The 131,526-nt window shown below is 58.7% G+C and overlaps 5 protein-coding genes across 5 annotated transcripts; 2 read left to right on the top strand and 3 right to left on the bottom strand.

Moving 5' to 3' along the window:
• The first annotated feature begins 13,196 nt into the window (after positions 1-13,196).
• SHARPIN (SHANK associated RH domain interactor) lies at positions 13,197-57,852 on the top strand. Its single transcript, XM_054020720.1, has 14 exons — positions 13,197-13,439; positions 23,367-23,541; positions 25,645-25,749; positions 26,375-26,516; positions 27,050-27,140; positions 27,489-27,768; positions 30,579-30,715; positions 31,603-31,776; positions 49,077-49,237; positions 49,538-49,649; positions 50,087-50,266; positions 54,597-54,695; positions 55,632-55,775; positions 56,405-57,852. Exons 1-14 carry the CDS (start codon positions 13,212-13,214, stop codon positions 56,483-56,485), a joined length of 2,109 nt encoding a protein of 702 aa, XP_053876695.1. The 5' UTR covers positions 13,197-13,211; the 3' UTR covers positions 56,486-57,852.
• Positions 57,853-57,984: 132 nt separating this feature from the next.
• On the bottom strand, positions 57,985-66,497 carry LOC128832966 (cytochrome c1, heme protein, mitochondrial). Its single transcript, XM_054020721.1, has 7 exons — positions 66,362-66,497; positions 60,561-60,754; positions 60,159-60,285; positions 59,485-59,642; positions 58,908-59,068; positions 58,583-58,683; positions 57,985-58,347 (listed from the first exon to the last, which is right to left on the bottom strand). Exons 1-7 carry the CDS (start codon positions 66,455-66,457, stop codon positions 58,243-58,245), a joined length of 942 nt encoding a protein of 313 aa, XP_053876696.1. The 5' UTR covers positions 66,458-66,497; the 3' UTR covers positions 57,985-58,242.
• Positions 66,498-67,474: 977 nt separating this feature from the next.
• Positions 67,475-79,288, bottom strand: GPAA1 (glycosylphosphatidylinositol anchor attachment 1). The gene is made up of 13 exons (XM_054019530.1): positions 79,183-79,288; positions 77,118-77,218; positions 76,523-76,702; positions 75,918-76,029; positions 75,154-75,301; positions 74,430-74,531; positions 74,002-74,198; positions 73,359-73,555; positions 72,893-73,046; positions 72,407-72,502; positions 71,702-71,898; positions 69,044-69,214; positions 67,475-68,434 (listed from the first exon to the last, which is right to left on the bottom strand). Exons 2-13 carry the CDS (start codon positions 77,189-77,191, stop codon positions 68,191-68,193), a joined length of 1,872 nt encoding a protein of 623 aa, XP_053875505.1. The 5' UTR covers positions 77,192-77,218; positions 79,183-79,288; the 3' UTR covers positions 67,475-68,190.
• An 8,791-nt stretch (positions 79,289-88,079) lies between these two features.
• Positions 88,080-90,980, bottom strand: EXOSC4 (exosome component 4). Its single transcript, XM_054017524.1, has 3 exons — positions 90,755-90,980; positions 89,580-89,786; positions 88,080-88,913 (listed from the first exon to the last, which is right to left on the bottom strand). Exons 1-3 carry the CDS (start codon positions 90,977-90,979, stop codon positions 88,554-88,556), a joined length of 792 nt encoding a protein of 263 aa, XP_053873499.1. The 5' UTR covers position 90,980; the 3' UTR covers positions 88,080-88,553.
• Positions 90,981-99,827: 8,847 nt separating this feature from the next.
• OPLAH (5-oxoprolinase, ATP-hydrolysing) lies at positions 99,828-128,431 on the top strand. The gene is made up of 26 exons (XM_054017514.1): positions 99,828-101,698; positions 102,606-102,797; positions 105,337-105,451; positions 105,751-105,874; positions 106,127-106,322; positions 106,750-106,915; positions 107,171-107,309; positions 108,572-108,639; positions 108,717-108,985; positions 109,487-109,599; positions 112,162-112,332; positions 112,960-113,097; positions 113,466-113,604; positions 114,162-114,274; positions 114,639-114,790; positions 119,682-119,842; positions 119,965-120,066; positions 120,888-121,062; positions 121,483-121,667; positions 121,842-121,988; positions 122,316-122,450; positions 124,143-124,292; positions 125,020-125,177; positions 125,571-125,731; positions 126,767-126,864; positions 127,156-128,431. Exons 1-26 carry the CDS (start codon positions 101,525-101,527, stop codon positions 127,306-127,308), a joined length of 3,894 nt encoding a protein of 1,297 aa, XP_053873489.1. The 5' UTR covers positions 99,828-101,524; the 3' UTR covers positions 127,309-128,431.
• The last annotated feature ends 3,095 nt before the right edge of the window (positions 128,432-131,526 follow it).

The raw sequence follows: 131,526 nt of genomic DNA, 5'->3' as shown, positions 1-131,526 counted from the left end.
GAACTGGGGACGTTCGAGGGAAGAAGTGGAAGGGAAGAAGGAATTTAAAAAAATAAATGAAAAAAGCCAACCGCCCAGAAATGGCCCCAGGAACAAAGGAAACTGGGAGAAAACGGCCACTCGGTGCCATCTTTAATTGTTGTATGGCAGTTAGATGGGAGCTTGACACTCTGCAAATCAGAACCTGGACATTCTTTTCCCTGAGGCGGGCGTATTCATTTCATGTCCACATTTGAGATAAGCCCAAGCACTGGTGCTTCCTATTTTGTTTTCTACCAACAAGAAATCAAGAGGGTTATGACCCTGACTGGGGAAAATGGGGGTGGGCAGGTTTGAGGTTTCAGCCCCAACTGAGCAAATATGATTTTCCTCTGATGTTGCCAGACCAACACAGGCAAGAATGAATGTTTGCAAGGCTGACTCTGAGGGCTTGCATTGGACAGGTCTACTGTGCTCCCAGCCAAACTCTGTGAGCTCCTAATGGAGAACGTGCCCGCTGTAACATGCACATGCTGTGGCTACTCACAACTTTGCAGTGACCTAGCTCCTCCTGCATAGGCCCCTACTAGTTGAGTTACAGAGGAATCTCCTTTAGCAGGGATCAGCGTAGGGCCCATGACACACACTGGAGCAGTTCTGCTTCTCTTCGACCTGGCCAGTGGTGCACATACGAGCTAGCCAATTAACTACTCTATGCTTTTATTACGATGACAAAACAGTTCATAAAAGCCAGTGTGATCCTGCTATGTTAGTAGCTGGTCATTGGCAGTAGCCTGTCAGAGATGCTTCCGAGGCAGGTGCAAGGAACCCCTGGGCTGGGCAAACATTTGTGCACTAACATTTGTGAGCAGTAAATAGTGGACAGGTTAGTTATACAGTACTTTGGATCACATGATAAGATGGGGGGGCACAAGCAAACATGATGCATTTAGAAACGGCCAAATGTGAGGTCAGACATCTAGGAACAAAAACTGTAGGCCATTGTGACATTACCCAGGGTACAATCTGGACTGACGGACAGCTGTCTCTCTCAATTCTCCAACCTGGGGTGCCTTTTACACTGCTTCGCTATTACAACAACCACTCCTGGTCCGCTCACACAGCCTCTAGCATGTAAATCACTCCCAGCTATACCGAATGAGTGCTCTAGCCAGCCAATCCTGAATTACATTATAGGGCAACAGCAGCAAACTCCCAGTCCCAGACTTTCCCCCAGAAATGTGCATCTGGTACTGCCTGGCGCCCTCCTGGGCAATACAAGCTCCTAGAAAGTCTGTCATTTCATTAATAGAAAATTATATGCAAAAACCTTGTTATCTCATATGGAGTAACCTGAACACTTCAAACACACACTGCTACAGATAAAACAATAAAACAAATTTATTAACTACAGATAGATTTTAAATGACTACAAATAATGAGGCATAAAAGTCAGAATTGGCTACTGTGATGAAGTGGGAATGTTCTTAATTTTTCTCTGAGTGCTGTGTGGGTGCCTCAGTTTCCCCTATGCATTTCTCGAGTGTCTAGGGGTGTGTGATTGTTGCAGAGCCCTAGGGGGCCAGTGTGATGCTGTCTGCACAAAGAATGGCTGACACCCTGTTTCCTGGCAACTGATGGCCTGGGCCCCTCCTCTGCAAAGGTGCAAACTGAAGGTGCTGGAGAACAAAGAGATCAGGTGACCTCCTGGCCTGAGAAAGAGACAAAGGCGAAAGCAGGGGCTGGAGTTTTTTCAGTTTGGGGCTGGCTAGGAAAATGGAGGGGCGCCCAGACAGAGCTCTGGCCTCCCTTCCCCTTCCTCCCCAGATGGAACTGACTGAGGGGGTCCTGTTGTCTGTACCTGCAAGAGCTGTCTTGGACTGTGTTCCTGTCATCTAAATAAACCTTCTGATTAACTGGCTGGCTGAGAGTCATGGTGAATCGCAGAAAGCCGGGGATGCAGGGCCTTCTCTCCCCCACACTCCGTGACAACTGGTGGCAGTGGTGGGATCTACTGCACCCTGTGGGTGGCGCTTCCTGCAGTAATGACTGTGGAGCAGTAAAACAAAGGAGGATTAACAAGGACCAGGCGTGCAGAAGGCTCAGAGAGGGGTGGTTTCAGGGGGCGGAGGAGCTACGCTTAACCCCTGGGAGTGTATGACCAGCAAGAAGGACTGTTGCAGTAACGGGGTCCCCCTGGGGACTGCGGCAAGCAGTCTCAGGGGCAGAGGAGTCTGCGGCTTGACCCTGGGAGAGAGGTGGTGACCACGAGAAGGGCTGGCACACTAGGAGTTCTTCCTGGAAACCGTGGGGAGCTGAGAGCACACAGGCCTGTGAGGCTATGGCCTATCACCATCTCCTTAAAAAGGACACTGTAATCCTGTGCAAAAAGAGAAGGTTACGCATTGGGAAGTTCACCAAGGCCCAGTTAATCGTACAGCTGGAGGATGAGGACCGCTCTAAGGAGCAGATTCCTGACCGAGATGGGGCTACAAGAGGATCTGGGAGCAGCTGGAGCAGTAGCCAGGCATCCCCAAGAGTCCTGTCCCCAACCAGACGGGGGTCTTCACGGTCGGGTTCCCCATCGGGATCGGAGACAGATGGGACTGGAGCTGAGTCCGAGAGAGCGAGAGGACCGTGAGAGAGAGCAAGAGCCCAAGGAAAAGCTGCAGGAGAAGCAGCGGCAGCATGGACTGGCGATGGTGGAGCGGAGAGGCCTAGGGGGCTCCCCAGGGGTGAGTGGGGATAGACCCCGGGCTGCCAGTTCCGCAGGGAGCCTCGACACTAAATTGCTGTCCCTGGTTAAGGAGGGGGGGGGGATGTGGATGCCCACCACACGGCCTTCGAGCAGGCAGGTGATTTGAATCAGGGGGACCCTGCAGAGAAGCTCCGGTATCTAGCTCCCTTGCTGGGTCCCAAGGCCATAGACGCTGTCAGCCAGATGGGTGGGGAGGTGGACAGGCTCCCACTCCTGGCCCAGGCCTATATGTTGGCGTGGAGTCTCCTGGGCTCAGGCCCTTCGGACTCTCACTGGGAGCGGAAGGTGGTGGTCAATGGGGAGACATGCCTGGGCTGGCGAGACCCTCGGACAGAGAGAACTGTTGTCGGGCCCCAGGTGGTGCAGCCGCAGATGCTGAGGGGCTGTGTGACCTGGTTGAAGGTCCCTGGGATGAAGGCCCTCGCCTTGCCTATGGCCCGGATCCCTGTGCAGACCCAGGAGGGGTCGGACTGGCTGGTCGTTGGGGTTCTCCAGGATATCGGCTATGAGGTCCTGTTGGGGGGTGACTGTGTCTCTTTGGGACAGGATTCAGGCCCTGCTCCTGTAACTGCCGAGGATTTGAATTTGAATCCAGGGAACCAATTGGATAAGATGGAAATGGTCAGTGAACATGCAAATGACCTGGCTGGCCGGGGGGAGGAGCTGCAGGGCTCAGGATACCTGCCTACCTGTAACCAGACCCCTGGGGCTGAGTGTGTTGGAGAGATGCTCCCCGCCCCCCTGCACACCGGAGAGGAGGCTCATGCTGGCTCTGATGCTGTAAGGACAGCAGAGAACTTGCTGCCTGCCCCCACTGGGACAACAAAGGCAGCGCTGAGCACGGTGGGAGCTGAGACCCCAGCTGAGTGGGGGGGACACACAGGCAGGGCAGGTCAGCTGACAACCAGGTTTGCCTGGTCCAGATGTGCTGCTGGGAAGTGATCCCATGGCAGGGAGGGAGCTACTAGGGACAGGGTTCAGCAGGGCTGTGACCCCAGGCCCAGCCAGCGAGAGGGAGCAGGTCCCACTCCCTTCCCCAGCAGCTGAATTCCAGACCGAGCTGCAGAGGGATCCCTCCTTGGAGAAGCTGAGGGAACTTGCTGGCCACAGCGCTGCAAACCACTTTGGGGAAGGCTGCAGGGACAGAGTCCGGTGGGAGAAGAGATTCCTGTACCGGGAATGGGCTCCCCAAGGGGAAGTAGAACTGTGGGGAATCAGGAGGCAGCTGGTGGTGCCCCAGAAGTATCGCCGCAGGCTATTGTACTAGGCCCAGGATGTCCCTCTCTTGGGACACCAGGGGATCCAGCGCCCCAGGCAGCAGCTGCTGCAGAACTTTTACTAGCCCAGAGTCTGTGACGCCGTCCAGCAGAACTGCAGGTCCTGTGACCCCTGCCAGAGGGTGGGGAGGGCCCAGGATAAGGGTGAAGCCCCCTTGAAATCCCTGCCCATCATAGAGGAGCCTTTCCATAAGGTGGCTATGGACATAGTGGGACCCCTCAGCAAGGCAACCCAGTCGGGGAAGAAATACATCCTGGTGATGACGGATTTCGCCACCCGCTACCCAGGGGCGGGGGATCTGCCCTCCACCGAGGACCCTCTTCTGCAGAGTGGTGATCTCCAGCAAGGTCCTTATAGACCAGGAGTCCGATGTCATGTCAGCCCTGCTCCAGGGCTTGTGGGAGAAATGTGGGGTCTGGCCCACCTGGGCCTCTGCATATCAGCCTCAGTCCAACGGGCTGGCGGAGAGATTTTATGGGACCTTGAGGATGATGCTGAGGACTCTTATGAATCAGCCTCCGCAGGACTGGGACAAGTACCTACCCCACTTGCGGTACGGGGAAGTGCCCCAGGAATCCAAAGGGTTCTTCCCTTTCGAGCTGCTGTATGGGAGGGGAGTGAGGGGACCCCTAGACCTGGAAAGGGAGGATTGGGAAGAGAAGGGGGAAGACCCCCTGATGGATTTCTTCCCTGAGATGGGAGACAATCCTCCCATCAGGTGTCCCCCATTCAGAGTCACTGGGAAAACAGCCCAGGACCTGGAGAGAGAGGTCAAGGACATGCTGGCTTTAGAGGTGATCCAGCCGTTTAACAGCCCATGGGCTTCGCCCGTGAGGTTGGTCCCCAAGGAAGACGGGATGATCTGGTTCTGTGGGGACTATCGGAGGCTTAATACCATCACCGTGTCCGATGCCTACCCCATGCCTAGGCCTGGGGAGATTCTCAACAAGCTAGGTGGGGGGTGGGGGGGGCTCATTACCTCTCTACTATGGATCTCACCAAGGGCGACTGGCAGGTGCCTTTGGACCCAGACGCCAGGTTGAAAGCTGCCTTCACCACCCCTTTGGGGCTCTTTGAGTTCCTGGTCCTGCCTTTCGACCTCAAGGGGGCATCAGCCACCTCCCAGCGCTGGGTAGATCGGTTACTGAGGGGGATGAAGAACTTGGCCCTGGTGTACATCGATGACATGTGTGTCTTTAGCCAGACCTGGGAGGAACACATGGCCCAGGTGAAGAGGGTGCTGGGCTGCCTCAAGGAGGCAGGACTGATGGTAAAAGCTGGAAGGTGTAAGGTGGGGATGGCAGAGGTGTTGTACCGGGGCCACAAGGTGGGGAGCAGCTGCCCAAGCCCAGAGCTGGCCAAGGTCAAGATGGGGGCTCTTAACCAAGAGAGCCCGAATCGCAGCCCTCCAGACCAGAGCACTGGGAGAAGACCTGTTCTCAGTTGGAACCCCAGGGGTATTGGGGTGGCAAAAGGGCACAGGCCACATAAACCTTCCCACATGCAGCCTGCGAGTGCCATCAAGCACAACAGACCCACAGGAGGGCATGAAACTGGAAGGGCCTGGTGTAACTCCCACCAAGGAAAGGGAGAGATGCTGGGGCATCCATGGGAACGTTGGTGGGTTCGAACTTACCCAGGTCACTGGCTAAAGTGACCCTGCTCAGTTCAGTCTCAAAGGGGGGAGAGATGTGACAAAGTAGGACTGTTCTTAATGTTTCCTCTGAGTGCTGTGTGGGTGCCTCAGTTTCCCCTATGCATTTCTTGAGTGTCTAGGGGTGTGTGATTGTTGCAGAACCCTAGGGGGCCAGTGTGATGCTGTCTGCACAAAGAATGGCTGACACCCTGTCTCCTGGCACCTGATGGCCTGGGCCCCTCCTCTGCAAAGGTGCCAACTGAAGGTGTTGGAGAACAAAGAGATCAGGTGACCTCCTGGCCCGAGAAAGAGACCAAGGCGAAAGGAGGGGCTGGAGTTTTTTCAGTTTGGGGCTGGCTGGGAAAATGGAGGAGTGCCCAGATAGGGCTCTGGCCCCCCTGCCCCCCCTCCCCCCCCAGATTAGCTTTACCATACGTCATTTTGGTCCTCAAATCCCCATCCGGGAGGAAATTCTAAAAAGCCAGACATGTCCGGGAAAATAGGGAGGGGTCGTGGGGCTTGGGTCTGGGCTGGAGCCGGAGCTGGAGCCGCTGGGGCCGGCGGTGCTTGGCCAGGGCCGGTGCCGGAGCCGCTTGGCCGGGACCAGGGCCTGAGCCGAGCTGGGCCGGAGCCGCTGGGACCGGGGCTGGGGGTGCTCGGCCAGGGCCGGAACCGGGGCCAGAGCTGCTGGGACCGGGGCTGGGGGTGCTCGTCCGCTGGCCAGAGCCACACGGGGGCCAGAACTGGGGCCGGAGCCGAGCTGGGCCGGGCCGGAGCCGCTGGGACCGGGGCTGGGGGGTGCTCAGCTGCTGGCCGGCGCCGGAACTGCTCAGCCGGGGCTGGAACTGGGGCCCGAGCCGAGCTGGGACAGAGACGCCGGGGCCAGTGCCTCTTGGCCGGGGCCAGCTGGCCACCCGAGGGAGCCGCTCAGCCGGGGGGGCCAGACTGGGCCGCGCCCCCCCTCGCCCCAGCCCCAGCTCCAGCTCCAGCTTACCTGCTGCCTCCCTGTTTCAGGCTTCCCGTGAACATTTGATTTGCGGGAAGCAGAGGAGGGGGAGGAGCAGGGGGCAGAGTTGGGGCGGCGACGCAGGGGCGGGGCGGAGTTGAGGTGGGTCCAGGGCCCCGTGGAGTGTCCTCCTTTTTTTTAATTAAAACAGGCCTGCCCAACTCGTAAAGCGGTGAGGGCCATATTACTCCAAAGAAAACAGCTGAGGGCTGAAACCCCCCGGCCCCGCCGAACCCGCCCCCCCGCGCCGCCGAACCCCACCCCTCAGCTCCATCCAGCCCCCCTGAAACAACACCCCCCCAGCGCCGCCCGCCCTGCGGAAACACCTCCCCAGTGCTGCCAAAACACACCCCCAGGGCTGCCCAGCCCCTCCAAAACAATGCCCCCCCAGCGCCGCCTGCCCCGCGGAAACAAACCCTCCTTCCCTAGTGCCACCCCACCAAACAGCGGTATTGAACCTTGGTAATATGTTATAGCGGGCCCCTAAGGTAGTATAATTAAGGTAAAAGAAAACTGTCTTTTTGCTAGAAGTAGAATAAGATCTTCCCCCCACTTGGTAATCAATTGCCCTGTTGAATGAATGAGGTGTGAATGAGGAAGGCGTGGAAGGCAGGCACCTCCAGACAGCTGCAACCCTTGGAGAGGGAATGGGAGATAGACCAGATCAGTAGAACAGGTCAGCCACCGACTCACCACTCACCTCCTCAGTCCCCCACCCCCACCTCATCTGCCCCCCCCCCGCCACTGCCCACCCACTCTCCTCCTCAGCTGCCAGCCCACCTGCTTGCCTCCCCCGCCGCCGGCTCACCTGCCCCCCCCCACTGCCTGCCCACTCTCCTCCTCAGCTCCCCTCCCCCGCCGCCGGCTCACCTGCCCCCCCCACTGCCTGCCCACTCTCCTCCTCAGCTCCCCTCCCCCGCCGCCGGCTCACCTGCCCCCCCCACTGCCTGCCCACTCTCCTCCTCAGCTCCCCTCCCCCGCCGCCGGCTCACCTGCCCCCCCCACTGCCCGCCCACTCTCCTCCTCAGCTCCCCTCCCCCGCCGCCGGCTCACCTGCCCCCCCCACTGCCCGCCCACTCTCCTCCTCAGCTCCCCTCCCCCGCCGCTGGCTCACCTGCCCCCCCCACTGCTTGCCCACTCTCCTCCTCAGCTCCCCTCCCCCGCCGCCGGCTCACCTGCCCCCCCCCACTGCCTGCCCACTCGCCTCCTCAGCTCCCCTCCCCCGCCGCCGGCTCACCTGCCCCCCCCACTGCCCGCCCACTCGCCTCCTCAGCTCCCCTCCCCCGCCGCCGGCTCACCTGCCCCCCCACTGCCCGCCTACTCTCCTCCTCAGCTCCCCTCCCCTGCCGCCGGCTCACCTGCCCCCCCCCACTGCCTGCCCACTCTCCTCCTCAGCTCCCCTCCCCCGCCGCCGGCTCACCTGCCCCCCCCCACTGCCTGCCCACTCGCCTCCTCAGCTCCCCTCCCCCGCCGCCGGCTCACCTGCACCCCCCCACTGCCTGCCCACTCTCCTCCTCAGCTCCCCTCCCCCGCCGCCGGCTCACCTGCCCCCCCCACTGCCCGCCTACTCTCCACCTCAGCTGCCGGCTCACCTGCCCCCCCCCACCATTGCCCACCTGCTCGCCTCCCCCGCCGCCGGCTCACCTGCCCCCCCCACTGCCCGCCTACTCTCCTCCTCAGCTGCCGGCTCACCTGCCCCCCCCACCATTGCCCACCTGCTCGCCTCCCCCGCCGCCGGCTCACCTGCCCCCCCCCCACTGCCCGCCCGCTTGCCTCCTCAGCTGCCTCCTCCCCCCCACCACTGGCTCACTTGCCCCCCCGGCACTGCCCGCCTCCTCACCCCCTGCCACTGCCCGCCTGCCTCCTCAGTCCCCCGCTTGCCTCCTCACCCCCCGCGGGCCACACAGTGAGCCCACGCGGGCCGCATGTTGTGCAGGCCTGAATTAAAATATGGTAACCCTACCCAAGATGGACCTGACTGAGGGGGTCCTGTTGTCTGTACCTGCAAGAGCTGTCTTGGGCTGTGTTCCTGTCAGCTAAACAAACCTTCTGTTTTACTGGTTGGCTGAGAGTCACGGTGAATTACAGGAAGCCGGGGGTGCAGGGCCTGGTCTCCCCCACACTCCGTGACAGCTACAAAGTAAATAAAAGGTAAAATGCAGCTAATACCTAACTTAACAAGCTAAGTGAATTCAAAGCAAAGTTTCAGAGTAACAGCCGTGTTAGTCTGTATCCACAAAAAGAAGAACAGGAGTACTTGTCTCTAAGGTGCCACAAGTACTCCTGTTCTTCTTTTTCAAAGCAAAGGTTTCTCTCACCACAGGCCTTAGCAGTCTTGCTGGCCTGAATCCTTTCAGTCAGGACCTCTCCCCCACTTCAGTGTTAATTTCCTTGTCCTTCAGGTGTTGTTGATGCCATGAGAAGAGATGAAGGGAAAGATATTTTCGTGCCCCTGTTCCCCTTTCTTATAGCTCTATTTCTTTGAAAGTCACCTCCAGCTGAGGTTCAGGAGACAGCAGTCTGTGGGACAGGAACCTCCAGCTGTTTCTTTGCCAACATGTACATTTCTCACTCACACCCTTTTTCCTGCCAAAGAATGGCCACTTAACCAGGTGATAGTCCATTTTGATTTTGTTGACACCTGAGGCCTCAGTTTGCCTTTTGTCTTCAAGGAACTGGTTTGTACCTGCTCTTCTAAACTTGGAATATGTCTCACAAATGTTATATAGGTTTCAGAGTAGCAGCCGTGTTAGTCTGTATCCGCAAAAAGAACAGGAGTACTTGTGGCACCTTAGAGACTAACAAATTTATTAAAGCATAAGCTTTCGTGGACTACAGCCCACTTCTTCAGATACATATAGAGTGGAATAAATATTGAGGAGATATATATATATACACATACAGATTATGCTCTCTGTATGTGTGTATATATATCTCCTCAATATTTATTCCACTCTATATGCATCCGAAGAAGTGGACTGTAGTCCATGAAAGCTTATGCTCCAATAAATTTGTTAGTCTCTAAGGTGCCACAAGTACTCCTGTTCTTTAAATGTTATATAGTAGAATCTTATCACTTTACAAACGACGTTGCCACACATATTTTACCAGGACAATAATGATCAGCACATTATGAGTTTTCAAATTATACCTCATAAGCAGGGCTGGCTTTAGGAAGTGCGGGGCCCGATTTGAATAGTTTCGACAGGGCCCTGGCAGGGATGACTCACACGGTGCTCCGGGTCTTCGCTTCGGGTCTTCCGCGGCACTGAAGGACCCGCTGCCGAAATGCCGCCGAAGACCCGGAGTGCCACTGGGTGAGTAAAAATTAAAAAGGTGCCTAAGTTAGGCGCTCTTCTTTGGGCGTGGAGCCCGATTCGGGGGAATCTGCCTAAAGCCAGTTCTGCTCATAAGGCATACTTTGTACAAAATCTATTATAGCTTTGTAAAAAGAGTGAACATAGGGATACAGACTGTCACAGCCATAATCACAGGATAAGGACTCTATTCTAGAAAACAGTGACTCTGAAAAAGTTTTGGGGGTCATGGTGGATAATCAGCTGAACATGAATTCCCAGTGTGATGCTCTGGCCAAAAGGGCTAATGTGATTCTTACATGCATAAACAGGGGAAATTTGAGTAGTAGAGAGGCTATTTTACCTCTGTCTTGGCACTGGTGTGAATCCTGTGTCCAGGTCTAGTGCCCACAGTTCAAGAAGGATGTTGAAAAATTGGAGAGGGTTCAGAGAACGGCCATGAGCATGATTAAAGGATTAGAAAACCTGCCTTATAGCGACTGAGCTCCTTGAGTCTATCTGTTATAGCATAACAAAAAGATGGTTAAGGGGTGACTTGATCACAGTCTATAAGTACCTACCAGGGGAACAAATATTTAATAACCATAGAATCACCGAAGTGTATGACTAGAAAGGACCTCAATAGGTCATCTAGTCCAATCCCCTGCACTCAAGGCAGGACTAAGTAATAACTAGTCCATAATGTCCATAATGGGCTCTTCGATCTAGCAGAGGAAGGTCTAACACGATCCAATGGCTGGAAGTTGAAGCTAGACAAATTCAGACCGGAAATAGGGTATACATTTTTAACAGTGAGAGTAATTAACTATTGGACCAATTTACCAAGGGGCGTGGTGGCTTCTCCATCACTGACAACTGTTAAATCAAGGTAGGATTGTTTTACAAGATCTGTTCTAGTTTAAAAGGAATTGTTTGGGGGCAGTCCTCTGACCTCCTGTGTGGCAGGCCAGACAGGGTGATCAGAGTGGTCCCTTCTGGCCTTGGAAGCTGTGAACATGCCCCTGAAGAAAGCTCCTCCCTACACCCTGTCACCCCATGGCTGATTTGTACCACGAAGCAGGAGCATTTGAGTCTAGGTTACATGGAAGTTCTAATTCGCTATTATTTCCATTCCGGTAGCATCGAGGAGCCCTAGTCACAGACCAGGCCCCCAGTGTGCTAGCACTGTACAAACAGAACTGAAAGACAGTCCCTGCCCCAGAACTTATAATCTATGGGTAAGACAAGAGGTGACAGACAGGGAAGCCCAAGGAAACACTCAGCCGCCAGTGGTCAGCATGGCAGGCACTGGTCTCCTCAGCACACCAGCAGCTGAACCATGGTCAAGTGTTTTGTAGACGTCATGGCAGACGGCAGCGTGGAGGTGGGATCGGAACAATCCTTTTTGGACCCCTGCGATGCTCTGGCACGTGGGGAGACCTTGTGCCAAGGTGACTGTGCAGCAAGTCTGGGCATGTGTCCTGCTGCCAGACCAGGGCATGTGCCCTACTGCACCTACCTGTGGCCTACGCCCTGCTGTACATGCACACCCGTGTCCTGCTGTATGTGTCTGTCCCTGCCCTGCGTCCCCCTGTACGTCCCTGCCCGCGGCGTGCTGTACTATGCACCCATGGTCTGTGTCCCACTTCCAGGGCCGGCTTTAGGCCAATTCCACCAATTCCCCCGAATCGGGCCCCGCGCCCAGTGGCAGGGCCGCTGGGGTGGGGGCAAGTGGCTGAGAATCCCTTCCCTGGCTAGAGGCTCCTTTTTAATTTTTCCTCACCCGGCAGCGCTTCGGATCTTCGGTGGCACTTCAGCGGCGGGTCCTTCACTCGCTCTGGGTCTTTGGCAGCACTTCAGCGGCAGGTCCTTCAGTGCCACCGAAGACCCGGAGCGAGTGAAGGACCCACCGCCAAAGACTAGGAGTGCCGCCCGGTGAGTACAAGCCCCATGTTTTTTTTACGTGTTTTTTTTTTTTCCAGTCATCCCTGTCGTGGCCCCGTCAAAACTGTTCGAATCGGGCCCCGCACTTCCTAAAGCCGGCCCTGCCTGCTTCACATGTGCAAAGGTAGCCGGCTGCATGTGCCCATGGCCCACTCTACTGCCAGCCCCTGGCCTGTGCCCCACTGCATGTGCCTGCCTGTGGCCTGAAATACTGGCTACCCATGGACCGGGCTGCACTGTACGGGCCCGTGGCTGGCTGTACGTGCCCGTGGGCAACTGTACGTGCCCGTGGCCGGCTGTATGTGCCCGTGGCCGGCTGTACGTGCCCGCCTGCGGCCAGTGCCCCTGTGCAGGTGCCTGCCTGTGGCCTGAAATACTGGCTACCCATGGACTGGGCTGCACTGTACGTGCCCGTGGCCGGCTGTATGTGCCCGTGGCCGGCTGTACGTGCCCGCCTGCGGCCAGTGCCCCTGTGCAGGTGCCTGCCTGTGGCCTGAAATACTGGCTACCCATGGACCGGGCCGCACTGTACGGGCCCGTGGCTGGCTGTACGTGCCCGTGGGCAACTGTACGTGCCCGTGGCCGGCTGTATGTGCCCGTGGCCGGCTGTACGTGCCCGTGGCCGGCTGTACGTGCCCGCCTGCGGCCAGTGCCCCTGTGCAAGTGCCTGCCTGTGGCCTGAAATACTGGCTACCCATGGACCGGGCTGCACTGTACGGGCCCGTGGCTGGCTGTACGTGCCCGTGGGCAACTGTACGTGCCCGTGGCCGGCTGTATGTGCCCGTGGCCGGCTGTACGTGCCCGTGGCCGGCTGTACGTGCCCGCCTGCGGCCAGTGCCCCTGTGCAAGTGCCTGCCTGTGGCCTGAAATACTGGCTACCCATGGACCGGGCCGCACTGTACGGGCCCGGGGCCGGCTGTATGTGCCCGGGGCCGGCTGTATGTGCCCGGGGCTGGCTGTATGTGCCCGGGGCCGGCTGTATGTGCCCGGGGCCGGCTGTATGTGCCCGGGGCCGGCTGTACAGGCCCGCCTGCTGCCGGAGGCTCCCGCTATGCGTCTGTGGCCACTGAACCGCTTGCCCAGGGTCGGTGCCCCGTGCCATGTGCCCGCCCCCGGCCCGGGCCCGCGGGCCGCTGTCCGGCCCAGCCGTGGTCACGCCCCGCTCCACACGCCCGCGCGGGGCCGTGTCCCGCGGCACGTCCCTGCCCCCGGGTGTCCCAGCGCGCCCGGAACGCCGCGGCCGGGGCGTGTTTCCAGCCGGCCGGCGCGGAAGTGCGGCGGCCGCTCGGCTCGGCTCGGCTCGGCTCGGCGGCGATGGCTCTGCCGGGCGCGCCGGCCCCCGGGCCCCCCACCGTGCTCATGTCCGTGCGCGTCTGGGCGGCGCGGCCGCTCGGCCTCCTGCCGCCCCCCGCCGGGGCCTCGGCCGCCGGGGACGCGCTGCTCCGCCTGCAGCTCAGCGTGCGGCCCGGGCCCGGCCCCGGCCCCGGCGGGGGGCCGCTCTTCCGCCTCGCCCTGCGCCACACGGACGCCCGCCGGAGCGTGGTACGGGGGGGCGAGAACTTGGGGGGCTGGGCGGGAGCAGGGCCTGAGGGGGTGGGGCAAAGGGGCCGGGGCGGGGAAGGGGGTAAGAATTGGGGGGGGCGGGGTGGGGAAGGGGTAAGAACTGGAGGGATATGGCCTGAGGGGGTGGGGCAAAGGGGCCGGGGTGGGGAAGGGGTAAGAACTTGGGGGGTGGGGAAGGGGTAAGAACTGGAGGGATATGGCCTGAGGGGGTGGGGCAAAGGGGCCAGGGTGGGGAAGCGGTAAGAACTTGGGGGGTGGGGAAGGGGTAAGAACTGGAGGGATATGGCCTGAGGGGGTGGGGCAAAGGGGCCAGGGTGGGGAGGGGGTAAGAACTTGGCGGGTGGGGGGGTGGGGAAGGGGTAAGAACTGGAGGGATATGGCCTGAGGGGGTGGGGCAAAGGGGCCAGGGTGGGGAAGGAGGTAAGAACTTGGCGGGTGGGGGGTGGGGAAGGGGTAAGAACTGGAGGGATATGACCTGAGGGGGTGGGGCAAAGGGGCCGGGGTGGGGAGGGGGTAAGAACTTGGGGGGCGGGGTGGGGAAGGGGTAAGAATTGGAAGGATATGACCTGAGGGGGTGGGGCAAAGGGGCAGGGGTGGGGAGGGGGTAAGAACTTGGGGGGCGGGGTGGGGAAGGGGTAAGATCTGGAGGGATATGACCTGAGGGGATGGGGGCAAGGCAGGCTGGTGCTGGTGGCGATAAGAACTGAGGGGGTGGGGAGGAGGGGCTCGGGGTGGGGGAGAAGCAGTGGGGGGGCGGTCAGGTGAGACTGAGGTAGGAAGCGGAGGGCCTGGGAGGGAACATGTACTGGGGGAGCTGGGAAGGGGGGTAAGTACTGAGGGGGTTGGGGAGAGGGCAGGTACTGGAGGTTACGGGGGGTCGTGGCAGGAAGGGTCTGAAGAGGACAGTTACCCCCTCCTCTCCAGAGTCAGTCAGCATCAGCCCCCACATCCCAGCCCCTCCCTCTGTGCCTCAGGATTGGGGTTTCTGCACCCCTGGTAGGGCCCTCCACTTGTCCCACCGCCCCAAAGGAAGGGGCCCCGTTTGCGCAGCCGCTTTTGAGGCAGGAGTTGCCCAGGCCTGTGCCGCCCCAACCTGGTTTCTGACCCTGCCTCCAGAAGAGGATTTCATGACTGAAATCTCCCACCCCATGGCTGCTTAGGGGGCCCATGTGGGACTAGCCCTGTGGAGCCGATGCCCCCAGGAGGGACCCGCCATTAGACTGGCCCCAACTGACCCCCTTGTTGGCAGTCTCAGCAGAGTAGCCAAGGACTGAATAGACCCTGGAGCCTGAACTCTCCTCTCACCCTTAGAGGAGGGTTCCTCTGATGCAGGCGAGCCGTGTGGAAGGCAGCGCTGCACTCTCCCAGCTCGGGGGATGATGGGGGGCCTCCAGAGGCCTGTGGTGGTCCCCCACCACCGTTCACAAGTGTCCATGTTCGCACACAGTCTTTACAAACACTTGTCAGGTTTCCCTGGGAGCGTCATGGGCAGCAGCCATTCTCTGCTTACAGGCTGGGCTAGAAATACCTTCCCCCGCCCTGTGTGTGGCTCTGGCTCATGTACAGTGACTCAGGATGAGACAGCACTGAGGGGTTCTGCAAAATAATTCAGGTGATAAAGTCCTCAGTCTCCGCTGTGAGCAGCAGAGTGTAGAGATTTGTGTGTGTTTCTGACTGGCGGTTGAGTTCCTGGCTGTTGTATAAGATGATGTCTGGTGGGACGGGAATTCTGAAGGGTTGTCTGACTCCCAGGGTACGGCGAGGCCAGTGAGGAGAAGGAGCTGCGTTTGCATCGGAGAAGCAGAGTTCTGTTAGGTAAACAGGAACGTCAGCTTTCCCTTTCTCGCCCCCACATCCTTCTGTGTCCCAGCCTGACCTTTATTCTATGTCCTTTCTTATATAGTGCTCATCACTGCAGGGTCTGAGTGCCTTGTATGAAACGACATGACCAACGTCTGTTCTGGGGTGTTTGTTCTCTCATCCTCTCCCCAGGGGAGAAGTGTGTGCAGGGGGGTGCTTTGTATGGGTAGTTTAAATATACTCATTGCTCTGTGTTTGCCAGCAAAGGCAGGTTGGAGAAATGTGCCTGGCTCTTGAAGTGGAAGGTGGGGAGGTTTAGGATGGTCCATAGGTTGTGGGGGAGTTCATTCCACAGGCTCGGGCTGGCCCTGAGAAAGTTCTGTCTCCTGCACAGGCGAGTTTTACCCTTATTGCAGGTCTTCATCCTGGAACGTTAGGCTCTTTTAGCTACGCTGGGCCCAGGCCATGGAGCACGTTAAAGATACGGACTGAGATCTTGGCCATTGTCTTCCATGAATGCCTCAGCCAAGAGGCCGGTGTCCACAGCACTCTCCTCTCCGGATGTAACTCACCTTTCTAACCTCTACTTTTAACTCTCTGATGGAGGCTTTATTCATTCAGCTCTGAGTGCTGACAGCTGCATGCTGTCAGAAGGCTCCATCTTCGCTCTTCTCCTCCTCTGGAAGCACCGACTTGGATTTTCCCAGCTTTAACCGTCACATCATTTCTGTGGAGATGCCACCTGACTCCATCTCCCTCTGCACTGACTGACTCCTCCCCTCTCATCTCTGCCAGCCCTGGATACCTCAGGCTGAAGAGCGTCCTGAGTTAAACCCTTGCTTCTCTCTTCTGCCCGTTACTCTCCACTGAGACAGCGCTCCCAAAGTCTCTCATGACCTCTTCCTAGCTAAAGCTCAGAACCACCATTTCCTCTCTTTGACCTGTCGGCCGCCTTCAGCACAGTTGACCGTGCACTTCTGGAAATGGGGTCCTCCCTTGGCTTTCATGACTGTCTTCTCCTGGTTCTCCTCCTGCCTCTCTAATCGCTCCCTCTGGGTGTTCTTTGGGGGATCCTCTTCACAAATGTCAGTCCTCAGCACACAGCTGGGAGCTGAAGCTACCTCTCTGCCCCAAACCTGTTTCCCTCTGTCCAAACTGAAATCTTGGCCTGTCTCTGTGACCTCTTCTCATGGATGTCTAGCCGGCAGCTCGAGCTCAACCTAGCTAAAACCAAGCTCTTAATCGCCACCCTTCCCCAAACCCGCCCTGCTACCCCCTTTCTTGATGACTGTAGACAACACTACCATTCAGCCTGTCACGCAGGCGTGTAACCTGGGTGTCCTCTTCAACTCAGACCTCTCTCTAGAGCCTCGCGTCCAGACCGTACAGATCACGCACAACATTTCTGCTTCGTGTCTCTAAGATCCCGCCTTTCCTCTCCATCCACACAGCTAAACTTTTCCCCAGGTTCTCACCATCTCATCTCTCTCACTGCAGCATCCTTCTCTCTGGCTGTCTCACACCCCGTCTTGCCCTGCAGCTGTCCACTCGGAATGCTGCTGCCCGGATCGTTGTCCCAGCCCCTTGCTCTGACCGTGTCACCGTCCCCCTGCATGTCTACGCTGGCTCCTCCTTCTCCAGCTCATCAGACATATGCTATTTGTTTACGTTTTCAAGGCCCTTCGACTGTCCCCAGACTACCTGTCACCTCTCAGTCAGTACTGAAAGGCTGGGTCCTGCCTCCAGTCAACTCAGGATTCCAGCCTCCATCACCCGCTTGTTGAATTTTCAAACAAGCCCCTTCCTGCTTTCTCCTGTGCTGCCCTTCACTCTGGGGAGGAACTTCCCGTAAACATCCGCAAAGCCACCTCGTTTCCTCCTCCACGTCCTTAACGCTCTCCTTTGCCTTGATGCCTACAAAATATTTGACAGGTGGGCCCTGATGTGCTGAGAGCACAGCTTATGCTGATCAATGTCCTCTTGTTTCCTCCTCCTTGACTGTCAGTCTATTTGTATCCACCTAATGTCTCAACTTATACGTAGATTATAACTCTCTGGGCCAGGGACTCTGTGTTCTGTTTGTACAGTGCCTAGCGCAGTGGGGTCTGGACCCTGACTAGGGCTCTAGGTGCTATCATAAGACAAATAACACTCCCGTGACTGTCTGTCACTGGGACACGCCGGGGCATCCACCCTAACCGTGGCTCCTGAGGAGATCCCCGTTCAGGGCGATTGCCTCACTGCTGCTGAAGCCCCAAGTCTGGGGGCAGATGTGCTTCTCGTGCTGGTGCGTGCACATCCACACCGGCATTCCCGCGGGACGTCAGCTGCAAAAGAGCCGAGTGAGTCCAGCAGCAAAGGGGGCGTTGGGATTCCCCCTCATTCTTCCTAAATCCCCCACCCTCGACTCCAGGTGGTCCAGGATGCGGGAGCCTGGGAGCAGGACCACCTCTCCTCCAGCCTCTGCCAGGGCATCCTGTTCACTCTCCCCTCATCTCCTGTCTCCAAATACAATCAAATACCTTCCTCCTGTTCCCAGAGCTCTGCCTTCCTGCCCTGCTTGCCTAGAACTTCTTAGCCACCTGCCTCCCCTGCACTACTCTGCTCCAGACTGGGGCTCGGGCTCCTGCCCCTGCCCCGCTCGCCTCGTGCGCGCACTGCTGTTTGATAGGGAATCATCCCTGCCCCGTTGCCGCTCCACCAGTATTCATAGATTCATAGATTCTAGGACTGGAAGGGACCTCGAGAGGTCATCGAGTCCAGTCCCCTGCCCGCATGGCAGGACCAAATACTGTCTAGACCATCCCTGATAGACATTTATCTAACCTACTCTTAAATATCTCCAGAGATGGAGATTCCACAACCTCCCTAGGCAATTTATTCCAGTGTTTAACCACCCTGACAGTTAGGAACTTTTTCCTAATGTCCAACCTAGACCTCCTTTGCTGCAGTTTAAACCCATTGCTTCTGGTTCTATCCTTAGAGGCTAAGGTGAACAAGTTTTCTCCCTCCTCCTTATGACACCCTTTTAAATACCTGAAAACTGCTATCATGTCCCCTCTCAGTCTTCTCTTTTCCAAACTAAACAAACCCAATTCTTTCAGCCTTCCTTCATAAGTCATGTTCTCATGACCTTTAATCATTCTTGTTGCTCTTCTCTGGACTGTCGGAGAAAAACAGAGTTCTCACTATTTGTTTAGGTATAGCAAGTCAGATGCTTTATTAACTCTCACAATTGCGCAGAGGGAGAGAGCTAAGCAGGTCTCTCAACAGGTAAACAATTACAGCAAGCATTTATACCTTTTGTTACAGACAATAATGAGCAACAGTTGCATTTTGTTTATACATAGGCCATCTTGATATCTCATTTCCTCACTTGTTTTGACTCTTGCCAACATACAATATTTTCTATACCTTATCTACACAAGGTCTTCTACACCTTATCTATACCGGGTCATAATGACTTCTTACACAGTTTTCTCACCCGCCTCACACAATCCTCGCTTCTACAAATCTTGCGTTATCAGGGTTACAGTTAGCCTGACTCTTGCTAACGAACTGTCATGTATTGCATCCCCTTCCTGTCAGTTCTTTCTCTGCTTCCACAGGACCCTTTCCAATTTCTCCACATCTTTTTTAAAATGCGGTGCCCAGAACTGGACACAATACTCCAGCTGAGGCCTAACCAGAGCAGAGTAGAGCGGAAAAATGACTTCTCGTGTCTTGCTCACAACACACCTGTTAATACATCCCAGAATCATGTTTGCTTTTTTTGCAACAGCATCACACTGTTGACTGATATTTAGCTTGTGGTCCACTATAACCCCTAGATCCCTTTCTGCCGTACTCCTTCCTAGACAGTCTCTTCCCATTCTGTATGTGTGAAACTGATTTTTCCTTCCTAAGTGGAGCACTTTGCATTTGTCTTTGTTAAACTTCATCCTGTTTACCTCAGCCCATTTCTCCAATTTGTCCAGATCATTTTGAATTATGACCCTGTCCTCCAAAGCAGTTGCAATCCCTCCCAGTTTGGTATCATCTGCAAACTTAATAAGCGTACTTTCTATGCCAATATCTAAGTAGTTGATGAAGATATTGAACAGCGCCGGTCCCAAAACAGACCCCTGCGGTACCCCACTCGTTATGCCTTTCCAGCAGGATTGGGAACCATTAATAACAACTCTCTGAGTATGGTTATCCAGCCAGTTATGCACCCACCTTATAGTAGCCCCATCTAAATTGTATTTGCCTAGTTTATCAATAAGAATATCATGCGAGACCGTATCAAATGCCTTACTAAAGTCTAGGTATACCACATCCACAGCTTCACCCTTATCCACAAGGCTCGTTATCCTATCAAAGAAAGCTATCAGATTGGTTTGACATGATTTGTTCTTTACAAATCCATGCTGGCTGTTCCCTATCACCTTACCACCTTCCAAGTGTTTGCAGATGATTTCCTTAATTACTTGCTCCATTATCTTCCCTGGCACAGAAGTTAAACTAACTGGTCTGTAGTTTCCTGGGTTGTTTTTATTTCCCTTTTTATAGATGGGCACTATATTTGCCCTTTTCCAGTCTTCTGGAATCTCTCCCGTCTCCCATGATTTCCCAAAGATAATAGCTAGAGGCTCAGATACCTCCTCTATTAGCTCCTTGAGTATTCTAGGATGCATTTCATCAGGCCCTGGTGACTTGCAGGCATCTAACTTTTCTAAGTGATTTTTACCTTGTTCTTTTTTTATTTTATCTGCTAAACCTACCCCCTTCCCATTAGCATTCACTATGTTAGGCATTCCTTCAGACTTCTCGGTGAAGACCGAAACAAAGAAGTCATTAAGCATCTCTGCCATTTCCAAGTTTCCTGTTACTGTTTCTCCCTCTTCACTATTGCTGTGGTGAGTGCTAGTGCAGGCAGAGCAGGTAAAAACGCTTGTGCCCTGTCTGCTCTAGTGCTCACTCTGGTGGATGTGCACAGGGCTAGGGCCAGGGAGGGGTTCCCAAAAAGGGGCAGACAGCCCCTGGGATTTCCCAGTTGAGGGGTGCTCTTTCCTTTATGCTGTTTCATCTGCCTCCGAGTCCCTCCCTCTCTCTAAGCTCTCCATTTCTCATTGGTGTGTGAGGGGCTCTCTGGACAGTGCTGCGTGTGTGGAGGCTGCTACAGGAAATGTGATCTGGTAAAGGCCAGGGCCTCTCAGCTTTCATTGGAAATGTTCTGTAGTGCAAGCTGCACTGCGTGGGTAGCTCAGCTGTGTCGGTGCAGCCCTTTCCCTTCCCTGAGACAGGAGCCTGCTCTCTGCTGCGTGCGCGACTCGTGTCTGTGCTGGGTTTAGAGGGCTAAGGACATCCCCGAGCAGAGGGTGTTGCAGTATTTCCAGCGGGGGTGAATGGAAAGGAGACAAGCTTCATTCTGTGCTTCCGCTGGCTTGGTCTCCCCCTCTGATCGCTTACCTGGGGACTCCGGACAAGTTCGCTTCTGTCTGGGGTTGGATTTCACCAAAGAGCCATTTTAAGTGAATCCCCTTCCCTACCCTGTCTCTTGCACAGCTGGCCTCCAGGGCAAAACCCTGTCCGGGGGGTATTTTCCCCCGGTCTGTAAGGCTGCTACTGGACTGTTATTTACTAGAAGAGCAGGGGAGTGCACTAAAAACCCTCCTTTGTAGCATCTGAGGCTTAACACTGCCCTCCTTTCTAAGCCAAAGTGCCCCAAGCTGAGTCAGTGTAGCCCAGCACCCGCCCCACAATGACCCTTGGGTCATCTGCCCTTTCAAGAAACAGAAACAGGTTTTCCTGCCTTGTGCAACACATCAGGCTGGTGACATTGCAGAGCAGTGAACCTGGCCCCACTGCTGCTAGCAGATGACAAATGACTTTCTCCTCAGCTGATGGGATTGGCAGTGAGTGTAAAGACATGTGAGGGCACTTCATGAAAGCCCCACTTCTGCTACAAGCACAGCCAGGCTGTGGGACCAGCGGGTAACACTCAGACCTGACCCGGTGTAGAAGGGTAGCTCACCCTGACCCAGCTGAGCTTGGAACAGCAGGGTCGTCTCCTCTGCCGTCCCCTGCTCACAGGGGCTTCAGCCCTCTGGTGACCCATTGGTTCCCATGGCTGGCCCTCCGCAAGAGGCTAGACCCCCGGGAAATGCTTTTCATTTGTTATACGTTTTTGGAAATTTCTTCTTGTTTGGTTTTATGCATTCCCCTACCCTGGGGGTCAGGTCCTCCCCTGGGGCGTGGGGAGGCCTGGGTGGGGGGGTTGCACGTGAGCCTGCCCTGCACTCTTCCCACAACAGCAGCTCCTGTCCTATGGGGCTGGCTCCCTGTTCTGGGCATTGCAACCTGGTACATAGCACTTGAGGTTGGCCTGGCTGCTCCACAGTCATGACGACGCGGGTGGGGGTGGCCAGGATGAATTTGAGTGAGTCATGCTGCACCCCACATGCTCGGTTGCAATTTCTGGAGCAGGGAGCTGGGCCCAGCCCTGCAGGACAGGAGCCCCTGCTGCAGGATGGGTTTTTCCATTTTTTTTCCATGTTGTTTCACATTTGCAAAAAACTGGGGCTCTACCAATAGCCCCACCCTGTCCGGGGCAAACAGAGTCCAGCCCAAAAGGACACCCACACATCAGGTCTTCAGCCTGCATTCAGACTTTATTGCCTTTCAGCCCCTCTCCAGGGCTTTCTGTGCCACTGTCCTTAGGGGCTGGGAAGGGAACTCAGGTCCATCTTCCACTCTGGGCTCCAGTATGGGGGCTCTCTAAGCAGTTCTGGGCTATCTGCTCCGACCCCCTGCTTCCTCCCGCCCTCATTTTGTACATAGAGTTGGGATTTCAGAGTAGGGATTGTGTTTTTTAATGTGCATTACTTTGCATTTATCAACATAGAATTTCATGTGCTCTGCTGTCACCCCAGTGTAATGAGATCCCTGAGGCACTCTGCAGTCTGTTTTGGCCTTAATGGTAGCACCCCCAGCTGGCAGAGCATGGCACTGCAAACCCCCCTCAATTTCTCCTCACCAGGGTCCTCTGTCTGTCTGTGGGAATCACGTGGCTCAGTCACTTGGAGTTCCAGCTCCCTTCCAAGGGAACACAAGTCAGACAAGCAAAGGTTCTTCTGTCCTGCCTGGGTTTCTTTCCACCCACCTCCAGACTCCGCTCCCAGCGCCTTCTGGACTACCTTGAAGTCTCTCTGCTCTGGGGTAGAGTGCTGACTCCCAGGCTGCTTCCCGGAGTCCCCTCCTTCTTCCAGCCCTTCCCTCAGGGCCTTCCACAGCCACTCAACTTGCCCCCCGACTTCCTCCTCCAAACTGAGTTCTCTGGGCCTGTTATGAGGCCCAGGTGTTTCAGACTGTCACCTGACCCCAGTTAGTCCTGGGAGGCAACTAATTATGGAACAGGTGGGGCTAACTGAACAGGGCTGGCTAGCCCCAGGCCTTGTGGCCCGTAAAGGGGCAGGCCACCCTGTTACAGAGGGGCCTTGGGGAGTGGTCCCCTCTAAGAGCCACTGCACAGGACATTTCTAGGTCTCGCTCTTTTTAGATGTCTGTTGTGGTTTTGTGCTCCCAGAGGGTGGCAAATAGAAGTGGCAGTGGGCGGTGTCCTCTCTCTGTAGTGATGGAGCCAGTTGCGTCTTGCTGAGATGCGCTCCTGTGAGAGACCTTGGGCTGAGATGGCGCAGGACAGGTGGAGGATTGCAGGGTACTTCTGTTTTGGTAACGTGTGAGCTGTGCACGGCCCAGGATTTTGGTGTCACGTCCTCGCGTATGCTCACCAGACACGCACAGGTCGTCATGCGCTATGTTCAAGGGCTGGCTTCCATCGTGCCCTCTTGTAGACTCAGCATGGAAGCCCCTCGGGATGGGGCTTGGCCCCAATCCTGCAGATTTAGGCACTTGCTTAACTTCACTTGCAGCAGTTTTCTTAAGCACGTAGCGCAGCATCAGCCCGTAACATCTGGTAAGAGGGTCTCTGGAACGTCCCAGGTTACTGGAGCCCTGGCCAAAGACGGGCCAGAGAGCAGTGTGTATGTGGGGGGACGGGGAAGGCATGTTGCCTTGCTCATGCCTTGGGGTGGCCTCATGACCCTCTCCTTGGTCTGTTCCCAGAGCATTGCTGAGTATAACCTCAAAGACATCTCGTACACGGTGAAGAACGCCTCGTGCCATGAGCTGACGGTCCTTAGCAGCTCAGACGACCCCATGGTGTTTCACTTTGAAGATGAGCGGGAGGCACAGAAGTGGTGGACGGTTGTCAGCAGCTCCCTGCGGGAGGTGCAGAAAGGTCAGCAATGGCAGGCCGGGTTCTCAGGGGCTGGCTGTGTCCCGGTAGCATTCACGTGTTACAGAGAGAGACGCAGGGGGTATAATGCAGGGGCAATGCCAGGCTTCTCCTGGCCCAGGGCAACACTGGCACCTCGCCCAGAGCCCCACGGCCATAGCCGCTGTATGTAACAAGGAGCAGATTGCAGGTCCCGCTCATGGGGATAGGGACAGCGGGCAGGCCTGGTGCTCCTGTTAAAGTGGCTCAGCTGGGTAGCACCACAGCCTCTCACACCCGCTGGGTCTGGACGGCATGGTGCGTGTCGTCTGAGGTGCACGGCGTGTCTCTGGCGGTAAGCCGCAGCCTGGATTTGCTCTGTCAGTGGTGGCGATCCGGCGAATGGTGCTGGCTGGGGGCTCCAGGAAAGCAGGGGCCGGTCTCTGGCTGGGCTGTGCACTGATTGTGGATGCGACGCAGGCAGGCAGTGTCTGTGTCAGGCTGGGCTGTGGGCGGCTGGTGGGCACTGGTCAGTTATCAAGCTGGGGCAGGAGTCGGGGTCGAGCCGGATCAGGATACCAAGGAGTATCAGGCACCAGGTTACAGACAGGAGGCAAGTAGTGGAATCGGGGACGAACCAGGTCAGGAGCTGGAGTCCAGGGTCCACAGCAAGGCATGGGCTGGAGTGGAAGCAAGCACACAATCTGCGTGTGCTCAGACAGCCCCCTAACTGGCTTCCTGGTTTGTATACCGGCATTGGCAATCAGGAGGCTGCAGTACTTCCTGCAGTGCCTAGCTTCACAGGGTCCCCCAGCTGGAACCTGGCCTGAGGTCCTGTGGCGAGGCCCAGAACCTCCATGGTCCCAGGTTCTAGTCTGGCAGGTGCTTACAGGCTGGGCGTCAGCAGGACTCAGATGTGGAGAGGCAGGCAGCAGAACTGATGCTCTCCCAAGCAACACCCACTCTGACACTTGAAGGAGTCGCCACTTGCAGATTATATAGTTCTTGGTGTGGCTGTTTCTCCTCTCTGTGCTGTGATCAGCAAGAGAGAGTTAACGTTTACGCTGCCATCATTAGGGTTAAGAATTAACACTCCGCTATGATGAATGGTGCAGTCCACAATCTTTGGGCGGTGGTTTCAGGTTGGCTGTAGGCTCGGCATGTGTTACTGAAGTGGGTGCTCCTGATTCACCTTTTGAAGGTTTTCCTCACAACTGTAAGGGCTAGAGACTTAGATATCTGATTTTTTTGTAATGCTAGCTGAGATTCTGGAGCCCCCGGTGGCAGCGCTCAGGAGTACTGGCTAACTGAGCTGCCACTAGCCAGCTCCGCTTGACCACTGAGTGGCAGAGTGCCAGCAGGGTAAAGGTGCCATGTCTCTTCTCTCGGGCCGCAGTCAGCCATGGAGAGAACTCACTGACTTGTCTGTATATTTTAGTACAGATTGGGCAGTGGATTTAGTTCTAATTCAAGCCAGGGACTGCTGGAGCTGGGTATAGCGTTGGCTGGTTCCCTGCAGCGCTCTGCCAGTGCACAGCCATCCTGGCCTGCAGCGCTCTGCCAGGGCCTTGGCATGAGATTGCGAGACTCCTTGTACCAGCAGCTGCCCAGGGTCTCTTCCTCCCGCCCTGGCCTTGCCCTTGCTAGGCGGGAAGATAAGCCTCACCATGAGGGAGCGAACTGGTGGGAGAAGGTCTGGAGAGATAGGAAAGGGCCTGGGAGTAACTGCACAGATTCCCCCGGGCAAGGGGGAAGCTGCGCGCCCACAGGATGGGAGGAGCAGAAACGCTGTCACTGCCCAAAGGGATGCCCTGAGGACCCAGGGAAACACCGTGTGCCTGCTCCCTTGGGTGCTGCGATTGTCGGGGTAACTGTGACGGTGGCGGGCGAAGCATTTCAGACCGTGTGTGCGTGAGCTGACGTTAGCCCTTCAGTCGCCGGACACCCGGGTGGGGGCAGATTGCAATTGCCCCCCTGCCATTCGCAGCCCCTCCAGGAAGCCCCCATATTGACCCACCGTTTCCTTGCGGAACTAACACCAGAGCTTCCCAGGGACGGCGCTGGCTCGGCTGCCCTGTCTCCTGTGGCTACAGCGGCCCCGACAACGCTCTCCTGGTTCTCTTTCAGCTGCCGAGAGTCCCAGTGTGCTGGTGTCACAGCCCTCTGCCAGCGGGAATGCGCTGCCCGCACCGCCATCAGACGCGTCTCAGTCCTTGGAGCTCGCAAATAAAGGTAGTGAAGAGTGGAGGGTTCCTTGGCCCGTCGCGTAGGGCAGGAATTGTCACCGCACGGCAGCCATGGGCGTGAAAGCCCAGGGCCAGGAGCCCAGCTCCGCCTGCTCCTCATGCTCCGGCTGCCAGACTCCTCTCTGAAAGCCGCCGGCTCTGTAGGCCTGGGACACAGTGGCCAGAGATCAGTGCCTGGGCTGGGGCTCGGTTTGGATGCTCAGGTCAGCCGAGTTCCGCTTGACAGAAATGACTAAAGTCTTGGTTGTTTCAGCCAGTGCCCTTCTTTGCTCCCACAAAATCCCCCTTTCTCTCCTACCACCCTGTGTGTGCCCCTCCAGCAAGGGCAAGTGGCGCAGGGCCACGCCGGCTGAGGCATGCAGAGGGGTAGTTGCAGTGCAGGCGTGGGCTGCTGCTCCTCCTGGGGGCTGCACGCCCGGCCCTGGGTGGCCAGAGTCAGGGGCTGACCCCGGGGGAGGAGCGCTTCCCCAATCTCCCTGTGGAGCCTGAGTGCTGCTCCTGGACTAGCCGCTAGCCTGCCCACAAGGCCAGAAGCAGCACTCCGGTGCTCACCGTGAGGTGGACACACTGACACAAACTCGCCCTAGCTCGGTGTCTCCTGCCTTTCCTAGAGGAGTTAGCGCTCCGCCTCGCGAGAGCCATTGAGTCTGGGGACGAACAGGCGGCCTCGCAGTGCGCCATGGCGCTGGCTCGGCAGCAGGCCTCCTTGCGCATCCTACTGAAGGAATCCAGCTACCCCCCCAACGAGATCAGGTGAGCCCCTTCGCACTCGCCGTGGGCCCCCTGCGCCTCCCCTGCATGGAGCCAAATGCCAGTGCAATCTCCCTCGCTCTGCCATTGCTCCTTACTCCTGCCCTGAACATCCAGCCCTTCCAAAGGGGCCCTGGAGCCCTCTGGGGCAGGGGTGGTCTGGCACAATGGGGACCCAATCCTGACTGGGGCCTCCAGGTGCCACCAGACTAGAACAGTCAGTAAGCTTCTCTCCTCTCCTAATGCTCTGCAGAGCAAAGGGTTTTACTTTGCTGGGGCATGTGGGGAGCTCACCTTCAGCACGCCTTGGCCCCTCCCCCTTGCTACTCTGTCACTTGCGTCTTTCCTGGAAAGCCCTTGTGCTGGAGCCCGGGTGTGAGCACCGTGTGTCGGGGCAGAGGTAGTGTCTGGGTGTAACGTGCTGGGCGAGGCAGCGCTGGGATTTCTCTACCCCCTGGAGCCTGCTTGTCCCTGGCCTTCAGGGAGTGCAGCACTAACACAGACCCTGCTGACGGGCACCTGGCCTCTTCTCTCAGGATGAAGGTTGGAGTGGAAGATGCGACGTGCTCCGCCAACATCACCATCAAAGTCCATGCTCACATGACCATTGGGACGCTGAGGCAGCAGGTAGGACACGGCGCTAAGGCACCTCCCGTCCTGCGACTGGGCCATGGGATGCCAAGTCCCACTGGCCCACGGAGTCCATCGCCTGCCTTTTAGCAGGGCCGCCCAGAAATGCTTCAGCTGTAAATTCTTAGCCGTGCTGCATGTCTGGAGAGAGAGCTGGGGACCCAGTCTGCTCCTCTCCTCTAACAGGGCTGGTGGTTCTTCACTGGGGTCTGAGGAACGCTGGTGGACACTAGTTTGAACCCAGCTTGGCACAAAGCCACAGGGTGGAGCTGAAAGCTTCTGGGAGGCATGCCGTGTGGGGACGCCGTGGTGGTGGAATGTCCGTTGGCTTCTCCCGCCCTGCAGGTTTTCCAGGATTACGGGTTCCACCCCAGCGTGCAGCGGTGGATCATCGGCCAGTGCCTGTGCGTGGACGATCGGACGATAGGCTCGTATGGCATTCGGAAGGACGGAGACACAGCCTTCCTGTATCTGCTGTCAGCCAAGAGGGCCAACCTGTCCGAGCAGCGCTGCGAGGAGGACCAAGTGCTGGTCATGCTGCCCCCAGCCCCCTCGCTCCCAGACAGCTCTGGCACCGACGAGAAACGCAAATACAGCACCTTGCCAAACATGGCTCCAAAGAAAGGTCTGACGTGCTTCCTACTGCTCACAGACGGGAATCCTAGGCGGGGTTGGGCCAGATCCTCCGCTGGAGTGAACAGGCTCAGCGTCCCCCAAGACGGGAGCCAGCCACCTGGACGTACCCTAGCTGAGGATTGGGCCAGGGGTTTGTTACTGCTGAAATGCTTCCAGTCCCAGGCGCGGGGCCAGAGAGACGGGCACAACTGCAGGGTCTCAACGTGAGGATGAGACAGTGGTGTAGGGAAGAGGATTTAGGATTATTAGGAACTGGGGAACCTTTTGGGAAAGGAGCCCATGCAGGAAGGATGGGCTCCACCTAACTCACAACAGAACCAGATTGCTGGTGTGTACAATTCAGAAGGTCGAAGGGCTGAGGGAAAGCCGACGGGTGTGGAGGAGCATGTGGTTCAGACAGAGACAGCCCTTAGGGGAGGATCAATTAATGGAGATTCTCTATATCCTGGTAAGGAGGAGAGGATGGAAGTTGGTAAAGCACAGGTAGGAGGTAGTGAGGAACAGTCAGATGTAAGAGTCCCATTTAAATCTAACACATGAAGGCAAGGAACAGAATATTGACAGAATGTACAAGGGCTTGTATAGAGTAATCAATGGGACATGGTAATACCAGGGTTCAAAATATACAGGAATGACAGAGTCGGTCACGCTGGTGGGGACGTGGCATTATATGTGAACGAAAGTGTAGAGTCAAATAAAGTACAAATCTTAAATGAATCAAACCGCACCATAGAATCTCTATGGATAGAACAGGCCTGCACAACTCGTAAAGCGGCGAGGGCCATATTACTCCAAAGAAAACAGCTGAGGGCCGAAACCCCCTGATGCCGCTGAACCCCCCCCCAGTACTGCCCAGCCCCCCCCGAAAGACAACACCACCACCCTAGCGCTGCCTGCCCCATGGAACCCCCCCAGCGCCACCCAGCCCCCCCCAAAACAACCCCCCCAACAACCCCTCCCCCCAGCGCCACATGCCCCGCGGAAACAAACCCTCCTTCCCCAGTGCTGCCCCACTGAAACAGAGGTATTGTACCTTGGTAATATGTTATAGCAGGCCCGTAAGGTAGTATAATTAAGGTAAAAGAAAAATGTCTTTTTGCTAGAAGTAGAATAAGATCTTCCCCCCACTTTGTAATCAATTGCCCTGTTGAATGAATGAGGTGTGAATGAGGAAGGTGTGGAAGGCAGGCACCTCCAGACAGCTGCAACCCTTGGAGAGGGGATGGGAGCCAGACCAGATCAGTAGAACAGGTCAGCCACCGACTCGCCGCTCACATCCTCAGCCCCCCTCCCCCAGCTCGCCTACTCACCCCTCACCACTGCCCGCCCGCTTGCCTTCTCAGTCCCCTACCCGGCCGCTCACCTACTCAGCCCCCCTCCCTTGCCGCTGGCTCACCTGCCCGCCCGCCCACCTCCTCAGCCCCCCACACCTCTGACTCGCCTACTCACTGCCTGCCTGCTCGCCTCCTCAGCCCCCCTCCCTCGCCCTTCACTTGCCTACTCACCCCCCGTGGGCCGCACAGTGAGCCCACCTACTCAGCCCACACGGGCCACAGAGTGAGCCCACGCGGGCCACATGCGGCCCCCCGGGCTGCATGTTGTGCAGGCCTGGGATAGAAAGTCCATGCTTGACCAATAAGTATGTACCAGTTGGAATATACTATTGACCACCTGACCAGGATGGTGACACTGATTGTGAAATGCTCAGGGAAATGAGAGAGGCTACAAAGGCAGAAAATGCAATAATAATGGGGGATTTCCACTATCTCCATGTTGACTGGAAACATGTCGCTTCAAGAAGAGATGCAAAGATAAAATTTGTAGACACATTAAATGACTGCTTCTTGGAGCAGCTAGTCCTGAGACCCACAAGAGAAGAGGCAATTCTTGATTTATTCCTAAGTGGAACCCAGGATTTGGTCCAAGAGGTGAATATATCTGAACTGCTTGGTAATAGCAACCATAATGTAATTAAATTTAATATCCTTGTAGGGGGAAAAATGCCAAAAAAGAAAACACCCCTATAGCATTTAATTTCAAAAAGGGGAACTACATAAAAATGAGGAAGGTAGTTAAATGGAAAAGGAAAAGGAAAAGTCACAAGGGTGAAACGTCTGCAAACTGCATGAAGACTATTTAAAAACATCGTAATAGAGACTCGCACTAAATTATACCCCACATAAAAAAAATAAGTGGATCAAAAAAATGCTACCCTGGCTAAACAACAGAGTGAAAGAGGCAGTTAGAGACAAAAAGGCATCCTTTGAAAATGGGAAGTCAAATCCTAGTGAGGAAAATAGAAAGGAGCCTAAACTCTGGCAAGTCAAGTGTAAAAGTCTGAGGCAGAGTCTACTATGAAGTGGTACAACTAGTTCCAAAGCCCTCTTCCCTGTCTCACTAACAGCTGTCTCTTTGAGAGTTCACTGCCAGGTGAGTGATGGGGGCTGGGGAGAGGCTGGCCCGTTTGTGCTGCTACCACTGAAATGGGAGGAAGGGGAGTTGTTCAGCTCCCCTGTAGAGTGAGCTGCTCCTGCGTGGGGCGAGTACTCTGCCCCCGGTGGGGGTGGGGGCAATTGGAGCGCGGGGCATTGCATGCTGAGCTGTTCCCAGCATCTCACTGTGCAGTCATGGTGCAGATGAGAGGCCTCTTCCCCCGTGCAGTGATCTGCGGTGGCACAGCTTCCTGCCCAGCCAGGCCTTGGTGACCGTCCGTGTTACGCTGAACTGCACTGACTCAGCCAGGCGAATTTCAGACCTGGGGTTTGTAACGTGTCTATTTGCTGGTGTCTGCCCCTCTAGCATGGGTCGCTGACAACAGCGGGAAGATGAATATCGGAGAAATCAGCCACCATTTGGGCATGCTGCAGCTCACCAACCCCTTACCCAGCCAGTCCAAAGCGCACCCAGCCGCTGCTGCTCCACCGTCCCCCGCGCAGGTATGCACCCGTCTGACCCCTCCCCCGCGCAGGTATGCACCCGTCTGACCCCTCCCCCGCGCAGGTATGCACCCGTCTGACCCCTCCCACCCTCTCCTGTGCAGGTATGCACCCGTCTGATCCCTACCCCCATGCTGCCGTCCCCCGTGCAGGTATGCACCCGTCTGACCCCCTCCCGCCCTCCCCCGTGCAGGTATGCACCCGTCTGACCCCCTCCCGCCCTCCCCCGTGCAGGTATGCACCCGTCTGATCCCTACCCCCACGCTGCCATCCCCCGTGCAGGTATGCACCCATCTGACCCACCCCCCTAGCCCACACTCACCTGTGCAGGTATATGCCCATCTAACACCTTCCCCACCTTATCCTCCCCCATGCAGGTATGCATTCGTCTGACCCCTACGCCCACCCCACCCCCTCTGCCCCTCCTCTGCTCTCACGTGGGCAAGTTTGTACCCTGTCTGGCTGCGCCACCCTCCCTTCAAGAGCCCAGGGACTCAGGCCTGAACAGGGCAGGTGTGAAGAGCAGTGAGTGAGGACAGTCCTCGTGCAGTGGAGTAACAGGCCCGCCTTTGGCAGACACTGTCTCTGCCCGGCGCTGCCTTGGGACCATCACGGTCAGAGGCCTGGTCCCCTGGGAGAAAGTGCACACACAGCTCTGGGTGGGGGGCAGTGCACCTTTCAGAGGTGGATTTTTTCTGCTTCTGTGTCTGTTGCATGTCCTTCAGCTTGGCAGTCCATCTTCCCTGGGAGCCTGCAGGGGAGACCGTTAACCCGTGTGCTCCCACAGGCGCTGGGGGTGTGGTTCCCAGGCAGTTGATGGAGAAGGCAGCAGCCTCTCCTGCTCACTCAGTGCTGTGTGGGTGAAGGGCTTGTCTTGTTCTCTGCAGACAGGCTGGTCATGTGCAAAATGTACCTTCATCAACAAGCCCACACGGCCAGGCTGCGAGATGTGCAGCACGGACCGGCCGGCGGAATACACGGTGCCGGGCAGCTACCGACCGGATGAGACGGAGCTCTGGAGGATGCAGCAGGAGGAAAAGGGGATCTTGCAGTACCAGCAGGTAACTCTGCAGGCAGCTCTGCCCCGGAGGGCAGCCATGGTGCCCGCACCGTTCTGTTGGGGACAGCGCCATGGGAAGGTGAATCTATAGTAGCTGCCTACCAGCAGCCACTTGGTGGTGTTTCATGAGTGCAGGGATGCCCTGGCAAGGACAATTACTCACCGGGGCCCCGCCAAGTGGTGCCAGGGAGAGCTGCCCTCTCTAATAGCAAAAGGCAGGCAGGGGGCTGGCAGGGCCCAGCACACAGGGAGCCTGTGGCCCTCGGCCCCTCCAGCCAGGCTGTTACAGGTGAGGGCAGCCACTGGCCATGCTACAGTGGGACTCTGTCGGCGTTTCCCTCGCCCGCGCCTCTACAACCGGGCAGCAGTGACTTCAGTAGGGCCCCGTTCACAGGGGCGGTGGGCTTTCCAGCTGTGGGTGCGGGGCAGTGCAGCCTGAGCTTGGCATGACACGGACTCCTGGACTGGCAGCTCCTTCCCTTCTCGTTCAGCTCCATGCACCAGCGCCCTGTGGGCGGGCACGTGTTTGTCACGTGCGGCGAGTGGTGAGGAGTGGAAAGAGCTGCGGTCGGGCTGGCTTGGCTAGCAAGGCCTGGGCTGGGCTAGTTTGTTGGAGCTGTATTTCCCATGGGGTGACAGCACCAGCAGACGGCCCAGTGTAGACAAGGCTCCAACAGGCTGGGCCTTGGCTGTGCTGTGGCTTCAGCCAGGGGCACTGCCCCCGTTGGGAACTGTGTCTCCACCTGCTACCCCAGCCAAGGCCCAGAGTGCTGCAGGGCTCCGGCGAGTCAGGCTCGGCGACTGACAAAACTCTTCTCTGCTTTCTTTTTTCTCTTGTGCTGGAATCTCACTAGGAAAAGGGAAGGAGAGAAGATGGCTCGGCCACACACTACACCCAGAGCCCAGGCTCCCTGGATGACTTCATCCACCTCTCCTCGGAATTCTGCTAGCCACGTCTCATGCCTGGCCGCCCTGGACTGCCCCGCCCCAGCCCCTCTCGCGCTGGCCTGAGCCCTCCCCTGTGCTGCCTGGGGCATCCGTTTGTGCCGGGTCACCATACTTGGTCAGACTGTAGAGTCAGTATGGTAACTGTGTTCCCACACGGAGAGCAGCGGGCAGGCCGCGGCGTTATACTGTGCTGCCGGTGACTGTGGGGCTGCCAAGCCATGGACAGAGCCACTGCCAACTGGCCTTGGGTCTGCCCCAAGAGGGGTGGATCTCAAGCGAGAGCATGGGGCTCATTGCGCAGAGAGGCCTCTTTCCTGGTGGCTTGGAGGGCTGAGGGTCTGGCTGAGTTAGGTCTGGCCTGGCGGGAGAGAGGCAGCTTTCTCAGACAGTTTCACGTCTGTCTGTGGCCTCCCTGCATGGGTTTGGCGATGGTGCTGAGAGACGGAGCGAGTGGAGTATGTGCTAGCACAGGGCCAGGCCATGGCAACGCTGCAGCTTGGAGTGGCTAGTGCTGCCTCCCGTGGCTTGGGGGGTGAGGGCCCTTCGTGGTGCAGGCAGAGCTCTTCCCCACCCTCCATGGCTGGTCCTGGCAGCCCGGCTAGTCCTCGCCTAGGAGGGCTACACAGACCTCCCTACGCGGCTGGAATGGCTGCTTTCACCCGCAGCACCGCCTCTGCGGTAGGCCCAGGCCCTGCCTGTTTGCGTGTGCCGAAGCCCAGCTCCTGCACCAATGGTCTGTCTCTCTTGTGCGTGTACAGGCCACGCGCCTTGGGCAGCTGCCACACAGGGGTTCCTGAGGAGGCTGCTTCCCCTGTCGGCATGATGGCGTGTGGCTCCGTGGGGCGAGGGCCCCGTGGTCTCTGCCTAATTCTTTTAGGGGAGAGCAGCGTAGGCAGATCTGACGCCCCTGCAGAGCGGCACTGGCTGCTGCCGTCAGTCACTGCTGTGCTGTTGCTGTGACCTCCATCGTGGGGAGCCAGGAGGGGAGGGTGGGGTCCCCCCCCCGGGTATCTCTCCCCGGGAAGTCCCTGCCTCCCTTCCGGTTATGTACACCAGTTGTCAGTGCTGCTGCCAGGCAAATTGGGAGAGTCGGGAAGGAAGGGAAGCGCCTCCCAGAGAGCCACTCTCATCCCAGGCTTCAGGGCGCTTGTTCCGTTAGGCTTACAGACAACAAGGGGGTGGGTGCTGCTGGGGATCACCCTCCAGCCAGCCAGACCAGGAGAGCTGCAGAGGTTGTTGGCCGGGGCTAGAAAAGGGCCCATTTCCCCAGGACGTAGGGCCTGACCCCTGCCAGGCCAGCTCCAAGCCTCTTGTGCCCCTGGGAATTGCCGTGCCTTGCACTAAACCACGGGAGCCAAACTGCCCAGCCGAGAGCTGTGCTGAACCGACACAGAATAGAGCCAGCGGCAGGTGCAGCCCCTGGCCAGTCCAGGCCCCGCCCGCTGCAGGTGGAGGCTACGATGCAGCACTGCATGCTGGGGCCCCTGTATTAAAGCGGGGAGTTGCCGTGGGCTGCACCTGCCCTGCCAGCCATGCGTGGGTCACCTGCACAAACACTTCCTGCGTAGCCATGTGGTGTGCGGCTCCGGGACCCCCCGGGGGAAAATGCAGGCTAGAGCCAGCCCCCCAGTTCGGGAGCTCCTGCACCTGCCTTCTGGAGTCCCACATGCAGTGGAAGGGCAGGGCCTCCTCTGTGCTTACGCTAGTACGGTCGTGGGGCTGGGGTTGGGTGCAGGGCCGCATGCGTACTCAGCTTGGGGAGGGGGTGAGTGCTTGACTGACTTCCTGCCTAAGGAAGGGGGGTTTGACAAATGCTAGAGCAGGAGGAGTCCTGCAGAAAGAGCCCTGAGTTGGAGCTGCGGCTTAGAGGAGACTTGGTTTGACTCTGGTTACGAGACAGGAGTGGCAGAGTGTCGTGTGAACGGGGACTGGACAGAACTTCTCTCCCAGGAGTGTCAGGACTTGCAGTCAGGCACTGGCCTGGCTCGCAGCGTGGGGAGGGTAAGGGAGCCACCTGCAGAATAGGCCGGAGATAAGCCAGGTCTGGAGGTGCACAGCCCGCTCTCCAGGCGCTTGTCCGCTGTCGTGGTTTTACTGCGGAGGAAGGTGAAGGGTGTGGTCGCTCTGCTGCAGGTACGGAAGCAGCAATGCAAAGCGGTCAGTGTAGATGGGATTGGAATCCCAGACCAAAGTCACAAGCCTCGTGGGATGGGCCTAGTGCTGATGTCCAGCCAGCCCTTGTCTGCGTGTCTCCTGTGAAACAGAGCCCCCGTCCCAGTAGCACTTTAGTCTGGGAAGAGATGATGCGAGCCCCTCTCGTTACCTGCATGCACTGATACTGTGAGGGCGGGTGGGCCGGAGTCACTTGTTCTGTGTTGCACTTTGTGTTTGAAATCTCAGCCCAAAGACAGTCACCGGCTGTAGGGCAGAAGTGGCCACAGCGTCTGCGAGACACGTGCTGCTTCCCTGCCGGGAGAGCGCAGCTCTGACACCAGTGCGCGCAGGGTACCATGTGGTATCCGGCTGAGGCTCACTGGCATCAAATCCTTAGTGGGGAGGTCTGGCCTGCAGAGACTACAGCTCCCAGCATGCAATGCTTCAGTGCCCTGGCAGCTGGGAGTACGATGGAGGAGCACAATGGGAACCAGTAGTCTCTGTGGCTGCCCTTGTGATGCTGGGCCACGCTTTGGGCTAGCAGAGCATGAGCTCCTCCTCTCCTGTAGCCTCTTGTGGTGCAGTCTGTGCCCAGTTCCTTGTATGGAGTGTGACGGACAGTGATTGCTCAGCTGCAGGTACTGGACGAGTTCGCACCTGAGTTCCTTGGTCTATTAAAGATTTCTCCAAAGAGCGCGTCTATCCTGGTGTGTTATTGGGCAGCCGGCAGGGACGTGGGCCCGGTCTGTACAGAGACGTGCAGCATTGGACTAAAGGGGTGTTTCCAAAGAGGTGCTGGCCCTGGCGAGATGCTCTTGTGCCTTGAGGGGCTGATTGGGGTTAGTTTAATCTGTTTTTTACTGGATTACGCTAACTCAAAAGGAGCCAATCATAGCAACACAGAACAGCCAGATGGGATCAGAGCCCGGGGTCTGGTCTCTCACGACGTTACCTGGGGTTTCTCAGAACCCAAAGCAGGGGTAACGTAACTGTTTCTCTCCAGGCAGTGTCAGGAATAAATCAATGGGAACCCAGCGCTTCCGTCTGATAAACGATTGATAAAAGCAAGCGTGCTCTTACTAAAACTACGATTTATTGGATATTAAGCGTGCACACACACACATGCAATAGGTTTAAGACATCCCAGATAGAGTTACCCACAGTCTGAGATGGTTTTAAATAATCACCAGCTGGGCTTCCAGGGGCCCTCTTTCTGTCCGGCTGACGGGGAGTTTAGATGTCAGCTCCTTGCCCAAAGAAAAGCTCTCTTGGACTGCTCTGAGGGATTTATTCTTACCTAATCTTTTATAGCTATCTCTAACCAAACACATAACCTATAGTGACTCCTAGTAGGTCAATAGATAACCTCTGCTGGGTCACCAATTTTCCTAATTTCAACAAACTACTCATTATCTCCAAACATTTCTAATATTTTTATCCATAACAACAATACGTCAGGGGCACCTTAAACCATGAGCTCTTCATTCAATCTCTTTCATAACTTTCTCTCCCATTCTGATTAACAAACTGCGAGTATGCAGCTGTCTGACTTTATCTCACAAAGGACTAAGATCATTCCTAACTATGTGATATTTGGTGTTCAGCTGGCAGTGCTGCATGTACGAAGTGGCTAACTGCAGTATTGACAGGTTCTGGGGTACACGCAGGAATGTCAGATTCCGGGTGGCAACACTAGGTTCTGCAGAGGAAGGGGCAAGAACCTGGCAAGAGGAGATGTGGAATAATCTGCCCCCAGCCCCATCCCTGGTCTCTGGTAGTCAGAGATCGGCTTCAGCCCTGAAAGCAGCAGGTTTTGTCTCTCTCCTAAAGCTCCTCTCTTAGCACTTGCTGCTCTAACTCGATGTTCGTGTTAATCCTTTTTGGAAGCTTGTTAATAAATCGCCAGTCCTACAGCCAGCGCAAAGGCTGAGCCGCATGTGTGCTGGGAAGAAAACACCAAAACCCAGAACTCGCTGATGGATACTTAACTTAGGTGTATAAAAGGGAATCTAGAGTAGGGGGAGAGAGGTTATTTTACCGCTGCGGTATCTGGCAGTGGGATGGGAAGTGGGACCCGGAGGGGCCAGAACAGGCCTGGAAGCAGATAGGAACCCCCAGGACCCTTCCTCCCAGCCCCACCAAGTCTCAGTAGTTCTCTTGTTTCCCCTTCTTATCCATCTGGCTCCCCATTCACAGGGAGCTTCCACCCCTGCAGGAACAAATACTTGGTGATGGGCTCCTTGGTCTAGCAGGGAAAGGTCAAACACGAGCCAATGGCTGGAGGTTAAATCTAGACCAGTTCAGACTGGAAATAAGGCATAAATCTTTAGCAGTGAGGGTCACTAACTGTGGGCCTATGGAGAACACTTGCTTGACCAGTTTAATTCACTTGTAGTTCAGTCGCCTCGTCTCAAATGCATGGCTGGAATTACCCAGGCAAACCCACAGTTCGCCTCAATGCATTAGCCAACGTGTGGCCATGGTGTCATGAGTGATTATAGACACTAATGCTGGTGGCATCTCTCTCTAATATCCACTGAGGTGGTCACTGAAGGACAGTGGTCTGCCTTGAGGAGTGTGGCAGCCCTGATTTGCAATTGGAATTCCTCCTGCTCGGGGGGGCTGCCCCCCAAGGCTGAAGAGCTCCGCCCACCCTACGCAGTCTGGTTTCTTTTCAAGGTGCCAGCCACTGACCTTTCACACCCCTGCTTTTAATAGAAACCCCTCTGCTGCACGAAGGCAAGTGATGATTGGTCTAGATTCGCTGGCCATTTGGGGCATTTTATAGGAGTTGGGAGCTCGTCCACAACCCCGTCCTGGCCCTAACAGCCCTTTTAGGAGGCTAGCAAGTGTTCTCCACTGGCCCATAGCATGTTGGTGCCATGAGAGCGGGCTGCCTCCTGCTACTACAACATGAGCTCTCATGGTGAGGGGATGTGAGGGACTGGGAGTGGAAGGAAACGTGCTGATTTGGGGTGGCAAGGGCAGAATATGGGCGCATGGGGTGTGGTGCCAGTGAGGACTCAGATCAGCCCCTATAAGTTGGTCAGCAGCAGGTTAATGACCCTCAGCTTGGCAGCTTGTCCTCCTCATGTGACTTGTCTAGTGCTCTGCCCTGCTACTGCCTGTGGTGATGAAGAGCGTGAGAAATTCTGTGGCGACACCGCGAAGGCATTAGCAGCTGCTCACCGTAGAGACGTGTTCATTGGACAAGGTGACCGGAATGCATGCGTTGGTCCTGAACCTTCCCCAGAATGGTGCCGCTGCGCAGGGAAGCTTGGAGATGGCCAGACAAACAGCAGAGGACTGCGACTCAGTGCAATTAGCAAATACCTTGTTCAAGCACAAACTGTCCAGGCAATGGCTGTGGCCAATGCCAGACTGACTTCACTGTAATTTTGAACAGGCCGTGTGATGGGGAGTTGATCCTTCTAGAAGGCGGACGTAGGATCTGATCGTAACGTAGTAATAGCCAACAAAGATCAAACACCGAAGAAAGAATGACCTGCAGGTATCTTCAGGCTCTGTTAGAATGTCGACAAACTGAAAGTCCAGGGAACAAGTGGAATTCAAGAAAACAATTGAACAAAAGCTGCAAGCTGTTGAGCTGCCCAAGTAGCGTAAATCCGATCGAGTACAACATCGGCGGCACTGCAGAGACCGGGGATGAATTCCTGGGGAAACAGACCCTAAAGAAGAAACCTTGGAGATCACAGAGTGGTGTGATCAATGAAGGAAGCTAAGAGCGTAATGGATGATGGATGAAAGGCAAGAGAGCAATTGTCAGGGTTCCCTCCCAACTCTGAACTCTGGGGTACAGATGTGGGGACCCGCATGAAAGACCCCCTAAGCTTATTTCTACCAGCTTAGGTTAAAAACTTCCCCAAGGCACAAATCCTTTCCTTGTCCTTGGATGGTATCGCTGCCACCACCAAGTGATTTAGACAAAAATTCAGGAAAAGGATCACTTGGAGTCCCTTGTTCCCCAAAATATTCCCCCAAGCCCCTTCACCCCTTTCCTAGGGAGACTTGAGAATAATGTGAGTACCGACCAGACCCTTTGTCCCTAGGACACTGAAAATCCAACAGGTTCTTAAAGGAAGAACTTTATTTAAAGAAAAAGTAAAAGAATCACACTGGCAAAATCAGGATGGAAGGTAACTTTACAGGGTAATAAAAAGATTTAAACACAGAGGATTCCCCTCTAGGCTCAGCTTCAGAGTTACAAAAAACAGGAATAAACCTCCCTCTTGGCATGGGGAAAATTCACAAGCTAAAACAAAAGATAATTTAACGCATTTCCTTGCCTTTACTTTCAATTTCTGTAATTTTAGATGTATGTTTTCAGGAGACGTTTTACCTCCTTGGTCTCTCTCTCCGTCCAGAGGAAATAAACAAAGAGAGCAAAAACAAAACCTCTCTCCCGGCCCTAGATTTGAAAGTATTGTCTTTCCTTATTGGTCTTTTTGGTCAGGTGCCAACCAGATTATTTGAGCTTCTTAACCCCTCACAGGTAAAGTAATTCTGTACCTCTGGCCAGGAGGGATTTATGTTACTGCATCCATAAAGGTTGTTATCCTTCCCTTTATATTTATGACAGCAATATTCCCGTATGACGCCAGAAATAAATGCACTGATTAAAGTGGCAAAAGAAGATTGGCTTGAACAACAGTGCAGTGATATACAGAACTGCTTTGTGGCAAATGCCAGTAGGAAGGCCTGCCAAACCATCAAGACACTTTTGAAAGGTCTCTCTGATAGGAAACACACCTTTTCACCCCCACGTGCCAGGAACTGTTAAGTTGGAAGTGAAAGAAGCAGAGGGGATATTTGTGAGAAGTTTGTCTTATCCCAGTGAACCTCCTGCTACAATTGATGCAGTGTGGACACTGAAAAGCAATAAAGCCCCTGCCGTGGACAACATACAAGCAGAACACATCCAAAGGGTCAATGCCATTTGGGAGCCTGGAAGATGGCCTGAGACTTGGGAACTCTGCACAATCTCGTTATTAACACTCCCTAGCAAAAGTCTGCCGTGCATCATTCTGAAGAGAATGCGCTCCGAAGCGGGGAGTTTGTCTGGAAAACAAGTGGGGCTTAGACCCCAAAGAAGTACAGCGGAGCAAATGTTCAGTCCGTGTGTGATATGCAAGAAAGTGCTGGAGAAGGATCCAAGCTTTGGAGGATTTTGCTAAGGTGTTTGTCAGCATATGGCACAAACCTCTTGAGGTGGCTGCTTGGAGCCGGTGAAAATGTAATAAGGCCGACACACAATCTCTGTGGAAGTTCAACAGCTCTAGGGCGTGCCGGGCATGAGCAAAGTAGTTGGTTCAATTTGAGGACAGGGCTGCTTGTTATCACTGACCCTCTTCAGCGGTTAGCTTGAAGAAATCTTAAGACCCACTGGTGGAAACCTCCAGGAGGGTGTACACGTAGGTGAACCACACACTAGTCAGCTGTGCTTCGCCCATGATATTGACCTGATTGGATTGGATTGTCCCAAGAGGAGGCTGTCGCAAGACGAGGCTTCACTCTGTCTGTCTCTCCCCCCAAGCATCCCCCTCCCACTGCTCTTTGTAGGGGAAACAGCTCCTCTGCCCCCGGCTGGCTCTACTGCTTCAAGCCCCCGCCCCCAGGTGTGGCAGGCAGGGATCACTGGGCAGGGCTGGCCACCTCCCAGCCTCTGGCCCTTGAAAGGCCAGGCTGACCCACTGTGGCTTTAGGAAGACAGTGCTCTGTGGGGCTTGAAAAGGGAGCTGCCAGGCCAGTCTCGGCCCCGGCTCCTGGGCCTCTCGCTCTGCTGGGAAGCCTCCGTGCTGATCGCTGAGCGCGTGGCAGGTGCCCTGTGGGACCCCACAGACATGGTGCTGCTAACCCCAAAGGCTCAAAGATTGCGAGTCAGACCCCAAAACTCATGAGGGGCCCAGAAGTCTTGAGACTTCATGGAAAGAGATGGGAGTGAGGGGTGGATGTCATGATTGGGGGGGGGGGGTGGACAATTAGTGCTGCCAGTGGTCCCAAATGTACTAAGGGGACTTTGGCCCCTGCTGCAGGAGCGCTACCCCCATATCTGCCTGTCCCCTGCTCCCCTAGCAGCTCTGCTCCCCAGCCTCCCCTCTGCTCCTCCTGGGGCTCTCCCCCAGATCTGGGTGGTAGGCTGCAGCAGGGTCCCCTTCCAAGCAAGGGGCAGCTCCAGGAGTTCTCCCCCCTGTTGCCTGATGGAGTCTCACTGGCCCCGGGGAGTTTAGCAGAGGGTCACTAAGGACGGAGCTGTGGGATTAACTGAGGGTCGAAGTGTCACTGTTGCCTGGTGGGCCAGGAGGCTGGCCGGCCCCAGGGGAAAGGACACCAGCGTGCGGGAGGCCTTGCTACAGGCGCATGATAAACTAAACATGGACACACCCATGTCTTCAGTCCCGTTTCCCCATAAAGCCACAGGGTCCTGGGCGGGAAGGAGTCAGAGAAGCTGGGATAGCTGCTGCCTGGCTCCCTGACTAGCTTCCTGCTCGGCCACCGATGAGCCCAGCTGCCCTGTTTGGAACCGTGGGTGGTCACAGCCCCAAAGCAGCGGCTCCGCCTCTGGCTTATGACTCTGGTTTACCCTCCAGCACTGGCATTGGAATCCTAGAATCTCAGGGCTGGAAGGGACCTCAGGAGGTATCTAGTCCAACCCCCTGCTCAAAGCAGGACCAACCCCAACTAAATCATCCCAGCCAGGGCTTTGTCAAGCCAGGCCTTAAAAACCTCCAAGGAAGGAGATTCCACCACCTCCCTAGGTAACGCATTCCAGTGCTTCACCACCCTCCTAGTGAAATAGTGTTTCCTAATATCCAACCTAGACCTCCCCCACCGCAACTTGAGACCATTGCTCCTTGTTCTGTCATCTGCCTCCACTGAGAACAGCCGAGCTCCATCCTCTTTGGAACCCCCTTTCAGGTAGTTGAAAGCAGCTATCAAATCCCCCCTCATTCTTCTCTTCTGCAGACTAAACAATCCCAGTTCCCTCAGCCTCTCCTCATAAGTCATGTGCTCTAGCCCCCTGAGTATTTTTGATGCCCTCTGCTGGACTCTCTCCAATTTGTCCACATCCTTTCTGTAGTGGGGGGCCCAAAACTGGACACAATAGTCCAGATGTTGCCTCACCAGTGCCGAATAGAGGGGAATAATCACTTCCCTCGATCTGCTGGCAGTGCTCCTACTAATGCAGTCCAATATGCCGTTAGCCTTCTTGGCAACAAGGGCACACTGCTGACTCATATCCAGCTTCTCGTCCACTGTAACCCCTAGGTCCTTTTCTGAAGAACTGCTGCTTAGCCAGTGGGTCCCCAGCCTGTAGCAATGCATGGGATTCTTCCATCCTAAGTGCAGGACTCTGCCCTTGTCTTTGTTGAACCTCATCTGATTTCTTTTGGCCCAATCCTCCAATTTGTCTAGGTCACTCTGTGTCCTATCCCTACTCTCCAGCATATCTACCTCTCCCCCCAGTTTAGTGTCATCCGCGAACTTGCTGAGAGTGCAATCCATGCCATCCTCCAGATCATTAATAAAGATGTTGAACAAAACCAGCCCCAGGACCAACTCCTGGAGCACTCCGCTTGATACCGGCCAACTAGACATGGAGCCATTGATCACTACCCGTTGAGCCTGACGATCTAACCAGCTTTCTATCCACCTTATAGTCCCGGTGGACTAATTTGGCTTCTGTCCCTCCGGCCCTGACCCTCGGCTCGTTCCAGGGCTTGCCCACCCTGGAGCCAGCTCTACCTGGTAGCCAAACTCTTATTTCAACCAGTGGGCCTGACCACCCACACCCCAGGTGGCTAGGGAGGCAGGTCCCAGCCTGGAGCCAGCGCTCCCCAAACTCAGCCCCTTTTCAAGGTGATCGTCTCTCCTGCCCCTTTCTGGAGCGGTTTTCCCCTTGGTGCGCCTTCAGCCTCCTCTCTCGCTGCAGTGAGCTGGCTCTGGTGTATACAGGCCCTGCCCACACCAGCAGCATCGGAGAGGAGCAGTTAATTGGAGTCAGAGGCTTGGGTCTTCATTTTCTCCCCCTCCTTAGTGTCAAGCACAGGCATAAGCCCTAGTGTTTGCACAACGTGCAAACCCCAGCGCCCTCCTGCCTCCACCCACGGACCCTGGGCATGGGCTGAGCCTGGCCTTCTTGCCTGGTGCGTTAGGCCTCTTGGTCTTTGACGTTCCACAGTCCTACTGCAGGAAGGGGGCTTTGCCTGCTGCTATGTGATCCCTGTGTCTGTATCGGCTGTGTAATGGGGCTCCCCTTTGGCAGCTGACCTGCCTTGCAGCACAGCCCCTCCTTGGCAAACACCCCAGAGCTCAGATTTTTCCCTTACGGCAGTCGCCTGGCCCTCCAGCTGCCCCCTCTTCTCTGCAAGGGACTGGCTCTGCAGGAGGATTTCAGTGTGGAGCTGGGATGTTCTGAGTGTGATAGAATATCTCATTGGAAGGTGACAGGGCCAGAAAGAGTTAATTACCTCCCAGACTGACCTGACCCATGGCTGAACTTTAGAGACTGGTTAGGGAGATCTGTAAATGAATAGAGCTTTGAAATGCAGCCGGCATTGTTAGAGGTAGAAGGGGAGGTGTTTGCTCAGGTCTTGTGATGTAAGCAAACAAGTCTTGTCTATTGCTATAGATTCATAGATTCATAGATTCTAGGACTGGAAGGGACCTCGAGAGGTCATCGAGTCCAGTCCCCTGCCCGCATGGCAGGACCAAATACTGTCTAGACCATCCCTGATAGACATTTATCTAACCTACTCTTAAATATCTCCAGAGACGGAGATTCCACAACCTCCCTAGGCAATTTGTTCCAGTGTTTAACCACCCTGACAGTTAGGAACTTTTTCCTAATGTCCAACCTAGACCTCCCTTGCTGCAGTTTAAACCCATTGTTTCTGGTTCTATCCTTAGAGACTAAGGTGAACAAGTTCTCTCCCTCCTCCTTATGACACCCTTTTAGATACCTGAAAACTGCTATCATGTCCCCTCTCAGTCTTCTCTTTTCCAAACTAAACAAACCCAATTCTTTCAGCCTTCCTTCATAGGTCATGTTCTCAAGACCTTTAATCATTCTTGTTGCTCTTCTTTGGACCCTTTCCAATTTCTCCACATCTTTCTTGAAATGCAGTGCCCAGAACTGGACACAATACTCCAGCTGAGGCCTAACCAGAGCAGAGTAGAGCGGAAGAATGACTTCTCGTGTCTTGCTCACAACACACCTGTTAATACATCCCAGAATCATGTTTGCTTTTTTTGCAACAGCATCACACTGTTGACTCATATTTAGCTTGTGGTCCACTATAACCCCTAGATCCCTTTCTGCCGTACACCTTCCTAGACAGTCTCTTCCCATTCTGTATGTGTGAAACTGATTTTTCCTTCCTAAGTGGAGCACTTTGCATTTGTCTTTGTTAAACTTCATCCTGTTTAACTCAGACCATTTCTCCAATTTGTCCAGATCATTTTGAATTATGACCCTGTCCTCCAAAGTAGTTGCAATCCCTCCCAGTTTGGTATCATCCGCAAACTTAATAAGCGTACTTTCTATGCCAATATCTAAGTCGTTGATGAAGATATTGAACAGAGCCGGTCCCAAAACAGACCCCTGCGGAACCCCACTCGTTACGCCTTTCCAGCTGGATTGGGAACCATTAATAACAACTCTCTGAGTACGGTTATCCAGCCAGTTATGCACCCACCTTATAGTAGCCCCATCTAATTTGTATTTGCCTAGTTTATCGATAAGAATATCATGCGAGACTGTATCAAATGCCTTACTAAAGTCTAGGTATACCACATCCACCGCTTCACCCTTATCCACAAGGCTCGTTATCCTATCAAAGAAAGCTATCAGATTGGTTTGACATGATTTGTTCTTCACAAATCCATGCTGGCTGTTCCCTATCACCTTACCACCTTCCAAGTGTTTGCAGATGATTTCCTTAATTACTTGCTCCATTATCTTCCCTGGCACAGAAGTTAAACTAACTGGTCTGTAGTTACCTGGGTTGTTTTTATTTCCCTTTTTATAGATGGGCACTATATTTGCCCTTTTCCAGTCTTCTGGAATCTCTCCCGTCTCCCATGACTTTCCAAAGATAATAGCTAGAGGCTCAGATACCTCCTCTATTAGCTCCTTGAGTATTCTAGGATGCATTTCATCAGGCCCGGGTGACTTGCAGGCATCTAACTTTTCTAAGTGATTTTTAACTTGTTCTTTTTTTATTTTATCCGCTAAACCTACCCCCTTCCCATTAGCATTCACTATGTTAGGCATTCCTTCAGACTTCTCGGTGAAGACCGAAACAAAGAAGTCATTAAGCATCTCTGCCATTTCCAAGTTTCCTGTTACTGTTTCTCCCTCTTCACTAAGCAGTGGGCCTACCCTGTCTTTGGTCTTCCTCTTGCTTCTAATGTATTGATAAAAAGTCTTCTTGTTTCCTTTTATTCCCGTAGCTAGTTTGAGCTAATTTTGTGCCTTTGCCTTTCTAATCTTGCCCCTGCATTCCTGTGTTGTTTGCCTATATTCATCCTTTGTAATCTGTCCTAGTTTCCATTTTTTATATGACTCCTTTTTATTTTTTAGATCATGGAAGATCTCGTGGTTAAGCCAAGGTGGTCTTTTGCCACATTTTCTATCTTTCCTAACCAGCGGAATAGCTTGCTTTTGGGCCCTTAATAGTGTCCCTTTGAAAAACCACCAACTCTCCTCAGTTGTTTTTCCCCTCAGTCTTGATTCCCATGGGACCTTACCTATCAGCTCTCTGAGCTTCCCAAAATCTGCCTTCCTGAAATCCATTGTCTCTATTTTGCTGTTCTCCCTTCTACCCTTCCTTAGAATTGCAAACTCTATGATTTCATGATCACTTTCACCCAAGCTGCCTTCTACTTTCACATTCTCAACGAGTTCCTCCCTATTTGTTAAAATCAAGTCTAGAACAGCTTCCCCCCTAGTAGCTTTTTCAACCTTCTGAAATAAAAAGTTGTCTCCAATGCAGTCCAAGAATTTGTTGGATAGTCTGTGCCCCGCTGTGTTATTTTCCCAACATATATCCGGATAGTTGAAGTCCCCCATCACCACCAAATCTTGGGCTTTGGATGATTTTGTTAGTTGCTTGAAAAAAAGCCTCATCCACCTCTTCCACCTGGTTAGGTGGCCTGTAGTAGACTCCTAGCATGACATCTCCCTTGTTTTTTGCCCCTTTTAGCCTAACCCAGAGACTCTCAACACTTCCGTCTCCTATGTCCATTCTACCTCAGTCCAAGTGTGTACATTTTTAATATATAAGGCAACACCTCCTCCCTTTTTCCCCTGTCTATCCTTCCTGAGCAAGCTGTACCCATCCACACCAACATTCCAATCATGTGTATTATCCCACCAAGTTTCAGTGATGCCAACAATGTCATAGTTGTATTTATTTATTAGCACTTCCAGTTCTTCCTGCTTATTCCCCATACTTCTCGCTTTAATTCAAAGATCAAAAAAGAAGTATTAGTATTTAGGAAGACACTTGAGTGAAATAGTATTATTGTCTATATGTCTCTTTGAAGGTTGTGGTAACCTGTATCTGAACTGTTTAATGGATAAATTACCCTGTGCTAATTGCCAGGATGTTTGGGAGAAGGAGAATTAAGCCTATTGTTTTCTCAGGCCGAAAGGCTACTGGAAATGTATAGTATCAGGGGGTAGCCGTGTTAGTCTGTATCTACAAAAACAACAAGGAGTCTGGTGGCACCTTAAAGACTAACAGATTTATTTGGGCATAAGCTTTCGTGAGTTAAAACCTCACTTCTTCGGATGCATACTTTCACTCTATGCATCCGAAGAAGTGAGGTTTTAACTCACGAAAGCTTATGCCCAAATAAATGTTAGTCTTTAAGGTGCCACCAGACTCCTTGTTGTTTTTGGAAATGTATAAAAACCCTGGGACATGATCCTACTTCATCTCAGATCTGCTTTGGGTTTCAAGAGGGGAAAACCTTAAGCCATAAGGACTGAGATCCCCAGTCACTGACTGGAGTCACCCTGAGCATGGACATTGGACTCTAACCTCTGGACTGTTTCTAAAAGGACTTTTGGCAACTACAGGCTCATCTCTGCTGTGTCTGAACCTCAAGAATTGAATTCAAGTCTGTATATACATTGATCTTTTAACCAACTCTCTTTTCTTTTTTAATAAATTTTAGTTTAGTTAACAAGAATTGGCTATAGTGTGTATTTTGGGCAAGACCTAAATTATAATTGGACCTGGGTGTGTGGCTGATCCTTTGGGGTTGGAAGAACCTTTTCTTTTATATGATGAGATAAGATTTTCAGTAATCATCATCATCATATCTGACGTGTGTGTCTGGCCGGAGGCCTGAGGCTGGGCACTTTAAGGGAACTGTGTTGTTTGGACTTCCGAGTAACCAGTGAGGTACTACAGAAGCTGTTTTGGTAAATCTAAGTATTGGAAGATCCACCAGCGTCTGGGGTTTGTCTGCCCCGTTTTGTTTGCAGTTCACCCTGATTGAGTGACCTCGGCTGGCTCCCACGGGCAGCACCGTCACAGGAGCTTGGACAGCTTCTTCTCTTGCAGCTGCTGCTCACTCTCCTGTTCCTCTCCTCTGAGGCAGGTCGCTTTCTGCTCTCTCTGGACGGCTTGGGTCAAAATCTCATCCCTCGTTCCTTCCCACGCCTGCCAGCACTCTGTTGAGTGAGTCTGGCTGTTTTTGTTAGAGGACTTCAGCCCAGTTCTCATCACCCACAATAACCCTTCTCTCTGCTCTCTCTAGTCTGGCTGCGGGGCCACACCTCCCTTGCCCAGTCTCCCTGTTTGCACTGTGGGACACCCATTCCATTGGTGGCCTCCACGTACCTTCTTTGAAACAGTCTCCCAGAGTCCCTTTTGGTCCCTTGCTGCTTTGGTGTTGAGCCCAGCCTCACAGCTGCGCTGTACATCCCTGTGTGCTCCGGTGCTCAGCTCAGGGCCAGCATTCTCGGCCCTGCGGCTTCCTCTGCCCTCGGGGCCATTTCCCTGGTGTGGCTGCCGGGCTGGACCCCGCTGAGTCCTTGACCCCCACCCGTCACTATTGCGGGGTGCTGCAGCTCCCCTGCTGGCGCTGGGAGAAAGCCTGTATCATCTCCTAGCCTCTGCCGGAGCACAGGCATGTTCCCCCGTGGACTGGGCAGGGAGGGTCTTCTCAGCTAGTGGCAACTCCCGCTCTTTCCACCTCTCTTCCGAGCTAGAGATTTTCTGCTGCTGGTTACCTACTGCCGTGCTTTGCCGGAGCCCTTGCAGCCTCGAGCTTTCGTTATTCTGAGCTGCCCGCTGGGAAAGAGCAGAAATCGGGTTCTCCGGGTTCCCCTTTTTCTCCTTTCCTTTATTCAGCTGCTCTCCGCTGTGGCTCTTCTCAGCCTCTGTGTTTCACCCAGCCCTGAGATCCTGCTTCTGGCATGCCACCTCCTGCAGTCCCTCATCTGCCCTCTGCAGCCTTGACCCTGAGCCCTGGAGTCTTCCCCTGGGCTAACTGGTTCTTTCCCGGCAGCCGCAGCCAGAGAACGCTTTCCTTCCTGAGCACCTCTGGCTTCTTCAGCTGCCGCTGGGGCCTGTTAGGTGCAGTCCAGCTGAGAGCCTCCTGCCCCGGACTCAGCTTCTCCAGGCCCCAGGCTGGCCCTGGAGTGGGGAGCCCCCCCAAGCTGAGAAATGCGCTTATTGTCTGAGATTAAGAAGTGCAAAGAGCCTGACTGGAAGCATCTGAATTCTCCCCACCGCCCCTTCCGAGCGGCTGGCTTTGGCAGGAGCCACGGGCTGCATGCGGGAGTGACTGTGGGAGGGCTCTGGCCGGGTGATGCCCAAGGCTTGGATGGCCACCGTGATCCCTTCAGGCCCTAAGTTCAATGAACCTGTAGGAGCAAAAATGCACATTTGAAATGGGCCTGCCGCAGGGACTGGGCAGAGAGTGCCCCCATCCCGCTGGGCGGCCTGGCCCCACTTGGGGGGAGGGCCCCCATCCTGATGGCCCCTCTTGGGGGGAGCTCTGGGGCCCCGCTAGGCGGCCTGGTCCCTCTCGGGGTGAGCACCCCCATCCCGCTGGGCGTCCTGGCCCCTCTCAGGGGAGCTCCCCCATCCCGCTGGGCGGCTGGCCCCTCTTGGGGGGAGCTCCTTGCCCCCCTGACCTCTCTCTGGCTCTGTTCTGCAGGCCCTGGAGGACGAGCGTCTGCAGAACTTCCAGCAGTTGCTGCAGCTGGAGGAGGAGGCGCTGGTGCCCAGCCAGGAGGCCATGGAGTGCTGGATCTGCTACCTGCCCATGGCACCAGGGGACGGGGTGCTGCTCCGGGAGTGTCTGCACAACTTCTGCAGGTACGGCTGCCCAGCCTGCACCCTCAAGCCACAGCGTGTCGGCACCGCGAAGCAGAGACTGCTGCAGAGCAGGGGGATGGAGAAGGTGGGATCGGGCCGGAGCCACCAGCTGCCCCCGGGTGTCCATTCCCTGGTCCCTGCCATGCAGCGCTCGGACTCCATTCCTGAGGCCCAGGTGCTGGCACTGAGCCAGGCTTTGGGCCCTCATGGGGCTGCAGGGGCCAAGAGCTCAGACTGTGGGGCTGCAGCTGCTGGGTTAGGCGAGGGCTTCTCTGGGGTGACAGCCCCCTGTCCCCACAGAGACTGCCTGCGGCAGGTGATCAGCTACAGCCAGGAACTCCAGGTGTCCTGCCCCTTCCGCGATGACACCTACGCCTGCAGCAGCAAGCTCCAGGAACGGGAGGTCCGGGCGGTGAGTCCCTGCAGTGGGCACGGGGGGCTCCAGCTCCCAGGAGCTGGCCTGCAGGCCCCAGCGGGTGGGCGGGCGGCTGTGGGGCAGGGATCTCGGCTTGTTCCCTAGGACCAGCCCCGGCGCTCAGGGTGAGGCACAGTGGGAGATGGGGGGAGTGGGGTAAATGTTATCAGACAGATGGCAGGGAGCCAGGGACCTGCTGGGACGCTCTGACCTCCCATCACATCCCAGAGGCTTGGCCCCCTTTCGATCTTGGGGACCTGCACACTTAAGCCAGGCCAGCACCTCCTCCGATAGTCCCTGCCCCACAGCCACCCTCTGTCAAGGCAGAGCTTCCAGAAGGGGCCCCTGCAGCCTATCCCTGTCCCCTGACGGCTCTGCCATGGGGTGGGCATGGCCAGCAGTGGCGTGACCTCCCTGGGGCTCTGTGCCCACAGCTGGTGTCAGCAGAGGAGTACAAGCGGTTCCTGGAGCGGGGCCTGGTAGCGGCGGAGAGACGCACCCAGAACAGCTATCACTGCAAAACCCCGGACTGCAAGGGCTGGTGCATCTACGAGGACACGGTCAATGAGTTCCGCTGCCCCATCTGCCAGGGCCTGAACTGCCTGCTCTGCAAGGTGAGCCCCGGGGGCCCTGCGGGGGAGGGCCGGGGGGCAGGACACGGGGCTCCACAGCACTGCCCCGCCTGCTGCCGCCGTCCCTTGGAGTCTGCAGCGCAGTGCTCCAGCAGCCAGGCCCTGCGGAGCAGGATGGAGCAATGCATGCTGGGAGTGTCGTTTCTGTAGGCTGCAGCAGGGACCATTGTGCCCCTCTAGTGACCTCCTGCCTTGCACGGGCCTGGGAATGGCCCCCAATCATCCCCAGCGCCGAGCTGTCAGACAAACAGCCCGTCTGCATTCAAAACCATCCACCACCAGCCTTGAGAAATTGCTCCAATGGTTAATTCCTCACCGTTAAAAACCTACGTCCTATTTCCAGTGTGAACGTGTCAGGCTTCAGCGTCCAGCCATTGGCTTTTCCTGCTAGACTGAAGAGCCTGTGATCAAATCTCTGTTCCCCACGCGGGTACTGACAGACTGGGATCAAGTTGCCCCTTCACCTGCCCCTTGTTACGTGAAACACCTGGAGCTCCCTGAGTCTCTCGCTCTAAGGCAGGTCTCTAACCCTTTCATCCTTCCTGTGGCTCTTCTCTGACCTCCCCAATGTATCACCATCCTTCTTGAATTGTGGACAGCAGAACTGGCCCCAGGATTCCCGCAGTGCTCGCCCCAGGACCACATACGGAGCAGCAGGACCATGGGAGGAGACCAGAGCAGGGGGTTGGGGAGGGAAGTGCAGGGGGGGGCTGGAGCGGGGGGGCTGGATGGAGGAGATGGGGAGGGTGGCCTGCAGCAGTGGGGGTAGGATGGGGGGAGAGAAAAGAGGAGGGGGGTCTGGAAAGTGGGGGCAGGATGGAGGGGAGGGGCGGGGCTTCCGGAGCAGGGGTAGGGTGAGAAGGGGGGTTCCAGAGAACTCAACAAGCATGTGGACAAGGGGGGGAGGGGCAGTGGCTATAGTGTATTTAGATTTTCAGAAAGCCTTCGACAAGGTCCCTCACCAAAGGCTCGTAAGCAAAGTAAGCTGGGATAAGAGGGAAGGTCCTTTTGTGGATCGGTAACTGGTTAAATGACAGGAAACAAAGGGTAGGAATAAATGGTCAGTTTTCAGAATGGAGAGAGATAAATAGTGGTGCCCCCCAGGGGTCTGTACTGGGCCTCATCCTATTCAACATATTCATAAATGATCTGGGAAAAGGGGTGAACAGTGAGGTGGCAAAATTTGCAGATGATACAAAACTGCTCAAGATAGTTAAGTCCAAAGCAGAAAAGAGCTACAAAAGTATTTCTCAAAACTGGGTGTCTGGGCAGCAGACTGGCAGATGAAATTCAATGTTGATAAATGCAAAGTAACGCACATTGGAAAACATCATCCCAACTATACATATAAAATGATGGGTCTAAATTCGCTGTCACCACTCAAGAGAGAGATCTTGGAGTCATTGTGGATAGTTCTCTGAAAACATCCACTCAATCTGCAGTGGCGTCAAAAAAGCAAACAGAATGTTGGGAATAATTAGGAAAGGTATAGATAATACAGAAAATATCATATTGCCTCTATATAGATCCATGGTACACCCACATCTTGAATATTGTGTGCAGATCTGGTCGCCCCATCTCAAAAAAGATACATTGGAATTGGAAAAGCTTCAGAAAAGGGCAACAGCTTGGAAAAGAGACAACTAAGGGGGGATATGATTGAGGTCTGTAAAATTATGACTGGCGTGGAGGAAATAAATAAGGAAGTGTGATTTACCCGTTCACATAACACAAGAACTAGGGGTCACCCAGTGAAAGTAACAGGCAGCAGGTTTAAAACAAACAAAAGCAAATATTTCTTCACACAATGCACAGTCAATCTGTGGAACTCCTTGCCAGAGGATATTGTGAAGGCCAGGACACTAATAGGGTTCAAGAAGGAACTAGATAAATTCACAGGGGATAGGTCCGTCAATGGCTATTAGCCAGGATGGACAGGGATGGTGTCCCTAGCCTCCATTTGCCAGAAGCTGGGAATGGGCGATCACTTGATGATTCCCTGTTCTGTTCACTCCCTCTGGGGCACCCGGCACTGGCCACTGTCGGTAGACAGGACACTAGGCTAGATGAACCTTTGGTCTGACCCAGTGTGGCCGTTCTTGAAACAGTGGGGGCAGGACAGGGGGCGTGGAGGGAGATTGGAGCAGTGGGGGCAGCATGGAGGATGGGGAGGAGGATGGGGGCAGGGCCGTGGTGCTGCGGCAGGAGGCTGGCGGTTCCCAGCTAGTTACCGTCCAGCCCGGCTCTTATCACAGGACTAAGCGGGAGGGGAAGGCCGGCCAGTGCTGGGAGACGGCCGGCAGCTCCCCTGGCTCCGGCCTGGGAGAGGGTAAGCGGAGGTGCCAGCTGGCCGGGGGGAGAGACGGGCACGGCTGTGGGCATGGGCAGTTGGCATTTCAACCTGAACGTCTCCCCCCGGCTGGCAGAGGAGTGGCAAAGGCAAAAGCCAGATGAAAAGACAGGACTGGAGGGTTTCTCCTCGGCGCTTAGCCGAGCGGTTGGCTGTAGCGATCGTTCGCCATTTGGTCCGTTCCTGGGCGGTCGCAAGCGTCAGAACAGACTTGATGCCCCCCCATCACAGGTCAGCCTCTAGGCCACCTCCACCCCTCGGCTGGTGGAATTTTATCCCGGCTGTTCCGAGCTGCCTGGAGAACGGCATTCTCCGGAACGTCTTGCGGCATTCTCGCGACAGGTCTGAAAAGGCGCCGTCTGTAGACCATGGCCCCAGGAATCTGTAGCCAGAGTGACTGTAAATATCCCCGTTACGTCTGTCGAAGCAGGCTCCAGCTTTTGCTCTTTGGGTTCAATACTCACCGGATCCTCCCACTCACACGGAAGTTCTGCGCCGGCTTGGCATCGCCACGTCTGCCACAGACTTCTCGGCCCGACAACCACGTTCAGGATCTAGTCGAGCTGTACCCTCTCCATACAGCTGTGAAACCGGGACACTGTACCGCTCTGACTGGGCAAAGCCGGGGGCTTCCCACACAACACGCCAGCGCCGTCTGTTGGGCAAAACGTGCCACGACTTGATTCCTAACGCAGAGGATTTGTGATCTCAGGATTCTGGGACCGTCGGGGAGCCACAGGCTCTGTGCTACGCCCCTGCTTGGGAACAGTCCCTTGGAGGCACCTTTCAGTGTGATGGGGTCCCCCAGCGGGTCCCACTCCTCCTTCGGGGGGGAAGCAGTCTGACCACCTCTTGGACTGAGCCCCTGGGGGGCTCCAGCTCTGCTGTGTCATGCTGGGAGAGCTGGCCTGCAGATTGCACTGAGACAGACCCTGGGAGCGACGCGTCCGCTCTGCAGGGACGACTGCGCCAGCCAGCGTTTGCAGTGCCCCAGGCAGCGGTTCCAAACCGCGCAGGGTTTACTAGTCAGCTAGGCCAGGGCCTGGCCGGCCCTAGCTCAGCACAGAGAACTGAAGGTAAAAGCATCGTCCGTCTGCCGAGCCGGAGCAAATCGGCCAGCCAAGCTGGAGTGGCTGCGTCCCAGGCTCTGTCTCCCTGACCTCGTCAGTCTGTCCCTGGGGAGCCCCCAGGCTTCATCCCGGGCTGCTCACGGCTCGTCCTTTGGCCTCAAGCTGGGGTCTCCACCCCACGTCCCTGCTGAGCAGTGGGGGACGCCACCTTCCTCTGAGTCGGTTGGTTGGTTGGTTAGATGCTGGGCTTCCTAGTCTCTCTGGGGGATTCTGCATTGAGATGGGGTCGCTTCCAGCAGGTCCAGTTCCTGGCCCAGACAGCCAGGCCCCACCCCCACCGTGTTCTGTGCTGCCCCCCACAAGCAGCCGTAACCCTCTTCCTCCACTGGGGAGCGATGCAGAGGGAAACTAAGGCACACACGGGCATCATAAAATTATACAAAATTCCTACTTCATCCCAGGGGCCCGTCAGGATTTGGGAGCAGGAGGCTGGCAGGCCGGGGGAGGCTGCTCCGGGGCAGGGAGCACCGTGGGAGGAGCGAGGGAGGCTGAGGTGTAGGTGCTGGGGGAAGGCTTGAGCAGAACCAAGGGCTGCAGCGTTGCTGGGGCAGGGGGCGAGTCACTCAATATCCAAGCCCTGGGTCCTGCCCTGTGGCTGGGAGAGCTCTGTACCCCCTGCAGAGGGGGCCCTGGCGCCTGAGAGGGGATTGGCCCTTGTCCCGGGGTCAAAGCCCAGCCAAGCTCCCACCCCAAGCACCATAGCCAGGGGCTCTTGGCGCAGTGCCAGGCTAGCTGGGACCTGTGTGGGGCTCCCAGCTGGCCCAGTGCCTACTCACCCAGCAGCTGCTGCAGGGCCGGGGGGGCTGATTGCTGCCACTCTCATCCCCACCAGGTCATCCACGAGGGGAAGGACTGCCGCCAGTACCAGGCCGACCTGCAGCTCCAGGCCCACAATGACACTGCTGCCCAGCAGACCAGCGACATGCTGCAGGTGAGAGCGTGTCCCCGGACGTCAGCCCCAGCACAGGAGAGCACCAGGACACCTAGGGTCTCTGCCTGGCTCTGGCATGGATTTGCTGTATGGTCTTGTGCCCAACCTGTAAAACAGGGCTAGCAGTTCCCAGCCCTGGACTCCCCACAGCCCCTGCTTGTCCAGCCCTGGGTTCCTCCATCCCCCAGCTCTGCCAACACCCCTCAATCCCAACCTGCAGCCCCCCTCCTCCAACACTCCTCATCCCAACCCACAGCCCCTGCTTGTCCAGCCCTGGGCTCCCTCCCCAGCTTCGCTGACACCCCTCAATCCTGACCTGCAGCCCCCTGCTAGCCCAGCCCTGAGCAACCCCCAGCTCTGCCAGTGTTCCTCACTCCCAACCTGCGGCCCCTGCTAGCCCAGCCCTGAGCTCCCCCCCCAGCTCCGCTGACACCCTTCAATCCTGACCTGCAGCCCCCTGCTAGCCCAGCCCTGAGCAAACCCGAGCTCCGCCAGTGTCTCACTCCCAACCCGTGGCCCCTGCTAGCCCAGCCCTGGGCTCCCCCCTCCCCCAGCTCTGCCAACACCCCTCATTCCAACCCCCAGCCCCCTGCTTGTCCAGCCCTGGGTTCCTCCATCCCCCAGCTCTGCCAACACCCCTCAATCCCAACCTGCAGCCCCCCGCCTCCAACACTCCTCATTCCAACCCCCAGCCCCTGCTTGTCCAGCCCTGGGCTCCCTCCAGCTCTGCCAATTCCCCAGGGTCCTGACCTACAGCCCCCTGCTAGTGGGCTCCCTTCTGCAGATCTCCTTGGTTCCGTGCAGGTTTCCAGGCTCGTGTCTTGCTCAGTGCTGTCTGGCCGTGCAGTACAGCCAGGGTTGGGCCTTTGCCAGCAGCGGCTGTGGGGATCCCAAGATGGGTGCATGTCTCCCCTAATGGCTGCCTCCCCCCCGCAGACACTGGTGCAGACGGGCGAGGCTATGCACTGCCCTGCGTGCCAGATCATCGTGCAGAAGAAGGATGGCTGCGACTGGATCCGCTGCACCGTCTGCCAGACGGAGATTTGCTGGGTGACCAAAGGGCCACGCTGGGGGCCTGCGGTGAGCAGTCACAGGACAGGCAGCCCTGGCTCCCGAGCACCTGCCCCAGGGCAGGGAACTGCCCCCACCTCCCCAGGCTGGGCCTCAGCCCCTCTGCTGTTCCCCCTCCCCCCCCCCCAGGAGCTCATGTGGGGGGAACTGGGCCATGGTTGGGGAATAGCAGGTTGTGCAAGGAGCAGGCTGCATGGCTGCCCCTTCCCCCGGCTCTAGAGGGAGATTTCCCCTCCTTAGAATCATAGAATATCAGGGTTGGAAGGGACCTCAGGAGGTCATCTAGTCCAACCCTGTGAGCTACTGACCTGGGCCCCTGCCAGGCTCTGCCCCAGCTGCTAGAAGACAGAGCGTGGGCTACAATCGTTGGCTCTGGGCAGGAGGGGAGCACCCCTGGAGCCAGGCAGAACAGGGGGTGCCCCCACTCCTCCGACTGGATGGAGCCCTGAGGCTCGTGTGGATGTGGGAGCAGCAGCCTCCCCTCCCCACCCCTGACATGCCACTCCCGGGGGCCATCCTCATCTTTGGATGCAGCCCCCCTGCAATTACCCCCCATGGAGAGGTGGGGAGATGCTGCAGGTATCTCTGTTGTCCATCCCCCCCACCCCACCCCTCTGACTCACTCTCCTCCCCTCCAGGGCCCTGGTGACACCAGTGGAGGATGTCGCTGTAACGTCAATGGGCAGAGGTGTCACCCGCACTGCCAGAACTGCCACTGAGCGCGCTCCCTGCGCGGCGCCTGGGCCTCCCCCACTCGGCAGCCTCCAGCCCCGGTCAGGCAGGTGCCCTGCTCCTGCGGGAGCTTCCAGCCCTTGCCAGCTGTGTGCAATGCCTGGAGGGGGCTCCCCCCACTCAGTCTGGCCCAGGGCCGTCTTCCTGCTGGGCCATAGACTGGGCCTGTCTCTGCCCCCTGGGCAGGCCGGGGTGGGAGCTGTTTGGGGTCAGGCTCTCAGAGCAGCAGCTGCCTCTGCACCTGCCTGGGCCCAGGCTCCATGAGTGCATCTGGGGCTAAGCAGGGCTGGGGTAATCACGGTAATGCTGCTGGTGTAGAGAGCTCCTCAGCCCCCCTGAAATGTAACCTGGGCCTCACCTTCACTTGCCCTGGACCCCGGCCTGGGGCTGTTGAGTGCCTCCCCAGACCCAGGGAGCTCCCCGTAACTACCTCAGGGGGAGAGGGGTGTTAGAGGCCAGCTGTTCCCCACACCTGCCTTGGGAGGTGCCTTGGGCTGCAGGGGCAGGTCCTGGAGACACCAGCCCCTCGGGGCCCAGGAAAGCTGCACCCTTGTCCCTTACTGTCATGTGCAGGGGGCAGAGACGCCCCAGTCCAGCACAGGCTGCTCCAGGCTGGCCTCCCTCTCACTCCTCGGGCTGCCTGGCACTGCCCAGCTCACGGCCAGACTCCTTGAAGGATTTACCTCCTGAGGGCGGGCGTGGGCTGCCCTCGAGCAGGAAGCAGCCCCAGGACTGTGGACAGTGCAGGGGGGAGAAAAGGCAGTTTTACCAAAAGGCCCCAGCCGGGCCCTTTGCGCCTTTGGGCAGCGCAGGCTGTGAACGGTGCCGCCGCCAGCGGGCAGGGCAGAGATCAGCATGGCTGCTCCTGCAGGAATCCAGCAGCTGGCTGGGCAGTGCCAGGTCGTGGAGATGGGGCCAGTGCCAGCTAGGCTGGTCTGGCTCTGGGGAGGCAGTCAGCCCCCCTGCACAGCAACACACATCTGTTGGAGGCACAGGGGCAGCAACTGGCCCCCTCTGCCCAGGCTGAAGGGCACTGCAGCCCCTGCAATGCTAGAGGCAGTGGCTAAGAGCTGGGGTAAGTGGACTGCCCCACCCCCACTGCAAGGGGAAGGGCACTGAGGACCCCAGCCAGGCCTTTGTGCAGTGCCCCTCCCTGCAGCATGCTGGGAAGAGGGAGCGGGCTGCTCTCCATGAAGCATGAGGGAGGGAGTGGGGCCACTCCCCACTGCCATGGTGGGGGTCAGGAAGCAGCCTCTACCAGCACCTCCCTCAAAAAAGGGAGTGCTGGGCCCCCACACAACTCAGACAGACACTGCTCAGGGAACAGAACCGTTTAATAAATGCCACCATTACACACAGGCCTTCCCCTTTGGCTGTACTGGGTTCCCCCCAGGCAGGGAGCTGGGGCGGGACCGAGACGGGGCAGGGGAAGGCGAGGGCCCCATGGGCAGGGCCTAGGCCAACACACCACACCACACTTTCCCACTGAAGATTGAAGGTTTATTTCTGCCCCCCAGCGGACGCGTGCACACAGCAGGTGCCCCCCCCTTCCCAGAGTCCGATCCCAGGCCTAGCAGGCGAGCGGCTGTGTCCGGGGGAGAGGACATTAAATAAGAGTAACGTGTCATGAGGAGTGGGCTGTACCCGTCTGTCCGTCCAGCTGTACGTACGTTCCTGTCCCGGGAGGGGTCGTGTGGCGGCTGGGTGGCCAAGGCCCACGGGGCGGCCTGCTGTGATCCAGTGCTTACTTGGGGGGCCGGTACGCAATTTTCCTGCTCTTTAGTACAGACCACTTGTGGCGCTTCAGGTAGTAGCAAAGGGGTGCCAGGAGGCCAATCATCAGCAGCATCTGGGAAGGGAAGGGAAGGAGTTAGACCCTGCCCTGCTTCCGAGCGCCTTCCCCCAGCAGTGCATGGACCTGACGCGCTGGCCAGGGCGAGGGCCGGCAGGAATCGCTCAGACACATGCCCAGCCTTGCCAGCAGCCCAGGCTGGGCTCCTCTCTCCAGTCCAGGGCACTCCACCGGCCCCAGGTCCCCCGGAGAGGAGCCCTTCTCCTCAGCGCCACGGGGAGCAGGCACTGACCTTCATTCCCATGAGCTTGCGGTGATCGTGCTCCGGCTCCGCTGCCCACCTCAGGAACGTGCACACGTCTTTCGCTATCTGGGACATGGTGGCTGGGGTCCCTGGGAGAGAGCAGAGTCAGCAAGTGCCCCGCACCCAGGCCGAGAGCGGGGTCCGCAGGCGCCCGGCACCATGCGCCTGGGCCGAGACTGGGGTCTGCGGGCGCTCCGTGCCAAGAGCAGGTTGGGGCCAGCCTGGCTGGACAGGGCCCCGCCCTGGGACAGGAGCCCTGCAGCAGGCTGGCTTGGGGGGATGGGGAGGCCTCCCAGCACAGAGCACCTCTTACCGTCCTCGAACTCCAGGATCTCGTTGTAGATGGGGGGCGCCATGGTGATGGCCTGCCCCGGGAAGTAGGGGTTGTAATGCAGCTCTTCCCTGATGGACACCCCAGTGGGTGGGTCGCAGTAGCCGGTCAGGAGGGAGAACACGTAGTCCTCACCCCCGTGCCTGAAAGACAAGACCAGGTGAGATCCCAGGCCAGAGCAGCCAGGCTGTGCGGCTGCCCTCCCTCCCCCCCCCCCCCCCCCCACCGGGGCGATGGGCCCCTGTGGAATCCCGACTTCTGACTGTCACTGCCACCCCGAGATGGGGGAGGAAGCGGGAGGGGCTGGAAGGAGCCTCTGATTCTCCTGCCGGCTGGGCGGGGGAGTGGGGGGTGCGTGCTAGGCCTAACTGGGGGTCTCAGGGCCAGCAGGACAGAGCAGCCACCTGGACTCAGCTTGTCCCCAGCTCTAGTGAGTCCCAGCATGCACTGCTCCAGCACATCTGGGAGACCAGGCACTGGGCTCCTCCCCAGATACCAGCTGCTTAGCCACAGCCCTGGGCTCCTGGCCCAGGTGCAGTCCCGCCCGAGGGAGCCTCACCTGGCGCTGGTGATGTAGCTCAGGTCTGGGGGCAGCGCCCCGTTGTTGGCCGCTCGCGCCGCCTCAGGGTTGGGGTAGGGCTTGGGGAAGTAATCGGAGAGCTTGCCTGGGCGCGTGAACATCTCGCCGTTCTCATCCGGGCCATCGACCACCTCCGCCTGGCACGAGAGAGCACTGAGCCCCCGTGTCCTGCAGAGAGCTCTGAGCTGGGGCCCCAGGGCCTGCCCCACATCCCACAGAGGGCACTGAGGTGGGCCCAGCGGCCTCCGCGCCCCACCTGGCATGAGAGCGCACTAAGCCCCTGCGTCCTGCAGAGAGCTCTGAGCCGGGCCCAGGGCCCCCCCACTTCCCACAGAAAGCTCTGAGCCGGGCCCAGGGGCCCACCGCACCCCATCAGGGCGCAGAGACCGAGCACCAGGCTGGACCCTCTGTGCCTCACAGACACAGAGCACTAGGCGGGGGCCCAGGCAGCCCACGACTGGGAGGGGCCAGCTCCCCATCACCCAGGCCGTCTCCCCTCAGCCAGGGCCTGGGAGGCACTCACATGGTAGCGAGTCCAGCTCTTCCCCCCACTTCCAGCACACACCAGCCAGCAGGAGCCAGCTGCCAGAGCTGGGGCGTGGATTCCCCCCCCCCCCCCCCCCCGGGAGTGTCCCCACCACAGTCAGTCTCACCTCCTCGGCCAGGGTCTTGGCTTCAGCCTCGGTGTGGGAGACGCCGACGAGATTGCGGAAGGCCAGGTACTCCATGCTGTGGCAGGCGGCACACACCTGCTTGTACACCTGGTAGCCGCGCCGGATGCTGGGAAGAGGGAGGTGGCCGTGAGCCCCTCTGCCTGTCTGCTCCCCAGGGCTCTGAGTGGGAGGGGGCTGGAGGAGCAGAGCCAGGCCCCAAGCCCCCAGCATTCCCTGGGGGAACACGTACATCAGCCAAGGGCCAGCGAGAGCCAAGAGTCGTGGGGCTGACCTGTCACCCCAGGGATGCAGCTTCTGACCCCCTGCAGGGGGCTGGCAGCTCACCCCCGGGCTGCCCTCCCTCCAGCCATGGGTTCATTCCATCCGCTCCCCCTCACCTACCTGCTGTGATCCAGGGAGGCCAGCAGGCCGTTGTGGCTCCAGGCGTAGCTGGGAGGGTGCAGCTGCAGGTCACTGGCACTCACAGCCGTGTGGAGAGCCAGGGCCAGTCCAGCGCCGCCAGCAGCCAGCACGCCCAGCGCAGACAGCGCCACCTTCCTGCCACGGGACATGCCGGACAGCGACGACATGCTGGCCTGGAACACGGACAAGAGCCAGTCACCCACCCGGCCAGCTCCAGCATGGGGCACCCGCCTCTGCGGCCCCTGCCACACTCCCCAGAGTCCACGCCGGCAGGTGATTGGTGCTGCCAGAGGGACCCGGCTCCAGCCTTTGGAACCTTCCCCCGCCCCAGGAGAGGGTGGGGGAACAGGCAGCCTGCGGGTGCATGGGATGCAATATGCCTCCAAGCATGGCACGGCCTGCTCAGCCCTGAGTGCCCTCCGTCTCTCTGGACGGGCAGGAGCCACTGGCCTGCTCCCACCCGAGCAGAAGGAAGCAGAGTCCCCCTTCCACACAGACTGGGAAGGGCCCAGCTGAGTCTGGAGCAAGGAGCTGAAATTTCAGGTGTCTGAGTGGCAGCCCCTAGCGGGGGATGTGGAGCACTTGCACCGTAGGGGTAGGACTGGGAGGAAGCAGGTGGGTGGGCTGTGGCTCTCCAGAGCTCCCTGCCGGATGGATTCGGTTTAAGCCAGTCAGCCAGCACCAGGCACATGGGGTGAGTCTGGGTCTCTCAGTCCATCCCTCACCAGACACAGAGATGGGGGTGTCTCTGGGTTATGGGGCACTGGGACCAGCAACTTCCCCTCTTCTCTACAAGGGGAGCAGCAGCAGGCAGGACTATGGAAAGCCCAGGCCCAATAGCCCTCAAGGGAGCTGACCCATGTGCGTTCATGGTGGGAGTAACCAGGCCCAGCCCCACAGCATCTCCTGGGCAGTGTCACACAGTGCAGCCTCCACACGGGCAGGAGTGAAGGGATATGGCATGAGCAGCAGGTGAGAGGGACTGAAAAAGGACAGGCTCAACTCTTGGCCACACCGCCTCTCACAATGCATGTGCCACATTCACAGGGGTGGCTAGATTGTCTATAACCACGACACCACGCCAGACCCGGAACAGACCCCGCCTGTCCTGATTTATTATGTTAGAAAATTGCGAGGTTACATTTGTAGTGTGATTTGGATCAAGCTCTAGTTGGATAGAATTGGGAATTTAATTAAAATGCACATAACAGTATTTTTAATCTTTTTATTAGTTTAAATAAAACTACCTTGAGTGTGAGGGACGCCTCGATCAATTGTTTGCCTTATGTATGTGTTGTATTTAAAACTAACTCAGGTGTTAAACAAAGGACGTATTATCTGTAGTTAATTAATGGAACTGATGCATGTGGTGACCAGAAACAGTCAGGATTTTAGAGCTAATCGATCTCATCCTCTCTCACCTGGTTTTTATTCGTAGATTGGAAGAGGGAAAAAGTTTTCCTGCTTTTTCAGCTCCCAATTGGTGTCTTACCTTTGAATGAACTAGTCACTGAACTGGAGGAATGGACTGAAATTAAGACAATATTCTCTCTGCACCTGCAGAACAGGCTGCTGCTGTCAAAAGCGGGTCTAGCACTTCAACAAACTGGTTTCCAGTCCTTAGCCGGAGACTTCACCCCACTAGTTCCGTGGTTTGACTTTCCTTAGAATGTGTACAGCTTAACGCTGTTTTATACTGAGTTTAAATGATTAATAGATTACGGTAAATTTAGGCCTTAACATAGATTGTCAATTTCAAATTTAATTTTAAATAGTTGTTTAAAACAAGTGTCTCTTCCAACCCGGATATTCTAGGATTCTATGGATGTGAAGACAAAGGTAGGTGGAGACTCTATATGTCCCTGGGGAGTCTGTCCCAGTGGTTCACCACCCTCACCGCTAAACATCTGTGCTGCTCGTTTTTTAGTTTCTCACCTGACTCCGTCTTGCTCCAGCTTCCAGACGCAACCCTACTAGATCAAAGAGCGCGTTAGCACCTCGTATTTTTTCCTGTGACAGTCCTTACACACTGATCAAATCACCTCTCATGCTTCCGTAAACTAAACAGATTGAGCTCCTTAAGGCATTTTCTCCAGCCCATGAATCATTTTTGTGGCTCTTTTCTCTCCAATTTTTCAACATGCTTTTTAAATGTGGATGCAGCGTTCCAGTGTCCGTCTCAGCAATACCACAGCTAGGGGTAAAATCACCTCCCCACTCCTACTCACTACTCCCCATTTATACATCCGGGATGGAGCGCATTAGCTTTCTGGCACAGCAGACTTCTGCTGAGTTGCTCATCCCCTAGGATTCCTAGATCTTCTCTAAAGGCACTGCTGTCCAGGATACAATCCCCCAGCCTGTAGCCCAGGCCTGCACTGCTGGTTCCTAAAGGTGTAACTTCCCATTTGGTTGCATTTGTTTGAATGGGCCCAGCGTACCAAGCGATCCAGATCTCTGTACAACTGGCCTGTCCTCAGCACTATTTACCATCCAGCCACAAGTTTGGTTAGCAGTGATCTTATTACTCGCGCAGGTCCTTGAGGAACGAGTTAAATAGCGTCAGGCCTAGCACTGATCCCTGAGGAACACCACCAGACTCCCCCATTTACGGATGGTTTCCCCACTCACAACTACTTTCGCAGATCTCTCACTTAGCCCACTGTTAGTTCATTTAACATAAGAACGGCCATCCTGGGGCAGACTAATGGTTCCATCTAGCCCAGCGTTCTGTCTTCCGACAGTGGCCAATGCCAGGTGCCCAGAGGGAATGAACAGAACAGGGAATCATCAAGTGATCCATCCCTGTCGGACAGTCACAGCTTCTGGCAAACAGAGGCTAGGGACACCCAGAGCATGGGGTTTCATCCGTGACCATCTTGGCCAATAGCCATTGATGGACCTGCCCTCCAGGAACTTCTCATTCTTTTTTTGACTCCAGCTAGTCTTTTGGCCTTCACAACAATCCAAGCAAGGAGTTCCACTGGTTGACTGCGCATTGTGTGAAGAAATACTTCCTTTTGTTTTAAGCCTGCTGCCTATTCATTTCATTGGGTGACCCCTAGTTCTTGTGTTATACAAAGTGGTAAATAACACTTCCTTATTCATGTTCTCTGCCCCATTCGTGATTTTATAGCCCTCTATTATACCCCCTCTTAGTCGTCTCTTTTCTAACTTTTTTAAGTCTCAGTCTTCGTAATCTCTCCTCATATGGAAGCTGTTCCATACCCCTCATCATTTTGTTGCCCCTCTCTGTACGTTTTCAGAGGACACGTATTTTACTGATACCATACAATGCTAGTTTATCAGAATGTTGTATGCTACTTAGCCAAATACCTTACAAAAATCTACGTATTACAGCTATGCAGTTACCTTTAGCAAACTTGCAATCTCAACCTATTTTGCTTCACAAAGGGAAGTTTAAGGGGTGACTTGATCAGTCTATAAGTACCTATATGGGGACAGATATTTAATAACGGGCTCTTCAATCTAGCAGAGGAAGGTCTAACACAGAGGTTGGCAAACTACGCCTAATGGATCACATCCAGTCCGTGGGACCCTCCTGCCCAGCCCTTGAGCTCCCGGCCGGAGAGGCTAGCCCCCAGCTCCTGCCCCGCTGTCCTCGCCTCCCCTGCAGCCTCAGCTCGCCGTGCCACCAGTGCTCTGGGCAGCGAGGCTGCGAGCTTCTGCAGGGCAGCGTGGCTGCGAGAGCCTCCAGCCTGCCCCAGTGCTCTAGACTGCACAGCGGCACGGCTGCCACTGGCCGGGCGGCACGGCTGCCAATCCTGGTGCTCTGAACGGCATGGTAAGGGGGCAGGGGACTAGATAAGGGGTAGGGGGTTCCAGGGGCAGTCAGGTGACAGGGGGTGGTTAGATAGGCGTGGGAGTCCCGGGGGGCCTGTCAGGGGGTATGGATAGGGGTCAGGGCAGTCAGAGGACGGGGGGTTGGATAGGGGGTGGGGTCCAGGGGGGAAGTTATGGGGTGGGGGTTCCAGGGGGGGCAGTCAGGGGACAAGGAGCAGGGCGGGGGGGGAGGGCTGGATGGGTCCATGGGTTCTGAGAGAGGCAGTCAGGGGGCGGGAAGTGGGAGGAGGCAGATAGGGGGCGGGGGCCAGGGTGTTTGGGGAGGCACAGCCCTCCCTACCCGGCCCTCCATACAGTTTCAGAACGCCCGATGTGGCCCTCAGGCCAAAAAGTTTGCCCACCCCCCGGTCTAACATGAGCCAGTCACTGCAAGCTGAAGCTAGACAAATTCTGACAGGAAATAAAGTGTGAATTTTTAACAGGGAGGGTAATGAACCACTGGAACCATTTCCCACGGGTTGTGGTGGATTCTCCATCACTGATGATTTTTTAAATCACAACTGGGTTTTTTTTAAACTTCAGCTCTAGGAATGATCTTGGGGCTGGCGTCTGTCCCGCGTTACACAGGCAGTCAGACCAGATGATCACAACGATCCTTTCAGACCTTGGAATCTATTAAAAGAATAAACTCAGGTTTCATAACACCATGTTGACTGTAAGATGGGAGTGATGACCCTGACACACCTTAGTAGAGAAAAGAAGGATTCATTCATAATTCCTCAGTGCTGGGAAGATGCAAAATGCCAAGTATTTGATGCCGCTCTCACTAGGTGCAGAATAATACAGAGGACGATGCCCAGGTAACATGTGAGCGACATCAACCCAGCGACAGGACAGCACCACAACTCTCAGGAAAGCACAACAAACTCCCTAGTGAGAATCTGCGCACGTGCAGAAGTAGCCTACGTTTAAATACCAGGGAAAAGCCAGGGCTTTCAGACATGCTTCTAAACGACAAGGTAGACAGACCACTGAACGGAAGATGTTCACCTGACCTCTCTGAAAGCTCCCACTTCCCCAACACACCCTGCGGGGAGATATCTGTACAATGCAGCCCGCACGGAGAGACCCTGAGTTATGGGGTCAGTGACAGGTTTGATCCAAAGCCTCTGAAGAGTATTACCGGACACACCCTTTGTTTGTGGAAGGAAACGAGCGGCGTAATTTGGGAGCGCGGACAGGCCGAGCCGGCCTCACACCACAGCCAGTTGCCCCAGCTCAGAAACTCCGGCCCGGCCCCAGGCAGATCCCGCCTGACAGAGACGCGCCAGGGACCTGCAGCAGGTCACACTCGGACACACGTGAGGCCCCCGGGACCCGTCAACCCGCAAGGAAGAGCCCGAAGGCGGCGGAGTCTCGCACCTGCCGATGGCTCGGGCCCAGGGCACATGCCCGGCGCACGGGACTCGCTCCCGCCCCAGGACTTCCCGAGGCTAGAGGGGATCCCGATCCGCCTCTCGGCCGGCCTGGGGCCCCCACCGCCGGGAGCACAACTGCGGGGCCGCCCGCCCACTGCACCGCGCGCCAACCACCGACCCGCCGCAACGCCCGGGCCTGGGCCGACCGGACCGGGGGGGGGGGGGGGAGACCGGGCCCGACCGGACCGGGGGGGGGGGGGGAGAAATGGGGCCGGGGCCGACCGGACCGGGGGGGGGGGGGGGGGGGAGACCGGGCCCGACCGGACCGGGGGGGGGGGAAATGGGGCCGGGGCCGACCGGACCGGACCGGGGGGGGGGGGGAGAAATGGGCCCGACCGGGCGGGGAAGCTGCCCAGGGCTTTGCCCAGGGGCGGCCCCGGCCCCCCCCCGCCCAGCCCGGTCCGTGCCCGCGGGCGCCGCGTCCCGGTGACCTTCAGGGCCGGGCCGGGCGCAGAGCCGGGGGGCGCGGCCCGGGGGCGCGGAGCGGGCGGGGCTCACCTGGGGGGGCCGCAGGCGGGGCCCGGGGGGCGGCGGGAGCAGGGAGCCGCCCCGGGTCCGCAGCACCAGGCACCGGGCCGCCGACAGCGCCGCCATCTTGGAGAGGAGCCGGGGTCCGCCTGCTTCCCAGGGTGCACCGCGCGGAGCGGGCTACGGGGGCCGAGCAGGGAGGAGGAGGCGCTCCTCAGGAGAGGCGGAAAGGGCGGAGCTCGCAGGGCCCAAGTGATATCCGGTCACAGGGGTCACGACCCCGAACCGGAAGCGCCGCGGAGCTGGAGCGCCGCCCCCACCGGAAACAGCCCCTGCGCTGGGGGTCGTGGGGTCACAGCCCCCGGCTGCGCTGGGCGGGGGTCGGGCCTAGGCCACGCCCCCTGCCCTGGGCCACGCCCCCCCCCGACAGAGGCCTCGGGCCGGCCCGGCGCCCCGCGCTCCCCCGCCAGACCAGCGTGAGCGCGCCCGGGAGCCCCAGCAGCCAATCACGGCGCTCCCAGGGCAGACGCAGGCTGGGGGAGAAGCCCCCCCCCCCCCCCCTCCAGCGCCGGGCTCCTGCACTCAGACCCCCCCAGTCCCAGGGCGGGGGGAGGGGCCCCGTGGGGAGATGGGGCCAAGGCCCTTGAAAGCTCTGAACCCCTGCGGGGGGGGGGGGGGGTCACTGCCAGGCACCCAGGAGGGGGGCCCAGGGGTCGGTGCTGCTCTATTCTGACCCCAGCAGTGGCTTCGTGGGGGATGTTGATGTTGAATTGCACCGTGTGAGTTGGCTGCCTCCTCACCCTGACTTCAGCCCGCGTGTCCCACTGCAGGGCCCTGGGTGACTTCTCCACAACCCCCACCCTACCTTCGGCCTGACCTCCTGCAGGAACCCCCCCCGAACTGTCCTGCCAGGGCCTGCCCCTGCCGTGCTGCCAGCGTTGCTGTCCTAACCCCCCACCCCCACTTGCAGTGTGTATTTGGAAGTGGATTCCCCCCCCCCCCCATTGCAGAGCTGCTCCCTTCCTAACCCGTAATCTCCCCGAGGCTGGATCATTTATTTCCCACCGCTGGTCAGGACCCAGCCCAAGGACGGAGGCCTGTGGGCGCTGCCAGCACCGGCTATGAACCACCACACTGGCCAAAGGCTTTTCTTGTTATTTTATTACAAAGATGAACACTCCCGGCGCAATCCCTGTTCATTCCCCCAGCCCAGTCCCTTGGCTGCTCTGGGGACCTGGCCCACCTGTATACAGTGGAGGAGTGCGCTAACCTGCATGCCCCACTCCTCTCCTCCCCCAGGGCTGAGGGAGGCATGCCCAGCCCATGCCTGAGGAAGAGCGGGGAGCACCCTCCGCTGCCCCACACATGTGGACTCAAGGTGACCAGCATCTGCAGTGGCGCCCTGCAGTGCTGCCACCTTCCAGCCTAAGCCCAGCCCTCTGCCCTCTGTCTGTGGGAACAAGCAGGGCCAAAGCCTCCCTGCTCCCCTGCAGGCAGCCCAGCGCCCTGTGCCCCCCTTCGCCTGGCAGCAGCTGGCAGGTGCCCCCCTAAGGCAAAGGTCCCAGCGTGCGATGCCCATGGACAGCTGAGTTCAGCGGGCGTCCCAGGCCCCCCTCCTGCTCTGGCACCATTACGGCGCCGCCTTCCCCAATCAGGCCACTGAGCACAAGGAAGGGGGACTGACTCCTGCTGCAGGCCCCAGAACAGGCCAAGGCGCCCTCACTCCTTCCAGAACAAAGGCGCAAGGCTCCAGCCTGAGAACGTGGAATGGCTCCAGGGCAAGTCCCAGATCCTGGGATCCGGTGGCCAGGCGGGGGCCCAGTCAGCAACTCCCCGCTCCCAGGAGAGGTGGGGCCCGGTTACTTCCAGAAGAGCACGTTCCAGAGCAGCAGCCAGCAGGGGTAGACGAAGAGGGCGATGAAGGGGAAGACGATGGAGCCGTAGAGGTAGTGGTCCAGCAGGCCCTCAGACACAGCCTGCAGGAAGAGCTGCCAGCACTCCAGCGCCGAGACGGGGTACTCAATCAGCTCCTGGTACAGGACGATGCTGAGCAGGAGGGTGACAGCTGGCGTGACCAGGACCAGCAGCACTGCATACAGATACCTGGGAGACAGACACAGCCAGGGATCAGAGCGGGGCAGCCTGAGGTGCACCAGCCAGCAGGGCTGGGCCGAAAAGGGGCAAATCCCAGCACTCTTGCCCTGCTCCCTACAGCGCCCCCTGCTGGGAGACGCTGGGGCTGGAGTGGCCAGGAGCTCCCCCACAACTCCCAGTGCTCCTGCCTCGTTCCCCACAGTGCCCCCTGCTGGGAGACGCTGGGGCTGGAGTGGCCAGGAGCTCCCCCACAACTCCCAGTGCTCCTGCCCTACTCCCCCGAGCAGGGGGTGCTATGAGAGGCTGGAGTAGCTGGGAGCTCCTGGGAGAGGCTGTGGCAGAGGGATGACCGATGCCAGCATAAACTTGATATTGTCTAATGAGACCCCTGTGGGCCTGGTCCCTGGTGGGGGAGGGGATTCCCAGCCCATCCATTGGACTGGCTGTTGGCTCTCAAGGCACCCTGCCTGTACCCAAACAAGGATCCTGCCACCTGCAGAGCGAGCCCACCTAGGATGAGACTGGCCACGGAGCCCCTGCCACTCATGGACTGGCCTGGCTCAGGTGACCTTGAGCCGCCTCACTGGATGCCACGGGAAATGCGCAGGGGCCACTTACTTGGGGCCTTTGGGCTGGACGATGGCTGCAACGGGCACCATGGTGACAGCCAACAGGAAGCCCAGGGAGAAGTTAATGAGGGCGATGCAGCCCAGCAGCATGGCCAGGTACAGCAGGGAGAGAAGCTTCAGGGTCATCCAGCCGCGTTCACTCCCACAGCCAGTCAGCACCCTGCAGAGCAGAGAAACGGCTGTCAGGCCCTGCGGACACCTGCCTAGCCCCCACTCTGGCCAGGGCTGAGAAACAGCAGAGAACCAATGGTACCATTTTCTATAGCGCCCTGTGACAGTCTATGTTCACCCTTTTTACACAATTCTGTGGATTCTGTACAAAGCATGCCTTATGAGGTATCGTGAAAACTCATTATGTGCTGATCATTATTGTCCTGGTAAAATATGTGTGGCAACATTGTAGGTAAAGGTCACAGAATCATGGATTGGAAGGGACCGCAAGAGGTCAATTAGTCCAGTCCCCTGCACTCATGGCAGGACTGAGTATTATCTAGACCATCCCTGACAGGTGTTTGTCTAACCTGCTCTTAGGCCTTGTCTACACTAAAGGGAAAAGTCGATCTAAGCTATGCAATTTGAGTTACATGAATAGCGTAACTCAAATAGACGTAGCTTAGATCTACTTACCGCGGGGTCCACATTATGCAACGTCGACGAGAGACGCTCTCCCGTCGACTCCCCTTACTCTTCTCGATCAGATGGAGTACAGGAGTCAACAGGAGAGTGATCGGCAGTCGATTTAGCGGGTCTTCACTAGACCCGCTAACTCAACCACTGATGCATTGATTGCCGCAGCGTTGATCTCGGGTAAGTGTAGACAAGTCCTTAAAAATCTCCAATGACGGAGATTCCACAACCTCCCTGGGCAATTGATTCCAGTGCTTAACCACCCTGACAAGAAGTTTTTCTAATGTCCAACATAAACCTCCCTTGCTGCAATTTAAGCCCATTGCTTCTTCTCCTTAACCTCTGAGGATAGGACAACAATTTTTCTCCTTCCACCTTGTAACAACCTTTTATGTTCTTGAAAACTGTTATGTCCCCCTCAGTCTTCTCTTCTCCAGACTAAACAAACCCAATTTTTCCAGTCTTCCCTCACAGGTCATGTTTTCTAGACCTTTAATCATTTTTATTGTTCTTCTTTGAACTTTCTCCAATTTATCCACATCTTTCCTGAAATGTGGCACCCAGAACTGGGCACAATACTCCAGTTGAGCCCTAATCAGCGTGGAATAGAGCGGAAGAACAACTTTTTCTGTCTTGCTTACAACACTCCTTCTAATACAGCCCAAAATGGTGTTTACTTTTTTTGTAACAGTGTGACACTATTGACTCATATTTAGTTTGTGATCCACTATGACCCCCAGATCCCTTTCTGCAGTACTCCTTCCTAGACAGTCATTTATATAAAGTCCAATTATAAAATTCTACTCAGCCAGGTGTCAACAAAATCCAATGGACTATCACCTGGCTAAGTGGCCATTCTTTGTCAGGAAAAAGGGTGTGAGCGAGAAATTTACATCTTGGCACACACACAGCTGGAAGCTCCCATCCCAGGGACGTTGCCACCTGGACCCCAGCTGGAGATGATTCTCAAAGAAGAGAATTGCTATAAGAAAGGGGAGCAGACTCCCCAGATTATCTCTCCCTTCATCTCTACTCACAGCATCAACACTTGAAAGACAAAGGAAGCATTGGCCTGGGGATAGGTTCTGGCTGCAAGATTGCTAGAACACATGGTGAGAGAAACCCTTTTGCTTTAAGTTCACACAGCTTGCTAAATTAGATATCTTTTATTTCTCTGTAATCAATTCTGACTTTTATCCCTCATTACTTGTAATCACTTAAAATCTTTCTGCAGTTAATAAATTTGTGTTATTGTTTTATCTAAACCAGTGTGTGCTTGCACTGAAGTGTCTGGGGTACTCCATTTGAGATAGCAGGATTTGTGCATATTTTCTATTAATGAAATGACGGACTTTCTATGAGCTTGTGTTGTCTAGGAGTAAAGAGCTGGGCAGTACAAGACACACATTTGTGGGGAAAGTCTGGGATTGGGAATTTGCTGGTGTTGTTATAGAATTCAGGAGTGGCTGGCTAGAGCACTCATGTAACTCAGCGGGGAGCGAGTTACATGCTGGAGGCTGTGTGGGCAGACCAGGAGTGGCGGTGTAAAAGGCACCCCAGGTTGGAGAACTGGGGGGACACAGATGTTCAGCAGTCCGATTGTACCTGGGAGAATGTCATAGTGCCCCCTGCTGGGACAGGAGTAGCTGGGAAGGCCCCCACAGTCAGCGCCCTGCCCTGCTCCCCACAGTGCCCCCTGCTGGAAGTGACCGGGGCTAGAGTAGCCAGGAGCTCCCCCCATTGCCAGTCCTCCTGCCCCGCTCCCCACAGTATCCCCTGCTGGGAGAGTCCAGGGCTGGAGTAGCCGGGAGCTCCCCCCATTGCCAGCGCTCCTGCCCTGCTTCCCACAGCACCCCCTGCTGGAGAAGAGAGCTCTGGAGTCATTGTGCTTGTGTATTAGGCGTATTTGTGTTCCTGCTGGCCCGCTGACTTCACCCCAGAGCACAACCTGCTGCTGGCCCTGGGTGAGTGACGGATCTCGTCACGACCCTCTGCCTCGCCCCCCGGGACCCGCACGTACCTGTGTGTGTTGTGTGGCAGCGCCAGTCCGGCCACGTAGATGGCAATGACCGTCAGCACCACAGCCTCCGACTCCGAGACGGGGAAGTGCTGGGTGGCCAAGTGCTGGCCCAGCACAGGCAGGAAGTAGAGGGTGAGACCTGTGGCATGGCAGATCAGCAGGGGTGGCACCAGGGTGAGCAGGCCAGGACGTGACTCCTGCGGGGCGGGAAGGGGGGAAGCTAAGCGGGGGCAGCTGAACCAGGGCCAGAGCCAACCCTATCAGGCCTTACCCCTGGGGGAATCTCAACTGCTGGGGGAAGGGGGACCCCAAATCTGCCTCCCTGTTCTAGGGAAAGGGCCCTGGGCAGCTTCAAGCCCAGCCCGAGCGGCAGCTCCCAACAAACCAAGGGGCGAGGGCTGTGCTGGGGAGGGTTACACAGCAGGGCGGCCCTGTGGGGTGGTCGCTTGGCTTGGGAGCTCCCTACCCTGCCCCAGATGCCCTGGGGAACCTGGCTAGGTCCCCGGTCCCGATCCATGCAGGGTGATGAGGGCCAAGATTGGGAGGAGCTCACAGACTAAGGTAGCAGACACCACAGATGTCCCTTAGACGGCCAGGAACCTGTCGGGGGCCCCACTGAAAGGCCGATGGGGGAGGAAGGCAGTAGCTACCCTCGGGCCTGGAGAGCTCCAGGAGTGGCTGGGGCAGGGCCCTGCGACCCCTCACCTCGGCGGCAGCGTGGGCAGCACCCTGGTCTCCATCGCAAAGCTGCTCCTCGGGGCCCGCATCACATTTACTCAGCTTCATCCACAGGTCGAGGGCGTGGGGCAGAGTCAAGGAAACCAACCACACAGCAGCCCGACCCACCGGGCCCCCGCACTGACCCCCACCCGGCCATGGGCAGATGCCACTCTCCAGAGCCAGGCGCAGCCCCTACCTCCCAGAGTGAGCTCCTCGCGGGGACCCAGGCTGGGGAGAGGGCAGTGGGGGCACTGCACAGTGGGGAGGGGTCCCCTTCGGCCAGCCTGGGGAACGCGCCCCTCGCCCCCCGTCAGGCAGGGCTGTGCAGTTCAGTGGCCTTGTGGAAAATGCCGGCTCCTCCCCAACCTGGATCTGAGCAAAGACTCCGCCTGCCCCCTGTCCCCCTTGGCCTGGCCCCGCTGCAGTCCAGAGCCCTAACCCTCCCCCTCCCGCTCCCCCTCGCAGGGATATCTTGAGGACGAGGATGAGGATGAGGAAGCCGAAGGCCGGCATGTAGACGCCGATGGAGACGAAGCGCGCGAGCGAGGGCAGCAGGTAGAAGAAGTAGGACTGGTGCAGGCGCTCCAGCAGGTTGTTCAGCTTGCGGAACATCCCCTCCAGCGTCCTGCGGGGCAGGATCCTCAGCGGGGCAGACGCTGGCACCGTCCTCGCCCGGGGGTGGCAGCAAGAGAGAACGGGGGGCACAGCCTCTCAGCCCCATCCCTGGGGCTGGTCCCCACGCTGAGCTAGACCAGCAGTCCCCTAGGCTCCCCAGGCCGTGGCTCTGCCAAGAGCCCCCCGCCACCCCAACCCTGGGCTCCCTCCATCCCCCAGCTCAGCTGGTGCTCGCAGCGCCCCCGCTAGCCCAGTCCAGCCCCTCCGTCTGGCTCTCATACGCTGGGGGAGCAGAGGCCCTGCCCGCAGGGGCGTTACTCACTTGCCCACGGTGCCCATGTCGTACTTGTACTGCCGAAAGCTGTTGATGCCGCGCACGGTGATGGCCTCGATGTGGTAGCGCAGGAAGAGGCCGTGGTCGCCCTGGGGCCGGCCAGAGCCCTGCTTCAGCACCATGAGCAGCAGGGTCTGCAGGCTGTGCACATAGGCCGGCAGCGTGTCCCAGTCCGTGCGCTGCAGCTGCAGGGCAGAGACATCAGGGCCTGCCCCCGCCCCCCCCATGCAGTCCTCCCCCCACCGACAGCTGGGGAGCCTGGTCGGGGGCATGAGAGCCCCTTGGGCGGGACTGGGGGTGCAATCAGCAACAGCGGGGGAGGGGCAGGTGGGGGACAGGAGAAACCAGCAGGGAGAGGAGTCTGGCTGGGAACGCAAGGCTGGGAACGCTCCCTCCCTCCTCCCGATCTCACTGTGCCCTGGATGGTGCTGCCCCCGCCCCCCTCCCCCCGACATGGATGGTGCCGTGTCTCTCCCCCCCCCTCCCCCCGACATGGATGATGCCGTGTCTCTCCCCCCCCCTCCCCCCCGACATGGATGGTGCCGGACTCCCCACCCCACTCTCACCTTGACATGGATGGTACCCCCCCCACCCTCCCTCTTGCCCTGGATGGTGCCGTCCCCGCTCTCACCTTGCCCTGGATGGTGCACAGCAGCCCATTCTTCTGGCAGAAGGCGTAGAAGAGGTTGACCAGGTCCAGGTTGGGCAGCTGCCCGTTCAGCCCCTCCACGGCCATGTCGAAGCTGGTGATGACGTCGCTGCTCAGCTCCAGCGAGACAGCCGCCTGGATGGCTCCGGCCCGGCCCAGCATCCCCGAGGAGAGCACCTCTGCCGGCACAGCAGCAGCTCAGACCAGGCAGCCCCCCTGCCCAGAACCCAGCTTGGGGGGCGGGGGAAGAGCCCCACCCAGCTCCCTGGCTTGGTAACAGCAGCCGTGCACGCTCAGTGAGCGTGTGGCTGCGACACACCAGAGGGGCCTCCAGGGAGAGCCAGGCCTGCCCCCCAGCTGCGCCCCACCCCGAAGCCCCAACCCTGCCCCCACAGCTCCACTGGCCTCACCAGTGACGTTGACGTCGTGGTAGGCCTCCAGCCAGGCCTCCATGCCAATCAGGTCGTGCTCGTTCACCAGGAAGATGATGTCCTTGGCCCAGTAAATCTGACCTGCAAGCAGACGAGCACTGTCCGTGTCGGCGAAGGCCAGGCCGGCTGCCCCCGGGGAGCAGTATGCACCACGGCGGGGCCCGTGTCAGAGGATGCAGGGGGAACTACAGTCAAGTCAGCCGCACGGGGCCAGAGGCCCGAAGCAGCCCCAGGAGGAACCTGCTAGTTGCCTTCCCTGCTCGGCCCCCGGGGGTCTGTGAACAGGGCAGAGGCCTCCGTGCTCTGCACACTGCACAGATGCCACAGGGAGGGGCTGAGACATGAGAGTCTGATCTGAACAGCCTGACTGCCCCAGGAACCCCCGTTGCTGGGCCGGGGGGAATGCAGACCCAGGAAGCCCCTCAGTGGGCCAGAGGGGGAGGACCTCATATGGGCCAGGGAACCCGCTCGCCAAGCCATGGGGGACCCGATACAGCCCCAGAACCCCCCCTTGCTTGGCTGGGGAGCCTGCTACAGCCCCAGGAACCCCACCGGACCCCTGGGACCACAAGACCCCCGTCACCAGACTACACAGAGGCCTGGCCCATGCACTGTTAAGCAGCAAGCCACTCTCAGGTGCACATGACCTAGCACCTCCCTGCCACTCCCACAGGCCCCACCCCCCAGGCATGCACTCACTTACCCCGGAAGTAGGAAGCCAAGGCCAGCATGAGCCCCACAGCCTGGTTGTTGTGCTGCCCCGTACTGCAGGGCACGCTCAGGACCAAGGACTCCGTGCTGGCCGCACGTGGCGCCCGCAGGATCCCATACACATTCGTGCCCTTCACCATCTGCAGGGAGGGAACCAGGGCTCAGCGGGACAGCGGAACCGAGCCCCACCCACAAAAGAAGGGGCTTCTTCCCACCCCAGAGCCAAACACAGCATCCTGGTGTCTGCTGAGGAGGGCCCCAGACCGGGGAGGGCAGGGGACTGAGGAGCACCAGCAGCTGGCGGCGGGGGGCAAGTCCATGGCAGGGATAGCAAGGGACTGTGGGTTGGGATTGAGGGGCACCCTCAGAGCTGGGGTGGGGGCGCCCAGCACTGGGATAGCAGAGGCTGTGGGTCAGGACTGGGTGCAGAGTTGAATGCAGCGAGCTTGCCAGTTTCTGCCTTTTGCCCAGAGACCAGCCCTGGCCCCTCAAGTGCTGTCAGCCCTCAGTTTTGCTACCCCTTTTCCGTGATCAGACCTCCTGGATCAGCACACTTGCTACGGAGCTGAGGAAGGGCCAGGATCCTCCAAGAAGCCCCAGAGCTCTGTGGGGACGTGCCAGCCCACGGGGCGTAGGGGCCGCATTTGTCCCCTTGCACCAACCCCCCGCCCTCAGTGCCTGCAGCTCATCTGTGCCCTACCCCCAGGGCAGAGATGGGGCACCTCCCAGGGACCGCGGTCCTGGTCTGGCACATACGTATCTTTCGCGCATCTCGTCCGGAAAGGGCAGAGTGCGGGAGAAGGGCTGCTTATAAACCTCCAGGCCCAGGTTCCACATGGTCTTCTCCAGCCAGGCCACAGGGATCCCCCTGGGAAAGGAGACAAGAAGAGTGAGGGGCTGGAACGGGCCCCCCTCACTGGGGGGGGGGGGGCGGGGGAAGGAGACGAGACAGGCAACGCTCGAGCCCAGCACACATAGCAATCCCCAGATGGCCCTTCTCAGAGCCAAGCTCTATCCACCCACGGGCACGGACTCGCCCAGTGCCGCGTAGCACAGTGCCACTGCCCTGCCTTCCAGACTGAGATACACCAGCCAATGCAAAAGGAGGACAAACTGCAGGGCCCTGCAAAGCCATCCCATCTCCTGAGACTACAACTCCCAGCATGCAGTTCACCTGCCTTGAGTTCTACATGCTGGGCCCTGGCAGGACACCCCTGGGTATTATAAAGGCAGCTGACAATGCAGTCCCCTCATGTAGCCATGGGGTGCCACCCTTCCTCCCTGCTGGCCCGGGGCCCTCGGAGAAGTGCTTGGCCTGTATCCTGACCAGGGGCTCCCCCAACTGCTGGGCTTGAACTCACCCCACCTTCTTCTTGTGGCCAGCGAACTCGCGGGCGTAGGAGAGTGCCCTCTCGCCGAACACGAACTGCTCCTCCACCATGGTGGAGCCCATGGCGTTCTCCGACATGTAGGAGCGCAGGGTGAAGGGTGGGGAGGCCAGGCCCAGGAACCAGCCCAGCCCAGCCAGGTAGCTGAGGATGCTGCAGACAGGAGACACAAGGGGGTGAAGACCACGTGCTGCTCCCCTCCCTACCCACTCCCTGCCCTGGCCCCATTGCCCCAGGAGAGAAGGGGTCAGGTCTAACAGGGAGGTCCAAGAGCAGCACAAAAAGGGCGGATCTGTGCACGTGGTGGCCACGGCTTTGACCCCCAGCTGGCTCCCCCGCTCGGCACTACCACACAGGCAACGCTGTCTCGATGTCTCCCCCGACTCTGGGCTCCTAGCGCAAGGAGGGCTGGGTCCAGGCTCTGGAGGAGACAGTGCTGTGCCCCCTCCCGCACTGATGGGTGGCCCTGAGGGAGAGAATAAGACGGAAGGAAGGAGAGCGCGTGGGGGTGGGAGGAAACAGAGACATTTCCCCATGGAGCCCAGGAAGTCAGGGGCCGCGCACTCACCAGAGTGGGGTGTTGAGGCGGAGGATGAGCCGGGACAGCGCTCGCCTGCGGTACGGGTCCGACAGGAGCCCCATGGCGGACGGCTGGGGCCCACGGGGTCACTGCAGAGAGAAGGGCAGCGTCTCCAGCTGACAGGCACCCGGGAGCCCCATCACGCAGGCACGGTCCCCACCCTGCTCCGTGCAGCCACAGAGGGGTGCGGGCACAATGCGGCCAGCTGCCTGCCTGGGCCAAAACCCTGCTCCCCGGCCCCCGACAGCCCCCCGGCCCCTCGCCGGACACACACAGGGACAGCCCGGCCCCCGACAGCCCCCCGGCCCCTCGCCGGACACACCCAGGGACAGCCCGGCCCCCGACAGCCCCCCGGCCCCTCGCCGGACACACCCAGGGACAGCCCGGCCCCCGACAGCCCCCCGGCCCCTCGCCGGACACACCCAGGGACAGCCCGGCCCCCGACAGCCCCCCGGCCCCTCGCCGGACACACCCAGGGACAGCCCGGCCCCCACCGAGCCCCCCGCCGGACACACCCAGGGACAGCCCGGCCCCCGACAGCCCCCCGGCCCCTCGCCGGACACACCCAGGGACAGCCCGGCCCCCGACAGCCCCCCGGCCCCTCGCCGGACACACCCAGGGACAGCCCGGCCCCCGACAGCCCCCCGGCCCCTCGCCGGACACACCCAGGGACAGCCCGGCCCCCGACAGCCCCCCGGCCCCTCGCCGGACACACCCAGGGACAGCCCGGCCCCCGACAGCCCCCCGGCCCCTCGCGGACACACCCAGGGACAGCCCGGCCCCCGACAGCCCCCCGGCCCCTCGCCGGACACACACAGGGACAGCCCGGCCCCCGACAGCCCCCCGGCCCCTCGCCGGACACACCCAGGGACAGCCCGGCCCCCGACAGCCCCCCGGCCCCTCGCCGGACACACCCAGGGACAGCCCGGCCCCCGACAGCCCCCCGGCCCCTCGCGGACACACCCAGGGACAGCCCGGCCCCCGACAGCCCCCCGGCCCCTCGCCGGACACACCCAGGGACAGCCCGGCCCCCGACAGCCCCCCGGCCCCTCGCCGGACACACACAGGGACAGCCCGGCCCCCGACAGCCCCCCGGCCCCTCGCCGGACACACCCAGGGACAGCCCGGCCCCCGACAGCCCCCCGGCCCCTCGCCGGACACACCCAGGGACAGCCCGGCCCCCGACAGCCCCCCGGCCCCTCGCCGGACACACCCAGGGACAGCCCGGCCCCCGACAGCCCCCCGGCCCCTCGCCGGACACACCCAGGGACAGCCCGGCCCCCACCGAGCCCCCCGCCGGACACACCCAGGGACAGCCCGGCCCCCGACAGCCCCCCGGCCCCTCGCCGGACACACACAGGGACAGCCCGGCCCCCGACAGCCCCCCGGCCCCTCGCCGGACACACACAGGGACAGCCCGGCCCCCGACAGCCCCTGGCCCCTCGCCGGACACACCCAGGGACAGCCCGGCCCCCGACAGCCCCTGGCCCCTCGCCGGACACACCCAGGGACAGCCCGGCCCCCGACAGCCCCCCGGCCCCTCGCCGGACACACCCAGGGACAGCCCGGCCCCCGACAGCCCCCCGGCCCCTCGCCGGACACACCCAGGGACAGCCCGGCCCCCGACAGCCCCCCGGCCCCTCGCCGGACACACCCAGGGACAGCCCGGCCCCCGACAGCCCCCGGCCCCTCGCCGGACACACCCAGGGACAGCCCGGCCCCCGACAGCCCCCCGGCCCCTCGCCGGACACACCCAGGGACAGCCCGGCCCCCGACAGCCCCCCGGCCCCTCGCCGGACACACCCAGGGACAGCCCGGCCCCCGACAGCCCCCCGGCCCCTCGCCGGACACACCCAGGGACAGCCCGGCACACGGCCTGGCACCCCCCAGACCCCCCGCGGGCCCGGCCCAGGTGAATGCAGTGGGGGCGGCTCGGGGGGCCCCGCGCGGAGCCGCGTCCGGGCCCGTTCCCTCCCCCGCCCCGCCAGCACCGCGCGCCCGGGGGGGTGGGGGGGGGTCAGTGCCCGAGCAGCCCCCCCGGGCCCGCACCTACCCGGCACGCGCGGGGGCTCAGGCCGCTCAATCGAGCTCCGAGCCGCCGAGCCTCGCTCGGGTGACAGCTCGGCGGGCCCCTCCTTTCCCGAGCAGGGCACGTGACGCAGCCCCCACGCCCCCGCGGGGGGCGGGCCCAGCACAGGCCGTATTGGCGAACCGGGAAGTGGGCGGGGCTGGCCAGGGGAGAGCGCCGGGCCCGGCAGGCAGGGGGCGGGGCCCGACCGAGGGGCGGAGCCGCGTGAGCACGTATGCAGATTTTTGTGCGCGCAGAGCATTGTGGGAGCGGGAGCAGGCTGCCGAGCAGGGCCCGAATTTGGCCCCCGGGGCTCGGTGTGGAGAAGGGAGGGGCCCCGGGGCCACGTCGGGGCGGCTCGCGGCAGTGAGGGCCGGTGTGGGCGGGGTGCGGCGGTCGGGCCCCACCGTGTGTTGAGAGTGTGGGGCGAACGAGGGCGAGCGGCGGCCGCGGCTGAACCAATCAGATCTACTGGGGGTGGGGGGAGATACCATGATCACAAAGGTGATTTTCCCAGGGTGAGGCTCACCTATTGCACTGCGGGTGTAGTGGCCCCTGCGATGCGGCTAACGCCACTGCAGCATTGGTGGCAATGGGGGATGCGCGCGCACGATCCCCTGGCGCTCGGTGACGGGAGACCCGAGCCGCCCGGCGGGCGTGTTAGCGCTCGTGTCCCCGGCCCGGCTCCGTGGGGAGCTGTGGCTTGTTCCTGCTTTGGCTGCTCGCAACCCGTCCTTGGCGCGTTCCTGATTCCCAATTGTGACTGATGCAGCAAAGCGAAGCTTAGAAACTTCGGTTCATGACACTCTGTGGCTCTGTTAGTTAGAGGTCAGGCTGCTGACTGGGGGGCTTGGACCGGGGTCTTCTTTTGCCCAAAGGGGAGCTGGCTCGCTGCTCTGTCTCTTTCCCCTCTGATGGGAGCACGGCCTGTCAAAAACACCTGTCCCCTCGTCCAACATGCAGGCTCACCCGCTGCCCTGGGGCCGCTTTGGCTTTTGCTGCCTGTTCCTGTCTCTTGGTGGCAGCCCTGTCTGCGCTACGGAGACTAGGCTGGCACAACCCCATGGCGGAGGAGGTCTTTCCGTCGCTTTAGGCCCACCGCCTCCCCGCGTGCCCTTAGCTACGCTGGGGGTTAGGTCGGCGTGGCTGTGTCACACGCTCCTGACGGACGGGGCTGTTTTGAAGTAACTGTTCAGCACGCACCAACCCTCAGGCCTGGGCTGCACGGGGAACATACGTCGGCACAGCTACATCAGTCCGGGCCGTGGACGGAAGAATTCTTCCATCGACCTCGTTCCTGCCTTTCAGGGCGGTGAATGGCCTATGCCAATGAGAGAAACCCTCTCTAGGACCCTTCTCCAGGAACAGCGCCCTTCCGTTGGGGGAGATTATGCTGGTTAAAAAAAAGAGAAATAGTTTAACTGTGTTTCTCTGTGACAAGGTTGACTTTGTATTGCTTCCCTCGTGGCTCCTTATAGCAGTTGTGTTCTGAAATCTTTAGGATTTTACTTCATTGATGATGAAATCTTGCTGTAACTTGATTCTAATTTTGAATGAGTAACTAGATATGAGCTTTTTTGTGTGTTATTGGAGGATTGTTTAAAAAGCCGGGATTCCACTTTCTGCTGCCTTTCAATTACATTTCCTCTAAAAGCCCACTTAAAACCTCCACTTCCCACACAACTCTCTCAAACATACAGTCGTCAGGCATACATAAGATGTTTACAGTTTCACTCAATACCAGTCCACTTCCTTGCTGTTTCCTGTCTAACCACTGCACACATATGGTATCTCCTCCCTACCCTGAGCTGATTCACGACTTTTGCGCTCAGTACAGGAAAATGAGAATTGAGAGGTAAGCTGTGCAGGGAACTCTTCCTCTCCTTGCACTCCACTCCCCAAGGGCCTTTCGGGGTCTTCTACGGACTTCAGGTTTCATTTGATTTCCAAGGTTTATGGTCTCATTAATTAGCCACCTCTGCTAAGAAACAGAACTAAATCTGAGCACTAGGTGTAACATTTACCTGAGCATCCAGAATCTGACTGTGCCCTGCTGTCGCGGAGTGTGGGGGACTCAGGGCCCTGTACCCCCGGCTTCCTGCGATTCACCATGACTCTCAGCCAGCTAGTAAAATGGAAGGTTTATTGGATAACAGGAACACAGTCTACAGCAGAGCTTGTAGATACAACCAGGACCCCTCAATCAAGTCCTCTTGGGGAGTGCAGGGAGCTTAGACCCCAGCTTGGGGTTCCCTGCGTTGCACCTCCCAGCCCAAAACTGAAGAACTCCCAAAACCCTCCAGCAGCTCTCTCCTCCCTCCCCTCTGCTCCTCCTCTCCTTTGTTCCTCTCCCGGGCAGAAGGTGTCACTTCTCCCACCCCCCTTCCTGGCTCAGGTAGTTCAATGTAACTCCCAGGCTACATTCCCAGGTCAAATCTGCCCTGCTCCGTCACACCTCTCCCCCCTTCCAGACTGAACTGAGCGGGGTCACTCTGCCCAGTGACCTGGGGAAGTTCAGGGCCCTCTCTCCAGGACAACGCGTCCGCTATCAGGTTGTCACTTCCCTTCACGTGGACCACGTCCGGGGGGGCAGTTGGGGAGGGCTGTGTTGGGATGCTGGGCAGTGGGGGGTGTGAGTGGGGTGCTGTGTAGTTGTGGTGGTGGGCTGTGGGGAAGTGCATTGGGCAGTAGTGGTGAGGCTGTGGGGGGGGGGCTGCTGGGCATTTGTGGTGGAGGGTCTGTGGGGGGGCAGCTGGGCATAGCCGTTCCAGGGGACGTTTGGCATAGGGATTCAGGGGCAGTGTGGTAGGGCATGGGCCAACCCCCAAGGGGAAGGGGCATGCTGGCAGCACAGGGCCGGGCAGCCCAGTGTGCATCCGGCAACTGCCGTTTTGTAAATGGTGCCCTTCCACTGGGCTGGGTGGAGCGGTCCAGCCCCACCATACTATGCCCCATTGCCCCTGGCTGGCCCCTTGCTCTGGGGACCGACCTCCCCACGCCACGCTCCTTTGCCCCCATGGGGGCCCACAAATATGTTTGATGCCGGGCCCACAAAAGGTTAATCCGGCCCTGCCCAGGAGTCCCGGCTCCCAGCCCCATGCCCTCCTCGAGCCAGTGATAGAACCCAGGAAAGCTGGCTCCCAGCCTGTCCCTCCCAACTGTAACCACTAGACTTCACACGCCCACCCCCAAGCCAGGTGGCTGGTGAGCCAGGAGCCTGGTCTTCATTACATCAGCGGAGAGGTCTCACCACGAGATAAGGCGGGGAGGCAATATCTCTTGTATTGGACCAGCTGCTGTTGGTGGAAGAGAAGCTTTTGAGCCCTACATAGCTCTTCTTCTGGTCAGGCGTTCCCCAGGCACTGCTGTCAAATCATCATGTCCCATGCCAGGGGGGACAGCGCCTCCCTGCAGCTGGTTCGCTGGCTGCCAGGTCCTGAAGAGGGTATGGCTGGATGCTGTCTGCCGCTGATAAATGCACGTTAAGAAAAATACTGTTTTAAACCATTCCTTACCCCGCCTCTGCCGCAGCCAGTGCTGCCTCTGTTGGTGGCAGGACACTGGGCTAGAAGGGCCTTGGGCCAACCCCGCTTACTAAATCCCTTCTTCACATGCTGCCTGTGACGAACTGGGCCTGTTCTCACTGTGGTCTGTGAATGCTGACAGGGGAGTGTGCTGGGATAGTCTGCATTGTAGGATGGGATCTGCCCGAGGGCGCATACCTGAGTGTGTAACATGAGAACCCAGGAAGGGGTTGAAGGCGAGGCGACTCCTTAGCCCGGGAAACTGAACAAAGGCTGTGGGAGGGGTCGCTGAAAGGGGAGGGCTGGAGGCAGGCTGGAGGGAGGCTGGAGAGATGGCTGGGAGGCAGAGATGGCTCTGACCCCCCCAAAGGGGGGTGGGCTGGCATGCCCTGGGACCCCAAGCTGGACCTAACTGAGGGGGGCCCTGTTGTCTGTGCCTGCAAGACCTGTCTTGGACTGTATTCCTGTCATCCAAATAAACCTTCTGCTTTACTGGCTGGCTGAGAGTCATGGTGAATCGCAGGAAGCCGGGGGTGCAGGGCCCTGAGTCCCCCAATACTCTGTGACAACTGGTGGCAGCGGTGGGATCTACTGCACCCCGTGGACGGCGCTTCCTGCGGTAAGTGACTGGGGAGCAGTAAAACGAAGGGGGATTGACGGGGACCAGGCCGGCTGAAGAGTGGGAGAGAGACGGTTATTACCCCTGGGAGTGTGTGACCAGCGAGAAGGACTTTTGCAGTAACAGGGTCCCCCGGGGGGATCGCAGCGAGTGGTCCCAGGGGCGGAGGAGTCTGCAGCTCGACCCTGGCAGAGAGGCGGTGACCTCGAGAAGGGCTGGCACACTAGGGGTCCCCCTGGGAACTGTGGGGAGCTGTGAGCACACAGGCCGGTGAGTGGCCAGCAGGAAGATGTATGCCAAGCGGCTTAAGAGCGACCTGGTGGAGCTGTGCAAGCAGAGGCGGCTGCGCATTGGGAGGCTCACCAAAGAACAGCTCATTGCCCAGCTGGAGGCAGAAGATCGCGCGAATGAACTGATCCCTGTGTCTCAGGGAAGCAGCCTGGCAAATGCAGCGCAGGCACCAGTGTCTGTCCCAGCTGGGAGTGGTCAGCCGGCTGCTGAGGGCTTCCCGAGACCCCTCCTTCCTATGCCTAGGGGAAGGGTGGGGAGGAGCCCAGCAAATACCGAGGGCGCCGTGACCCCCCCGGCCAGCAGGGGGTCCCCCCGGCGAAGCCCGCCGGCCAGCAGAGGATCCTCCCGGCGACGTTCGGCATCCGGGGAGCGGAATTGGCTGGAATGGGAGAAAGAGCTAAAACTGAGGGAGCTGGAGGATCGTGAACAACAGAGACAGCATGAAGAGAGACAGCGTCAGCATGAACGGGAGGAGAAAGAGAGACAGCATCAGCGTGAAGAGAGACAGAGACAGCATGAACGGGAGGAGAATGAGAGACAGCGTCAGCATGAACTGGAACTGGCGAGATTGAAGGGCAGCGAACCCCCGGCTGCGGTGAGTGAGGGGGGACCCAGGACTGCACGGAGCTTTGATAAGTGCATCATGGCCCCATACAAGGAGGGGGAGGACATGGATGACTTCCTGGAGGCCTTTGAGACGGCCTGCGAGCTGCACCGGGTTGATCCCGCGGACAGACTCCGGGTCCTTACCCCCTTACTGGACCCCAAAGCCGTGGCATTGCACCGCCAACTGGAAGAGGCAGAGAAAGGGGACTACGAACTATTCAAAAAGGCCCTGCTACGGGAGTTTGGGCTGACTCCTGAGATGTACCGGGAAAGGTTCCGGAGTCAGGATAAAACCCCTGAGATCTCATATCTACAACTAGCCGCCCGCATGGAAGGATACGCCAGCAAGTGGGCTGATGGGGCCCAGACGAAGGAGGACCTGGTCAAACTGCTGGTACTGGAGCAACTGTATGAGCGGTGCCCATCTGACCTGAGGCTGTGGTTGGTGGACAGAAAGCCAGAGAACCCGCGACAGGCAGGGCGGCTGGCCGATGAGTTCGTAAAGAGCCGGTCAGGAGATAAAAGGGAGGAGTCCCAAAGGAGCAATCCCACCACAACGCAGAGAGAGAGTCACCATGGGACCTCCCCGTGGGAAAATACAGAAAAACCCCATCAGAGGGGAACATCCGGCATCAGGACCATCCGACCCACTCAAGGGGACCCATGGGACATGGGCTGCTACCACTGTGGCCAAAAGGGCCACATACGGGCCCAGTGCCCCAGGCTCAGGGACAGACTGAGCAGGCCGAACCCACAGAGGGTTGACTGGGTAGAGACCCAGCCCGGCGAGAGGCAGCATTCCCAGGGAAGGGGGGCTGGCAGGGTACCACCTGCTAAGGAGGGAGGAGAGCCCCAGGCTAGTTTCTCTGGGGGGCCAGATGCTCCGGATTCAAAGTTCTCCGTTTACAGGGTTGGCGCGGGGCTGTCCCTGCGGAGCGAGTGCCTTGTTCCCCTGGAGGTGGATGGGAAGGAAGTTTATGGTTACTGGGACATGGGCGCAGAGGTGACACTGGCCCGGCCCGAGGTGGTGGCCCCAGATCGGGTGGTGCCCAACACCTTCCTGACCCTGACCGGGGTGGGCGGGACCCCATTCAAGGTTCCCGTAGCGAGGGTACACCTGAAATGGGGGGCCAAGGAGGGCCCCAAGGACGTGGGAGTGCACCACCATTTGCCCACTGAGGTGTTGATGCGGGGGGATCTAGAGGACTGGCCCAGCAGCCCCCAGACCGCCTTAGTTGTGACCCGCGGTCAGAGCCGGCGAGGGGCACTGCGCCCTGGCCTTGGGGGGGGTGCCTTGCCTGAGGCGCGGGACCCTAACCTGGTGGGGAGGGAACACCCAGGGACGCGGCTCAGGGAGGCTGCAGCTTCGGACCCAGCGGGCGAGAAAGAGCAGGTGGCCATCCCCGTCCCAGCTGCTGAGTTCCAGGCCGAGTTACAGAGAGATCCCTCCTTGCGGAAGATAAGGGACCTGGCCGACCTCAATGCGGTACAGACCATGGGACGAGGTGGCCGGAAAAGATTCCTGTGGGAGAAGGGGTTCCTGTACCGAGAATGGGCTCCCCCAGGGAAAATGGAGTCAGGGGGGATCAGGAGGCAGCTGGTGGTACCCCAGAAGTATCGCCGCCAGCTGCTGTGCCGGGCCCATGACATTCCCCTCTCAGGGCACCAGGGAACCTGGCGTACCCAGCAGAGGCTGCTACGGAGCTTTTACTGGCCTGGGGTCTTTGTTACTGTCCGACAGTACTGCGGATCCTGTGACCCCTGTCAGAGGGGGAGGAAGGCCTGGGACAAGGGGAAAACAGCTTTAGGACCCTTGCCCAGCATAAAGGATCCTTTCTGGAGGGTGGCCAAGGTAAAAAGGGCGGCTCTAAACCAAGAGAGCCCAAAGCACAGACCTCCAGACTGGAGCGCTGGGAGAAGACCACAGCCCAGTTGGAGCCCCAGAGGTATGGGGGTGGGAAAAGGGCGCAGGCCGCATAAACCTTCCCACATGCGAACTGCGAGTGCCATCAAGCACCCCCAACCTAAGGGGGAGCGTGAAACTGGAGGGGCCTGGTGTAATTCTCACCAAGGAATGGGAGGGATGCGGGGGCATCCATGGGAACGGGGGTAGGTTCGAACTTCCCCGGGTCACTGGCTAAAGTGACCCTGCTCAGTTCGGTCTCGAAGGGGGGAGAGATGTGACGAACTGGGCCTGTTCTCACTGTGGTCTGTGAATGCTGACAGGGGAGTGTGCTGGGATAGTCTGCATTGTAGGATGGGATCTGCCCGAGGGCGCATACCTGAGTGTGTAACATGAGAACCCAGGAAGGGGTTGAAGGCGAGGCGACTCCTTAGCCCGGGAAACTGAACAAAGGCTGTGGGAGGGGTCGCTGAAAGGGGAGGGCTGGAGGCAGGCTGGAGGGAGGCTGGAGAGATGGCTGGGAGGCAGAGATGGCTCTGACCCCCCCAAAGGGGGGTGGGCTGGCATGCCCTGGGACCCCAAGCTGGACCTAACTGAGGGGGGCCCTGTTGTCTGTGCCTGCAAGACCTGTCTTGGACTGTATTCCTGTCATCCAAATAAACCTTCTGCTTTACTGGCTGGCTGAGAGTCATGGTGAATCGCAGGAAGCCGGGGGTGCAGGGCCCTGAGTCCCCCAATACTCCGTGACACTGCCATATTCCCCCTTGCACCACGACCGCTTCTCCAGCCACCACAGGCTTCCTGCTCCCATCAGACCTGAGTTTACAACGTAATGTTCAAGCAGAAACTAATGCCGCCCCCCCCCGCCCCACTTTAAAGACAAACTAGACCCTCGCAGCATGCCCTGCTCATCCTGCAGCCAGCAGCACAAAGGCAGACTGTGCCTTTAAGGGTCAGCATGGAGGGCGCAAGCGCAACCCCCTCCTTGTGCCAGTTGCCTTCCTGGGGAGCCCTTGCTCTAGTCTAGTGCCAAGGAGCTAAGTGGTGTTTACACAGGTGGGCCGTATGGCAGGCCGAGCGCTAGCTCCTCCAACACGAGATGCCCAGAAGATGAAGGGGCACAGCTTGTGCAGTACCCCAGAGCACTCCCAGGCTGCAGGGAGTTTCTGTAACAAGGGAAATTCCACAGAACAAACACGGTGCTCATTGAACCGTAATGTTTGGGAACCAAAGAGTTAAAGCAGGAAACTCCTGGCTCTTCACGAGACCCCAACACGCTCAAGAGCCATGGGGCCTTCCCCCCCCCGCTCTGCCCGGGGCTCAGAACCCAGCCCGTGTATTGACTGTGCCCCAGGTGGGTGTAGGTGCAATGGGGAGGAGGGGGCTGAGGCTCAGAATGTCTCAGGCTATAAAGCATTTGAGCTCCTCTGGGCAGATGGGTGCTGGGAAAGCTCAGGGCAAGGGCTACTCATCAGCTTTCCCAGATCAGACCCGACCACTGCCCTTGTGCCAGAAGCATCTCTTCTAAACCCTGCCGCACTGGCAGCTTCACCGGCACGGAGCCTGGCAGGCCAGGGAGCCATGGTGCCAGCAGGCGGGGGTCCCTGGCACTGGTGTCACAACTGCCCGTGGGGTCTGAGGACCCTGCCTAGGGACGGCAGAGCCACCATACCAATGCCAGGAGCAGCCTGCAGCGAGCAGAGGGGGTGCCTAGGCTGGGAGGTTCACAGCAGACTCCAGCTCACATAGGGTTATTCCTGGGAACTGTCATAGGCAGGAACCCTGGCACAATGGAGACTGGTATCGCAGAGCGCCGGTCCTTCCTCCAGCACATGGGAACTGCAAGACTTCAATGCTGATGTATCCCCACCAGCACTGTTTCCTCTTTGCCCTGCACTCAGCCAGGGGGGCCGGCTGCCCTTCCAAATACAAAATACAATTTGCACCAAAACAACACTTTATTTAGAGCGGTTTTTATAAAAAGGAGCGGCCACTGATATCCGGGGAGTGAGCAGCTCCTGCCCCGAGCCATGGAACAGCTGCCTCCTGGAAGGCACGTCCCAGCCTCCCGTGGCCCCTAGGAGATTGAGAGGGGGCCCAAAGTCCGGGTGTAGGCAACCAGGACTACAGACACGAGTAGCAGAGTCAGGGTCCGTCACCCAGTGAGAGACAGCAGGTTTTACAGACACCGGCAAGACGCTGAAATGTACCGACGCAATGTTACCACCAAGCAGAGGAGCTCAGCCTGGGCCCAACACAGATGTTGACGTTGGGGTGTTACAGAACCAGGCTGCTGGATGAAAGGGCACATTGCTGCCATGGGCACTGGCTGCTGAACCGATCCCTTGCTGAGGCCAGGGCAGTGCTCCCTGCCCCCACGCAGTGCTGGTCCTAGGCACACACGCTTGTGCGCTCACTCCCCCAGCAGCGTGGTGACCTCGTGCACGTGGTCACGCACCACCTGGTCCAGCACGGCGTAGACGTCCTTGCAGGCCTTGCTAGCAGCCTCAATGACCTGCTCCAGGTGGTCCTCGTGCAGCCGCGAGTTCATCTCCAGCAGGGCGATCTGGTCCGACTTGGGCAGCAGGGCGAGGGCCACCTGGGGGCCCCCGGCTGCCTCCTCCACGTAGTTGAGGTCGGCCAGCGGCGTGTCCTCGATGAAGCCGGCAGAGCTGGCGCACACATAGTCTCGCATGGGGATGCCTGCGTCGATGGTGGCCAGCGTGGCTGCATTCACGCAGGCACAGTAATTCCCACCGTCCGCCTGCAGGATCTGGGGAGGCACAGTGCTTAGCACAGAAGGCAGAGCAGGCTGCACCCACCCACTTAAGGGACCCTGTGTCTGGCCCCACAGAGCTCAGAACCGGACCCTGCATGCCCACAAGCCTCCTTGGCGATCAGTCACCTGCTTGTGACACAGTACAAGCCCTGGGCAAACTCCCCGTCACCTAGTGTTGCTGTCTGAGCAGACGGTGGCATTAGTGGGGCAGGGAGCAGAATGCACTGTGGCCGGTCCCAGCCTGAACCCCATACAAACAATCCTCCCCACATTGATGCATGAGCCACTGCCCCAGCCAGGCAAGTGCCCGTCGCATAGGTCACCAACCCCTGCCCCAGTGGCTCAGCTGACAGTTCCTCGTGCCCCTTGGGCACATCATACTGCTCCCCAACATGCTCCCTAGGCCCAAGGAGCAACGGGCAAGGTTTGAGCCCCCTTCCCACCTGCTCCAGGAACCTATTATAGGCAACTGGGGTGGGACATACCGCCCTGGGGTCAGCACACCATAGAGCCAGGAAGCTGCCAGTGCTGTGTGAGGAGCTGCGGGCCACAGAAGCCAAGTGGTGCTGGGTTAACCAGTGTGAGGCTGGAGCCACGGAGCCACTGGCCCCACTGCAAAGGTGCCATGGCTTGGGGGGGCCAAGGCTAGAAACCCCCTACCTGCACGTAGATGTCGATCTGGGAACGAGGGTAGAGCTGGGTGAGGATCGCTGCCTCGAAGGTCTGCTTGAGGTGCAGCGTCATCTCACTGGACTTGCGGTCGCCATGGGGCCGGCGCTTGCGTTCCCCTGTGCTGAAGGTGGCCATGCTGTACTGACAGTTCACCAGCGCCCGGTCGTGCAGGGCCTTACTGCGGGAGCCGCGCATCTGCCAACAGACGGTAACACGGCTGGGCTAGCAGGCCACAGGGCGCTGCAGTGTCCAGGGGAGGGGGGGGGGGTCAGGGCCCTGCAGTTCGGGGGAGTCTCAGAGGGATTTCAGGGACAGGTTAGCAATACTGGGTGTTATGGACTGCTGCCCATTATGGACTGGGAGAGGGACCAAGGGCACGTTTCCCTGGGGACAGGCCTGCGAAGCAGGACGAGCGAGGATCTCCCCCACCAGTACCAGGGACCTGAGAAGCAGTGAACTTACTAGGGACAAAACCCTGATGGGTCCCAGCCACGGCTGATCGTCTCCAGGGAAGGGGGTTTGTTTGGTGTTTTACTCTCTAGCTTGCCTTCTCCCACACCCAGCTCCTCCATCTGACACAGGGCCAAGCTGACCAGTGCAATCACGAGTGAGGGTAATGGATGCGGGAGCAGGGATGGAGGCCTGGACTCCTGGTTCTATCCCCAGCTCTGGGGGGAGCGGGAGCTAGTAGTTGAGGAGACTGGAGACCCGGACTCCTGGGTTCTCTGGGAGGGAGTGGAGGCCCCGGACGCCTGGGTTCTCGGGGGGGGGGAGCGGGGGCTAGTGGCGGTGGCCCCGGACTCCTGGGTTCTCGGGGGGGGGGGAGCGGGGGCTAGTGGCGGTGGCCCCGGACTCCTGGGTTCTCTGGGAGGGAGTGGGGGCCCCGGACGCCTGGGTTCTCTGGGAGGGAGCGGGGACTAGTGGCTGGAGCCCCGGACTCCTGGGTTCTCTGTGGGGAGCGGGGGCTAGTGGCGGGGGCCCTGGACGCCTGGGTTCTCTGGGAGGGAGCGGGGACTACTGGCGGGGGACTCCTGGGTTCTCTGGGGGGAGCAGGGACCCCGGACTCCTGGGTTCTCGGGGGGGGGGGGGAGCGGGGGCTAGTGGCGGGGGCCCCGGACTCCTGGGTTCCATCCCGGCTCTGGGGAAGTGGGGCCCGGCCTCACCTCGTGCGGCCCGTACACCACGGCCAGCGCCTTGGTGTTGCCCTGCTCGATGTAGGCGGAGCCGTCGGCCTGGGCGAAGACCCCCATGCGCGCGCGCACCTTGCGCAGCTCCCCGGCCCGGCGCCCGTCCACGCGGTAACCCTCGTCCGAGAGCAGCTCCAAGCCCGCCATGGCGCGGTCCCGGCATGCACCGCGCCAGGGCCACTGCCCCCCCGCTCCCGGCATGCACCGCGCTAGGGCCACTGCCCCCCCGCTCCCGGCGTGCTCCGCGCGGGGATTTCATATCCCGGCATGCACCGCGCCAAGACCACTGCCCCCCCGCTCCCGGCGTGCTCCGCGCGGGGATTTCATATCCCGGCATGCACCGCGCCAAGACCACTGCCCCCCCGCTCCCGGCATGCACCGCGCGGGGATTTCACATTCCGGCATGCACCTCGCCAAAACCACTGCCCCCGCTCCCGGCGTGCCCTGCGCGGGGATTTCATATCCCGGCATGCACCACGCCAGGGCCACTGCCCCCCACTCCCGGCGTGCCCTGCGCGGGGACTTCATATCCCGACATGCACCGCGCCAAGACCACTGCCCCCGCTCCCGGCGTGCTCAGTGCGAGGACTTCATATCCCGACATGCACCGCGCCAAGACCACTGGCCCCGCTCCCGGCGTGCTCCGCGCGGGGATTTCATATCCCGGCATGCAGCGCACGGGGACTACGCATCCCAGCATGCCGTGCGCTGCCGCTGAGTCTCCTGGGCGGTTCCTGCCGGCGGGGTTCGGAGAGCCCCGCCCCGCCCCCCATTACCCGGGACCCCCAGGCGCGGGGCCTGGCCCAGCTTCGGAACGTGTCTAGGCGAACCCGCCCGTGGCCTGAGCCCCGGGGAGCCGCCCGGCCCCGCCGCCCCTCGCTGCTCACCCCCCGAGCCAGAGCCCCGGGTGCACTCCCACCCGCAGCTCGGTGCAGAGAGAGGAAGAGAATGGCCAGAACCAGAGAGGAAGTAGTACCCACTGTATGTGGGCAAGGCCGGGACCCCAGACTGGCAGTGGGCTGAGCGGATCCGGCAGCTGGGATCCCGGCTGGCAGGAGCCGGTAGATGGAACCCCTAAGCGGCAGTGGGCTGAGCCGCTGAGACCTACTGCTGGTCTGGGGTCCCGGCCGCCGGCCCCACACAGCCTGCTGCCGGTCTGGGGTTCTGGCTGCCGGACCCTTGCCAACCGGGGTCCCGGCCGCCGGCCCTGCTCAGCCTGCTGCCGGCCTAGGTGAACAGAACCCCAGACCAGCAGCGGGCTGGTGGCCTAAGATCAACATTTTAATTTAATTTTAAATTAAGCTTCTTAAACATTTTGAAAACCTTGTTTATTTTACAATACAACACTAGTTTATTTATATAATATATAGACTTAGAGAGAGACCTTCTAAAAAACATTAAAATGTATTACCAGCATGCAAAACCTTAAATGAGAGTGAATAAATGAAGACTTGGCACACCACTTCTGAAAGGTTGCCGACCCCTGAGCTATAACATTTGCACTCCCCTTAACATGGACCACTTCCATATCATAATCTTGGAAGGTGTAACAATGCTGGTTCTGGCAGGACCCAACTGAGAGCGCCAATTCAGGACAAATTGCTTAAAACAGGGCAGTTACAGCCCAAGGCTGGGGTTTTTCCATCTCTAAGGCAAACCAAACCACCCAGACAAAGAGGACTTTGGTCTCAACCCACTGGCTAACCACAAGTCACACAAGCAATTCCCTTAGACACTCCAGTTTCCCAGTATCACCACCAGTGCCACTCCTTATGGGGACAAATGGTTATGAAAACCAATACCTCAGTAAAAGGGAAAAAAAAAGTTCTCTCGATCCCGAAGGATCAAGCCCCAGATCCAGGTCAATATACAAATCAGATCTTACCCACAAATCATGTTGTTGCCAATCCTTTAGAATCTAAAATCTAAAGGTTTATTCATAAAAGGAAAAAGATAGAGATGAGAGCTAGAATTGGTTAAATGGAATCAATTACATACAGTAATGGCAAAGTTCTTGGTTCAGGCTTGAAGCAGTGATGAAATAAACTGCAGGTTCAAATCAAGTCTCTGGAACATCCACAGCTGGGATGGGTCCTCAGTCCTTTGTGTAGAGCTTCCATTCCTGGCAAAGTCTCTCCAGAGATAAGAAGACAAGATGGAGGGGAGGCATCTGCCTTTTATAGTTTTTTCCAGGTGCAAGAACACCTCTTTGTCCTTACTGTGGAAAATTACAGCAAAATGGAGTCTGGAGTCACAAACATACTCAAAAACCAGTGGGAGAACACTTTAACCTGTCTGGTCATTCAGTGACAGACCTGCGGGTGGCTATCTTACAACAGAAAAACTTCAAAAACAGACTCCAAAGAGAGACTGCTGAGCTGGAATTGATATGCAAACTAGACACAATCAACTCCGGTTTGAATAAGGACTGGGAATGGCTGAGCCATTACAAACATTGAATCTATCTCCCCTTGTAAGTATTCTCACACTTCTTATCAAACTGTCTGTACTGGGCTATCTTGATTATCACTTCAAAAGTTTTTTTCTCTTACCTAATTGGCCTCTCAGAGTTGGTAAGACAACTCCCACCTGTTCATGCTCTCTGTATGTGTGTATATATATCTCCTCTCTGTTCCACTCTATATGCATCCGAAGTGGGCTGTAGCCCACGAAAGCTTATGCTCTAATAAACGTGTTAGTCTCTAAGGTGCCACAAGTACTCCTGTTCTTTTTGTGGATACAGACTAACACGGCTGCTACTCTGAAACCTTTCTTGCATAAGTATGTTGTTGAAAATGGTAACAAGACTGTAGTAGCTTTTTCTGCCAGAAGGGGGTACTCGTTTCTTAAACTCAGCCAAAAGTTGATCAATGACAGATTTCTAAAACGCCTTTTCAGTTCGTAATCAGAAGGAGATCTCAATCAATTTCTCTTTTTCCCCAGTGTTCAATATCTGTGTTGAGAAATTTGTTAGTCTCTAAGGTGCCACAAGTACGCCTGTTCTTCTTTTTGCGGATACAGACTAACACGGCTGCTACTCTGAAACCTGTGTTGAGAAAGTGGTATCATCAAAAGGGTTGTGAATCCAGTCATTATCGCCTGGCATAGCTGGAAAGTATTCCCTGAAAGTTGTGCAAAGTCCTTTTAGGTGTGCAGTTATATTGGTTTTAGTGCACTGATCCAGCTGAAGTTTATATTCTGCCAGGAAGTCAATTTTCCCAGAATTGCAACTTCTTTATCATGGATTCAACTCGCTCTTGCACATTGAAAACTGTTATATTGAGGCCTTGAAGAGATAAATTTAGGAAAAAATATCTGCTAAATAAGTGAGGCTCTGGAGCCGGACATTATTTGCCATACAGCTGGCAAGGTGGAAAGGGTGGCTGTTGAAAAAAACTAGGATTTCCATTCTAAGCTCTGTGACGAAGTGGGAATGTTCTTAATGTTTTCTCTGAATATGGTGTGGGTGCCTCAGTTTCCCCTTTGCATTTCTTAAGTATCTAGGTGGGGGGATCAGGGGGTGTGATTGTTGCAGAGCCTAAGAAGGCCCCTGTGATACTGTCTGCACAAAGAATGGCTGACACCCTGTCTCCTGGCAATTAATGGCCAGGGCCCCTCCCCTGCAAAGGTGCCAACTGAAGGGGTTGGAGAACAAAGGGATCAGGTGACCTTCTGGCCCGGGAAAGAGACAAAGGGAGAGGAGGGGATGGAGAGTTTCAGTTTGGAGCTGGCTGGGGAAATGGACCTCCCCAAGATGGACCTAACTGGGGGGGTCCTGTTGTCTGTACCTGCAAGACCTGTCTTGGACTGTGTTCCTGTCATCTAAATAAACCTCTGTTTTCCTAGCTGGCTAAGAGTCACATCTGACTGCAAAGTGGGGGTGTGTGCAGGACCCTCTGGCTTCCCCAGGACCCCGCCAGGGCGGACTCGCTGTGGGAAGCGCACGGAGGGGCAGAGGATGCTGAATGCTCCAAGGGCAGACCCAGGAAGGTGAAGCCATGTGAGCTTCTTGCCCTGAAGACAGTCTGCTCACAGAGAGGAGACTTCACCAGAGTCCTGCCTGGCTTTGTAGGGAGCAGTTCCAGAGCATCGCCCGGGGAGCAGGGAGGCCAGAGCCCCGTTGGGAGGCCAGAGCCCTATCTGTGCTCCCCTCCATTTTCCAAGCCAGCCCCAAACTGCCTCCCTCTCCAGCCCCTTCTCCTCTGGGCTTTGTCCCTTTTCCGGGCCAGGAGGTCACCTCATTCCTTTGTTCTCCAACACCTTTAGCTATCACCTTGCAGTGGGGAAGGGCCCAGGCCATCAGTTGCCAGGAGACAGAGTGTCGGCCATTTATGTACACTGGCCCTTTGCTCTGCAACAATCACACCCCCTTATCCCACCACCTAGAGACTTAAGAAATTCATAGGGGAAACTGAGGCACCCCTACAGTATTCAGAGGAAACATTAAGAACAGTCCCACTTCGTCACACCATGTCAATCCTTTCGGCAGCCTTGTCTCCGAGCATGCATGGACCAATCAAGCTCTCTGCTATGGTATGGGCTTCTGATGCTTTTGCTACTCGGTAGCCAGGGCCGGCGCTTCCACTTAGGTGACCTAGGCGGTCGCCTAGGGCACCAGGATTTGGGGGGGGGGCATTTTGCCGCCCTTGGCAGCAATTCAGCGTTGGGGGGGTCCTTCCGCGCTCCGGGTCTTCGGCGGCAATTCTGCAGCGGGTCCTTCACTCACTACAGGACCCGCCGTCGAAGTGCCCCGAAGACCGGGAGCGCAGAAGGACCCCCCCCGCCGCCGAAGTGCCCCAAAGACCGGGAGCGCGGAAGGACCCCCCCCACTGCAGAAAGGCCGATGACGACTGGGAGCGCGGGAGGACCCCCCCGCTGCAGAATTGCCGACGATGACCGGGAATGCGGAAGGACCCCCACCTAGGGCGCCAAAAACCCTGGCGCCGCTCCTGTCGGTAGCTCACGCAGTGTGATGCTCCAAGTGTATTTTCATGATCAGTCCTTGCTTTGGATATAAAACTGGTAACGTCACTTTTCCTCTCAGCTAATTTTTGCTTGAAAAAATCCACAGGCTTGTGGAGTTGTGCAGGATGCCTAGTTTCTAAATGGCGCCGAAGCAGAGAAGGTTTCAGGCTGCTGTTTGCCAGAACATCACCACAAATCACACACTGGTTTTGACAAGTTTCAGAGTAACAGCCGTGTTAGTCTGTATACGCAAAAAGAAGAACAGGAGTACTTGTGGCACCTTAGAGACTAACAAATTTATTAGAGCATAAGCTTTCGTGGACTACAGCCCACTTCTTCGGATGCATATAGAATGGAACATATATTGAGGAGATATATATACACACATACAGAGAGCATAAACAGGTGGGAGTTGTCTTACTAACTCTGAGAGGCCAATTAATTAAGAGAAAAAAAAAAAAAAAAAAAAAAAAAACTTTTGAAGTGATAATCAAGCTAGCCGAGTACAGACAGTGTGATAAGAAGTGTGAGAATACTTACAAGGGGAGATAGTCAACGTTTGTAATGGCTCAGCCATTCCCAGTCCTTATTCAAACCGGAGTTAATTGTGTCTAGTTTGCATATCAATTCTAGCTCTGCAGTCTCTCTTTGGAGTCTGTTTTTGAAGTTTTTCTGTTGTAATATAGCCACCCGCAGGTCTGTCACTGAATGACCAGACAGGTTAAAGTGTTCTCCCACTGGTTTTTGAGTATTTTGATTCCTGATGTCAGATTTGTGTCCATTAATTCTTTTGCGTAGAGACTGTCCGGTTTGGCCAATGTACATGGCAGAGGGGCATTGCTGGCACATGATGGCATATATCACATTGGTAGATGTGCAGGTGAACGAGCCCCTGATGGTATGGCTGATGTGATTAGGTCCTATGATGATGTCACTTGAATAGATATGTGGACAGAGTTGGCATCGGGGTTTGTTACAAGGATAGGTTCCTGGGTTAGTGGTTTTGTTCAGTGATGTGTGGTTGCTGGTGAGTATTTGCTTTAGGTTGGGGGGTTGTCTGTAAGCGAGGACAGGTCTGTCTCCCAAGATCTGTGAGAGTAAAGGATCATCTTTCAGGATAGGTTGTAGATCTCTGATGATGCGCTGGAGAGGTTTTAGTTGGGGGCTGAAGGTGACAGCTAGTGGTGTTCTGTTATTTTCTTTGTTGGGCCTGTCTTGTAGGAGGTGACTTCTGGGTACTCGTCTGGCTCTGTCAATCTGTTTTTTCACTTCAGCAGGTGGGTATTGTAGTTTTAAGAATGCTTGATAGAGATCTTGTAGGTGCTTGTCTCTATCCGAGGGATTGGAGCAAATGCAGTTATATCTTAGAGCTTGGCTGTAGACAATGGATCGTGTGGTGTGTCCTGGATGGAAGCTGGAGGCATGTAGGTAAGTGTAGCGGTCAGTAGGTTTCCGGTATAGGGTGGTATTGATGTGACCATCGCTTATTAGCACAGTAGTGTCCAGGAAATGGACCGCTTGTGTGGATTGATCTAGGCTGAGGTTGATGGTGGGATGGAAATTATTGAAATCATGGTGAAATTCCTCAAGGGCTTCTTTTCCATGGGTCCAGATGATGAAGATGTCATCAATGTAGCGCAAGTAGAGTAGGGGCGTTAGGGGACGAGAGCTAAGGAAGCGTTGTTCTAAGTCAGCCATAAAAATGTTGGCATATTGTGGGGCCATGCAGGTACCCATAGCAGTGCCGCTGACTTGAAGGTATATATTGTCCCCAAATGTGAAATAGTTGTGGGTGAGGACAAAATCACAAAGTTCAGCCACCAGGTTAGCTGTGACATATCTATTCAAGTGACATCATCATAGGACCTAATCACATCAGCCATACCATCAGGGGCTCGTTCACCTGCACATCTACCAATGTGATCTATGCCATCATGTGCCAGCAATGCCCCTCTGCCATGTACATTGGCCAAACCGGACAGTCTCTACGCAAAAGAATTAATGGACACAAATCTGACATCAGGAATCAAAATACTCAAAAACCAGTGGGAGAACACTTTAACCTGTCTGGTCATTCAGTGACAGACCTGCGGGTGGCTATATTACAACAGAAAAACTTCAAAAACAGACTCCAAAGAGAGACTGCAGAGCTAGAATTGATATGCAAACTAGACACAATTAACTCCGGTTTGAATAAGGACTGGGAATGGCTGAGCCATTACAAACGTTGACTATCTCCCCTTGTAAGTATTCTCACACTTCTTATCACACTGTCTGTACTCGGCTAGCTTGATTATCACTTCAAAAGTTTTTTTTTTTTTTTTTTTTTTTTTTTCTCTTTTAATTAATTGGCCTCTCAGAGTTAGTAAGACAACTCCCACCTGTTTATGCTCTCTGTATGTGTGTATATATATCTCCTCAATATATGTTCCATTCTATATGCATCCGAAGAAGTGGGCTGTAGTCCACGAAAGCTTATGCTCTAATAAATTTGTTAGTCTCTAAGGTGCCACAAGTACACTGGTTTTGGACGTTCTTGGTCACCAATCACATACAGCTGTGTTTTAGAGAATCATCGTCATATTTTCTTTTCTTGTAAGTGACTTTCCAGGACCACCATGATCATTAGAAACCCAGCGGATTCTTGCATCTTTACACTTTCCTTTTTCGTTACCGCACAGTCCATTCTGCTCGGCCCAGAGCCCAGCCCAGCTGCAGTGAACCCTTGGTTCAAGTTCTGTCCGCCCCCCACCCTGTCTGACCTCTGCTGCCAGACGACCCCAGACTGCTTCCTGCAGCCAGCACTTGCCCCCCATCTCCCCAGTCCTTAGATCTTGAGCTGGGAGATTATTGTTCAGCCTCCCAAAGGAGAGGCTGGGAAGTCCATGTTGCTCTGGGGCGCTGGTGGCTCGGTATCAATGTCCTGGCAGTTGGATTTGCCTTTGGCTTTTCAGAGGGTCCAGTGATATGGGGAGCAAGACCCAGACAGCAGGGTGCCACCCACATTTGTCTCTTCGCCTGCGTCACGGACTCACAGGTCAGGCTCACTCATGGCCCCATGCGGTCCGTGGGGGGTGCCCCTTTCAGTGCGACAGCCCTTCTCGGGGGTCCACTCTCTGTCGGGGTCAGGCCCCTCCACCTCCTGGATCCGCACCTCTCTGAGCCTTAGCACGTCTGTCTCTGCCGTGGGCCCCCTCAGGGAGTCCCCTCGCTCTGCACCCCCGGGGCCTCTCTCCTGCTGATAATAACTCACCTTAACTGATCACTCTCCTTATAGTGTGTATGGTAACACCCATTGTTTCATGTTCTCTGTGTGTATATATCTTCCTACTGTATTTTCCACTGCATGCATCCGAAGAAGTGGGCTGTAGCCCACGAAAGCTTATGCTCTAATAAATTTGTTAGTCTCTAAGGTGCCGTAAGTACTCCTGTTCTTTTTAAAGGGAATAATGTGACCCTGTTCTCTAGACCGGAGTGACTCTCAGCTAGCATAAAACAGGAGGATTTATTGAGAGTTGAACACAGCACAGGAAACTCTCAGGGCCTCAGGCCTGTCCTCCCTCAGCCCAGCACATCCCAGTCTCCCTGCATCCAGGTGGGCTCTGCCTGCTCCCCCTCTCCAGCCCCAAGCCGCCCTGCTTCCCAGCTGGGCATCTGAAATCACCGGCCCCAGGCCCCGCCTCTGTCCATTTTCTTCTCTCCAGGTAAACAGGGTGTGACAATGCGGTTCTGGTGGAACCCAACTGAGAGTGTCAACTCAGGACAAATTGCTCAAACAGGGCAGTTACAGCCCAAGGCTGGGTTTTTTTCCACCTCTAAGGCAAACCAAACCAGCCAGACTAAGAGGACTTCGGTCTCACCCCACAAGTCTCACAAGCAATTCCCTTAGACGCTCCAGTTTCCCAGTATTACCACCAGTGCCACTCGTTATGGGGACAAATGGTTATGAAAACCAATATCCCAGTAAAAGAAAACGGTTCTCCTGATCCCAAAGGACCAAGCCCCAGACCCAGGTCAATATACAAATCAGATCTTACCCACAAATCACGCTGTTGCCAGTCCTTTAGAATCTAAAATCTAAAGGTTTATTCATAAAAGGAAAGAGATAGAGATGAGAGTTAGAATTGGTTAAATGGAATCAATTACATACAGTAATGGCAAAGTTCTTGGTTCAGGCTTGCAGCAGCGATAGAATAAACTGCAGGTTCAAATCAAGTCTCTGGAACATCCCCAGCCGGGATGGGTCCCCAGTCCTTTGTTCAGAGCTTCAGTTTGTAGCAAAGTCCCTCCAGAGGTAAGAAGCAGGATTGAAGACAAGATGGAGATGAGGCATCAGCCTTATATAGTCTTTTCCAGGTGTAAGAACACCTCTTTGTTCTTACTGTGGAAAATTACAGCAAAATGGAGTCTGGAGTCACATGGGCCAGTCCCTGCATACTTTGCTGAGTCTCAAGGCATATTTGCCTTCTCTCAATGGGTCCATTGTATAGCTGACGGTCCTTAATGGGCCATCAAGCAGGCTAGGCAGAGCTAATCCCAACTTGTCTGGGATGTCACCCAGAAGCATAGCATACGTTTGCCATACAGACAGTATAGAGCCAATATTCATAACTTCAACTACAAAACTGATACACACATATAGACAGCATAATCATAACCAGTAAACCATAACCTTGTCTTAGACACCTCATTTGACCCCCTTTATACAAGATCTGGGTGCCACTACAAGACCTAGGTTGCAACAATGATCTATATGGTCCCAGATTATATCAATAACGTCACACAGGGTCGCCTGGGCCTCCTCTCCCCTTTTCCGTCCTCTGGCTGGAACCGGCTGGTCAGGTCACCGGGATCCTCTCTCTGCAGCCCATTGTCCTCCCACTGGCCAGAACCGGCTGTGACTCCTGAACTGGGTCTCCAGGTCACCAGTCGCTGGGGTGTCCCTCCTCCAGGCCATCGGCTGGGATCCCAAGTTCCTTCTCCGGTCCTGTGTCCCAACGAACTCCCTCTCCCCTCACCTCCTTAAACCAGTAACACCTGGGGACACTGAGTCCTACCCCCTCTGCATGCAAACCATTGAAAAAACAAGAAAATCCTCCACTTTGTCACAGCCTGCCTGGAGAGCAAACAGCCCTTCCCACCCCCAGGTAACAATGCAGCATGCAGGGGAAACTGAGGCACACATAAGCCTCAATATTATCAAAAAATCCCTCTTCATCACCCCCACCCCAATCACCAGTGCTCCATGTCCACCCACTGCCTCAGTGTCCCTCCAAACCCCTCTGCTCCCACCCCATTCCCCCTCCCAAACACCGGATCACCGGGGCCCCACGGCTCAGAGAGACTCCTCCATGCACTGCACCGCCGGGCCGCTCCCGCAGCAGCCCTGGCTCCCGGTAACCCGCTCCGGGGAGGGGCCGGTGGTGTCCCCGGCGGGCTCAGCGGAGCTTCGCGCAGCCCGTGCGGGCGGACCAGCGCTGGGGAGTCCCCGAGTCCGGGCGGAGAAGCTCGCGTGGGCTCGAGCCCGCAGACGAGCCCCAGCGGGAGCCCCGCGCGCTCCCGGGTCTGCCGGAGGGCGCAGCGCAGCCGCTCCCGCTGGTTCCAACCCGGCCAGCCTCCAGCCCCGCCTCCTGGCTCCAGCCCCACAGGGGCGCACCCCTGGGCCCCAGCGCAGCGGCTCTCCGGGGCCGGCCGGGGCGGGGACCGGGAGCAGGACCAGACCGCTCACCCCAGGGCTCGTGCGCGGTCCCAGCGGCTCCTGCTCCCCCGGGCCCCCCAGCCATGGCCGTGCCAAGCCCCGGCAAGTTCCAGTTCGCCATCGACCGCGGTGGCACCTTCACCGACATCTTCGCCCGCTGCCCCGGCGGGCGCGTCCGGGTGATGAAGCTGCTGTCCGAGAACCCGGCCAACTACCGCGATGCGCCCACGGAGGGCATCCGCCGCATCCTGCAGGAGGTGAGGGGCAGGGCACGGGGAGGCTGGCAGTGCCAGGGGTAGGACGTGTCGGTCCTGGCCAGGAGCGGGCACTGACCCAGGGTCCCGGAGATAGCGGCGCAAGCCCGTGGCTGGAGCCGAGGTGCCCACCCAGCCCCCTGGCTGGCAGCTGCGTATGCTGGGCCAGGCGCCGAGGGGTGCGGCGGGGCACAGATGCTGTGCTGGAGCACCCAGGGGGGCTGTTCAGTCCCCACCGTCCCTTTGGCTCGCTTTCCCCCTGAGGCCCAGGTCAGCCCAGAGCACCTCAGCAGATCGGACCAGCAGCCTGGCCCGGCTGCAGCCAAATTGGCCCAATAGCCCAGAGCAGACCGGGCAGCCTCTCGCCCCGTCTGTCTCTCGCACGTCCCGCTGCCAGGATCACAGCAGCATCCAGGTAGCCACATCCTGCCTGTGGCTCTGGCCCTGCTGCCAGCGGCCTCGGCAGGTATCCGCGTGACCCTGGCCCATCTGGTGTCCGTATCTCCCTGGCCCAGCTGGGTTTGGTGCAGGAAGGGGGCGCGGTGTGTGACAGCCTGAGAGGGGCGCTCTCTTGATGGATCTGTCACAGTGAGGGCCCAGCCCAAGGGAGTGCTGCCTGACCTGGGTCTGCCTGAGGGAGAAGGGGGAGACCTTGGTCGTGCCGGGTCATGGCTTGTGAAGGGCCCCACAGGTTAGAGCCCTGGGCTGGGAAGCCAGGCTCCAGGGGTGTTTCTAGCTCTTCCACTGGGTTGCTGGATCGCCTTGGACCAGTTTCTGCCCCTCTGCGCCTCAGTTTCCCCATCAGCACTCTCCTCTCCTGGGCTCATGGGCATGAGATGATCTGAGCTCCATGGAGGGTGTTACTGGCTGTGGGAGGAGACTGCCCTGCAGTGACAGGAGCTTCCCCCAGGAATGCGGCACTCCCTTTCCCCGCGACCACCCTCTGGACGCATCGCGGATAGAGTGGATCCGCATGGGGACAACGGTGGCCACCAACGCCCTGCTGGAGCGCAAGGGGGAGCGGATCGCCCTGCTGATCACTAAGGGCTTCCGGGATCTCCTGCACATCGGCAACCAGGCCCGGCCCAGAATCTTTGACCTGGTGAGTCCCCAGCCCTGTCTCCTTGTCTGTGTGCCTCTCCCAGGCCAAGCTTCTACTGCTGACCTATGGCCTTGGGTGCCAAGTGTGGCCAGGGCTAGGAGCTCCTGGGTCCAGGAGCATCTGGAATCTGGGCAGGATTCTCCTGCCCACTCTGTCTCTGAGTAAACCAGCCCCCCACAGGCCCCAGGGCCCCATTCCCACATGCCAGGAGCAACTGGGCAGGGAGGGGTGTGCGCTGCACCTGGTGATTGGCTGGCGCAGGCGGAGCGCACGCTGTGTTGTTCTTCCAGCTGGCGGGGCACTCGTGAATCCAGCACGTGAGGCCCTGGGGGAGTCGCCCTTCAGGAGGGCCCCGTCCACTGACCCACAGACAATGTCCTTGGGAACCCAGTGCAAGGGGCCTATTGTTTGGAAGGATCCTGGGCTGGATTCCGCAGCTAATCTCTGGCTGCAGCACCCGCCTCCCTTTATCTGCACTGGGTTGGCTGTGGGGCCACGTGGCAGCTGCGGCTGCTCCATCCCTACCCACAGATCCTCCCAACTCTTGCTGTCAGCCTCTGAGGCTCCCTGCCCCTGCTGCTTGTACATGGCCTGGGTGGAGCCTTTAATCCAGCGCCCTCCCCGCTCCGCCGCCCCAGGGCAAGGAGCTGCCTCTCCACAAAACCCTTTGATCTCTGAGTGTCACGGAGTGTGGGGGGACACAAGGCCCTGCACCCCCGGCTCCCTGCGACTCACCATGACTCTCAGCCAGCCAGTAAAGCAGAAGGTTTATTTAGATGACAGGAACACAGTCCAAGACAGGTCTTGCAGGTACAGACCACAGGACCCCCTCAGTCAGGTCCACCTTGGGGGGCCAGGGGAGGCCAGGAGGTCTGTCTGGCCTCCCCTCCATTTTCCCAGCCAGCCCCAAACTGAAATTCTCCAGCCCCTCCTCTCGCCTTTGTCTCTTTCCAGGGCCAGGAGGCCACCTGATCTCTTTGTTCTCCAACACCTTCAGTTGGCACCTTTGCAGGGGGCGGGCCCTGGCCATCAGTTGCCAGGAGACAGGGTGTCGGCCATTCTCTGTGCAGACACCTGCACACCCCTGCCCTCTAGGGCTCTGCAACAATCGCACACCCTTATCCCACCACCTAGATACTTAAGAAATGCATAGGGGAAACTGAGACACCCACACAGTATTCAGAGGAAACATTAAGAACAGTCCCACTTCGTCACAGTCTGTATCCACAAAAACAACAAAGAAGTGAGGTTTTTTACCCGTGAAATCTTATGCCCAAATAAATCTGTTAGTCTTTAAGGTGCCACTGGACTCCTTGTTGTTTTAATCCCCTGGGTTTCTCCTGCAGCGACCCCCCCCCGCCCCCACCAACCCAGGGGAAGGAGCTGCCTCTCCACAAAACCCTTTGATCTCTGAGCTTCTACAGATCGAGCCTGGGGAGCCCTCCAGATGTCTCTGGCGGGTGCTGATGGGCGGCTGCCTGGAGGCATCTGGCTGGGGGAAATGACCACGCACCACAGGGGTGACCCCAGAGAGCCCCAGTCCAGGCAGCTCGGTCACCGAGCGCCCGGGGCGGGGGGGTGGGGGGGTGGTCGTGCGCTGGCTGTTGGCTCTGGGGCCTGTTCTAGATGGAAGAGTCTGGTGGGACTGGACTGAGCCACCGCCGGACCGGGGCCTCCCTTCGGGTATGTCCACACAGCAGGTCGGCTGACTCAGGGCCCCGGGCTCCACACAGTAGCAGTGCAGACATTTGGCCTTGGGCTGAAGGCTAGGATCCGAGACACCCCCCCCCCCCCCCCCCGCCGGGTCTCAGGGCCCGGCTCCAGCCCGAGCGGGAATGTCTGCACTGCTATTGTTAGCTCCGTAGCGTGGGCCCGTGCCTGAGCTGGTGCCGCGGTTTGCTGTGTAGACGTACCCTTAGCTTCTCTGGGGCGAGAGGGGTTAAACGCTGGGACGCTGTGCTGGGAGGGAGAGATTGGAGCCCTGCGCAGCCGGTCCTGGTGGGGCCCTGACTGAGTGCAGCAAGGAGCCGGAGCCGGAGCAGGGGAATCGCCTCCAGGACCATCTGGAAGGGGGAGGAAATGAAGCTACCAAGGCTGAACCGGGGCCTCCCATGCCAGGGGTCCGGGCTGAGTCAGAGGGTCCTGGCGGGAGCAGGGCCTGGGACTCAGCCCCTCACCAGGGGCAGGAGTTGTGGGGAGCCGGAGCAGCGGAGAGAGACCTGGGTCAGGGGGATGCAGCAGGACGTGGCGGGGCAGCAGCCTCACACCGGGAGTGGGGACCCCAATGCACGCTCCCTTCCATCCCCGAGGAAAGCGCTTGGAGGGTGGGGGTGGCAGCAGGAGACCAGGGCGATGGAGTGAACTGCAACAGGGAGGGGGAGGATGAGCCCCCTGCCCCCCAGCGTGGTGGGACGAGAGCCAATCCCTGGGTCTGCCCCAGACCAGGCAGGGCGCGCGACTGGCCCTGACCTGGGGCTGGTCTCCACACTCCAGCCCCCCAGCCTGGCAGTGACCGGGCCCCTCTCTGTCGGTTCCCCAGGCGGTGGCAGTGCCCGAGGTGCTGTATGAGGAGGTGGTTGAGGTGGACGAGCGGTTGATCCTGCACCGCGCCGGCTGCCAGCTCCCCGGGGCTGACCCCAGCCAGGCGCTCTCAGGTTGGTGTTTGGAGCCGGACGGAGAGCAACAGAGCCAGGGGGCAGTCAGGGCTTGCTAGCCTGCCCCCTCCCCCCCCGGTGCATACCCAGGGCAGTGCCATGGAGGGGGTTCAGCCCCTGTGCCTTTGGTGTCTCTCCAATGCCCCAATTACCCCTCCCTTCTCCTCCCCCGCCCTCAGCCATTCCCCTCCCCACATTGCCCTGCTCTCTGTCCCTCTGCCCCATGGCCTCCAGGGCGGGGATTGGGGCTGCGGTTTGCATGTGTGGGCCCCTCTACCGTGGCTCCGTCCTCTTCCCAGGCGTGATGGGGGATTTGCTGGTGGTGCAGCGCCCCGTGGACCTGGCCATGCTGCGGAAAGACCTGCAGCGGCTGCTGGCGCGGGAGATCCGGAGCCTGGCAGTGGTGCTCCTGCACTCCTACGCGTGAGTCCCGCGTGGGCCCCCTGTCGCCTACATGGCCCCAAGTGGAGCAGGTGTGCGGTGACGTGCTGGGGGGGGGGTGAGGGGCATCCCCAAGGGCACGGGGCAGACGCGGGCAGGGGTGAGATGAGTGCTGGGCTCAGCCGAGTTGGCGCTGGTCCCCACCCCCCAGGGAGGTCTCCCGTCTGGCTTGGGACGGGGGTGCCCTGCTCTGGGGAAACGGGCGCTGCTGACTCTGCTCTCTCTCCCTGGCAGCTGGCCAGCCCATGAGCAGCAGGTGGGGGCGCTGGCCCAGGAACTGGGCTTCCAGCACGTGTCTCTGTCCTCCTCGGTGATGCCCATGGTGCGGGTGGTGCCGCGTGGGTACACCGCCTGCACCGACGCCTACCTGACCCCCTGCATCCGCCGCTATCTCGATGGCTTCCGCGCCAGCTTCACCCAGCAGCTCCAGGTGAGTGTGGCAGCACATCGCCTCCAGGGGCCTGCCATGCCCTGACTGCCCCAGCGGCTGGGCGGGCATCGCCCTGAACAGCCCCCGGGGCTGCCCGACCGACCCAGGCAGATGTGGTTCTTCTCGCCTCCCCACATGGCCACTCCCGACTCCTCCACATGGACTCATCTGCTCCCCTCTTCTGCGCCTGGTCCGTGTCCCCGTGTCAGGCCCCTCTCCCTGCCTGGGGCACATCCCAGAGCCACTCACCTGGCTCCAGCCTCTGTCCCAGGGCCTGTCCCGGTTCTGCTGGCCTTGTGAGCCCACCCTGGTACTGCCTGTCACCCAGTGGGGACCCTGGTTCCTGCCTCCTGCCCTCGGTCCATGGGCCCCATCCCCTCGTCCCACCTGGCTCCAGCTCACCTGCTCTCTCTGGCTCCCCCTGCAGGACACCCAGGTGCTCTTCATGCGCTCCGACGGGGGCCTGACCCCCATGGGGCAGTTCAGTGGCTCCCGGGCCATTCTGTCTGGCCCCGCCGGCGGCGTTGTGGGCTACGCGATCACCACCTACAGCCAGGAGGACGGGCAGCCTGTGATCGGCTTTGACATGGGAGGTGGGTGCTGCCTGCAGGGGGGTCTCTCCCTGTGACTGGGGTGGGGAGGGTCTGAGCTCCTTTGCATGCGGCAGGGGACCCTGGCTCCCCCAGATGGGCTCCCCTAGGGCAGGCGAGGCCCGGTGCTGGGAGGCAGCTGGGGAGGCTGGGATGTTGCCCTGCCCCGGGCAGGCTGCAGGCCCTGGGGATGGAGCTAGCTCTGAGCCAGGCCCTGGCTGGGGCCTGGGGCAAGCGGCTGAACTGTGACCCCCGCAGGCACCTCGACGGACGTCAGCCGCTACGCCGGCGAGTACGAGCACGTCTTCGAGGCGACCACGGCCGGGATCCGCATCCAGGCCCCCCAGTTGGACATCAACACTGTGGCGGCCGGCGGCGGCTCTGTGCTCTTCTTCCGGTGGGTGCCTGCCTGTGGCCGTGCCCTCGCGCAGCCCTTTCCCTGCCCCGCTGCTCCCGGGGAGCCTTCCCCCAGGGGTGGGGATCAGGGACCGTGGCTGGCTCAGGTGCTGCTGTGGGGCCCTGACTCCCCTTACAAAGGGGGTGAGCCTCCCACACCCCTCAGTGACACCCGTCCAGGCCTAGCAACCCCAGTCCTGCTTGTGGGCCAGGAGAGGGCCCCTGACTGAGTGCGGGGTTGGGGCTGGGACCCAAATGGGCACCGTGGGGCTGGCTCTGGGGGCTGCTTCGCCTGCTGCTCAAGGGACCGGATGGGCCGTTCTTGTCCCAAGTGCTCTGACATTCCTGTCCCCAGGGGCTGTGCTTTGAGCTTCAGCATCCGGCCCCTGGACATCGGCCATTCCTGGTTCCCGCCCTGTCCTGGCTCCTTCTCCCCTCCCCACGCTAGGGGTGTGACGTAGGCACCCCACCAGCTAAGCAGCGTCAGTGCAGCTCCAAGATCTACAGACGCTCGGCTACTGCTGGGAGCAGTGTTGCATCCCATTTCCCCTCAACAAGGGGTGCTCTCCTCTGCGTCAGCGCTGACCCCGATGCCCCAGCTTGGCGCTAGGGGCGCGATGCTGCCCGGTGGGGGCTCAGTAGGGGGCGTTCTCCCCTGGGTCTGTCCCCGATGCCCCAGCCTGGCGCTAGGGGCGCGGTGCTGCCCGGTGGGGGCTCAGTAGGGGGCGTTCTCCCCTGGGTCTGTCCCTATGCCCCAGCCTGGCGCTAGGGGCGCGGTGCTGCCCGGTGGGGGCTCAGTAGGGGGCGTTCTCCCCTGGGTCTGTCCCCGATGCCCCAGCCTGGCGTTAGGGGCGCGGTGCTGCCCGGTGGGGGCTCAGTAGGGGGCGTTCTCCCCCCGGGTCTGTCCCCGATGCCCCAGCCTGGCGTTAGGGGCGCGGTGCTGCCCGGTGGGGGCTCAGTAGGGGGCGTTCTCCCCTGGGTCTGTCCCCATGCCCCAGCCTGGCGCTAGGGGCACCTAACAGGGCTCCTGACCCTTTATGTTCATTGAAGATCTCCTGGTACTTGCCAGGGCTGCACTGTCCCTGCCTGGGTCTGATCTAGGTCTCCCTTTTCCTCCCTCCCTCTTGCCCATGTGCCCTCAGCTGGGCACAGGGTTCTCCTTCACTTCCTGCCCCAAACTGCAGGGCGATGCCGCTGCGTGGGGCTGCCCTGCCCACCCCGGGGCCGCACTGCAGTAATGCGTCTCCCTTCTCTCCCCACCAGGTCCGGGCTGTTTGTGGTTGGTCCCGAGTCCGCGGGGGCCCATCCTGGCCCCGCCTGCTACAGGAAAGGTGAGGCCGGGGCTCTGCTGTGCCGGGGCGTCTGGGTGGGCTGGCGAGCAGCAGCGACTGACCCCTTGTCCTTGCAGGGGGCCCCCTGACAGTGACCGACGCCAACCTGAGCCTGGGCCGCCTGCTGCCCCATTACTTCCCCCACATCTTCGGGCCGGGTGAGGACCAGCCGCTGTCGCGGGACGTCGCCCTGCAGGGCTTCCAGGAGCTCACTGCCCGCGTGAACGCCTTCCTGGCCAGCCAGGCGCCAGGCCCCCGCCCCCCTCTCACCGTGGAGGAGGTGGCCATGGGCTTCATCCAGGTGGCCAACGAGGCCATGTGCCGGCCCATCCGCTCCCTGACCGAGGTAGGGGCGGGACAGCGCTGCAGCCCATCAGCCCCACGATGGTGACACCTGCCCGCACCTCTCCCCAGAGCTGGCAGGGCATCTATCCTCCCCCCACCCCCTGGGCAAATGCCCAGGAGACCCCCACCCCTGCTCCCCTGCCTGCACTGGGAGCAGAACTGGGGTCCGTGCCTGGGCAGCTCCTGGCTCTGATGCAGGGCACCCAGCGCTCCCCGGCGCAGAGCCGAGCCTACGGGGAGGGGCCAGGCCAGGCCAGGCTGGTGACTCTGGCAGGAGAGGGAAGGGATCCCCAGGACTTGTTCTCGGGGGTGGGGAAGGTTCCTGGGGCTCGCACTCAGTTCCTGGGGTGGGGGGTTGGTTCCCTGGGTCTCGCTGGGGGCAGGGGGGCTCTGTTCCTCGGGGGAGAGGTTGGATTCCTGAGTCTGGGGGGGGTTCTCATTGGGGGGGAGGGGCAGCTTTGTTTGCTGTCCCTGTGTGTGACACTTCCTCTGGTTCTGGCAGGCGAGAGGCCATGACACCTCGCACCACGTACTGGCCTGCTTTGGGGGTGCAGGGGGGCAGCACGCCTGTGCCATTGCCCGTGCGCTAGGCATGAAGAGGGTGTTCATTCACAGGTACGTACCGGGGAGCTGGGGGAGGGCATGTGCCTGCCAGGGCCGAGAGAGCCCGTGGGCACAGAGGGGACGGGGGGCGGGGGAGGGCTGACCCTTCCCAGGTCTCTGCCCCCTGGCCCCGGGGGTCTGCATAGGGAGGGCAGGTAGAGAGAGCCCCACAGGGCGTGGCAGGGCGGGGGTGGGGATGCTAGCCCTGTGGTTCTCTGGGGCGCCCTGTGGCTGGGTTGGGGGCTCTGCTGTATGCTATAGAGTGGACTGGCTCGTTTTGGTAGGGTCAAAGTTTGTTGATTTTGGTGTCCCTGCTGCTGCATGTGTGTCTGAGGCTGGGGGGAGCAGGACCGGGCAGTGGGACACGCGGCCCAGAAGGAACCAGGGACAGGCACTGGGAGGGGTGTCCAGAGGCGGCCAGTAGGAGCAGGGGGAGTGGACACAGGAGCAGAGGGGGCTGGTGGGACCAGGGCTGGGCACTGGGAGTGGGGGGCCGTGGGGAGCAGGAGGAGCATGGCTGGGCACTGGGAGTGGGGGGCCGTGGGGAGCAGGGGGAGCACGGCTGGGCACTGGGAGTGGGGGGCCGTGGGGAGCAGGGGGAGCACGGCTGGGCGCTGAGAGTGGAGTCAGTGTGGATAGTTCTCTGAAAACATCCACTCAATGTGCAGCGGCATCAAAAAACTAACAGAATGTTGGGAATCATTAGGCAAGGGATAGATCGGGGTAGGCAATCTATGGCACATGTGCCGAAGGCGGCATGCGAGCGGATTTTCAGTGGCACTTCACACTGCCCGGGTCCTGGCCACTGCTCTGGGGGGCTCTGCATTTTAATTTAATTTTAAATGAAGCTTCTTAAACATTTAAAAAAACATATTTACTTTACATACAACAATAGTTTAGTTCTATATTATAGACTCATAGAAAGAGACCTTCTAAAAACATTAAAATGTATTACTGGCACACAAAACCTTAAATGAGAGTGAATAAATGAAGACTCGGCACACCACTTCTGAAAGGTTGCTGACCCCTGGGATAGATAATAGGACAGAAAATATCATATTGCCTCTATATATATCCATGGTACGCCCACATCTTGAATACTGTGTGCAGATCTGGTCACTCCATCTCAAAAAAGATATATTGGACTTGGAAAAGGTTCAGAAAAGGGCAACAAAAATGATTAGAGATATGGAACAGCTTCCATATGAGGAGAAAGTAATAAGACTGGGACTTTTCAGCTTGGGAAAGAGACGACTAAGGAGGGATATGCTAGAGGTCTATAAAATCATGACAGGTGTGGAGAAAGTAAATAAGGAAGAGTTATTTACTCCTCATAACACAAGAACTAGGGGTCATCAAATTAATTAATAGGCAGCAAGTTTAAAAGAAAAGAAAAAAGGAAGTATTTCTTCACACAACGCCCAGTCAACCTGTGGATCTCTTTGCCAGAGGATGTTGTAAAAGCCAAGACTATAATAGGGTTAAAAATAGAACTAGATAAATTCATGGAGGATGGGGTCCTTCAATGGCTATTAGCCAGGCTGGGCAGGGATGGTGTCCCTAGCCTCTGTTTGCCAGAAGCTGGGAATGGGCGACAGGATGGATCACTTGATGATTCCCTGTTCTGTTCATTCCCTCTGGGGCACCTGGCATTGACCACTGTCGGCAGACAGGATACTGGGCTAGATGGATCTTTGGTTTGACCCAGTATGGCCGTTCCTATGAGTGGGGGGCCACGGGGAGCAGGGCCGGGCACTGGGAGTGGGGGTCTGGGACTGGGAGTGGTGGGCCCAGATGGGACTGTGGAGAGCAGGGCTGGGCACTGAGAGTGGGGGGCAGGGCTGGGTATTGGGTGTGGGGGGCTGGGGGGAGCAGGGCCGGGCACTGGGAGTGGGGGAGCAGGGCTGGGCACTGGGAGTGGGGGGCCGGGGGGAGCAGGGCCGGGCACTGGGAGTGGGCGGCCGGGGGGAGCAGTGCCAGGCTCTGGGAGTGGGGGGCCGGGGGAAGCAGGGCCGGGCACTGGGAGTGGGGGCCGGGGGGAGCAGGGCCGGGTTCTGGGAGTGGGGGCCGGGGGAAGCAGGGCCGGGCACTGGGAGTGGGGGAGCAGGGCCGGGCACTGGGGGGAGCAGGGCCGGGCACTGGGAGTGGGGGGCCGGGGGGAGCAGGGCTGGGTTCTGGGAGTGGGCGGCCGGGGAGAGCAGGGCCGGGCTCTGGGAGTGGGGGCCGGGGGGAGCAGGGCCGGGTTCTGGGAGTGGGGGCCGGGGGAAGCAGGGCCGGGCACTGGGAGTGGGGGAGCAGGGCCGGGCACTGGGAGTGGGGGGTCGGGGGGAGCAGGGCTGGGTTCTGGGAGTGGGCGGCCGGGGAGAGCAGGGCCGGGCTCTGGGAGTGGGGGCCGGGGGGGAGCAGGTCCGGGCTCTGGGAGCAGGGCCCGTGTTTCCCGGGGTAGTAGGTTCATCGGCCTGGGGCCGCTCTGCCTGGCTCAGACAAGGTGCCCCCCTGCTGCGTTGCCCTGAGGGCAGAGCTGGTGCCTAGGGGCGGGGTGGGCGCTGCCCTCACGCCGAGGTCTCCTTGCAGGCACAGTGGGATCCTGTCGGCCTACGGCCTGGCCCTGGCGGACGTGGTGCACGAGGCCCAGGAGCCCTGTTCCCTGCACTATGGGCCCGAGACCTATGCCCAGCTGGACGAGCGCCTGGCAGCGTTGGAGACAGAGTGTGTGCGGGCCCTGCAGGCCCAGGGCTTCCCCAGGTACCCTCCCCACAGGCCCAGGGCTGCCCACCTGGGCATGGGGCCTGGGGGTGGGAGGCTGCATTCAGGCTGGACTCCCCGAGGAGGCAGCACTGGGTGCGGGGACCAGGAGACGCCCGTCACCGTCAGCCCAGGGACCTCGTACCGCTTTCTCTGGGCGGGGAGGGCGGGCTCTTGGGGGGGCCATGGGCTTTTGGGGGGGCAGATGGGCTCTCTAGCACTCAGCAGGCAGGCGGGCTTTCGGGGGGGCGGACAGGCTCTCGGAGGGTGGGGGCAGGCAGGCTCTCGGGGGGAGGCAGGGAGCTCAGAGAGGCAGATAGGCTCTGGGGTGGGCAGGGGGCTCTCAGGGTGGCGGACAGGCTCTCGGGAGGGCAATGGACTCTCAGGTGGGCGGACAGGCTCTGGGGGGGGGGTAGGGGGATGGGCTTTCAGGGGGGTGAGGGGCTCTCAGGGGGGCAGACAGGCTCTCGGGGGGGACAGGGGGGCTTCCGGGGGGTAGGGGGCTCTCAGGGAGGCAGACAGGCTCTCGGGGGGGTAGGGGGGATGGGCTCTCTAACACGCAGCAGGTGGGTCTGCTCTCTGTGTAGAACCCCCCCCCCCCCAGCTACCCCCCACCTCTCCGTCCAGGTCTCAGATCTGCACACAGCCCTTCCTGCACCTGCGCTACGAGCGCACGGACTGCGCCCTCATGTGCTCGGCCAAGGGGCACCCGGCCACGTCCGATTCCTGCCGGGCCGGGGACTTCCGTGCCGCCTTCTCCAGCAGGTGGGTGTCCCTTGCCTCACGCGGGGGCCTGGGCCCCTCCTTCCCCCCTGCAGACCTGGGGCGGGGGCTGCCTAGGCACTGCGGGGAGGAGTTGCTGCCCAGTGCTTCTCCCAGAACGACTGACATGCACCGTGGCACGATCCTGAGGGCCCAGGGGTTAGTGGGCAGCACCTGCCCAGGGCTCGCTGGAGACTTGCCTTGTGGCTGCCAGGCCACTGCCCCTGCCCCACCTGTGGCCCAGAGGACCCCTGCCTTGCCCCCAGCACCCTCGGTTTCCCCGCAAGGGGTGCAGTGGGGTTTGTTCCCAGCCATGTGCTGGGCTGCTAGACGTCTGCAGCCCCGGTGCAGCATGTGTGTGGACCCTGCAGGTACCTGAAGGAGTTTGGCTTCACCATCCCTGGGCGCCCTGTGGTGGTGGATGACGTGCGTGTGCGAGGCATTGGCAGCACTGGGACTGGCCAGGACGAGCTAGTTGCGGCCAGCGGCAGACCCGCCCGTGTGGAGACGGTGAGACGCAGGCAGCAGCACTCTCCCACCCCGCCATGTGCGCCCCCTCCCCCCCTGGGGCTGTGGAGAGGAGTTTGCTCCCTCCCTGCCTAGGAACAGGCGGGCTCTGGGATGGAGCAGCACCTATCCCAGGGCAATCCCACAATGCCCCCGCCAGTCAGTGATCTGCCGGTCCTCCCCCATGCCCTGCCTTGGAGCAGATCCCGGGGGCTCAGCTCTTCCCAGACAGCCCTGCCCCGGGGGCAGGGCACGCGGTGCAGCACAACGGGCACCTCTCCCGGGCAGCACAGGCCCGCGGGGCGCTGAGTGCAGGGGCCCAGGCGTGGCTGACTGCGCTGAGCCCTGCCCTGTGGCTCCAGATGGCTCCTCTGAGGCAGGGCAGGATTAGTGCCTGGGTCTTGCCTGGCCTGGCCCATCGGTCTGAACTGCTGAGACACTGGCCCCATTATGCCGGGGCGCAGGGGAGGGGGTTCCCTGTTAAGTGATGCACAACGGGGCGGGGTTGGGGGAACCTGGGCCCAGGCACTCTCAGGGCATCCCCTCTTCTCCCTGGGCAGGTGACCCGCTGCTATTTCGCTGATGGCTACCTGGACACCCGCGTGTACCTGCTGGAGGATCTGTCCTGGGACCACTCCATCCCTGGCCCCAGCATCATCATCGATAAGAACAGGTGGGAGGGGGTAGATGGAGCCTGGACCCTTGGGTTCTATTCCCACTGCTGGGGGGAGAACCTGGGCCAGTGGTTAAAGCAGGGCGCTGGGCATCAGGACGCCTGGGTTCTGGGCCCGGTGTCGAGAGGGTAGAGCTGGGCGGGCCTGAGATCGGTGGTCAGTGCTTCTGGGTGCTGTTCCCAGACCAGCCTCTGACTTGCTGTGTGGCTGGGGAAGTCTCCGTCCCTCCTGTGCGAGAGGCTGTGCAGATGCTTCAGGGAGTTCTGGAGGTGGGTGATGATGGATGTCCTGGGGGGTGATGGGAAGTGCTGCCCTGGGGGACCCTCCCACGGGCATGTGCAGTAAAACAGCCTCGTCCCTCAGCACCATCCTCATTGAGCCGGGTTGCACGGCCTCCATCACCCGCCATGGGGACATCAGCATTGCCGTGGGCTCCGAGAAGCAGGGCCCCATCAGCACCCAGCTCGACACCATCCAGCTCTCCATCTTCTCCCACCGCTTCATGGGCATTGCAGGTGAGGCTGCGGCACCAGGCCAGCACCCAGGCCCTGTCTCCACGTGTGTCGTCCAGGAACTTCTCTTGTTCTTTTCTGAGCCCCGTTATAGTCTTGGCCTTCACAACATCCTCTGGCAAGGAGCTCCACAGGTTGACTGTGCATTGTGTGAAGAAATACTTCCTTTTGTTTGTTTTAAATCTGCTGCCTGTTAGTGGCTGGTTTAGAAACAACAAATCCTGCATCTCCGCAGGGGGTTAGACTAGGTGGCTGTTGCGTTCCCTTCTAACGCTGTGGTTCTATGATTCTAGTTTTATTGGGTGACCCCTGGTTCTTGTGTTATGTGAAGGGGTAAATGACACTTCCCTATTCACGTTCTCCACATCATTCATGAGTTTTAGACCTCTATTATATCCTCCCTTAGTTATCTCTTTTCTAAGATGAAAAGTCCCAGTTTTGTTAATCTCTCTTCATATGTACGTTTTCCAATTCTAATGGCTCTTTTTTGGGATGGGGTGACCAGATCTGCACACAGTATTCAAGGCAACGTGATATTTTCTGTCTTCTTATCTATCCCTTTCCCAATGATTCTCAACATTCTGTTCGCTTTTTTGACGCCGCTGCACATTGAGTGGATGTTTTCAGAGAACTATCCACAGTGACTCCAAGATCTTTCCTGAGTGGTAACAGCTAATTTAGACCCCATCATTTTATAAGTATAGTTGGGATGATGTTTTCCAATGCGCATTACTTTGCATGTACCACCATTGAATTTCACCTGCCATTCTGCTGCCCATGTTAGGGCTTCCCCTCCTCCTCCCTTGGTTCTTGTCACCCAGACAGAAAGCAGAAGGCCAGAGTCCAAAGTGCAGGCAATGCCATGTTTATTGGGGTTACCAAACAAGCATAATCCACAGCTCTGTACACCAGCAGAGCTTTTCCCTGTCCCCCTTGTGACAATGCGGTTCTGGCGGAACCCAACTGAGAGTGCCAACTCAGGACAAATTGCTCAAACAGGGCAGTTACAGCCAAAGGCTGGGGTTTTTCCACCTCTAAGGCAAACCAAACCAGCCAGACTAGGAGGACTTCGGTCTCACCCCACTGGCTAACCGCAAGTCTCACAAGCAATTCCCTTAGACACTCCAGTTTCCCACTATCACCACCAGCGCCACTCGTTATGGGGACAAATGGTTATGAAAACCAATACCCCAGTAAAAGAAAAAGGTTCTCCCGATCCCAAAGGACCAAGCCCCAGACCCAGGTCAATATACAAGTCAGATCTTACCCACAAATCAAGCTGCTGCCAATCCTTTAGAATCTAAAATCTAAAGGTTTATTCATAAAAGGGAAAAGATAGAGATGAGAGTTAGAATTGGTTAAATGGAATCAGTTACATACAGTAATGGCAAAGTTCTTGGTTCAGGCTTGCAGCAGCGATGGAATAAACTGCAGGTTCAAATCAAGTCTCTGGAATACATCCCCCGCTGGGATGGGTCATTCAGTCCTTTGTTCAGAGCTTCAGTTTGTAGCAAAGTTCCTTCAGAGGTAAGAAGCAGGATTGAAGACAAGATGGAGATGAGGCATCAGCCTTATATAGTCTTTTCCAGGTGTAAGAACACCTCTTTGTTCTTACTGTGGAAAATTACAGCAAAATGGAGTCTGGAGTCACATGGGCCAGTCCCTGCATACTTTGCTGAGGTACAAGGCGTATCTGCCTTCTCTCAATGGGTCCATTGTATAGCTGATGGTCCTTAATGGGCCATCAAGCAGGCTAGGCAGAGCTAATCTCAGCTTGTCTGGGATGTCACCCAGAAGCATAGCATAAGTTTGCCATACAGACAGTATAGAGCCAATATTCATAACTTCGACTACAAAACTGATACACACATATAGACAGCACAATCATAACCAGTAAACCATAACCTTGTCCTAGACACCCCATTTAACCCCCTTTATACAAGATTTGGGTGTCACTACAGGACCTTGGTTGCAACAATGATCTATACGGACCCAGTTTATGTCAATAACGTCACACCCCTCCTCTTCATTAACAGGTCACTTATACCTATAGTGCACACCCCAGGCGCCACCTTTACCATTTATGGTCATGTTCCATTTGGAGGGTTGAGAGTCTGGGGGCTTCGGTACCACCTCTCTTGTACCCCAAGGGAAGGGTAGGGAGTGAGGTCAGGCTTTTCTTATGCCTCCCCTCCTCAGCTCCCTTTGCCCCTCCTGACAGTTTCCTTGACCTTGGCTTGGGAGGGGAGTTGTACACCAGATCCAGCCACACTTCAGCTCTATTCAGTATCTTTTCTCATTATACTAAAAACCCCATCTGGCTGTGGGCAGAAGCAACACCAATGACCTTGTTCCTTGTTCACACCTGTTAGTAAGTCAAATGGGCAAACAAAACCCAGAATTCTATCTCAGGCAAGTTTCAGAGTAGCAGCCGTGTTAGTCTGTATCCACAAAAAGAACAGGAGTACTTGTGGCACCTTAGAGACCAACAAATTTATTAGAGCATAAGCTTTCGTGGACTACAGCCCACTTCTTCGGATGCATATAGAATGGAACATATATTGAGGAGATATATATACACACATACAGAGAGCATGAACAGGTGGGAGTTGTCTTACCAACTCTGAGAGGCCAATTAAGTAAGAGAAAAAAAACTTTTGAAGTGATAATCAAGCTAGCCCAGTACAGACAGTGTGATAAGAAGTGTGAGAATACTTACAAGGGGAGATAGAGTCAATGTTTGTAATGGCTCAGCCATTCCCAGTCCTTATTCAATCCGGAGTTGACTGTGTCTAGTTTGCATATCAATTCCAGCTCAGCAGTCTCTCGTTGGAGTCTGTTTTTGAAGTTTTTCTGTTGTAAGATAGCCACCCGCAGGTCTGACATTGAATGGCCAGACAGGTTAAAGTGTTTTGAGTATACTCAAAAACCAGTGGGGGAACACCGCCGGCCGAGCCCCCGGCCCGGCCCGGCACCGCCGGCCCGGCCCCCGAGCCCCTGGCCTGGCCCGGCACCGCCGGCCTGGCCCCCGAGCCCCCGGCCCGGCCCCGCTCCGCCGGCCCGGCACCGCATGTCCGATTTTCCCGGACATGTCCAGCTTTTTGGGATTTCCCCCCGGATGGGGATTTGGAGCCCAAAAAGCCGGACATGTCCGGGAAAATCCGGACGTATGGTAACCCTATTCAAACCCAGGCCTCAGCCTGCCCCGAGAGCACGTGTGAAGTGAGGAGTCACTCCTGTGCCAGGCGCCAGCCAGCCCCCCAACCAGGGGCTGGGCTGTGACTCCCAGGGCAGGTATATAAGCCCCACGGGAGGAGCAGCAGCTCAGTGTGACGCCAGGGCTTGGAACTCTCTCCTGCCTGACCGTGACAACAGAGCCCCCAGGCTGAGCCTGCTCCAGCCCTGCTCTTGGGCCCAGGCCCACCCTGTTCCTAGTTCCGCTCCAGCCCTGCTCCTGGGCCCAGGCCCACCCTGTTCCTAGTCCCGCTCCAGCCCTGCTCCTGGGCCCAGGCCCACCCTGTTCCTAGTCCCGCTCCAGCCCTGCTCCTGGGCCCAGGCCCACCCTGTTCCTAGTCCCGCTCCAGCCCTGCTCCTGGGCCCAGGCCCACCCTGTTCCTAGTCCTGCTCCAGCCCTGCTCCTGGGCGCAGGCCCACCCTGTTCCTAGTCCCGCTCCAGCCCTGCTCCTGGGCGCAGGCCCACCCCGTTCCTAGTCCCGCTCCAGCCCTGCTCCTGGGCGCAGGCCCACCCCGTTCCTAGTCCCGCTCCAGCCCTGCTCCTGGGCGCAGGCCCACCCTGTTCCTAGTCCCGCTCCAGCCCTGCTCCTGGGCGCAGGCCCACCCCGTTCCTAGTCCCGCTCCAGCCCTGCTCCTGGGCGCAGGCCCACCCTGTTCCTAGTCCCGCTCCAGCCTTGCTCTCGGGCCAACCCCATCCGGACGCCTGAGTCTGGCTCCGACCACTAGGCCTCAGCAGCCCCTCACCATTTCAGACAAAGCAGTCCCCTTCCCCCCCCCCCTCCGACGGTCGCCATAGAGCCACACTTAGGCTTCATAAAGATACTACAGAAAATCCCCACTTCGAGTGCTCTCAGCTGGGCCCATCCCACAAGCCCGGGGGGCTGGGCAGGGCAGTGCTTGGATGGGAGACTTCCCAGGATGCCAGAAGCTGCTGGGAGCAGCATGGGGGCCCAGGAGGTCCCCTTGCAGTTAGTGCTGACCCCAGTGCAACACTAGGGGGCGCTGCACAGCTGGATGTGTTGCTAGGGTCTCTGGAACACGTACCCCAGAGTTGGGGTGTTAATCCCACTGTCCTGGCCCCATTCTAATCAGGTGGAGCTCCTTCTGTCTCTCCAAATTCCCCCTGCAGCTTCAGCTGGAGCACAGACTCTCCTTCACTTCCTGTCCCAAGCTGCTGAAGAGCCCTGCTGTGTGGCTGTTACCTAGCTGTTCCATGCTCCACCCCAGAGGCAGCTGCATTTCATACAGCCTCTTTCAAACAAACTGTCGCCCAAGGGTCGCCCTGGTTCAGTCAGGGGGTGTGGGGCTCGGAGAGGCATGTAGGACAGGGAGATGAGAGGCGTTTGTGGCTGAGATTTGGGAGGAGCTGCCGGGTCCATGATACAGAGGCCGCTGGGGTGGCGGTGAAGAAGGCTCGTGCACGGAGAGTGTGTGGCACTGATGCGAAGTGCAGACAGGCTGGGGCTGGGGAAGTGGGGGAGAGACGGACCCGTGATGCCAGCTGGAGGCAGGGATGGAGGGAGACTCTGCCCAGCCTCTGAGCTGCCTGGGTTGTGGGAAGGGTGGGTGCGTGGCCATGGGGGGTGCCCGTGGGGCTGGGATTCCTAGGGAACAGCTCCCTCCTTGGCGTCGGTAGCAGTCGCTTCATCTCGCCCTGCAGAGCAGATGGGCCGGAGCCTGCAGAGAATGGCCATCTCCACCAACATCAAGGAGCGGCTGGACTTCTCGTGTGCCCTCTTCGGGCCGGACGGGGGGCTGGTGTCCAACGCTCCCCACATCCCCGTGCACCTGGGTGCCATGCAGGAGGCCGTCCAGTTCCAGGTAGGCATAACCCCAGCACACACCTCCTTGGCATTCCCCTGTCCCCTTGCTCTGTGTTTCGTGGGCTGGGCCTGCGGCTCCCCCTGGGTGGCCCCTGAGCGCCGCTCTCGGTGCCGTTTCAGATCCGGAACCTTGGGGCTGACCTGAACGAGGGCGACGTGATCCTCAGCAACCACCCATGTGCAGGGGGCAGCCACCTCCCAGACCTGACTGTCATCACACCTGTGAGTACCACCAGCAGGGCCCGGGTGTCACGGAGTATTGGGGAACTCAGGGCCCTGCACCTCCGGCTTCCTGCGATTCACCATGACTCTCAGCCAGCCAGTAAAGCAGAAGGTTTATTTGGATGACAGGAACACAGTCCAAGACAGGTCTTGCAGGCACAGACAACAGGGCCCCCCTCAGTTAGGTCCAGCTTGGGGTCCCAGGGCATCCCAGCCATCTCTGCCTCCCAGCCATCTCTCCAGCCTGCTTCCAACACTCTGCCCTCAGCGACCCCTCCCACACCCTTTGTTCAGTTTCCCGGGCCAAGGTGTCACCTGGCCTCCAACCCCTTCCTGGGTTCTCAAGTTACACGCCCAGGCATTCGCCCTCGGGCAGACTCCCATCCCCCAATGCAGACCATCCCAGCCACACTCCCCTGTCAGCATTCACACACCACAGCAAGAACAGTCCCAGTTCGTCACACCGGGCAAGGGGCAACTGGTGCCGCTGGGCTGCAGCTCCCCATGTCAGATCCAGCCAGGAGCCGTTCTCTGTCTGGGGGCAGCCCTGGGGCCCACGAGTGACATGAGTTTATGGGTCTCAGCCCATTCCTGAGCAGGCAGCTGTCCCCACCCCAGAGGTGCCAGCCCCCAGGGCACTGTGGTCTCAACAGAGAGGCCAGGGGCCAAGCGGGGCTGGCAGGCTGGTGACTCAGGGCAGCGGGTGGCCCAAAGGCAGGGGCAGCAGATGGGGGTTGCCCCACACCTTGCTGTGCCCCGCTCTGAGCCCCAGCAGGGCATGTGGGTCCCTGGCCCCGATTCCAGCTGCTTTCCCCTCCCAGGTGTTCTGGCCAGGGGTGCCAAGGCCCGTGTTCTTCATCGCCAGCCGTGGGCACCACGCAGACATCGGCGGCATCACGCCTGGCTCCATGCCCTCGCACTCCAAGGCACTGCAGGAGGAAGGCGCCGTCTTCGTCTCCTTTAAGCTGGTGAAGGCCAGTGTCTTCCAGGAGGAGGGTGAGTCTGCTGGGGGCAGGATGGGGGCTCCATGCATGAGCTGGGGGGAGCAGCTAAGCAGCCTTGGGCTGGATTTGCATGTGGATGGGAGACCCCTGAAGGGTTCCCTGCGCTCTGGCCGCGGGGGAGCTGTCTTCCTGACCCTGGCATGAGCTCCCCTTCCGGTCCAGCAGGGAGGGTGGGCTTGGTCTCTGAGCCCTGCGGGGGGTGCAGGATTTATTCACTGGGTGTTTGCCTCCCCAAGGCCCAGGCTGGGGATTGGGTAGATCTCGTCCTCCGATAGCACCGTCCTGCCCAGTCGAGACCCTGGGAACCAGGGTGCCGCGTGGGGAGTGAATATCTCAGCATGCAGTGCAGCCCATGGTGCATGCTGGCACCTGTCTCCAGGGGCCCGCTCATACCTGCCCTTCCTCTCAGCAGCTGTGACCGAGGCCCTGATGGCTCCCAGCCGCATCCCAGGCAGCAGCGGCTCCCGCAAACTCCAGGACAACCTGTCGGACCTACGGGCGCAGGTGGCGGCCAATCAGAAGGGGATCCAGCTGGTGAGCGAGCTGATTGGCCTGTACGGGCTGGAGGTGGTGCAGGCCTACATGACACACATCCAGGTAAGGGGGGGCTGCAGGGGAGGGGCCTGGTCCGGGTTCCTGGGGCTGGTGTGCCCTGATCTGTGTGCAAAGCAGGGGGACCCTTGGGTTCCCCTGCCCCCACGTCCCATTCCCAGCCGCGCCCCGGCCCTGGCGTAGCCCCCGCCCCCCTCACTGCCCCGCTCTGCCCCACAGGCCAACGCGGAGGTGGTGGTGCGGGACATGCTGAAGGACTTCGCCGCTCGCTGCGGGGGAGCAACGCGCCCCATAGCAGTGCAGGCGCAGGACCACATGGACGACGGCTCCCCAATCCAGCTGAAGGTGGAGGTGGACCCACAGGAGGTGAGCCAGGCCTCTCTGCTGGGGGTCGGGGCTGATGTCAGGAGTTCTTGGGGGGAGGGGGATCTGCAGGGGGAGTAGCAGGAGGAGGAGAGAGTTGGAGGGAGCCAGCTGGCAGGAGGTGAAGGGGGGGCAGGCTGCTGGGGTGACCCCTAGTCTGGGGGGGAAGGGCTGGAATGAAAGGGGGCCAGGTGGCTCGTCTGACCCCTATCTACGGGGGAGGTGGGTGCTGGGCTGACCAGGCTGGGGTGAAGGGGGGGCCAGGCGGCTGGGCTGACGCCTATCGGGGAGAGGGGGGCAGAGCCCCGTTCTGAGCCCAGCTCTCCGCAGGGCAGCGCAGTGTTTGATTTCTCCGGCTCTGGCCCTGAGGTGTACGGGAACTGCAACGCGCCCCGTGCCATCACCCTCTCGGCACTGATCTACTGCCTGCGCTGCATGGTGGGCCAGGACATCCCGCTCAACCAGGTGGGGCCCCGCCCTGGGGCGCCGGGTGTGTGTGTGAGGAAGTGGGGGATTTTCTTGTTTTTGGTGGGGTTTCAATGGTTTGCATGCAGAGGGGGTGGGATTGGGATGTGCTGGGCTGAGAGAGGCCAGGCCTGAGGCCCTGAGAGTTTCCTGGGCTGTGTTCAACTCTCAATAAACCCTCCTGTTTTACGCTGGCTGGGAGTCACTCCGGTCTAGAGAACAGGGTTGCATCAACCCCTTCGGGGGTGGAGGCCCCGGGGGTCCAGAGCAAGTGGACTCCCTGAGGGGGCCCACGGCAGAGACAGACATGCTAAGGCTCAGAGAGGTGCGGCTCCAGGAGGTGGAGGGGCCTGACCCCGAGAGAGAGTGGACCCCCGAGAAGGGCTGTCGCACTGAAAGGGGCACCCCCCACGGACCGCACGGGGTCACGAGTGGGCACGATCTGTGAGTCTGTGACGGGGTTCAGCTCCCCCCAGCCTGCTCCCCCTTCAGTCCGTGCCAGCAACTGGACAGTTAGTGTTGCGGGGGGACCTGCCCACTACAGACTGAGCTGAGACCCAGCAAACTCCTAGCATGCAGCAGCCAGTCACTGTCCCCTGGCTGGTCTCAGGGGTGAGGCCCCAGCCCAGGGGGAAGAGGGGTCTGCAGGGCAGAATGGAGGGTGTTGGGGGGCATGTGCCTAGCCCCTTTACACAGGGCAGGGGGCAGCCAGGGCATCTCCCCCCAGACTGTGCCCCCATGCCAGGGATCCCACGGGTGTGACACGCAGCAGAGCGCAGCCGTCCCCAGGTCCCCGCATGCACGGCTCCTCCTTGAGCTGAGATGGGGTGCTATAGTCCGGGGTACAGCAGGGCTGGGAGCTGCGGTCTCTGGGTGGGGCCGGGGCTGGGGCAGGGCGTTGGGAGCTGAGATCTCTGGGTGGCTCCGGGGCTGGGGCTGGCACAGGGCGCTGGGGGCTGAGGTGTCTGGGTGGCACCGGGGCTGGGGCTGGCACAGGGCGCTAGGGGCTGAGGTCTCTGGGTGGGGCTAGGGCTGGGGCTGGCACAGGGCGCTGGGGTCTGAGGTCTCTGGGTGGCTCTGGGGCTGGCACAGGGTGCTAGGAGCTAAGGTCTCTGGGTGGGGCTGGAGCTGGCACAGGGTGCTGGGGGTTGAGATCTCTGGGTGGCTCCGGGGCTGGGGCTGGCACAGGGTGCTGGGAGCTGAGATCTCTGGGTGGCTCTGGGGCTGGCACAGGGCGCTGGGGGCTGAGGTCTCTGGGTGGCACCAGGACAGGGGCTGGCACAGGGCGCTGGGAGCTGAGGTCTCTGGGTGGCACTGGGGCTGGCACAGGGCGCTGGGAGCTGAGGTCTCTAGGTGGGGCTGGGGCTGGCACATGGTGCTGGGGGCTGAGGTCTCTGGGTGGCACCAGTGCTGGCACAGGGCGCTGGGAGCTGAGGTCTTTGGGTGGCACCGGGGCTGGCGCTGGGGGCTGAGGTCTTTGGGTGGCACCTGGCTGGCACAGGGCGCTGGTAGCTGAGGTCTCTGGGTGGCACCAGGTCTGGGGCTGGCATAGGGCGCGCTGGGAGCTGTAGGCCTGCTCTATGCCCCCTGTGGCTGTGCACTGGCCTGGAGCCGTGGGTTCAGCCCTGGCTCGGCGGAGGGCAGGGGGGCGGGGATGCTCGGGACTGCCTAATGCCCTCTCCCCCACGGCAGGGCTGCCTGGCCCCGGTGCAGGTTCTCATTCCCAAGGGCTCCATCCTGGACCCGTCCACAGAGGCTGCCGTGGTGGGAGGCAACGTGCTGACCTCGCAGAGGGTGGTGGACGTGATCTTCAGGGCCTTTGGGGCCTGCGCTGCCTCCCAGGTGAGAGCGGGGGTGCAGTGGGGGCGGCTGTGGAGCTGGGCCCTGGGGTTCTCCTTGGCTGGGGCTAGGACAGGGGCACATGGGGCCTGGCGATTGCTCCAGCCTGCGGGCGAAGGGCATGGGCGGCTTGGAGGCTGCACCCAGCCCAGGGGAGTTCCCTGCTGAACGGGCCCGGCGGCTGGAGGCTTCCCACAGGCTGGGGCTGGGCATCCCTTGGGGTGGGGCTGTGCCTCCTCCAACTGCCCTGGCTGGGGCTGGGCCAGGGCCTGGCACGGGGCTGGGACTGCCTCCCCTCTGGACTGGGACCCCACGGCAGGGGACTGGCTGGCGCTGGGCGGGTTTGCTCTCCCGTCGGGTCCCCGGGGCCGGCTCTCCCGTCGGGTCCCCGGGGCCGGCTCTCCCGTCGGGGGCCCGGGGCCGGCTCTCCCGTCGGGGGCCCGGGGCCGGCTCTCCCGTCGGGGGCCCGGGGCCGGCTCTCCCGTCGGGTGCCCGGGGCCGGCTCTCCCGTCGGGGGCCTGGGACCGGCTCTCCCGTCGGGGGCCTGGGGCCGGCTCTCCCGTCGGGGGCCTGGGGCCGGCTCTCCCGTCGGGTCCCCGGGGCCGGCTCTCCCGTCAGGGGGCCTGGGGCCGGCTCTCCCGTCAGGGGGCCTGGGGCCGGCTCTCCCGTCGGGTGCCTGGGGCCGGCTCTCCCGTCAGCTCTCCCTCCATCTCTCATCCCCTTGCTCCAGGGCTGCATGAACAACATCACGTTTGGGAACGAGCACATGAGCTACTATGAGACTGTGGCGGGCGGCGCGGGGGCCGGGCCCCACTGGCATGGGCGCAGCGGGGTGCACACCCACATGACCAACACCCGCATCACTGACCCCGAAATCCTGGAGAAACGGTGGGTGTGGGTCTGGGGCCCCATGGGGAGCACCCCGTCTTCGTGGGGCTCTCGGCTAGGGCCACACCTCCTGGGGGGACACGGGGCAGGGAGTCTGGGAGAAAGGCCTGGGGAGGGGGCTGGATGGAGTGGGAGTGGCAACAGCCAGGACTCCCAAGACCTTTGGGGTAACCCCAGCTCGTTAGGGGCCCCCACCGAGCCGATGGGCTCTCGGGGTTTAATGTCCTCGGCCCCTGTAACCTCTGGCTGGGGGGCTGAGCTGGCTGGGGGTCCCAGGATCTCCCCGCTCTCTGCTCGGGCAGTGGCTGTGTGTGCAGCGGGACGGGGTGGAGGGTGCTGCCAGTGGGAGGGGGGTCGCCCATCTCCCCAGTGACGCTCCCTTCCCCCCCCCAGGTACCCAGTGATCCTGCGCTGCTTCGAGCTGTGCCGGGGCAGCGGGGGCAGCGGGCGGTTCCGGGGTGGGGACGGGGTGATCCGCGAGCTGCTCTTCCGCGAGGAGATGGTGCTGTCGGTGCTGAGCGAGCGCCGGGCCTTCCGCCCCTACGGCCTGCACGGTGAGCCCCTGCCATGGTCCGGCCCTGTGTCCCAGCCCCCCACCTGGCCCCCATCCCCTCCGCACCCCTTCACTCCCTGTCATCTCACTTCATCTCACTGCCCAGCTCCTCGTGGTATCCCCATCTGATCCTCCCTCTGACCCCCCCGTCTAACCCTCTCCCCTCCCTCTGACCCCCCATCTAACTAGGGTTGCTGGGCATCTGGTTTTCGACCTAGGAGCCGGAGGGACATCTGGGCGCCACGCAGACTTCCTCCGGCCCTGGGGAATGCCAGGGGTTGCCTGACATCACCATCGCCTGGAGCCTGCACCCCTTGCCCCAGCCCTGAGCTCCCTCCCACACACCAAACCCCTCGGCCCCAGACCAGAGCCCTCTTCTGCACCCCAAAGCCCTTATCCCCGACCCCACCCTGGAGCCCTCACCCCTCCCACACCCCAATCCCCTGCACCAGCTCAGAGCCCCATCCCACCCTTCAGACCCCTCAGGCCCAGCGTGGAGCCCCCTCCTACACCCCAAACCCCTCATCCCCGGCCCCACCCGGAGCCTGCATCCCCTCCCACACCCCAATCCCCTGCCCCAGTCCGGTGAAAATGAGTGAGGCCTTGGCTACACTCGCGGATTTACAGCACTGCCGCTCTCCGAGGGGAATAGCTCGCAGTGCTGCGAGCGAGCGAGCGTGCAGCGCTGCAGGTGCTGATTACACTGGGGCTTTACAGCGCTGCACTCGCTGTGCTCGGGGGGGGGGGGGGTGTGTTTTCACACCCCTGAGCGCAGCGAGTGCAGCGCTGTGACTTGCCAGTGTAGCCAAGGCCTGAGTGAGTGAGGGTGGGGAGAACAAGCGACAGAGGGAGGGGGCATTGAGTGAGTGGGGAGGGGGCCTTGGAGAAGGGGTGGAGCAGGGGGCGGGGCAAGGTGTTCCATTATCTGCAATGAGAAAGTTGGCAACCTTAGATCTTACCCCCACCCCCTCGTGGTATCCCCATCTGCCCCCCCATTTGACCCTCCCTCTGACCCCCCCCTTTCTCTCCTGGGCAGGGGGGGACTCTGGCTCCCCCGGGCTGAACTTGCTGATCCTCAGAGACGGACGAATCATCAACCTGGGGGGCAAGACGTCAGTGCGAGTGCTCCCCGGGGTAAGAGTCCAGCACCCCCTGGCTGGGGGAGGGGGGCGGCTGGTTGACACGGCTCTCCCGGTGGGGGGTGGGGCTGGCACGGCTGTCCTGAGGGAGGGGGGCGGCTGGTTGACACGGCTCTCCTGGTGGAGGGTGGGGCTGGCACGGCTGTGCTGCGGTCCGGCTGTACCAGCCACACCTTTCCTTGGGTTGACCTGGTCTGATTCCCCTCTCTGGCGGCTCCTGTCTGGGCAGAGTCCGGGGACAGCCCCCTTCTCCTCTCACCATCTCCCCTCCTTCCCCTCCCCACAGGACGTCTTCCGCTTGCAGACCCCTGGCGGGGGTGGCTTTGGGTCAGCTGCTGACACTGGGGACTCCATGGAGCGGCACCAGCCGTTTGACGCCAGGGGCTTCCCGGAGCGTGGCAGCCTGTACGACTATCGCCTGGCGCAGGAGATGGCGTGAGGGCCCGGGCCGGGGTGTGGGATAAGCCGCCCAACAGCTCTGCCCCGATGCAGTGCGGGCTCTGGCCCCCTCCCCCATCCTGTCCTCCTAATGCAGGGAGCATGCTCTAATGGGCCAGGACTCCTAGGTTCCAGTCAGCTGGGCCCTGCCTCGCTGTATGACCTTCCCTGAGTCCCTGCCCCTCTCTGCCCCACTTGCAGGGGTTATTCCTGGGCATTTGCAGAGGGTTTGGCACTCATGGGGCTGGAGGTGCAGTTAGAGGCCCGAGCCAGGGCCTGTGGTGGCTGGGGCCATGGGAACTCCCCTCCACGTGTACTGGAGCTGAATCTCCCTGCTCTGTCAGCCCCACGGGGCCCCTGCTGCTCTCGGGGCGCATCCCCGCCCTGCCATGGAGGAGGGGCGTTAAGGGAGCTGCCTGGGGGGAGCGAGAGCAGCATTTGCCCTCCGCCTCCAGCAGCGAGGCGCCGATGCAGCAGTTTGGGTTCTCTCCAGGGAAGGGCGGCATTTGCCCCATCACAGGGTGTGGTAAGATGAGGCCATGAAACATAAACCCTCGGTATCAGAGGCCCGGTATGAGGCCTGAGCTAAAGTAAAGGTCAAGACTTTGCTAACACAAAGCAAAGTGAAGCTGTGAGCCAGAGGCAAGCCCTGCTCACAGAAGCTGGCAAGAAGGCTGCTAATTGGACATATACACATAGCTAAAGGGTATCAAGCACTAATAGGATAAACATGGACCAGGATGGCACCAGAACAGTCCGGTACGAACACATTCCACAGAGATAATGAGGAACAGGCTGAACCATCCTAAAAGACAGGGTCAAAAGGTTAATCTGATGGACAGACTTGTTCAAACCCACATGTACCAGGGGAGAGGCAGCACCCCAACACGCAGAGGGGTTGCACCTCGATACATCAGGAGTGATGTGTAATTTGTACCTGTGAATAAGAATTTACCCGAGGAGTTGTCTTTGTCTGGCCTGGGGGGCAGTGGAGAGTCCCGCCACTGACTGAGCCGGTCCATTGTCGGGGGGCCACATATTCGTAGTACGTCCTGTAGAGTCTGCGGAAAACTATTCCCGTGCTTCGTTTGACAATAAACCTGGCCGGGTGCCTTCGTACCTTATCGGAGTCTATGGTCATTGGGGGTTCTCTCAGGTCTGCTGTGCCAGTGATCTGCAGAGCCGGGGCAGCACACAGGGAGAACACACACGCACGGAGCCGACTGTTACAACATTGGAGAGAGCAGAGCACCACACCGGTGACGGTGCTGGAGTCTGCTGCCCGGATGATGGAGCGAGAGGCACCGGCACTGCTGTGGGGCGCGCTGCCACAGGCCAGCCCGGTCGTAGCCTCTCTGTGGCCCCAGAGCTGGAGACCCCTGGGCTTCTGCTCAGCCTGTCTCTGTGCTTTGCTCGGGAGCGATAGGCCTGGCAGGGGGCAGTTCCACCTGCACGGGCTCTGGCTCTTTCCGGCGCGGGGGAGTTGAGCCAGGCCTGAGCCTCAGGCAGGCACGTTCCCCGCTGGGCTGGGCTGCAGTAAGTCCAGCACTGAGGCTTTGGTGGGATCGGCCTCACTTGCGGGTGCTGGCTGAGCCCGGGCTGGACTCCTGCCAGGTCGAGCGGGTCTCCCTCTGCTGGCATGAGGGCGGCCCAGAGAGCAGGAGCGGCCCTGGCCTCTAGCTGCAGCCTAAACCCTGGAGTCTTTGCTGCCTGCCCCAGCAGGTTCCCAGGCCTGGCACCATGTCTGGGCCTCGCTTCTCTCCCGCTCCCCAGGAGCAGCTCCCATTGCCCCCGCTGGACTCAGCACTGCAAGGGTTAACCCCTCCAGTGCCGTGGGCAGGGCAGGGCAGCGGGCGTGATGGTTTCCGGTGAGGATATTACAGCTGACCTGGCAGGGGTGTGATCCCCGCCCGGCGTGGGTGTGTTAGGCTACCTGTGCACCAAGATCGACGAGCGCCGGATGGAACGCTGCCAAGAAACAGAACGGTTCTCACAGCTCCCACCAGCCCTGCTGGCTCTGCCCCCATGACAAGGCCCTTCTCCATCGCCGAACCCAGGCAAGGGGAGCCGCTCCGGCCCGGCCTCTCAGACGTGGAGAAGAATTGACACTGAGCATGGGACCTATGCCCGAACCATGGGGAACCAGGATGCTTTGCGTCAAGCTGCCCTGCCAAGGTGTGATCTGCACCTGGGTCAGAGAAAGCGAAGCCCTAGACCTGTTGGGGGGTGCAGGCTGGGCTGGCACCCTCCCCTTTTCTCCAGCAGCCCGCACCAGTATGCTAGCAATGGCCAATCAGAGTCTAGCACCTCTCCAAGCCCCTCTCCGGCTCGGGCACCTTGTGATGCCCAGCACCAACCTAGAGGTGCTGGTGGATTCGGGTGCCATGGATCCAGAGTCTGCCCAGGCACAATATGCCCCCAGAGCGCAGTCACCCACCAGCTGGCTCCCTTAGAGGGAACTACCCTCTGAGGCTACCGAGAAATTCTGTTTGGGCTCATGCATGAACTGCATTCACCAGTTGTCCCTGGCATTCCCTGGCTCATCGCCTACTACCTGCGCATCTGCTGGTGGTCAGGCACGATATGCTCTCCTTCTGTGTCTCGCCAGTTGTCACGGAGTCCCCGGGCGATGCTCTGGAACTGCTCCCCACAAAGCCACTCAGGACTCTGGGGAGCCTCTTCTCCCTCGGAGCAGACTGTCTTCAGGGCAAGAAGCTCACACGGCTTCACCTCCTGGGTCTCTCCTAGGAGCATTCAGCATATGCCCCTCCATGCGCTTCCCACAGCGAGTCCGCCCAGGCGGGGTCCTGGGGAAGCCAGAGGGTTCTGTACCCCCACTTCGCAGTCAGACGTGACTCTCAGCCAGCCAGTAACACAGAGGTTTATTAGATGACAGGAACAGAGCTTGTAGGTACAGCGAACGGGATCCCTCAGCCGGGTCCATTCTGGGGCCCAGCGAGCCATACACCCACGTCTGCACTCACTCCTAGTCCCCAGCCAGCTCCAAACTGAAACTCCCTCCAGCCCCTCCTTCTCTGCTTTGTTCCTTTCCCTGGCCAGGAGGTCACCTGATCCCTTTTTTCTCCTTTAGCTGTCCCCTTGCAGGGTTGCAGGGCCACAGCCATTTGTTGCCAGGATACAGAGTGTCGGCCATTTATGCACACTGGAGACTTAAGAAATGCATAGGGGAAACTGAGGCACCCACACAGTATTCAGAGGAAACATTAAGAACAGTCCCACTTCGTCACACCAGCAATCCTGTTTCCTGAGAGCCAAACCAGGCCCAGCAGCCCACTGCAGCTTACTCAGTCCTCCAAAGAGTTCAGAGATGCTACGAGAGGATCCAGACGTGACCCTGGCAACCTCCACGACCTCCTCCACAGCTCCAGGGATTCCTGTTAAATAGCAGCACTATGCCGGCATGGTCAAAGAAAGCCAACACCCCACTGCCTCATCACAGCTATGACGGCCCTATTGACCTCCTGTCAGGAGACGAGGCTCCTTCTAGGCACATTTCCTCCCTTTCACAACCTGAACTATGGGTACTTCTGGAAGGAGACGAATGGCAGACCACCTTCCATACCAGGCATGGCCATGGTCATAAGAACATAAGAAAGGCCGTACTGGGTCAGACCAAAGGTCCATCTAGCCCAGTATCCTGTCTGCTGACAGTGGCGAATGCCAAGTGCCCCAGAGGGAGTGAACCTAACAGGCAATGATCAAGTGATCTCTCTCCTGCCATCCATCTTCACCCTATGACAGACAGAGGCTAGGGACACCATTCCTTACCCATCCTGGCTAATAGCCATTAATGGACTTAACCACCATGAATTTATCCAGTTCTCTTTTAAACTCTGTTATAGTCCTAGCCTTCACAACCTCCTCAGGTAAGGAGTTCCACAGGTTGACTGTGCGCTGCGTGAAGAAGAACTTCCTTTTATTTGTTTTAAACCTGCTGCCTATTAATTTCGTTTGATGACCCCTAGTTCTTGTATTATGGGAATAAGTAAATAACTTTTCCTTTTCCACTTTCTCCACATCACTCATAATTTTATATACCTCTATCATATCCCCCCCCTTAGTCTCCTCTTTTCCAAGCTGAAGAGTCCTAGCCTCTTTAATCTCTCCTCATATGGGACCCGTTACAAACCCTTAATCATTTTAGTTGCCCTTTTCTGAACCTTTTCTAGTGCCAGTATATCTTTTTTGAGATGAGGAG

Source organism: Malaclemys terrapin, chromosome 2 (assembly GCF_027887155.1).
Source record: "Malaclemys terrapin pileata isolate rMalTer1 chromosome 2, rMalTer1.hap1, whole genome shotgun sequence".
Classification (NCBI taxonomy): Eukaryota; Metazoa; Chordata; order Testudines; family Emydidae; genus Malaclemys; species Malaclemys terrapin.
This window is presented reverse-complemented; position numbering and strand designations above follow the sequence as displayed.

Bases quoted from the DNA above. Each gene is read 5' to 3' on its own strand.
- SHARPIN (XM_054020720.1), top strand. From the start codon at position 13,212: ATGGCTCTGCCGGGCGCGCCGGCCCCCGGGCCCCCCACCGTGCTCATG. The intron at 27,141-27,488 runs GTAGGACACGGC...CCCGCCCTGCAG, and splicing joins TTGGGACGCTGAGGCAGCAG to GTTTTCCAGGATTACGGGTT. The intron at 50,267-54,596 runs GTGAGCCCCGGG...CATCCCCACCAG, and splicing joins TGAACTGCCTGCTCTGCAAG to GTCATCCACGAGGGGAAGGA.
- LOC128832966 (XM_054020721.1), bottom strand. From the start codon at position 66,457: ATGGCGGCGCTGTCGGCGGCCCGGTGCCTGGTGCTGCGGACCCGGGGC. The intron at 60,755-66,361 runs GTGAGCCCCGCC...TCCGTGTTCCAG, and splicing joins CCCGCCTGCGGCCCCCCCAG to GCCAGCATGTCGTCGCTGTC. The intron at 58,348-58,582 runs GTCAGTGCCTGC...TTCCCTTCCCAG, and splicing joins GCAAGCTCATGGGAATGAAG to ATGCTGCTGATGATTGGCCT.
- GPAA1 (XM_054019530.1), bottom strand. From the start codon at position 77,191: ATGGGGCTCCTGTCGGACCCGTACCGCAGGCGAGCGCTGTCCCGGCTC. The intron at 69,215-71,701 runs GTACGTGCGGGT...TCTGCTCTGCAG, and splicing joins CTGCCACACAACACACACAG to GGTGCTGACTGGCTGTGGGA. The intron at 68,435-69,043 runs GTAAGTGGCCCC...TCTGTCTCCCAG, and splicing joins GTCCAGCCCAAAGGCCCCAA to GTATCTGTATGCAGTGCTGC.
- EXOSC4 (XM_054017524.1), bottom strand. From the start codon at position 90,979: ATGCCGGGAGCGGGGGGGCAGTGGCCCTGGCGCGGTGCATGCCGGGAC. The intron at 89,787-90,754 runs GTGAGGCCGGGC...GTCTGTTGGCAG, and splicing joins TGGTGTACGGGCCGCACGAG to ATGCGCGGCTCCCGCAGTAA. The intron at 88,914-89,579 runs GTAGGGGGTTTC...GTGCCTCCCCAG, and splicing joins AGATCGACATCTACGTGCAG to ATCCTGCAGGCGGACGGTGG.
- OPLAH (XM_054017514.1), top strand. From the start codon at position 101,525: ATGGCCGTGCCAAGCCCCGGCAAGTTCCAGTTCGCCATCGACCGCGGT. The intron at 108,986-109,486 runs GTAGGGGCGGGA...TGGTTCTGGCAG, and splicing joins CCATCCGCTCCCTGACCGAG to GCGAGAGGCCATGACACCTC. The intron at 121,063-121,482 runs GTGAGTCTGCTG...TCCTCTCAGCAG, and splicing joins CAGTGTCTTCCAGGAGGAGG to CTGTGACCGAGGCCCTGATG.